The sequence below is a fragment of the Stegodyphus dumicola genome, chromosome 3, assembly GCF_044657685.1.
Source record: "Stegodyphus dumicola isolate Sdum_Otavi_A_Nest chromosome 3, ASM4465768v1".
Taxonomy (NCBI): domain Eukaryota; kingdom Metazoa; phylum Arthropoda; class Arachnida; order Araneae; family Eresidae; genus Stegodyphus; species Stegodyphus dumicola.
In genome coordinates this window covers 268483467-268614333 of record NC_140770.1, presented here as the reverse complement: position 1 = coordinate 268614333, position 130867 = coordinate 268483467, and the positions used below count along the sequence as shown (strand labels likewise).

General features: G+C 32.9%; 1 protein-coding gene and 1 long non-coding RNA gene across 2 annotated transcripts; both read left to right on the top strand.

Annotated features, from left to right (window-relative positions):
- Positions 1–51524: 51524 nt before the first annotated feature.
- LOC146998339 (uncharacterized) lies at positions 51525–56505 on the top strand. Its single transcript, XR_015040456.1, has 5 exons — positions 51525–51669; positions 51770–51842; positions 53215–53292; positions 53539–53604; positions 56396–56505. It is a non-coding gene; the product is annotated as an uncharacterized LOC146998339 (long non-coding RNA).
- Positions 56506–66138: 9633 nt separating this feature from the next.
- Positions 66139–130602, top strand: ABCB7 (ATP binding cassette subfamily B member 7). The gene is made up of 15 exons (XM_085814124.1): positions 66139–66342; positions 66962–67018; positions 67099–67299; positions 77216–77348; positions 81746–81932; positions 91105–91186; positions 101494–101582; positions 103818–103905; positions 104006–104180; positions 112121–112278; positions 112431–112591; positions 112684–112813; positions 112907–113078; positions 121011–121114; positions 127470–130602. The coding sequence occupies exons 1-15, from the start codon at positions 66154–66156 to the stop codon at positions 127692–127694; spliced, it is 2151 nt and encodes a 716-aa protein (XP_085670250.1). The 5' UTR covers positions 66139–66153; the 3' UTR covers positions 127695–130602.
- Positions 130603–130867: the final 265 nt, after the last annotated feature.

Below are 130867 nucleotides of genomic sequence, written 5' to 3'. Positions count from 1 at the left end.
ATTTTTACATACATTTCACGCCACAATAACATATCAACAAGCACTTCTTTTAGTCTCAAAATCAGATTTTACATCATTTCTCTCAATTTCGTTGCCATTCGGAAAAACATATTATTCTTTCATATTTAATTTGTCGGTTAAAAATTAACAAACTATTTAAAAGCAATAGACTCTGTTCTTAAGAATATTGCTTAAAAAAAAAAAAAAAAAAAAAAAAAAAAAAAAAACTGAAATTTTTCAGATTTTAAATTACGTCCAAAGGGGCGTTTTTTTTAACGTTTTGAGTGTTACCTTTATTTATTAAATATCAGGTTCTTTGCACTTAAACCATAAAATTCAGTTCAAGATCAATATCGCAAAATAATGTTAAATTAAGCATATCTTTAGAATTTCCGATATACACAGTCTCGCGAGCTGGAGATAAAATATTTTTTTTCTATATAACGTTACCATTTCTCGCTTTTAAAGCATTGAGTTTGTAAATCAAAAATTCGTTAAAGTTTTACAAAATATAAAATCTATAATAAAACAAATTCCAAATTTGGGATTTCAGATGCCCATATTCGTAGTAGGATTTCGTCATTCAAAATTCGATGGCTCTATGTACCTTTGTTTTATCACAATGCGAGAAACAGACAATCATTTATGCAGATTTTTCATTATTTAATTTCTTCAAATATAATGCAGGACTCTAACATTTTGTGGCAACAGTTTGAAAAGTGAACCGACGTTTATAGCAGTCCGACGCAAAATCGCAAAACGAAAACAATAGTCCAGGGACAAAGACCCTTTGGACTAAAAAAAAAAAAAAAAAAAAAAAAAAAAAAAAACACGAAATGTTTCAGATTTTAAATTACGTCCAAAGGGGCGTTTTTTAACATTTTGTGTGTTACCTTTCTTTATTAAATATCATGTTCCTCGCACTTAAACCATAAGATCCAGTGCAACAGCAATATCGCAAAATAGTTTTAAAACGAGCATATCTTTAGAATTTCCGATACAGAGACTCACGCGCTGGAGATGAAAATGTTTTTTCTGCACAACGTTGCCATTGCTCGCTTTGAAATCCTTGAGTTTGTTAATCAAAAATTCGTCAAAGTTTTAAAAAATAGGAAATCGATCATAAAACAAATTTCAAATTTCAAATTTGGTCTTCCACATGCTCATATTCGTTGGAGGATTACATTATTCAAAATTCGATGACTCTATGTACCGTTATTTTATGACAATGTGAGAAATATACATACATTTACGCAGATTTTCATTATTTAATTTCTTCAAATATAATGCAGGACTCTAACATTTTATGGCAACAGTTTGAAAAGTGAACCGACATTTATCCGTCCGACGCAAAATGCCAAAACGAAACTAATAGTCCTTCGGGATTCAAATCCCTTTGGACTAAAAAAAAGAAGAAGACTACATTATCCTAGTTAAAGCTAGGACTTAGTTAAGGCTTTATGTTACTGGGTTGCTTTCTCATAAAGCTTGCAACGAATATTTCCTTGAAGAAACAACACTTTTCATTTTGCCACGGCGCAAAATTCGGAAACCGAAAACATTAGACCTGAAAAGAAATTTCCTTCAAGGTGTTTAAAAATTTTTCTCCTGAATTATTTACTTAATACAATAAGCCGCCGCCTAGATTATCCGCTCGTCTCGGGATCGTCATCGTGACAGATAATGCAGTTAACGGATAACAGATCTTCTTACAACCATCAACGGACACAGTCTTCTGACAACGAAAATCCATTCGTTTAAGAATTAGTTTCAGAAAAATTAAAACAAAAGAATATAAAAAATTTTACATTTAAAACGAGTTGCTCAAAATGTCAAAAGCCAAACGGTAAAAAATAAAATTAGCTACAGTAATATTTTATCGTACATTAATACCACTTGCAGACTTGAGCAGCTACTGAATAAATGAATAAAGAAAGACTTAATAATTCAATAAATAGTCCTGCTTTTATTTTGTGTAGAAGATTTTTTAGTGCAAGAAGAAACAAGTGCAATAATTAAGTACTTAACTGAAAAAAACAGCATTTAACTGGATCGAATTCAGATGCAGCCTCAATTAATTTGTGTAGAATATTTTGGTGCGGGATAATCATATTAAAAAATTTCATAAACTACACAATTTTAATCTTCCTCCCTAGTGAATATTTTGGCAACCAAGTACAAATACAACAGTAAATAATTAATCTAAAGTTCGATTTACAGATTTCTATTACAATTCTTTCCTATACTCTCATGGATAGAAACCATAATCCTAAATACACTCATAATCTTAACTAAAAAATTATTCATTTTTTAATATAATATAATTTTCTAAGTACTACATTAACATATTAAAGTCACAATAAACTTAAAAATAAAACATCATCTAATCTTGGAACTCTGTAATTTTCAAATAAATATTCACATTTTAACTATAAGATCCTATATTAGCATATTCACAAAAAATCACAAATAATGACTTTATCCTAATCTTGGGTCTAACTCCTTAATGCATACTGCCATTCAAAGAAATTTCAGATTTACATAATCACTCTGCGACTAAGAAGAGGTGAAGGGTACTTACTGCAAACTTCTGGGTCCTACACAATCAAGAGAAATAAGAAATTAGTGATGCAGTAGGATAACAATGTCAGTCATTAACACTGTCTCGTTCAGTCTTTCCACAGTTCGAAACTGTTCGTAGAGTGAAGCCGTTTCCTCTATCTATCTTCAGATATTTATATCAGTTTCGAACAGTTTCTTTACAAAACGTCGGAAAATAAGGAACAGAACCCCGGGATAATTTCACTTCATCATTCGGAACCAGAAGCCGATAGATATTCTATGAGCCTGGAACAGTCTATAATTCGGTAACAAGAATACATGCCGGGAACATTGCACAAACCGTAGCATTTTTTTCTTAGAGGATTTGTAAGTTCATGTATTTTTCCTTTCTATCTCATTACACGCTCGAAAGTCATCATCGCATTACTTTAAGTCATCATCGTTTTATTTTACACCAATAAGATGTTTTCCCTCATAAAAACCTGCGCACTTTTCTAAAAAAAAAAAAAAAAAAAAAAACCTTTTCCAATCAAACCTTTTCTCTTTACCTACAGACCTCATATCTAATTATATGGCACTTTCTGACGTAACCAGAGCTGTGGAGCCGGTAGGGAAAATGACCGACTCCGACTCCTGGAATTTTAATGACTCCGACTCCTTCATATATATGTAAACATATAAACATGGGTACAGCTTATTTTTTTAACATAAAAGAAGTAGTAGATGCTGCAGAAAAAAACTGATGCATAGCAAATTTTTTATATTAATTAGCATTTATTATGAAATGGAAAAACTGGCTTTAGTAATTTCTAAGAAACAGTAAAACTTCGGCAAGATTCTAGAGCACCATAGACCCGATTTGATAAACTTCAGAACTGAGAAGAGTCCACACTGACTAGAGTAGGAAGAAGAGCTGTTACTGTTACGGCTACTTCCTTTAACTTTTCAGGATAGATTTTTGCAAGTTCTAAAAGAGCAATCATATTTACCTATTTCTTCACAGGCTGTGTATAAATCTTGTTCGTATTTTTTCATTTTTATATCTAAAGGCTCTTGGTTCTTTATTTTCATTCGCTTTGCCTTTTCAATATTATTCAAATATTTCTCAAAATCTTATTTTTCAGTGGAAGAAGATGATAGAGACTCGGTTGCAATATCTGCAGTTTGACTGTTCTGATTTGAATACTCCACTTGTTCTGAGAATAATTTCATTCTTAATGAAAGTTCAAGGATGGCTTTCTTTGCCTTTTTAATTTGTTTGTCATTCAACAAAATTCGGCGTTTTGGATGTACATATATTGAACTCAGCGCAATCTTATTGTTTAGCAAACTAGTTTCTCTTTTTTTCATTGAAGAAATGATTCCTTCTGCAATAAACCCTACATTTCAGAAAGAACAAACATGGCATTCTTCCAGTGTTGCCTCTTGTTAATTCTTCAGATTGCAGCTTTTTGAAGGCTATATACGGTGCTGAAAGAAGAATTTCTAGTTCTGCAAAATCATTCTACAGTCTTTCTGTTAGTGAAATATTAGGGTTAATTACATCTTCTGAAAAAAATTCTTAATCCTAACAACCACTATACTATCAAATATGTACTTCTTCCTGCTCGCTTCTTAAGAATGGCATCAATTTTGGGAGTTCTTGCTGCTTACCTCAATTCACCAATGAGTAACTAATAGAATCAGTTTAATCAATAATGGCAAATATCACATCCATCCTGCTCCCTTATATTTATTTACTAATATGTCAATAAAATAGAAAAGAACTATTTATTAATGTATATAGCCCATAAATAAAAAAAAAATATATTAACTCAGTTTGTCATTAATTTTTTTTTAATTCACTTTAATTTCATTTCAAATTCAAACTGTTCAACAAAAACTGGAGTCGGAGTCTTTAGCGACTCCAAACCGACTCCTTTTACCCCAAAATCTACCCGAATCCACAGCCCTAGACGTAACCACGCCTCATTAGAGCATAATTAGTCCATCGCAATCTGCTACAGCCTTTTCCGAACCAATTACAATGTAGCTATTAAAATTAGGCGCCGCACATACTTTCTACAGCGCCCCAAGAAGGATGAGTCAAGTATTTTCCTCTTCTCGATTCGCCGTGGGCAATTCTCCCAGAAAACGTTTTATTACGAAAACAATACGCTTGTCTACTCTTCTGTTTGCGTCAAGTCCAAGGAACATGTAAACAATAAATGGCCCCAATGACCGAAGTTTTTTATATCTCCTACAATGACAGGCCTTCCGACAATTTCACGCGTAACAAGTCTTTTCCACAATGAAGTTCCCCTGTTGGCCTGCGTGTCTGGCTTCTCATTAAGGGAAGAGAAAGTATTCTCTCTCTATCTGCAACAGACACCGAAAACGAAAAGGATCTACATTCACATCATTTAAATTTAACTGGCGCCTACCCCTCGACCCCTATTTCATGTCAAGTTTCATGATAATTAAAAATAACACTGAAGCCAGAAATTATATATAAAATTTATTTCACTTGATCGTTTTCGCATAAGATTTACAACAAATATTTCCCACAAATGCCAATACTTTTTATTTTGCCAAATGCCAGTTCGAGAACTGAAAAAGAACAGACACCTCTTAGAGGTATTAACAAATTAATTTCGGTCATTGAGGCCATTTATTGTTTACATGTTCCTTGGACTTGACGCAAACAGAAGAGTAGACAAGCGTATTGTTTTCGTAATAAAACGTTTTCTGGGAGAATTGCCCACGGCGAATCGAGAAGAGCTGCCTTCTCTTGTGCATTTAAGTTTTTCCATAAGCTGTCACGAATTTGAAACAGAAAGAAAAGTTACGGGTTTACACACAATACATTCGGTCTCTAAATCGTCTCGTCTTTTTTCAACCGTCTTAAACTTTGTACTTACGTTTTCACTGAATTTATACTTTCGTTTCAGCACGGCTTTTTTATTAGTCGGATACTTGATATTAAAATAACATAAAACCTACAATCGTAGTGTTACCAACACACAAGAAATTGCGTCGACAGTTTATTATACATTTGATTTCATTAGCCCTCGCATAAAGCTCGTATTTCTTTTACCCCAGATTCCATTCATTTCTAGTACACACTAGGACAGCACAATTATATAAATGTTTAAAAAATTAAATGAATAATTCAAGTACATAAATAATACTTGAAAATTAATTTTATTAATTTAACTTACAAAAGTGAAATCACTGAAGCGATGATAGACAATGACGTACAGAACAGTTTGCAGAATGCGGGCTGAGCTGCGCTGGGCACGTAACTTTTCAGTTCTCCCATTTCCGATACATTTCAGTAGTAATTTAAAATTTTATGTACGATGTAAATTTCACATAAACTGGGATTACGGAAGTCCACGCTGAATTTGAACAGTTAATCAAATGCATATGATATCACACACACTCGCAACAATAAATTTTCAGGGGAAAAGTTTTCTCAAGCTGTTTCTCTTTTAAAGAAGCCGGATTAAAGTACTTTAAGAATGAAAATTACATTGAGAGATCATTAAATACACTCTATCACAACAACAGCAACACGGAAAAAAAAAAAAAAAAAAATAAATAAAAATAAAAATAAAAAAGGCACCCAAAAGAAATCGAGCCACAATCATGAAACTCGGGGCAGCAATGTAGTCCGGTGAGAGATATGTAAATGATTTAAATTTCGACGCCAATGAGACAAGGGTAAGCACGCTATGCGCAAATGAGATACACAGCTGGGAGTTTAAAAGTACGACAGCTCGTGCCGTATGCTTATTCCGACCAATCTGACGACTTAGATGGACGGTATTGTGAGGAGCGTATAGTAGGTTCTAAAGAAACAGGTTGGTCGAACAGACGTATCGGCCGCCATCTCGGTCGGGGATCGTAGCATGGCTTTATAGATGAGTATTTTATTTTCTATTGAGAGAACGCTGTTCCGAGCGATTAGAGTGGAAAGTATATCTTTATGAGCTCGGAACTTGTTAATTACGTGTTTAATGTGGGGCGACCATGTGACATGCTTGTCAAGAATAACTCCTAAGTAGGGGAGTTGCTTGGCCCAAGGGATTGCAGTATTAAACATAATGATCTGAATGTGTTCACCAGTTTTGATTTTCCTGGTGAACAAAATAGCGTAGGATTTCTCGACATTAATGGCAATTTTCCAGGCGAGGAGCCAAGACTCCAGTGCATGGATGTGATTTTGGAGTGATTGTTTTACTGAGCTGACAGATGCATTTTGGGTGAGTATTGCCGTATCATCTGCATACATGGCTGTGGTTGTGTCCTGTTGTTGTGGGATATCGTTCGAGTAGATATAAAGGATTGGCGAAATTAAAGAGCCCTGAGGGACGCCAGCCATGATTGGTCTGGCGGTTGAGTATGTGCTATTGACTCGAACGACAAAAAGTGTGGTGAGCGATTTGTTACGACACACGATCACTTCTAGTCATCCTTCAAGGCACTATGACGGCTCGCCAGTTACATGGAGGATATTTTAAAGCCGGTTGTTCTGCTTATGCTATCAAGTCGCCTAGGTGCTATTTACCAGCAAGACAACGCTCGTCTACATATTGCGCGACTCTCCGAACAGTGCCTTCAAGGATATGACGTACTCCCGTGTCCTGCCAGGTCACCAAACCTCTCGCCAATAAAGCATATTTTGGACATGCTTGGAAGGCAAATGCAGCCGTCGCGGAATATTGGTGAATTAACTGACCAATTGCAAATATTATGGCATGATCTTCCGCGGGGTGATGGGTAACCTACTTCATTCGATGCCACGCCGTATTTCGGCTAGTATAGCTGCTAAAGGTGGCTACTTACTGGTTTGTTACCTTTTCCATGCCATAACTTCTTAATAAAACTATCTTTTGTCCTGAACTTGTAATCATTTGTTTATCTCCTCATACACTGCATACACGTTAAATTTCTTAATAGTTGTCTGTTTCCTCCTGGGTGCATATAATTTTTTGTGACAGAGTGTATATTAATAGTGACGAAAAAGAAAAACGGAAATAATTAAAAAAAGTCATCAATATTATATACACACTTTATCGACCTATGTTCCTAATGCAGTCAATTCAATAATAAATAATTCATTAAAAATTAAGTTTTTTAAATTTTAAAACCATTCTTTGCTAAGTAGGACTTACATCTTGATAGATCCCAATCAACACTTCCCCGCATACATAAATTGCAAATATTTTATAAATTTTGCTTTATTGTTTTTTGTTTTCCACTTCCTCCCCAGCTTGCACGCATTGTACTCTTATGAGTCACATGAAACGATTAACAATTATTTTTTATCAATAAATAGCATAAAAAAATCATCGCTAATTCTGTGAGAATCCAATTCGTAGCAGACTTGCCAAAGACTTTAGTGGCTCAATATTAGAAACAACTAGAACTTAATCGCTCCACATAGAAATTCCATAAAATATCTAGTTGTTGAATAAAATAACTGATCAAGTCAGTTAAAATGTGTAATAAATTAATTATTTTACGCTTTAACTAGCTATTCTGTAACTTAACTAACGATCGATAATTGACTTGACTTACGTTTTTCTGGTCATTAACTACTAAAGAGTTTTCGCCAGTAGATCGCATTAAAGTGCACTAGGCAAAGATATTTTCAAATAAATGGTACTAGGGAAGTACCAATACTCGTGGGCGAAGAAAATTCAGCTGCGTGAGCAGGCATATCTTAATACTTACGAAAGTAGGCATTCATCATAAAAATTGTGCAGTGATAAGCAATGGCATTAAATTGAAGCATGCAGGCAGGTGCAGTGAGTTGAATGGCAAATGCAGATGGGGAGTGCAATATAGCTAGTAAGAGTGTAAGATAAGCAGTAGTGAGACATCATGAAAATGGCGCGAAGACAGTTTGAAGCTGTGATTGGCATAAGAGTTCAGAAGTTTGAAGAGAAGTCTTTCAGAAGTATGCAGTAGCTAGATAGGCCGTAAAAAGTTCAAAAATTCGTAGAATCATACGATAAAGTAAAAATTCATACAAAATAATTAAAAAATGAAATAGTAACATAAAAATCTTGAATAAAAAAACTTTCTTGATTAACATAAGTATAAGATGCAACACAAATAATAGGATAGAGTCCAATTTGAGTTCAAATAAATTTTTAAAATTAAAATTTACAAGTTACTACCATGACGAATTGTTCTTGGGCGTTTGACAGTGTATTCAATGGTTGGATCATAAGCCAACATTTGTTTAACTGCGTTATACTGACTATGCTTCATCTTCTCGAAGAAGTTGTGAGCTGTCATGAGTATAAAGTTATGCACAGATGGAATATCCAGGTCGTTATGAATTATAAGAGTTTTTCACGTACCAAGGTGCATTCACAATGCTACGTAGAATTTTATTTTGAAGTATATCCAGGTTTTAGCGCTCAGTTTTATTGGCGATTGCCCAGGCCGGCACTGCATATAACATGATCGGTCGAATTAGAGATATGTAAAGCATTTTCTTTATTTTTTAGACTGAGCTTTGTTTTTTTGCCGATAATAGGATAAATTACTATGTAGGCTGCATTTGCTTTGTTTAAGATATAAGAAATATGATTTTTGAAGTTGAGAGACTTATCTATGTAATGTAGGAATTAGCTACATGGATTAGAGTTCTATCTAAATAGATATCAGTATTGACTCTTAATCTTGTTTTGTATCTCCGATAGAGCACAATACAACATTTAGAAGCGTTGAGCTTAATTTTCCAAGTCTTGCTCCAGTGATTGATCATATTGAGATGCATTTGTAAATTACTTAGAGCGAGCTGGGGACTTCTGATCGATAATTAAAAAGTAAAATAAACAATTAAACTGAATTAGCATACTAAATGTTATTACACAAAGACACAATAAAATTACTTGCTACAACAGGGATTACTCATAAAATGGGATTTGGAATTGCATAACATTGTACCCAATTGGAAAAAAAATCTTTCTTCGGTTCAAGGGAAAAGCATTCGCAGTTATCGGGTACCCGGCGTAAAATCGCTAGCCCAGTATAACAGCGTTAACGATTTTTTAATACTTGTGAGTTTCAAGAAATTAGCGGATGGTGAAGATGAGTAGGATGATGATTTAGCAATTAATTGTCATATCACGATTTCTATCTTGCAGAGTGAAGATACTCGTTCTAACTTCTTCATATGAAGATGACATAGAGGATGAACCACTAGTCAAGTCTGGTTATTTTCTCGATAGCCGCTAAAATAGATCTGGCATCACCTCTTACTTTGCAAAGTTCAGGTTCTAAGAAACAGACGACAACTCCGAAGAGGCTTTGGAATTAGATTTATTTGCAATTAATTTCATCTTCTACGCTTGTAATTAAAACACTCTTCTGAGTTTCCCTTTTCCGTACGAATACTGAGTTTTTTAAACTTCTAAAACTGATCATCTACACACAGCTCTGTCTTCCGAGACAGTCCAGTTGGGAACTTTGTAAAATCACCATGTATATCGCAATATAGTAATTAACATTAACTAGTGGAATGAATCATGCCGATTATTTTAACCTTTAAGGGTGTGCAGATCGTTATTCTATGAAATAATTAGTTCAAGAACGGAATTATTAATTTGTTACATACTTGATGAGTTACTTCAAGAAATAACTAGGTATTCTATGAAATAAAGGACTACATACTTCAACGGATTTCATACTTAACATATATGGCTATAAATAATACACAACAGTACTGCTAATTTCATTTCGAAGATATTATGTAATGCTGATTTACCATTTTCTCCAGCTAATACAAACAACAAATCTTATTATTTGGATCTTGGAATAATTCAGCCATTTTGCCAGCCGGATGTAGTTGAATACTTGAAAAATACATAATAGATAAGGAAAGGATAATGACGGATTTTGAGAAAAGGGGCAGTGACAACTAAGTTCAAAAGATGCACCAAATGAAGAAGTTATAACCCAGATATGAAGTAGTAAAACTAGATCAATAGTTAAAAATTACCTGGACAGTTGACCCCTTGCATAAACTAGTACGCATTAGGCTAAAATAGTAAGCCTATTTGTAAAATATATTAACCGTTTTAAGGCGGCACAGCACCTTTAAGCATTCAAAAAATCAATTTTTGTTTTGAGAAGCAGAAAGGTAACTACTTATCTTTATATCTTCCTTTCCGTTAGCTGTTTGTTTACCTCGTGTTAGAATTACGTATTATCGTTTTCATTCAATTTTGAAAGTTTGAATTGCCGTTTTCACAAAACAAAACTGCTTTTTTAAAAGCAAAATGAATGCTGTTAATGCTAAAAGGGCATCTGGTCAAAGACCAAAAAGACGGAAGAGGCATCAGTATTATGGAAATCAACATACAAAGCGTGAGTGTGTTGACATAGACCTATACATTTATGCATCAGCAAGAAAGATCGGTATCGATTCATCTGCATCAGCTGAACTTGTGGATAACATGAATGATAATTTTGATGGTTATGCTATTATCGATAAAAAACTGTTATTTTCAGCATTAGAAAAATGTTTATGCTGTTCGATATGCCGTAATAAAATACATATAAATTCAGAAATAAATTATGGGCTGACGATAAATTCAATGTTACATGCAGTTCTTGTGGAATAATTTCCTCTTTCAAAAACTCTAAGATAGTTGGAAAAAAACAGAATGCTTCTGACTTAAATAGACGATTTATTCTGGCCATGAGGTGCATTGGCAAAGGACTAGCAGAGTGTAAAACCTTTTGTGGACTTATGGACTTACCATCGCCTGTCGCACAAAAATCTTATGACAAGATTATAAGTCATATACATGCAGCTACATATACTGTTGCAGAAAATGTATGAAAAATGCAGCTGATGAAGAGGTCCAGTTGACTGGTTCCATGGATTAGACAGTTAGTGGAGATGGCAAATGGAAAACTAGGGGGCCATTCGTCACGTTTCGGTGTGACGTTTATAATTGGCAGTGAGACAGGCAAAGTTATAGACAGATATACTTCTAGTGCGCACTGTAAAGGTTGTAAAACTGCGAAAGATTTTCGTTCAACAGAAAACTATTTGGAATGGAAACGTCTTCACGCGAAAGTGTGTGCAAAAAATCATCCGGGATCATCTGCTAAGATGGAAGTGAACGGGATGGTTGAAATGTTTTCTCGATCAGAAGAAAAATATGGTGTTCGTTATGCGAACTATATTGGTGATGGTGACTGTAAAACTTATTTAGCACTTTTGAATAATAACACATATAGTGATCCCATTTCTAAAATAGAATGTGTTGGTCATGTTAAAAAAAGAATGGGTAAACGTTTAAGAAAATTAAAAAGTGAATTTCGTGGAAAAAAAACTAAGTGACGGAAAACCTCTTTGTGGTAAAGGTCGTCTTACCGATGTCTTGATCGACCAACACTACGTATTATGGTAATGGTATCCGAAAACACTGTAACAACTATCGTGATATGCAGAAAGCAATATGGGCTATATGGTATCATAAACGCTCGAATGATAACGAAGCAATTCACGATTTTTGTCCAGACGGAGCAGATTCTTGGTGTCAATACAAAAAAGCTTTTTTTACTGGTGCACTGAAAAATTTTAAACATAAAAAATCTGTACCCGTGGCTGTTATGGATGCCATAAAGCCTATTTTTAAAGATTTGTCTCACCCAGACTTGTTAAAAAGGTGTATTGGCGGGCGAACGCAAAATGCGAATGAATCGTTAAATTCATTGATTACATTTTGCCCCAAAACAACAAATTCTGCAAAAAACATTGTGGAAATTGCAGTAAATTTAGCTGTAGCAAGCTTCAATGATGGAAAATGTGCAATTTTATCTTTGATGAGTGAATTACAACTGACATCTGGTGCTGAAAGCAAAACATTTGCTAAAAAGGCAGATGAACTTCGCTTAAAATTTGCTAAGCAACGAGCGCTGATTAACAATTTAGAGGCTCGTATAGCTAAGCGAAGGGAGAAAAAGAAACAAGATGAAATGAATAAGCTAAAAGAAGGAGTTGTTTATGCACCTGGAGCATTTTGACTAATGTTACTAAAATATAAATAAGGAAAAATTAATATTAAAACTTTTAATTGAGTTTTCTCAAAATGTTAAATTTTAAGATTGCGCGCATAATTCCTTCAAACTATATATGATAAATACATGAAAATTGAGTCATATATGTATCTTTATATTATCTACATGTTAAAACCAAAAAATATCATATTTTGATAAAAAAAATTTAATTTTTGATTAAAAAGTATCGAAATATTTTGATAATTTAAAATTTTTTAAAATTGTTTTACCATTTTATAAATTTAAGGAGTTTTTTTAATATATTCTGGTTTTAAATTAAAGTTAGATATATTCTAAAAGGATTTTGACCAAAAATTGTTTTCTGCATACCTTTTTTAAATTTTATGATGCGCGCCGTACTTATTGATTTTTATTTATCTGTTAATCATGAGTATTTTAAATCAAGAATTTGAAAATTATTATTGAAGTGAAAGTTTTTATTTTTGAACACAATGTTTCAAAGGTGTGTGTTTCACATCTATAAGCAAAAAATAGAAATTATTATGATATTATTTGTGTATCAGAAGGTAGCGTTTAGTCGTGTTTAACGTTATTTCGTTTAACGCAAAGGTACTGTGTCCCCTTAAGGAAATACGTCTACTTTTAAGTTTACAGCGATGGGAATGTCTTAGAAGGATTCCCTTTTTTCTTACAATATGAATTGAAATTTCTTGGCATGCTTCCGACAGCACGTCTATTTTTCGTGGGCGAACTGTATTGACAACGTCATAAACTTTAAAAGCAGCTGAAGAGTTTCAAGACGAAGATGACACGTAGAACATTTCCGAAAGACGTGCCAATGTTTCTGATTCTAAAGAAGCAGAAAACCGCTGGAGAAAAGTGAATGCATCCTGGTTATCCTCTCCAATAAAACTCTAAATTATGTAGGCTAGTTCTAGTAATTAGATTGTAATTTAGGATATAATAGATGAGACATTCGCATACAAATGTTAAATTGTTTTAGAAAAGTAATAAGTAACCAATAGTTAGAATCTACTAGACAGACTTCGTCGGCAGAATATTTTAACAAGCAATAAACACTGAGATTAATAAACAAAATTTATACAGGTTTTTCCTTTACATATACCTGCTTTCCATATTTTAAATTCTTATTTACTTAAACTATTTTAAAGAATTACCAACATGACATACCCCCCTCCCAAACCTGTGTACCATATTATTCATTTACTCACCTATTTTCCTCATCATCAACACATAATTTTATTAATTTATGACATTAATAAACAGATATTCTCTACTTAAATACTTTTCTTTAACTCACGTCAAAAGCATCAAATAGAAAAAAAGCCATTATTCAAATCGATAATCGCGATCACTGAGAGTGATATTCTTTAAAACCTCGGTAGAAGAATGGGGAAACGTATAGGTTCACTACATTTAATTAATCAGGGCATGAGAAAAAGATTAGGTGTATGGAAACTATTATTTGCAGACCATACAATTTAACGGTGTGGAATAGGAACAACGGGTATTCTTGCAACATGCGATCGAGCGCCCGTGATTTACGATCAAACCCAAAGAAACTGATATTACCGTACTAAACCATACAAAAAGCAGCAGTACATAAATACAAAGAAATTATACGTACTTATTTTTATTACATTAGAAGGATATTTATTACATTACTAGATTATTATATTAAACTACAGATTACCAGAAGATTTATTACATTACCAGATTATTATATTAAACTATACAACATTAACAGAAGAATGCACTGATGGGTCCTGAAGAGGGCCCATCATATCATTCGATGATCGTCACTGCACTTCAAACACATTAAAAAAGCAGTTCAAGTGATCCTATTTGGCATCTATTAATTGAAGCAGTCCTGTTAATTAGATATAAAACAACAATGATAGCTATCCCTATTTTTCATTCGTACAAACACTATCGTGATGATTCTCAACATGGTCAGAAATTTGTTCCTGTTGTTGATAGATCACCATCACCACTCAGCAAAGTGACAGGGCAGCATCGCAGATGTTGTTTCTCTCGTATTCCTTACAATCATTTGTTTAAAATGACTTCATAGACATTCTGTCAACTGAATATTGGCACTTGAGGATCAGCAATATTCGTCCAATGATTTACGTGAGGTGGGTATATCAAGTGATTCATACTCACGTTTAAAGACATATACTTATTGTTATAGATACGGTCCAATAGTTTACCTGTCATGAGAGTATCGAATGACGAATATATGAAGCAATGCTCCGAAATACTTAAATCACACATGCTGTCCAAGTCATATTAGTGGGCCAGTATGCGGCAAGGAAGCAAAGACGTTATTCACACTGTAGAAAATCCTTGTACTGTAATAACAAGGCTAATATATTTTTTCTCTTTTTAAAATTTCATACATAAGAACAAAATATTTCATAGCGGAAAATTTGTATTTCAGTTCTGTAATCTGAAGAAACAGTTAGTCCTACATACAATACGATCGTCTAATTTTAACGATATAGTATGCGGAATGCATTGCAAATATAACGAAAAGTAGACTACATGACTAAATTTTTATTGAATGGTTTATATTGAATAAAATGAAAAATATTTACTCTATAACTAATTACGTTTATTACAGCAAAAAAAGTAAGCATTTTCATCTGAATAAGATTATAATCATTTGGTAACATACGCAGGTAAATAAAACTTTTTAGACAAAGGCTGAGCTAAAAATCAAAAACTCTTCTACGTCCGCATACGATATTTTGTCGCAATAGTTAAAATTTATTTACCGTAGAATAAATTTTGAAAGAAAGGAAAATGGAGCTGAAGCGAGAGTATATTCGTGCTGCTAGTTTCTATAATTTAAAAATAGGGTTAAATCAAATAAAAAGAATGCTTCAAAGTCTACAAGTAGCCACTATATTTAGATGGTTTATAGAAGGAACTACATTAGAGCGCAACTATACATAAAATTATTCATGAAGAACTGCATACGAAAAAATTAAGTTTGTCGTCGGGTCTCTCATAAATTATAGAGAGAACGTGTCAGAATCAGTAAAGAAAGGCAAAAAGTGCTAAATTGATGGTGAACACTGCTTCATTTCTAAAATCACAATTAGTGATGAAGCCTGAATACCGTTTTTGGATGTTCCAACCAAGAAAATTATGTATGGGTAATAAGTAAAGTATGGGGGTCTTTGAAAAATGACCCTTAACCAACATTGGTGATAAGACAATGAGCAATAAAAGAAGTAATGTGTACCGTTTTCTTTAGAAGTACAGAACTAGGCAAAGCCTTTGAACTAGAGAAACAGAAGATAGTTACAGCTAACTGGTACACCACAAAGTGTCTTCCAGAAATTCTTCAAGAAGTGAATATTAGGGAGCAAATTTTCACCATGATAATGGATCTTCTCATTCAGCAAGTCTGACAATCGAATTTCTTGAACAAAACATACCGAAGTGGCAAAACATGCACTCTGTTCTCCTGATCTCGCTATGTGTGACTTTTGGTTATTATTTAATCTAAAACAAAATTTATGTGGCCATCTTTTTCATTCAAAAGATGAGACTTAAGCCATAAAAACACAGTTTTCATAGATTCCAATAAATGAATAGGTTGAAACAATCTCTGGAGAATGAGACTATAAAAGTACTGATATTGTAGAACAGAGAATTTTTAAAAATAATTTTAGTACGCAGTGCTGTCCTCCGGTCGATAACAATTTTGATTTAGCGGGATTCGACGAGTTTTAATAGGCTATCACTAGTATATACGACAATGCAGTAATTCCGCCTTCCTATTTTTTGGAAATTCATCACACTTTCTTCCGCTCAACTGTAAGACATAAATGACACATAATATCGCACAGCCTACAGTTTCCTTCCATTTTAATTATGCTTCCTCTCAAAAGCTGTGAAGAAATGGATAACTTTTCGAGATGTCAACAACGAGAAATAGCCAGCAGAACTATTGCTAAACAGTAAATCTGCCACTAAAATGACACACGGCGTTCGAATATATAAACACTAAAGATTAGATATTTAATTATTTGAGATAGATCAATTTAAAAAATTGGTAAAATCTATTTTAAAGCCAAAAATTTTTACGTGTGTACGGTTTCGGAATGGACTGAATTCATACAAAACCGATAATTTGATAAAATTTATTTTCTCAAAAGTACTTTACAGTTCTGAAAACTTTCCACAAAAGTTCTCGTACAGCTCTGCTCAGGATGACAAAGCACAGTCAATAGTTACCACTTGTGAACGTGATTATCAATCTAAGAGAAATATAAAAAACGCACAAGATATTATGAAAATTGTAAACAATATTAAGGATAGAATCGGAATTTAAAATTAGCGAACTCTTCTTTCCCCCCTTCTTCTTGGTGTTCTCTCTGGTGCAGCCAATTTTTGGCTATAAAGTGAATTCATATTTGCTAGGCAGGCCGGGTTGCGCCTAGGTTCAGACTAACTCCATTTTAATGAGCCTATAAAGTGAAATCTGAATTAAAAACACACAAAACTGATGCTCTCTCCGGTCTTTTATAGTTTTTCACCGGTCGCTGAAAAATTTCCAGTACTTTCCAATCCTCAAAATTACTGGAAGGTCTATACAGTTACATATAAAGACCGAATACAGTTAGTTACAGACGCATTTAGGCCAATTATACAGAGACTGGACCAAAATATCACCAAACGGTCGGTTTACTACCAAAAGTCGCAATTTCACGCCAACTTTGGCGACAAAAATTAATTGCCAAAACCTCGCAGTTTGGCGATACTTCGCCAATTGAGCGAGATAGCTATTTATCGCCATGTTAAAAAGACTTATCCCTGTAATCTTAGTTTTCCGACGAAACCTCGTCTCTTTAAGTATTTCATGCTACATTATCCGAGAGATACTACGATCCTAATTTCACTAGAACTATTTATATATATACAAAATTCGTAACAGTGTTAATATATTTTTATCATTGTGTTAAAAGACGGTGAAGAGTTTATTTTAGAGCCTTCGAAAATTTCAAATCAAAATTAAGAAGGTCATCTCTTAAAAATGAAATGCTGAGAAAATATATATACAAGCTTGTGAAACGGATAAAATTAAAAATGGCACCGTAGTTGTGGCACTGCAAATAATTTTAAGCTAATCGATCCTTAAACTCTATATATTTTCTTTCCGTATAATTTATTTCTTACATGGACAATTCCAGCGAATGATCTGGCCACCTAGATCGCTTGACATGAATCCCATCGAACATTTATGGGACATCATCGAGAGGTCAGTTCATGCCCAAAACCCTGCACCGTCAACACTTTCACAATTATGGACGTCTACAGAGGCAGCATGGCTCAATATTCCTGCAGGGGACTTCCAACGACTTGTTGAGTCCATGCCACGTCGAGTTGCTGCACTTCGCCGGGCAAAAGGAGGACCGATAAAATATTAGGAGGTATCCCATGACTTTTGTCACTTCAGTGTACTTACATATTTCATACTGCTGCATTCCCCTCTGCTTTATACACACACATATGTATTTTAATGGACCAAATCGTCCAGTTAATAACTTTCCATCATTACCTTATGTTTTAAAAGAGGATAAAGTAATTGTTTAATAATCTGTGAAAATTTTATATCTTTGTAATTTACATATTTTTTGGTTGAAATTTAAAAAAAGAGGGGGGGGGGGAGAGAAAGAAAGAGACGAAAGCTCTTCGAAAGTTCTCCAAAATATCAGACATTACTTTAAACACTTCATAAATTCCATTAAAAATATTTTTATCCACTTCATGCAATGGAGCAAACAGTAGCATTCTGGGATTTTTAGTTTGTTCGTTAAACGAAAACATGCGCGAAAAATCCTTTAAATATTAAATTTTGAAAAATTTAAATCGAATATTGAAAAAAATCGCAACACTACATTGCAGTGGCATTCACAAAAACTGAATTCGACAGTTTATCAGAATATAGTAAAAAAGCAATGACAAACTTTTAACCTTCGCGACAACAAAAAGTATGAAAGTTTCTGATTTAAATTAAGATTAACTAATGAGATAAAAATGAAGATCTTTGAAGGTATCGATTCAAATGGGTAGCAAATACAAAATTGAGGAAGGGAATAAGAAGTTTTCTCGTCCATTGTGAAAAGCAGATTTCGTAGCGGAATTTCTTAATCTTAAAAAGAGTCTCTCATCGCAACAAAATAAACTAACTCTGTATTTAGGATGTAAATTACAATTACATTACATCCTAATACTCTTTGTGAGTTGAGTTTATCTGTGAGTTATGCGAGTATTAGGGGTGCAAGTACACCATTGCAGTGGTTAATACCGATGAATACTGAGAGTTTGACCTGGCTTCCATCCCAGACGAACGGACTGGCTACATAGTTAGTTGGTAATTTTCCCCATTGGTTTACATACAAGCCAGTTTCTTTTTAGAAAGTCCTTAACGCAGACATACCTCTTCTTATTGAAATAGAGCTCGTGAGCTTTACTATATTCAGTTCACCTAATCAAGCCTATATCTGGAAACAGACTTTCGTTTTTATCAATTTAACACTATTAACATAAACTTTGTATGCTACGTATAGTATTATATGCTGCATTCTGACAATTAAATATGCTAAAGAAAATTTTCCGAAAGAAATAAAAATGAAAATACGCCCGTAGTAAATACTGTACTATTTTCATTAATGTTGAGTTACTGACCTTTAAAAGCCCATTCGTCTGTCTATAACTACATTAGTGTTGCCTTATAGGGCATGACATTAAATATTGTACATACTGCCAACATTAGAAGCCAAAATAGAGTAATGTAAAATATTATACATATATATATTTACAGGTACAAAAAATTTACAGGTAAAGGCAGTGATGCAGTTATCAAGCAATGATAATATCATTCATTGCTTTCAACCAACATCACTGCTTGTAGAGACATCATTGCTTGCTGCTGCATCTTGTTCATAACATGCATCATCATTGCTTTATAACAGGGGAGGAACTGAAATCGGTTGAATTTCTTTGCGATACTAGCCCACACACTAACAAATCAGCATAATTATCACACGATTTTACAACATAATAGTATTACGTGCATGTTGTGCTAACGCTACTGCAATAAAAAAGTACACAATACATATCAAGCCATTCATCTTTTCCTGAAATGTTAAAACCCCGTGCAAACAACAAGGATTCCAGGAACAATCTGCTTGTCAACAAAACGAATCAAATTATAGCCAAAGATATTTTATAAATTATTATGAAAGAGTGAGAAGACATATCCTCAAATGAGTATGCTGAGACAGTGGCCTGTGGCTCAAACTGTCGGTTTCTTTCGAAACGCAATAAAATGTTTCATTCTATAGAAAAATAAACAGGAGACTCATAATATTAAAAATAATTTTATAAATCTGTGATTTATACACACATTTGGTTGTACGTACTATCTATAATTATTTTCACTTTCCTACACTGTTGCTTTTGAATTACTATTCAAAGAACTTCATCAAAATGGTTTTGAAAGTTTAATAATAAATACGCTAATATATATTTTTTTCAATCTAAATAATATTCGATTTTCTCATTGGGCAATTCTTCATTTTCACTTATTATCACGTGGATTTAATTCTTCCACTCACCATTTTAAGAATGTACACTGTTTTTGTAGAAAAATGGATATTTGGTTGTTAGGCATAGCTGTATGGATGCAATGCAAATTTTTCCTTCTCGAAGGAATTAAAAGCAGCATTGCTATCACGAGTTGCGGAAACAGACGTCGGCAACATCATCAGTCGCGACCAATCAAAACATTACCAAAAAAACAAAACAAAACATAAGATTGTGATTATGCCTGACAATATTATTCTAAAAAAACTTTCTATTTCGCCAAGGTCGTTCTAAGGAAACTTAAGTTTTATTTTGTCGAGATGAATTTTTCTTTTACGCCACTCCTTAAAATCTCTTTTTATGTCTCTACGAATGGCGATTTAACAGAAAAATTCAAATGCATGTTTAGCTGGTTGCAAATGAATACACTAGACTAGCGGTTCTCAACCTTTTGACTAACGCATACTATCTAAATAAAAACTGAAAAACTTAAAGTACCACCGCTACATTTTACAATGATCATTTTTCAATTTCTCAAAAGAAATATTAAAAATAAATATATTTTGCCATTTGCACAACCTATTGGTGATTTGTATTAGATATGCATACATAAAAATATTAAAAATATTTTAGATTAAAAATGGGTTACTATTTTTATTATCAAAATTTAAGTTTGTAGGGTTTATATTTATTTTAACTAACATTTATTTTAAGTTTAAACTATCTTTCCTGTCAAGCCTTACTTTCCCCTGGAACTGCCAATGCCAGAATATGTAAATTTGAGTAGAACGCGCAAGGATTCAAATTATCAGCGGAAGTAGTATGATTTAAATAGAAGGAAACGAGTTCGGAGAGAGTTATTCTTACTTAGCGAGCGCGGAGGTAATTATCGAGAATTGAAGAACCCCGCGTTGCGGCCTATGTGCTTGGCGGGAATTAGTGGAAATTGTTCCAGTGAGCTTCACGTCTGCTGAATTAGCAGCCGTATTGTAAAACGCGGTGAGTTAGTTATTTTAGAGAGTCTCGTAGTTAGAATATTGTCTTTACTTTCTTTTCAGGTTCTTATTTTTATTTTGACTGCCGAGTTGGCACCGTTTGTAAGCGTCAAGAGAACGCAATTGTAATTCATTACGTTGAATAAAAAGGGACTTAAACCCTTTACAAGACTCTGTGGTTTATACAAGCTTTCACAGTCACCCTTGGTTGCGTGCAAGTTGTAGGCGCGCAACGTTATATTGGCGCCCGAACACTTATCGAACTGAAATGGCTGAAAACTGGATGGAAGCCGCTGGACAACACCAAGAAATGACAACGCAGTTAGAAGGATTTGGATACCTGGTCTAGACTTTGAGAGCATCAATCAAGCCAAACGTCTATTTCGACGGAAAAAATTCGGTGTCCGTATTTTTAGAAGGTATAGAAAACCACTTTCAGCTCTACCCTGTGCCTGAAAGACAAAAAGTCGCCATCGCCACATCAGCACTAAGAGGACAGGCCGCGCTATGGTGGAAAAATATAGGAAAATTTCTACTAGGTGAATTTGGAAGCCCGACGTATACATTTGAAAATTTCAAAAAAATCGTTAGTAAAGGCCTTCCCCATAGTGAAAGATCGCGCACGGCTGGAAGCCGAGCTATATAGTTTCTATCAACGGGATACAGCACAACTTATTTTACGAAAATACTGACGGACTTATTTTACGAAAAATAAAACTAACGGATATGTTGTATGGGAAAAAACCCGATGCGGAGATAATTGAAATAATATTACCAAGATTGTTACCCGCTGTCCAAGACTACTTTGAAATTAGAAACCCAACCACATTGCAGGAACTTTTCGAATTGGCGGTGAAATTTCAAAATCGCAGAATAGCGGAAAGAGCGAGAGGGGAAACATATTCTCAAAGTACCAGAAGGAAGGAGGAAACCAGAAATGGAAATCGCTCATATGGGGGAAAGAACTATCAAGCTAACGCATCGAAACTCGAAGGTCAAGGCCCAAAAAGAAAATTTGAAAATAAGCATCCGCGTACCCAGAAGACACAGATTGAAAGGAAAGCTTTAAACGACTAGAGGGACCTGTGAAAGGGAGGGTCCAGACCCCGGAAGTTTTAGAAAAACCCTCAAGTAGACATCTAAATACAGTCATCGTAAAAAACTCACAGCTACCAATTATACAAGTCCTGGTTGGCGATGTACCAGTAGAAGCCCTCATCGATACAGGGGCAGAAGGAAATTTCATGAGTGAAAAGTTCTTCAAAAAGAATTTTTATAGGATACGACTATTCAAAACCAGAAATACGGAAATTATAGCGGCGCAAGGAAAAACATGTCACTGCATCGGGAAAGTATCATTAAACTTACAGATAAAAGAGGAAAATCTCAAAGTATTAATTTTTGTGGTGAAACACCTCCAACACTCTCTTATTTTAGGTATGGACTTTTTAAGGGCCGCGAGGGCCAAATTAAATTTTCAAGATAGTTCCGTGGTGCTGGAGATGGACCAGAGGGTGGTGGAACCTGCGGAGACACCTGAATTGGACCTTAGCCATTTGAATGACCAGGAAAGTAAAGCAATACAGCAAGTGGTGAGTAATTTTTCTCATTTGTTTTCAGAAAAACCGGGAAACTGTCAGATCGTGACTCACAAGATTCAATTAAATGCCGAAAAACCTTGTAGGACTAAACCGTATCGCTATGATAAACAAAAAGACTTAATCATCGAAGAACATATTCAGGAGATGTTAAAGAATAAAATAATAACGCCCATAAATAGTGAATACGCGAGTCCAGTCGAACTATGTAGGAAAAAGAACGAGTTTCCTCCTTCGGATAAAAGGGCTTGGAGGTTTGCTATCGATTATAGAAAACTAAATAGCATAACTAAATTCCCAGTTTACCCTTTGCCGGTTATAGACGAGATCATTAGACAGATCAAATCGACAAGATATATGTCTACTTTGGACTTAACGTCTGGCTACTATCAAATAGCTATGAGACCCGAAGATATACATAAAACCGCCTTTATAACAAAATCGGGCACTTATGCATTTTTACGCATGCCTTTTGGGTTGTGTGGGGCCCCATCAACATTCCAGAGAGCTATGGACATTGTTCTAAAGCCTGTCCTAGGAAAATCAACTTTAATTTATCTAGATGATATAATTATAACGAGTAGTACGTTGGAACAACACATTAATGACCTCGAACAAGTTTTTAAATTATTAAAAGAGGCCGGTCTTACAATTAACGCCTCAAAATGCAAGTTCGCAACTAAAGAACTTAAATATCTCGGTTATAAAATTTCGCAAAAGGGTATAGAAACGCAAGATTCAAAAATAAAAGCTATTAAGAATTTCCCACCGCCCAACACCGCCAAGAAACTTTCGTCTTTCCTTGGACTATGTTCTTACTATCGATCTTTCATAAAAGATTTCGCTAATATTGTTGAACCACTCTTAGTAATCAAAAGAAAAAAGAGTAAATTTACGTGGACAGCGGAAGCGAACACAGCTTTTGAAAGATTAAAAGAAGCGCTTATTAATGCCCCTGTTTTAAAATTCCCTGAGGGGGATGAAAACCTGGAAATTGCGGTAGATGCATCAGACTATGCGGTGGGTACGGTTCTTATGCAAAATAACCATCCGCTGGCATTTTTTAGTAAAACATTGAATCAAACACAAAGGAATTATACAGCTACAGAAAGAGAAACATTAGCCGTATTAATGGCTGTACACAAATTTCGAGTTTATTTCGGCAAATCGCCAGTAACAGTCTTTTCGGATCATGCGGCTGTTGGTAGACTTTACTCGGGAAAAAACCTAACGCCCAGGTTAATAAGATGGGCTTTAAAACTCCAAGAATATAATATCACAATAAAATATAAACCGGGTAAGGAAAACAATGTAGCTGACGCACTTTCTCGTATAAAACTGGACGAGGAAGGTAATGAACTTAAATGCGCTGTGTTGACTTCAAAAATTTTAGATTCTAGAGATACGGTTATTACTGAACTGAAAGCTGATCCTGAATTTGGAAATATCTATGCTTATTTGAAAGACCCCGAAAGCTTTGAGCACACAGATATCGATGCGATAAGAAATAGAGCAAAAAACTATGAAATAATAGATAATTTATTATTCTATACGAAAACAACAAACGAAAATCTTGAGTATAAGCCAGTCATCCCAGCCTCGCTTCGATTAAGCATTTTGAGGGAGTTGCACGAAAAAAAAACAGCGGGCCACCTCGGGGTCAGAAAGACTATAAAAAGGGTACGCGAGGCGGTATATTTCCCGCAATTATACAAAATAGTAACGGCGTATGTCAGGTCCTGCAATCAATGTCAGTTAATAAATGATATTAATTACAGCCCGGCCGGGTACTTAAATAGCATTCGCGCTACATTTCCGAATGAAATTTTAGGCATAGATCTCCTTGGTCCCTTCCCCCAGAGCGAGTTAAATAAAAATCGTTTTCTTTTAGTAATAGTAGATCATTTTTCAAAATGGATAGAAATTGTTCCTCTTAAACGCGCGTCAGCCAAAACAGTCGCAGATGCATTCTTACACAGATACATTTTAAAATACGGTGCACCGATAAAAGTCATTAGCGATAACGGAAAACAATTCATTAGTCAAATATTTGAAAACATATGCAATGGACTTGATATACGCCATATCAAAATGGTTCCGTATAGACCACAGGCTAACATAGCAGAAAGAGTTAATAAAAACATTGTAAAAATAATTCGCAGTTACGTTAGCACACATCACAAGCGATGGGATGGCTACATAAATGAATTAGCTTATGCTTTAAGAACGGCACATCATGATACTACAGGAAAAACTCCAGCAGAATTATTTTTAGGCAGAAAGTTAATTACGCCTTTAGATAAATTATTCTTTGTGCAACAAAGAGAGCAGGAATTTAGACAAAAGGACGTGCAAAAGCTAATTGATCAGGCGCTTAAAACCTCGGATACGGCAAGAAATAGGCAGAAAATTTATTATGATAGAAAACGCCGTGAAGCAGATTTTAAAGTTGGGGATAAAGTATTGAAACGGAAATTTTCTTTATCAAGTGCCCCAGACAATTTTATGGCAAAGCTAGCTCCAAAGTTTGAAGGCCCCTATGTAATTCAGGAAATCAAAGGAGTAGTCTTATATCTTAAAAACGAGAGAGAGGAAATCTGTAAAGCAAGTCCCGACCAGGTGAAAAAATACTATAATCCAAATGATTTTGAAATCCTTAAAAGTTTCTTGCAGGACTCAAGTCTAAACGAAATAGAAGGGCCAGAGACTGCAACAACTATTCCACCACCCAAGAAACGGAGAACTGAAGAGAGACTCAGCACTTCTACAACCCGGACGTCGGTATCAAAAAGAAAAAAGGATTTTCAAACTCCGGCGTTTAAGAAAAACAAAAATACAGATGAACCGGGTAAAGAAACGGTGTTAAAGACGAAAACACCACCTACAAAAGATGGCAGGAGAAATTACACATCAAGGAGAACGCGCACACGGCCACAGAGTCAGGTGCCAGCAAGGCCGCCGTTCCGGAAACTGAAACGCCAACAGGAGGCACAAAAATACGACGAACAGAAGAAATTCAAGAAGGACTCCAGACCGGAGGACGTCAAGACCAGCCGTCCCAGGCAGAAACGCAAAGGCCAACAACCAGACGATTACTCCGTCAAGAGGCCAGCATGTAGAGGACGCAAAAGAAAGAGCAACGGGGACGACACTCGGAGACCAATAAGGAGAAGATTGACATCCATGACACCTCTAACTTGGGATCAATTTTGTCAAAAACGGATGACGGAGTTTCAAGCATCGAAAACTCAAAGATAAGTTAAAACCTTCTATAAATTTTTTTCTCTTTTGTTCCGAAATGTTATGCATAAGTACGAAGTTCTATGTTTTGACAAAAGTCAATATGTCTCGGTTGAGACTTAGTTTTGTTTTACTTTATTTAGCTAAGGCAAAAGTATTATTTTCTTTAAGTGTAAAAGCTAAAAACAAGCATTTTCTGTTGGTCGAAAGACTAATTCTGTTATGTTAAAGCCAAAATTTGGCCGGAGATAAAAATAACTTCGTATTCTTGTACTAATAAGAATTTTAGTTTAAGTGCCGCCAGCTTGGCGAAGAATTAGTAAAGTAAAAATTTATTTTCTCTTATTCATTTTATGGTAAATTGTAAAAAGCATATGTATTAAACTTTTGTAAATGTATGTAAATACTTGCATGTTATGTAAAAGTAGAATTTAGGCTAGAAGCATAAAATTGTAGATGCTAAAAGTGAATGCTTAAAAGCAATGAAGTCAAAATTTAAGTATTAAACTGTAAAGTCATGCTTTAGAGCGAAAGCCTGCATGTTTAAAGATGAATGAGGGGGAAGTTAGAATGAATGTGTTTTGTAGGGTTCTCCACCTACATTTGAATTTTTAAGAATATTAAAGTAGCTCATTGAGTTGTAGAATGTCGAGTAAGGTGTGTCTATTTGGTTGTTGAATTCTAACAAATCATGGTGGTTAGGGGAAGTGTTGTAAGACTAAAACACGAATATTCCCGTTTGACACCACACTTGGGTGGAGAGCCAGGATAAAGTTAAATTAATGCTTGAAAAATTGAATGAATGTGAAGTAAGCAATAACTAAGAAAAACGAATCGTTAAAAACAAAAATTTATTGTGTCAAGAAAGTGTAAATTATAATGTATGTAGAAAGATACTGATACTTATTCCTTCCAGATGCTGGAAGGAAAGACCAAGATTGATTGATGAAGTCCAGGAAAAGTTGCTGTAAGAAGAAAGCTTTGTAACGAGCAAAAGAATTTTAGTATCTAATTGTCACATAAGATTTTTTTTGTGTAAACGAGGCTTTCGCCAGTTAGTTCAGAATTAGATAAACTTACAACAGGTCGTTTGTAGGACCTGCTTCCAAGTTTTCCAAATTCTGGCAGCGGCAAATGTAGGGTTTATATTTATTTTAACTAACATTTATTTTAAGTTTAAACTATCTTTCCTGTCAAGCCTTACTTTCCCCTGGAACTGCCAATGCCAGAATATGTAAATTTGAGTAGAACGCGCAAGGATTCAAATTATCAGCGGAAGTAGTATGATTTAAATAGAAGGAAACGAGTTCGGAGAGAGTTATTCTTACTTAGCGAGCGCGGAGGTAGTTATCGAGAATTGAACCCCGCGTTGCGGCCTATGTGCTTGGCGGGAATTAGTGGAAATTGTTCCAGTGAGCTTCACGTCTGCTGAATTAGCAGCCGTATTGTAAAACGCGGTGAGTTAGTTATTTTAGAGAGCCTCGTAGTTAGAATATTGTCTTTACTTTCTTTTCAGGTTCTTATTTTTATTTTGACTGCCGAGTTGGCACCGTTTGTAAGCGTCAAGAGAACGCAATTGTAATTCATTACGTTGAATAAAAAGGGACTTAAACCCTTTACAAGACTCTGTGGTTTATACAAGCTTTCACAGTCACCCTTGGTTGCGTGCAAGTTGTAGGCGCGCAACGTTATAAGTTATAATACTTTAATTCTAAAATTAAGTGCGAAATTTGGGCCTGTTTAAGAGAGACAAATTTTCTTTGTGTCTTAATCTATTTCACTTAGTTTTAACCGTAAATTAGGATCCACTTTCAATTTTGCTTAATTTAAATTTTAATTTTTAAATATAACATGGAAGAAAACCCTTATTCACACAAATAGGTTGTGCAAAAAGGCAATAAAAATTTAATAGCTTTACTTGAATGCCTTTAAAGTTATTTTTCGGTTCAGACAAAAGTTAACAAGTGTATTATTTTTGAAATCTTCAGTTCGAGTTCGATCACAGGAAATTTTTATCAATTTTTCTTTTTCTTCACGAGAATTTTGAATGTAATAGTTAAAAATACTTTTTCTTTGCGTACCACCTATTTTTCTCTTGCTTTACAGTGGTACGCGTACCACTTGTTGAGAACCCCTGCACTAGACTTTTGTTTTCATTAATTTCCCAATGCCTTTTTATTTTGCGGAAAGGGGGGAGAGACCTTATATAATCCGAGCGAAAAACTGGCTGCATAGGATTTACTTGCTTTTCTCTTTGCATTATATAAATTCAAGACAGTCCATCTTAAAAGTCCTTTCCTTCCACAGATATCTTTTGCGTGTTCTGCCTTACGAAATTAACCAGCCCAACCTTATATAAAGCAAATATCGAACATAATACCATAGACAACAAAATGATATAAAAATTGCCTTTAAAGCGAATGTAATCGGACTACGCTGCCCCACGAGAGCTTTACGAAGCGCAAGTGGAATAAGGCTTTTTTTTTTTTTTTTTTGTTTGCTGGCAACCTGATTTTGCTACGTTATGGAAACTGGTATAAAAATTTTACCTAGTAATATCCAGCACTTTTGCTTATTAGGCTGAAAATGTCGTAAAATAAGTTCACACAGATAATGATGAATGGTCAATGTGATAAGCCTTCAGGTACATTGAACTAAAGGAAAGGAAAGGGGGGAGACCAAAGTCACATAAATTCAGAGACTATCCGGGTGATTTTACTAGAAAACTAACAGACTGATCTTAATATCATTTCTTCCAGCAGTTTAATACTTCCATTTCAAGCTTCAATTTCTGCCAAGGGATTTGGCTTTCTTACTTCTCCTTGCGAACTACAAGAGTTTCTTGAGAAAATCTTTGTCTTTAGGCAATGAAATTACGCTGTATTTGTTCTTTTGCAGGATTTCTTCATTTGCACCTTATAAACTAGGTGATTCAAGTAGAGAGATCCTACGAAAAACTTTTATCTTTTCTTGACAGATTTGTTTTTTCCGAGGTTCCTTTTCTTTTGGAAACTTGGAGCTACTCTTGAAGTTACAAAGATGGTCCCCTTGACATCTTAGAAATATTGCTTTCTGTTCCTCAAGTTTACTTGTGTATGTTAATTGTGACTGTGCACACTTAAGATATCGTAGCTCGTTGAAACCACCAAACTGGTTGTTTTCAAAGCGTCAATAACGAAACCAGATTCTAGGATCCTTTCCAAGATTGAATTTACGAATCCTCACTTGCAGGGAGTAGAGTTTGAACGTTGTTGCTAAGAATAATCTAAGTTCATCATCACTGAGAGGCATCTCTAAGAAGTTTGGGAGCTTTATCACCATGTCTTTTCGTCGTGAATGTTTCACCTTTGAAATGGGTACATTCAGTTTCAACCTTTCATCCTTCACGCTGCTTTCAAGAGTGTTCGCACGGAGTCTTTTGATAATCACCTTGATAGGTGAATTTTTAGGTTTTATAAAAACATTAAATTGTACACCATTCATTCTTAGAATGGAGGAAAGAGTAAAAAAATATCTTGACATATTCTTCAGTAAGAATGTCTTTATAACCTTCAATATCATTTCGGCTGAAAAGGTCCAGCAGAAATTTCCATGAAATGCCCGGTCTAGGGCATAGGATTGGGAAGAGTTTTATATATTTCTATGAAATTTATCTTCAGCCAAATCAACTTGCATCTTTTCATTGCTCGCACTTTTGCTCAAGTAAGGAGCAAAGTTATTCAGGCAGAGGGAAGAATACAGACTTTTGCTATTTAGAGGCCTGGCGACTTTCTTTGGACTTTCCCTACCAGTACTGTTTGCAGGTTTCACACCATCGGCTAACAGAACTGCGAAAAAGGAAAGATTCTGTACTTCCGGTGAAACTTGTTTAAAAATCACGAATTTCTGTTAGAATTACAAGTTTTTCTCTTTTAGCTGTGGTCGTCTGCTATTTTCATTAAGTTGTAGAGTTCCTCACTTTGTAAATGTTAGTTTACAGTTGAAGGTGAAGAATCTTAAGAACTGATAAGCGAATAATCGCTTGAGTTCGTGTGACAAGAAACAACAAGATGGAAGGGTAAATAACCCTTTATTATTCAAATAAGATTTAACAGAAATCCGTCTTGGAGTGTACAATAAAAGCCGACACTTGGGCTTGAAATTAAGAGGCTAAGAATTAAACTAAAACTAATTTAAACTAAAGAGATATAGCCGAAGCTATCAAGATTCTAACCGAGTTGGCCCCTTAACGCTAATTGACTGCGAAGCTATCAAGGGCCTAAAGTACGGCCGAGCGTAATAATAGCTTACGAGAGAGTAGCCCAAAAAGGCGGACGATACCTGGTAACTCTTTTTCTAAGACCGAAGAACTTCGCGGTTAAATACCACTCTTCTTCATTATGTATTCAGACATGATTCTAAAACTACGTTCTGGCCGGAAGTAGTAAGTTGAAGTTAAGAATCGATAGGAAAGGAACTTTAACTTAAAATTTAACTGTTAATAAAATTTGCATAATCCTTACAAAGTCTATGAACAGTACTATTAAGTTCATACTGATTAGAAATCGAAAACTTCAATACGGATATAGCTCCATTAGTCTGGTAAGATCGGGTCTATCAGCGCTCAAGACGTGGAATAATTATTAGCAGTACTATGCTTTAGATTCTTTATGACACAATTCGAAAAGAGAAAAGATCCCTTATTAGGCAAGTAATGGCTGACAAACGTAAAAAATCTAAGCACGAGACAAAACTCTCGTCACGTAGCGGTTTCCGCAGATGAGGTTCAGCGTCGAATTGCGATGATGTCTAAATATTCTAAACGCTGAACATGCCAAACTAGTGTAAGAACTTACCAGTCACAATGAAGAAAATATAAACTGACATTCAGTCGACGAATTCGCTGAATCATCTGCACATTCACAACTTTGCCTTCTCTGACTGGCTACGGTTTAAACTCTGCTCTACAGGTGTAAATAGAGCTAATGATTTCTACGCCTTAGAACTATGAGAATAATGACGCCTAGATCATCGTGTAAATGCTCCGTTAAACACCAGTGCTTGAGTCACTAATCAATTAAATGTTATTTAAAGTCACTGTAGAGGCAAGTTCAACAGAAGTTTATCAACATTTTCATTTTCAGGATTCTGATAATCAACGTTTTTTATATAACAGTCCCTCTAGTTACACACACACAACACAGTAACATGAATACTTCTTGCAGTTGTTTTAAAAATTGTAGTTTCACCTACAGAAGTAATGAAAATGAGGATCCCCCTAAAAAAAACCTGTTTGTACGTTTGTTTTAAATGACTGTGGAAAAAATATCCAATGACTATCCACTTAAGAGATTAGTAGCTTCGTGCAAGAGGATTTTCGAAGAGAAACTAACTTGCATTTATGTTACGAGAAAATCCACAAAAATGCCCTTGCAATCAACTCGTTCGTTCGAATTTGAGCCCAAATGGAACTACCGCAGTTCAACGGTCTTATTCACTCGGCCATTTGTGAATCTGTTAAAACATGACCTTTAAGAATTTAACAACCTGATTTCTTTTCACTTCAAAGTATGGCATCATGCGGAATCGAGTTTGCAAAACTTACAAAGCAACCAAACTGACACTAAACAGAAAATGTGATAATACTTATTTCAATTAAATTTATTAGGCACTTCAGGTATATAATTGGCAACGAGCTGTTGCCGTTTAAAAAGACAATCATCTGATATTCAAGATAACTTTGAAAGCACCTTTGAAATGGCGCATTTCTTTAGAAAACGGGTAATACACATACACAGCGTTCTAACACTTTGTACTCGAATTATTGGTCTAAGCTGAATCAACATCAAACGCCAGAAATCAAGGTTCCGGTATTCGGTTAAGATCGAGCTATGCAAACAGTCACACCACATATTTTTTCATGTTCAGTTGACTTTTACTATTTGACTTCCTTTTCCATAGAGGATAGCTACATTGGTAAGGCTCACAAAAGTCCCAAGAAAATTACTGTAACTCTAATCCATTGTAGAGTACATCTGCAATCAGCACGTTATTTTTCTCGTTACCAAACATAGCAAACAGGTGAATTTGAAAACTTAACACGTTTCATAGAACTATTCCCCCCCCCCGATTGAGCTACATCAAAGAATGTCATGCAAAATGAATAAATAAGCATATACTTACGAATCATTTTAAGAAAAAATTCATGGTTTTTAGTTATGTATTTCACTACAGTTATAAAAATTTTTTATAATATAGCAAATAAATTAACTGAAAATTTATACTATAAATCTATATTAAACTTGTATCAGACTTAAATAGTACTTTGGGTAGGTGGGATTAAACATAAAAAACAGAGGATGGCGTTATTCAATACTTACCTAATTGAAAAATCTTCATTACAAGAATACGTAACCTCTAAATCGGCTAAAAATAACTTATATTATTTCCAAAAGACTTCGAAATATTACATTCGGGAAAAAACCCGCTAAAACGCTGGACAGCCTGGACTGTATCACGAGTGAATAAAAAGGAGTGACAGTTGCTTCTTATCTAAATTAATTACGCTGTAGAGACAATAAGTATTTTTTGGAAGCAGGCAAGATGAAAAATGAGCAATCGCCTTCGCCGGGAATCGAACCACGGACCTCTGGAATACCGGCCCAGCGTGCAGAACCACTACACCACGAAGGCACGCTAGGAAAGTGGGAGAAATACCTTATAACGCTGTGCTAAGAAATGCGTTAGAACATGATTTTCAGGTAGGTATGTAAATTCTACACTAAAAGGAGTAATAATTACATACTAATATTTTTATATACGACAAAATCGAGATATGATTGATTGCAAGCGAAAGACATTTAAGTCCGGCAATAAATCTAAATCATATTGAACTAATACAAACAAGTTACGTCACTTAAACAGGGTGAATGATCAGCCTGTGAGAAAGAACTTCTGTCGAAAAATCGAAACTCATATGGGGTACATAATGATGCATGTATAAAAACAACGGGTCCACGAACAATCGAACAAGCCGTAAACCTGGAAGTGAAACCCGAAATCCTACGTCAGCAAAGGATGAGAGACACTTCATTATTCACGTTAACAGTGACGGACTGTGCAAGTCCATTCGGACCGTTGGCACAACGTTAGAACACTGTTGTAGATATTCCATTGTCAATTTCAACAATTCGCCGGCACCTTATGCGCTACGGATTGTGTAAATGTATTCCTTTCTGCAAGATTCCCCTGATGCAAAACCATTGACGCCTGTGACTACAAATGGCCTTACCAAGCCATTGGTATGTCGACTGGTAGCACATAGCCTTTTTGAATGAATCCCACTTCAGTCTGGACCAAAATGATGATCTAATATGCGTTAAAATAGGGATGCACACCATCTTCTGGAAGGCATTATCCAGCGTCACACTAGACGAATGCCAAGAATGATTGCCTTGGAAGCCATTGAGTATGATCGGATATCTCGCTGCTAACATGTGAAATACTTCCATCAGCAACTGGTACAGGGAAAAGTTAGAACAGTCCAAAGACATAAGCTTTATTCGAGGCATTCCTGAAAATGTATTTCAATAGGGCATTGACATTCCCATATTCGGAGAAATATTTAAGACTTCTCAATATGTCTCCTTATCGCTTCTTTTTCATCCTGTCCATTCACTAGATATGTCGCCTATCGAACATAGATATTTTCGTTGGAAGGCAACTCGCTCCTAATATGAATTAACCTCTAGAGTTGGATAAAAACAATATGGAATGCTATTCCTAGGGTACACATTCAAAATTTGTTATCTTTAATGCCGTCTTGAGTTCTTTTTGCAACGCATACTGATTTTTTTGCATTTAATATCATGTTCTGTTAATTTAATCGTCGATTTGTATTTTACAGGTCGTATGTGGAATAAATTTCATTCAATTCTCATGAAAGCACCGTGTTGTCCCTTTTCTCCAAAAAACTTGCCCATGAAATTAGACAATCGTTGAGATTATACCTTTCTAATTACTTAGCGAAAGAAAAGCAATCGTAAAAGAAAGAAATGATCACACTTAAGATGGCAGCAAGTTAATATCTGTTCGAATGTTTTTTTTTAGCCCAAAGGGGCTATTAATTTCATTTTGGCATTTTGCGTTCATTCACTATAAACGACAAATCACTTTTTTAATTGTTGCTACTAAATATTATCGCCCTGTATTACATTTAAAGAAACTAAATAATGAAGAATTTGCATAAATGCATCTATGTTTCTCGCACTGTGATAAAACAACGGTACCTAGGGCCATCAAATTTTAAGTAACGTAAGTATCCACCCGAATACGGACATCTGGAAGCCCGAATTTGTTTTATTATTTATTTCATATTTTGTAAATCATTTATGAGTTTTTGATTAAGAAAGTCAACGATTTCAAAGCGAGCAATGGCAACACTGTACGGTAGGGGGGACAAATTATTTCCAGCGCGCGAGAGTGTATATCGGAAATTCTAAAAACACGCTGCTTTAAATATTTACTGCTGTTGAATAAGAATTTTATGGTTTAAGCGCGAAGAACATGATATTTAATAAATAAAGGTAACGTTAAAACGTTAAAAAAACGCCCCTTTTGGGTAACATAAAATCTAAAAGTTTTCATATTTCTTCTTTTCTTTTTGTCTTTATTCTGGGGTTTGCACATAAACTCATGTCACTAAAAATCAAATGAAGTACAACTAGCACCACAATATACTTTGTTCTTTTGCTTAAAAAAAAAAAAAAAAAAAAAAAAAGAGAGAGAGAGAGAGAGAGAGAGTCGAAAAGGTTTCAGATTTTGACGGTCGCCCAAAAGTATTTGTTAAGGTTTTTTACGCTCTCGATGAGCTCAGAGTCTACCAGTCTGCTCTTACCCTCACTCCTACCAACCTTTTTTTTTCGGGGGGGGGTCCTTTTAGCTTTATTATTAAGAAACATTTTCTTCGCAGTTACGCCATATACAATTCAACAGCAAAATTACAAAAAGTTCAAAACCAGCATAGCAGTATACGTTTAGAATTCCCGATATATATATATATATAATTTAAAGTAAAGTAGAAAGGACAAACGATAAAAGACCTATATAATGGAAGTGTGTGTGTGTGTGATTATGGCAAAGCCTCGAGGGCTATCTGCCTAAGGGGAGGGATGCCTTCGTGGAGGACTTTCCAAGGGAAACTGGCTCGTATACACGTTACACATGGGGAAAACCACGAAAACGCCCATGCAGCCAGCCCGTTCGCGGGATTCGAACCTCGGACCGAACTACCAGTGTTCAGCGACTTTACCGCTCGGCCGCTGGTGGGCCTATATAATGGAAGAAAGGAGAACAAACTAAAAAAGACCTGTGCGGTCAAGAATTTTGCGCATTGAGCTGCAAAATTTGAAAACAAGGTAAAGAGGAAATTCTTCATGCTACTGCTTAAAAGCAAATGTGATACTGTGGTTCCCGTGTAAAATTATTTAACACTATGTAAAAATAAAGTTCAATTACAAAAAGTTTAACTACAAGAAGCATGAAATACTTATCAAGAAAACTGACAAATAAAAAGTGAATGTAAAACTTAAATCAAATATCAATGTTAAAAAATGTTAACAAAAGTTTTAACAATCCTTAAAAAAAAAAAAAAAAAAAAAAAAAAAAAAAACCTAAGAAGCGGTAAATGGTAATTAGCCTAATTCGAATCTCATTAGGGACTTTTCAAGGGAAATGCACAATGAGCTTCGAATCCAGCTAATTGCATAATGCGTTTCGTCAAAACATAAAGAATTGAGACTCATCCCGAAAAAACTTTTTGACTATTAAACCGACAAAAATACCTAAAATAACTTAAGTCTCAATTTTTCTGATTCATTTTCCAACGCGTCCGCTGGTAAAAAAGAATAAAAGAGAAACACATTAATGGTGCAAGAAAAACTATACAAACTGGCCTGTTGAGGCAAATGTACAGAATAAAATAAATAGCAATTTGCTATTAGTCAATTTATACAAAATTTTTAATTTTAAGGGAGTACCTACTTAGCTTGAATAGTTAAAACTTTGTAAAAGAACGAATAAATATTTTTTACTTCTAAACAATAAAGCTCATCAAATTGGGTCTTTGCTATGACCAAAATTAAAACAACGGAAAGAAAAAATCTAAAACTTACCTGCATCTATTACTTCTTCGAAAAGCTATGAGCTAAAAATTGCCGTTTGGCTATATATAATCTTGACGATATTGCTAACAGCATCTCAAAAGTACCGTATTTACGCGAATCTAATGCGCATCGTTTTTGGCCAAATGTAGTATTCAAAATTGGGGTGCGCATTAGATTCGAGTGCAAAGTTCGCCGATGACGTCAACCAAATTTCTCGACTACATTTACTGTTACATTTATCGTTGACACATTATTGCATAGAGGATACAAACTGCAGAGTACGTAGTCACGAAATGGAGGGCAAACAGAGAAGAATGTCATATGACGCTACTTTCAAACATAAAGTAATTCTTTATGCTGAAAAAAATGGCAATAGAAAGGCAGGGAGAGAGTTCAACATAGCTGAGAGCAATGTTCGCTTGTGGCGGCAACAGAAATTGGCACTGTTTGCAACTAAAGCTAGTAGAAAGAAATTCACTGGCCCTCGCAAAGGAAGACACCCTAAAATTGAAGAAAAAGTTTTGGAATTTGTACGTGAAAGGAGGAAGAATAGACAACCTGTGACTAGTGACACCATAAGAAATAAAGCAAAAGAGGAGGCTGAAGTTCTTGGAATACCGAAACGAGAGTTTAAGGCTAGCCGTGGATGGGTGGATCGGTTTATGAAGCGGATGGGTTTATCTCTAAGACGCCGTACAACAATATGCCAAAAGCTTCCTGCAGATTTTGAGGGAAAACTACTAACATTTCAGCGGTATGTCATCACACTTCGGAAGGAAAAGCTGACGAGACGCCAATTTGGTTTGATATGCCTCGTAACTACACCATTACGAAGAAGGGGACTAAGGAAGGTATTATCAAAACTTCGGGATGTGAAAAACAACGCGTAACAGTGATGCTGGCAATAACAGCAGACGGGTGCAAACTTCCCCCTTTCTTAATCCTCAAACGGAAAACATGCCCTAAAACCCCTAAGAATGAAAAGCTGTTCCCAGATGATGTCCTGATTCGAAACCAAGAGAAGGGGTGGATGACGGAATCATTAATGCTTGATTGGCTCCGAAATGTATGGAAACGCCGTCCCGGTGGGCTCTCTAATCCACCATCAATGCTTTGTCTGAACGCATTTCGTGGTCATCTCACTGACGACGTAAAAAAGAAGATGCACAGCCTAGGCAGTGATCTTGTTATCATTCCTGGAGGGATGACGTCTGTGTTACAACCCCTGGACGTTAGTATAAATAAACTTTTTAAGGGGTACGTTCAGGCGGAGTACGAAAAATGGTTTTGTGAGCCAAACCGTGTATTGACCCCGACAGGAAAAATTAAGCGTGCTGCACCGCACATTGTTGCACACTGGGTTTCTGCTGCCTGGAAAAGCATCGAAGCACCAATGATTGTGAAATCTTTCAAGAAATGCTGCACTTCAAATGCATTGAATGGCAGTGACGATGACGTGCTCTGAAACGCCGAGGATGAGGATGACGATGATGAGGAAAGAAGAAATGAATCTGCTTCTGACGAAGAGAGCTGCGAGGATTCCAGTGATGAAAACATTAGTGAATAAAGACGTTTACTATTAATCACTGATTGTAGAAACTGTTAGCTAGATAGAAATGTTACGATTTATTTCATGTTCATATTTTACGATAGGTACCGTATATACGGTAATGCTAATTAACAATGATTGTTTCACATGACAATAGCCCACTAATAGGTTAATTCTATGTTCTGCTGCTTTATGTATAAATCCATTATTGTATAAAATATGGTATCTAAATTTAAATAAAATTATCATACCATTAATTGATAGTTTATATACAAATCCATTGTTGTATAAAATAAGATTCAATAAATTCCTCATATCATTGATGCGCGTTACATTCGCCGACAAACAATTTTTTTATTATTTAAAGTTTTAAAATGGGGATGCGCATTAGATTCGCATAAATACGGTATGTCTGAAGTAAATTGCATCTTGCGACCCTCTAGCTTAATGCATTCTCCGTGCTCGTGATGCCGGGTTTTTCTTGCAAATGTTATAAAGACCTAGCCTTCTCCTTGTTCATTCACAGTAAGTATTTCCGAAGAATGGTGCCACTTTTGGCTATAACTGCCAAAAGTGGCACCATTCTTCGGAAAATTGCCACTTTGCTCTACGCTGCATTAAATGCTCACTTGAGCATAAAACCATGGACTGCTCCACAAAAGGAAGGATAAATGAACCAAAGTGTGCGAACTGTTTAAAAAATCACGTGGCTTCCTACCGGGGTTGCGAGAAATTCCCAAGGAACAGAATTAACCCTAAAAAAAAAGAACAGTACAGTGAAAAAAGGCATCTCATTTGCAGATACAGTGGTGGCCAAAATTGTGGACACCTTTGGAAATTATTATGTTTTTGAACTTTGTATGCTTATAGAAAATGTTACGTTTCGCAAAATGCAAACTTGTATATATCATTTTAAAGAGAATTTATTTCTGAATTCAATACAAAACACAAAATTCAATTATTTGCAATACAAAAGAGTTATACGTACTTTAATATATATAAAAAACACAGTTATGAAGTGGTTTGTAATGTCTAGCTTTCCTGGCCAATCACTGTTCTTGTTCTGAGAACCAATCAAATGTTAGTAACTGCCAGTAAAAGCTGACATCATGTTTACATTTGAAACAATTCATTATTTTGCTTTGTTCTGTAGAAGGAGGATCTGTTTCTTATACACTGCAATTACAAGTACGAATTTTTGTAAAAATTTTTAATATTTAGTCAAGAAGCAATGACATCAAATAAAAGAGTAGATTGGGCACCTATAAAGAGATGTAATATTATTGTGTTACGAGAAAGTGGTCTTTCCTATGCTGAAATTGCAAGACAGGTCGGTGGTTCAGTGACTACATCTGGAGTCCGAAAGTTTTGTTTACGATATCAATAGACAAATTCAATAAAAAACAAAGGAGGCCGAAAAAGGTGCACCACATCTATTGATGACAGATGAATAAAAAGACTATGTCTCCAAGATAGAAAAATGTCATCAGCGGCCATCAGAAGTGATCTGAATGTTTCTGTCAGTTCAAGAACAGTCAGGAGAAGATTAACAGATGTTGGACTGAGAGATAGAATTCCACGAAAAGAGCCTTATCTTAATTTTCAGCAACGTAAAAAAGACTACAGTAGGCAAAGGAGCACATTAATTGGACAGATAATCAGTGGTAACAAGTTATATGGAGTGATGAAACTAAGATATCGTTATTCGGTAGTGATGGGCGAAAATATGTAAGACGTAGAATAGGAGAAGAGCTACATTCTGACTGCATTCAAGCAACTGTGAAGAACCCAGTTAGTGTTATGATTTGGTCATGCATGTCAGCAGATGGTACTGGTCCCCTTCATGTCATCGATGGGACACTGACCGCCAGAAAATACATTGACACTATTCTAGAACCAAAACTTCTACCTTCCATCAGAGATCTCTTTCCCAACAATGCTTCGTTTATTTTTTCAGCAGGATTCTGTTTCTTGCCACACGGCCAAAATATCGAAAGAGTGGTTTCGTACAAAGAGCATTAAATTGTTGTCATGGCCAGGAAACAGTCCTGACTTCAATCCTATCGAAAATTTGTGGCACCGTTTGAAAACTCTTGTCCGAATGAGGCGCCCATCAAATAAAAGGGAACTAATTGAGGCTATAATTGTTTCCTGGCATCATGTAATAACGAAAGAAGAGCTTAAAACTCTTGTCATCTCAATGAAACGTCGATGTGAAGCTGTAATCAAAAATAAAGGGTACCCTACTAAGTACTGATAACTCACTGCAATCATCACTATCTAATGTATATCGATAACTATTATCGTTTAACATTTTTTGTATTGCAAATAATTGAATTTTGTGTTTTGTATTGAATTCAGTAATAAATTCTCTTTAAAATGATACATACAAGTTTGCATTTTGTGAAAAGTAACGTTTTCTATAAGCATACAAAGTTCAAAAACATAAAAATTTCCAAAAGTGTCCACAATTTTGGCCAATACTGCATGTTAAAAAATCAGGCGCGTATGTTCAACGATAATTCAAATGTTCATACCCCCATTGAATATCTAACTGATCTGAGTAATGCCTTAAAAAACTTAAATATGTTTAATGCTAGTAATCTAAATATATCTGATAATGCAATGCATAACACCCAGGAGAGGCCGCAAGGCTCAGAATTTTTAAGTTTTATCAAAAATATATCAGAGTTCAATAATATTTTAGGAAGCAACAACATCAGGCTAATGAATAGTTCAAAAATTATCTGCCTGAACTTAAAGAGTTGTCTGATAAACTTTTTATGTTTTATGAAACTGTAAACGAAATCAATAATAATGTCTCAGATTAATTAGGATAGGTCTCTTACTATCTGATACTACCTACTGACTTTCAATAGGATTAGCAAATGCTTAACCAAATTTGCGAAGAAATTTTTTTCAATACTTTTTGACAAATTCCAAATTCTCTGCATATACTTCATTTCTGGTATGTTTTGTAAAAAGTCTCATTCAATAGCTGTTCAGGCCGCCCATTTATTACACTATACGATCCTATTACTTGATAGTTATACGTGATTTTTAATATTTTATTTTATCTTATTACTATGATGTAAAAATTATTTAAAATTTGAACTTAGTTCTTAGCCCCGCCCCGACCAATGCCTGAAGATCAAGGAAGTTCATAGGCCACCTTTACCTCCACATCATCCAAAGAGAAAATATTTATCATCAAAAGAGGGGATTTTCTAATACGGTAAAAATTTTGATAAGCCGAAAAGGCCATTAGGAATAAGTGCCTTCACTCTGAAAAAAAAAGGCAAAACTCAGAAGGTCTTAATTTTGTGAAAATGAGGGACAGTTTCAAGTCAATGCACTTCTTTTCCAGTTACTTCATTGGATCTTTTCACCGGTAGCTCCTTCCCTTAGCCAAAAGACATCTTTCTCCACCCATGCTTCGACCATTCTATCAGTTCTGCGAAGAAACCAAGTTAGCTGTTTCTGTAGACCTTGTTGCTTGTTCTTCATCTTCGGATATTGTGCATCTGAGTATCAGCGAACTGACCTATTGACCTGTATATGTGAGAAGCTCATCAATTCTCACGAGATTATTCTCCCATCTGACTCTACCATGTTATGTTAAGGACGATATGCTCTTCTCCGCGCGAGTTACACACAGGATGCGGCTAACCAGCCTAGGTGCCTGACAGAAGTGTGCATAACAACTGAGCCTTCTGCATCAGATTCTGATCTAAAAAGATAACAGTTTCTCCATCTCGGGAAACTAAACCTATCTAGGATTAGTTTTGAATGCACTCTCCATGATCGTGCCGGCCTATCGCACCTTTCATGTTTTCAACATTGCAAACTTTATCTGTCACTATCGCATTCATTGAAGAAATAGGTCAATTTGTATCTGGAGCTACAGCTGGCATTTTCATATTTACGAATTATTCTCAGATTTTTATCTACCGTAATTGAAGACTTATGTTTTTAGATTTATTACCAGTGCATTCAGTTTTGCGCTTCAAATTCATATTAAACATAAATAAACAACAAACATTCATGGTGATGAAAGAGTCATCAAAATAATAGCGCGAATATTATTTGAATGCAAGACGTTTGGGTCGTGGAAAGAAGGAACTATGTACGGAGGGAGTTCATAAGAGGATTCACTTTGAATGTCGCGGCTTTTGCACATTACAAATCGTCTGTTATGTAAGTCGGGGATGCGAACATGTTTAAAAATATCAGAAGTTCTTTCTGCCTCACTGAAAATGATAATGATTCTTTACACATTTTTATCAAAATATTTGCATTTGTTTATATTTTGCTGCACAGTGGCAGTCTTTATACCATTGTGTATTTAGTTATTTAGTACATTTTTAAGGAAATTTATGTATTTTATGTAATCTAATTTGTGAACACTTATACTGTTTGTACATGTTTAAATGCTGTATTATTTTGTAATACTCGAATTTTGAGAGATTATGATACTGTGGGAAAAAAATGAGCAGAATTCGAAAAATGATTACAGACGCTTTTGCCTGGCCTTGACTAATTTTCATCATTAATGTGGCAATGTTCGGCGATTTCTCATGAAGTTGGTGCCATTTTGGAATATTTCAAAAACACTAATCCAAAATTATGGAAACGATTCTTTTAAATAGGTCAAATTCTTACTTAAAGAAAAATAATAAAAAAAAAATGAATAACAGTTCAGTTTGCTAAAAAAACTGAAACCATTAATTAAATGTGTTTTGCTAAATTACCGATTATCATCTGATAAATATAATACCTTAAAAAAAAAAAATTCAGAAAATAGAAACTGAAATACCAATTCCATATCACTGAACCCTTTGCAGCACAGTGTGTCCGGTTTGGACATTCCTAAAAATTTCCTTCAGTACACACAGAAAAGCTGAATGAAAAAGGATTTATAGGTTACTATACGTCACTCTGAACCTTCTTTATTTATAGTAGATGGCAGCTCAACACAAACCAGTCCATATATTTTAGCCATGTTTAGTTTTTTAAGACTCTCATTTTTCAAAGAAATCTTCCAGATTTTTTCAGGGTATAAAAGGAAATTGTTTGAAAAGAAATTTCTATGTTATCTTTTTTGGCTATATGCTAATTTCCTTAGTCTATATTAGTTCTAAATTTTTACTCTAAATCCAGTCTAAAATCAAACGGCGAACCCTAGGTGTGCCCAAATTGGGCTCACCGATAATCTAGGACAACTGACAGTCTGTATTCTTTCTTTCTCCGCATCTCATCGTCAGTTCATTGACAACAATGCTCGTTTCAGCACTCTTTTCGAAGCTGTATTCAATCAGTGTGCCACTTTGGGAACACCCACAGAATTAAAACGATAAGTGTATCTCCACAAAATTTTACTTGTGTACTCCTCTAGGCCTAATTAGACTACCAACCTTTTTTTTTTTTTAATCAAAACTCCAACTTTAAAAGGTAGCATGCCAGAAAGTGATAATACAGTGATCTCAAATTCATACTGAAGCAAGAGAATGCAAAATTTGAAAACAGCTGAAGGGCCAGATTTTTAGTCCAAAAGAGCAATTTGCCTTGAAGTAATATTAATTTCGTTTTCGCATTTTGCATTTAAAACTTTAAAAGGCTGTATCACTTTTCAAATCGTTGCCACCATACATTTTCGCTCTGTCTTATATTTAACGAAATTAAATAATGAAGATTTATTGTATAATTCCTTCTTATTGTAACACATCTCGAATCACTTTCCAAACAAAAACACGGCTCATGAGTAAAGAGAACTTGGCTCCAGTGTATGGCATTGCAATCACAATGTGATACTGAGGATCACTGCAATAGAATGCATTTTACAGCTCACGTTAACAGAACGTAAATCAAGATTCCCTTGCATATAGCCCTTTTAGCTGCTGCCTGTCACCAAATGAATTTCTGCATCTGCAGCAAATTTCCTAGCAATCTGGGCTAATGTAAACTGCCCATTTCTTTCAGCCCCCAATTACTTACAAAAAGAGAGTGTTATGGTAAGTTTTTCAACCTTGGACTGGTTGTCTGCATACGTCAATAATGTTTTTTAAACCATTTCCCCAGACTTTTAACAGGATTTAATTTTTTTAAATATAACATAGGGCAATAATAACTGGTGGCAACAATTTGAAAAGTGATTCGCCATTTATAGCAGGATCCTGCTATTCATGTCACTTTTGAACTTGAGACTTGCAATTCTTTTCCATTTCTTGACATTCTAGTCACACACAACACATCCAACTTTAGTAGTACGGTTTACCAAGAAAAACCTTCATCGGTTTGCCTTCCTCCACACTTTAAATCATGTCATCCGACTAAACAAAAGTTAGCTTCATTTTATTCCTATGTTTTCCATGATCTTCAAGTTTGCTCCTCCAAACTATCCCTTGATGAAGAACTAAATTATTTAAAAGCAATAGCTATTGACACGGGCTTTTCACCCAACATTATTAATCAAGCAGTTAAAAAATTCTCATCTCAACACACTAAAAGGCACACACTTGTTTTAGGAGATTATAAAAATTCTGTTGTCATTTCCTTCTTTCCATCAGTTCTATAAAGTTGCACATATTTTGCAGAAATTTAACTTTTGGGTTGTTTATTCTCCCATCAATCAAATTCCGAGTTCCATACTCAAGGACCCCAATCCGGATATAAATTCCTGGGATATTTATAGGATTCCTTGCCAGTGTGGTTTAATTTACATGGCCAAACTAAGAGGGCCTTAAAATTTCGCGTCAAGGAACATGAGGCATATGTTAGAAAAAAGGAAACACAGAAGTCTTCTGTTGCCCAACATTGTTGGTCCGAAAACCACACAATTTTTCTGCTGCCAAAATTATTCAAAAAACATCTTCCATTGGAGAACTGGATTTTCTAGAGGCATTTCACATTCAAAAAAATCTTTCTGTTCTAGTTAACGATCCTAATTCCAATCCATCTTTGCCTTCGGCCTTTAAAGAAATTATGTTTCAGTTCTGGTTTCATTAACAGATAGTGCCACTAGCTTATTTTCTGTCCAGGATTTCTTATCTAATCTAATCATTATATTCTATCTCGTTCATTTGCGCTTTTGCAGCTGAGGATGGTGGTTCGGTAAAACCATCGAAACTAGTCCTGTGAAAATTTGAAAATATAACGTTGATTTTTGTTGTTTGATGTCTGAATTAATAACTTCTTAATTTTTGGATACTGTTAAGAATTTTGTTTGATTGAACACAGGGAAATTTGTTAATAAGGTAAATGGATATTTCCTTTGTGTAGTGCTAGGACACATTCCCCTTTTTTATGTTATTTCATTGTTTAATTTAAAATGAAATTTATTGAGATTATATGTTTTTTGTTGGCTGCTCCTTTGACTTTTTAAGTGAATATAGGTCGATGTGTTACATGGACAAAGTCAACAGAGTGCACAATACCTAGTTTGTGCAATTCTTTGTGTTGTTACTTTGGATTTGTGTAGTGGCAAATTTTGTAGCGAAAATCACCACTACACAAAGCCAAAATAATAAGTCGAAGAATTGCACAAACTCGGTGTCTGTTGTACCGCCAAAAATCGCCAATTATCCCCAAGGGGCACCCGTAAATACATTTTTTATCAAACTGCTATTAATTAAACTCATTTCCATTGTTTATGAAATTCAATCTGCCAAAAGATTGTGTTTTTTTTTTTTTTTTTTTTTTTTTTCAGATCCAGAATAAACTGTTTATGGCTGATAAGAGCTGTTTTGTAGTTCATTCATTTATCTTTCAGTTATGTAGTGCTTCAACATAATGGATTCAGCAAAAATATTGACCAGTATAATTTAGATCCCTTGGGGTGTTGGATACCCCTTCCCTTGTTCCTCTCAGAACACTATGTATAAATCTCTTTGTCTAGACTACAGCTGAGAGTGAAAGAATACATTTTATTATTACATGATTAACAAAAGCAGTCCTCTAGAGATACTGGAAACAAGTCCTTTATTTGTAAATGAGTATTTCCCAGGATTAAAGAACAGGTGATGCTTAAGTGAGTACTGGTTCCTTCTTGTTCACCAGCTGATTGGGGACGGAAATACATACATTAAGTTTACTGGGTATTTTCAGAAAACATCATAAAATGCTTTATTGTACATTGCATTATTGTGTATTAATCGCATTATTGTGTACTATCAATATTTGAATGGAGAAGGGGAATGGTCACTGTAGCCTGAAGGAAAAAAAAAAAAAGGATCTACTCTTATATGCGCCCTAAGATCACCAAATGTGGCAATATGTGTTCTGTGCTGGTTTTCAGCACGATTCCATGCTGTGGAATAGTTTGGTAAATGATGCTGTTTCTATGGCAACTCTTTTGACGTTGAAACTTAACTCTGTTGCTGCAGTGGTTTAATTGCTCGTTGGTTCGTGTCATGCGTGTTTTGATTGTTGCAATGAGAAACGTGAGGGCAAGATTTCAATCACATATTTTATATTGTGTGCAAAGTAAATTTAGTATTAAAAGGTACGATGTTGGATTTGTTAACAAGTCTTTTGTTTATGGGTGTGTTTCTGAGGATAGAAGTGCATTTTTGGAATTTCTATGGGAATCAGGACTTTTAAAACGGAGTTTGGCATGTCCGAAATGCGGAGCTCATATGAAAACTCAGACGAAGAATGGTGTTTCTGATAGACAATGTGTGGGTTTGCAGTCAAATGGTTGCTCGCAAAATATGTGGCTGTCAGCAGACTGTAAGATTTGGATTGCGGTTTTCATGTAGCAAGTTAACTTTGGAGGAAGTTTTTATCGTTACTTTTGAAATTTTGAATCACAGAAAGACATGTGATATAGCAAAATCATGGCACTTTTGTTCACAGACGTTGTGCGACTGGTGAAATTTTATTCATGTATGTATTATGGTAAGTGCATTTTATTTTATTGTTTTGTTTTGTAGAATGTTATGTTCATTGTTTTTTTACTATGAATTTCTGTTGTTATTTGAATTGTTTGTAAATTACTTTAGTTATTTTAGTTTATTTTGTTGATTTCTGCGCAATGCCTAGATTGTGCAATTCGTAGATGATTTTTTTAAGTTTAAACAGAAACTATGGTATTCTTTGAAATTTATTGTTGTTATGTTAATTTATTAAAGTGAGGTGTTCGTAGATTCTTTCGCTGCCTAGATTGTGCAATTCGTAAAGTTTTTTTTAAGTTAAAACATATCGCTGTGCACACGGATTGTTGTCAAATATTTTTGGTTAGAAACTACGTTTTTGCTATCTAAATTTTTTGTTATGGATTTTTAGCTTAAATTGTGTGTTCAAAATGTGGTTTTTGCATGTGCGTTTTTGGAGAAATTTTAGGCTTAAAGTTCGAAATGTAGACAAAAAATTTAGATAGTAATGTGGCACCGTGGAGTTTTTCACCAAAAATGTTTGGCGAGAAATTTGGTTTTGTTTGGCGTTTTTGGAGAAATTTTAGGCTTAAAGTTCGAAATGTAGACAAAAAATTTAGATAGTAATGTGGCACCGTGGAGTTTTTCGCCAAAAATGTTTGGCGAGAAATTTGGTGCCCTGAGGGCACACATAAGAGTAGTTCCAAAAGTACTGATTATGTCTATAATAACCATGAAGTGATATGTCAGCCTGGCAGGCAAAGTGCAATCTTGGAAATTATCGATTTGAACAAATCACTGGAAGAAATATTTTTTATTTGTTGTTTTTGTGACTTGTAACATGTGAAAAATGCCTAAACAAAATGGTTTAAGACTGAAAGAAAAGGATAAATTACTGGTTGATTATGATACATTTTGATAAATGCATCCAAAGGAAAGTAGCATTTAAAATAGGAATTTCAATATTCTTTCAGCTACTTAAACAAATAAATAAAACTGATAAAGAGCTAGTAAAAAATGTAAATGTCTCAAATGCAAAAGTGAAGAAATATTGAGAGACACTGAAACCGTTCTTCTAGAATAGTTTCATGCTATAAGACCAAAAAAAAGGTTCTAATTCCTAGAGCTTTTTTATCATAAACACGGTAGAATCTGCTAAAATCTAGGACAAAATTTTGTGCAAATTGATGGATGGCTCCCAAGATGGAAACAGAGAATAGCTACCAAGGGGCATAGCATCATTGGGCTGAGAACTGGACAAAAGATGTCTTACTTGGGCTTCTAAAAGAACACAAGTAACATGAAATTCAAAGCACAGATAAAACTGGTCAGTTTTACAGAGTATTACTGGATCAGATATTAATGTTTAAAAATAAAATAGCAGTTTGTTTTAAATTAAAAGAATGAGTTACTGTGTTATTAATGTGCAATTTGCAAGAATTAAGAAAACATCATTGGTTATTGGAAAAAGTAGAAAACCTTGATGTTTAAAGCGAGTCAAAAATATAACTTTAACTAACCATAATAATAAGAGCTCATAGATGGCAAACAATATTTTTAATGATTTCTTTTTGAAATGGGACAAAGAACTGAAAAATGAAAACACAGCTTTACTGTTAGATAACTCTGCTAGACATTAAATTAAGAGTTTCTTCCTGCCCATACAACTTCCATCATTTAGCTTTTAGACAAAGTTATTATAAAGGCTTTCGAACATCTGCACAGAAAAGGCATTGTCCCCCCCCCCAAAAAAAAATGTGAAAATACAAGCACTTCCAAAGTAGAAAACCAAGTCTATATTTTTGCTAGAGAATATGTATATTAAAGTCAATGCATGGGAAGCAATCTCGTAAAACACAGCTAAAAATTGTTTTAGACAATGTGATTTTTATTTATCACAGAGGAATTGCAAGCGATTCCTAATATTCTAGATATCAGTGGGGTAAATTATGAAGATTCGTTTTTAGAATACATTGCAACTGATGATAATAATGAGACAAATTGTAATACTGACTATGATATTATAGTCAGTGTTAAAAAGAGCTGCAGAAACTAAAACTGATAGTGAAAATGATGTAGGAAAAAGTGATTACATGCCAACCTCAGATGAACTGAGAAATGCATTGCAAACTAGAACTCTTGAATTGAAAGGTAGAGATCAGAAATGCTACTAAGGCTCTAGTGTAGAACTAGGTGCCCCTTCGATTAGCGACAATTTTTCTTAAATTTTGGGGATGAAACCTCACTTCTGGTTACCATGATAGTTTTAACCTTGTTTTAGCTTCCTGATTTTATTTAAATGAAAATAGATTGATGTGTACATGGACAAATTTAAGGCAATGCGCAATGCCTAGTTTGTGCAATTCTAGGATTTTTTTTTTAAGTCAAAACAGATCGATGTGCAATTCTTTGACTTCTTATTTTGGTTTCGTGTAGCGGCCATCTTGAAATTGTGCCTTCCTGGCGCCGATCTTGGGGTCAAAAAAGAATCACCAAGAAACAAGGAGCACCCAATTGTAAACTTTTACCACTACTAACAGCTTCACAAGCTTAAAAATATGATTGAAAGACTGTTGACAAACAAAACAATGCAAATACAGACGGAGCAGTTCTTTGTAAAAGTTTAAAATTTCATCAGTTATATATAAGTCAAATTATTTCATTAAAAAAATCAGAAATAGTTCGATTTTAGCACTAATTTTTAATTAATAATTTAGTTATTAATTATTACATTAAATGTTACTTACTATCTTACTAAATATGTTCAAAGTTGTTAGTAATTTACAATACTAAAATCACAGTTTATTAAACTCAAATAGATTCAAGCTTAATAAACTCATATGTTTTCATGGGAAGTGATTTTAACCCGTACCAGGGGACGTGCAATCTCATTGACCGCACCACATGTTCCTCCCATCACCCCTATTGCATGCTTTATCTAATTGAATGGATTCTTTTCCTAGCTTCATGTTTCGTGACCCTCTTTCTGACCCCTTCTTATCGGAATGCTTTGGCAAGTGTATCTGTTGAAATTCTTCTAGAGCGGTCTGTGACACCTCACCTCCCTCTCAGTGTTACAATTTTCGGCGGCAGTAGTGAACACATGGCTCTGAAGTTAGGTCCGCGGAGATTCATTTATCCTTCTGATCCGCGTTATGCAGAAGAACTGAAAAAATTCTAGACGAAGTTGGAAGTGATTTTAGTGAAGAAGATGACTGTGAAGAAAATTTCTGCAAAATGTGTCCACTCAACAGACTCTGAATTTTCTGCAGACAGCAATGATTTCTCTGATCTAGAAACAACTAATTCCGTAAAATACTACATACTATGGAAAAAATCGGTTCAAATGGTCATCCGTTGAACCAAATCGAAAAGTTAGAAGGCCAGCTCACAATATCGTAAGACTTCCTGGACTAATATCTTACGGAAAAATTGATAATTCAGATCCAAAGAATGTATGGCAACTACTTTTTACTGAAGAACTTTTAAGCATAATTGTGAAATGGACAAATCTAAAAATATATGTGGTCCGATTAAAGGTGAAATTGATTACACCCGTGTTGATGAACTGAGAGCTCTTTTGAGTTTACTTATTTACACATCAGTCTTCAAATCCAATCATGAAGATATTGAATGTTTATTTGCCACGGATGGAACTGGCCGCAATATTTTTCGTGCAGTTATGTCAATGAAACATTTTAAATTTTTACTTTCAAATTTGCGATTTGATAACCCAGATGATAGGGAAGAACGAAAGAAATCTGATCCGGCAGCACTTATTTCTGAAGTGATGAATTTATTCATTTATAACTCCCAGAAAGCGTACACATTAGGCACTTGCATCTGCATTGATGAAATGCTTGTTGGATTTAGAGGAAAGTGTTGCTTTAAAATGTATGTACCCCAAAAGCCTGTGAAATATGGATAAGTTATGTGTTTGACTGATGCCCGGAATAATTATGCTTACAGTGCATACCTTTATTGTGAAAAAGACTTTGATGGAATTAGCGTAGAAGAGAGTTGGAAAAAATTCAGCAAACCAAGTCAAGCTGTTCTGCGCTTGAGCAAACCAATTTTTAATACGAACAGGAATGTAACAGCAGACAATTGGTTTTCTTCCATAGAACTTACCACAGAATTCTTGAAAAATGGACTGAAATACATTGGAACTGTTAAAAAAAATAAAAAAGAAATTCCGAAAGACTTTCTTCCATGTAAGTCAAGAAAACAGAATTCGGTTGATCTTTACAATATGGTAACTGGTAGTTTGGCGACATTTTGGAGGCGATAAAGGTTACTACCTGGGACTTTGGTAAGAATGTGAGCAGTACTCAGTTCCGATTACGCATTATTTTGTGTGAGGGAAATGAGAGATCATGGGATATGTCATGTGATATTAATGGGCAAATTACGGTTCTTTAAGGTGGTCTACTACAGCAGCATTACAATACTAAAAATTTGTTTACACGCAGAATCGCTAATTAAGAAACTATGTTGCGTGAAATTTGGCAGAAATATAAAGCAATAGGTCAATTTTGGAATCAAAATGTTAGAATCAGGTTTGGAATGAAATTTACTTAAATATTATATTTTAAAAAAATTAGTTTGAAAGACGTAATTTTAATGTGTAGTTTGGAAAGCCATCAATAGATGGCGCTACGAGTTAAAATTTAGCATTGTAATCTTATTTCTGCAAAAATTCACGAAGTAATTGATTTTGATATCAGTTATAAATCATATTTTTTTCTAAATAATATTTAGAAGCGTTTCATATATTCCTTTATACACAGTTTTCACTAAACAGTGTCAGCTGTCAGAGGAATGACGTTTACGGCAACCCTATTGCATTGCTATTCCGCACTCGGTTTGTTTACATTTATTTGTACTGTGGCCAGTTAGCAAAAATATGCAAAAATATCAAGGACGACTGAAAAAACATCCTGGTGTTAATAAGAGATCCAGAATTCAGCGAAAGCGTCAAGCTCAAGAAAAAAATATGAAATTAAATTCCCGGGATGTGGAAGATTCCGAACAAGCGGATGTTTTCGAAAGGTGAGAAATATTTTATTCTTTATATCGACTACCTCGTGTTTATGATTTCGTAGTAAGTTAATTCCGAAGTAAAATATGAGTATTTTTTTTTTTATTGAAGGTCAGAAATTATTGATACAACTGCATCTGTGTCAAAGAAGAATCATTGCCCGGATGATTTTTTTTTTTACAAAGTAAGGTTTTTTTTTTTTTTTTTTTTTTTTTGTATGTGTATGTTTGTGTGTGTGTGTATGAGGGGATGCTAATAATTGTTCAATTCTGTTATAACAATTTATTCCTCCATTCACACTAAATTGTTGGGAAATATTGAAAGGGTAAATTCCAATTCACAAGGAATTGCTGAAATAATTGAATCTTTTCAAAAGTATGAGCATGTTCTTGCGATCTAAATTGAATTCACCATCATTACATTCTATTATTGGAAATTTTATAGTCATATGTTTGCTACGAAATGCTTTGTCAGTTACCTATGGTATATTTTTACAGGTGTATGCACATTTCATTCATGTGCTTGCTGTTCAACTTGCTTTTTTTTATTATGTCATTTACTTGGATGTTAAAACTTTCTTTTAGCGTTGGAACATTTTATAATCATTTAGTAAAATTTATATATAAATATATATTATTGCTTGTTTATTTATGGTTCTGTGTATTTGTCATGTATGCATGTTGTGAAGTGTAGTTTTTGAAAAATATGTCACAAATGGTAAATTCCACCAAAAGCTGAATTGAATTGATATTGGGATGCAGGTAATTAGAAAATATCTGCCGTGTATTTTGAGCGTAAACCATACTAGTGCCAAGAATGGGACCAATACGCTCAGGCTTGCTTAGCCTTTTTGCCATTGTCCAAATTGAATTATCTCTAGTAGAAAAGGAGTGAATGCTTTCTCTATATAACAATAAAATATCTGTCTGATAAAAAATCTACCAATAAGAAACTTTTCATATGTTATGTGACAGACTTTCTGCAAACAGAAGTCCTTAGCTCTGTTCTTGTACATGTTTTTTAATTGTGGTTCAGATGTGTATTTCTCAAAAGAATTCTTCTCATAGGAAGATTGTCTGAACATTTAAAAACTATATTCTGCTTTTAGGGGCCTAATATTTTAGGCCCCAAAAATTAATATTGAAATTTCTAAAATGTTGAAAAATATGTCATCTGGATTCCGTGCAAAAAATATAATCCCTTTTTCATTTCTGCATTTGCAATTCCTGCATTTTCTTTATTCCTACATTTTTTAATTGGAAGGAATTTCATTCGCAGAGCCCTCTAATTTATTCTTACAAATCATGTAGTAATGTACCATTTTAAATAGATATAAATAACACATTTTGTAATTTTTCTAAACTGCGGTTATACAGCATGATATAATAGCTACACAAGGTATGGCGAAACAGTATACAGCAATATCTGTTGCACTGTCTGAGATGGGTGGTAGTCATACATAGCTTAATGCTTAAATTTGTTATGTGTTATTTATTTATTCATGTTTTTTTTTTTTTTTTAATTATGTTATAGCAGTTTATTTCTTTCATTCTTAGGTCTGAAAGTGAAAAATTTGACTTTTCTACGCCAGAAGTTACAGCTAATGTTCCTAAGACAAACCAGGCTTTCTTGAGGTAAGTTGGTTTATTTCAAAAATAGATATTAGCTGTGCATGATATTCAAACTCTTACAGTTACTTAATTATGGTTAACTAATTATGTATTAATTTAGAAGTCAAGCAACCAAAATCAGCGTTTTATTTTCAAATAGTGAATATTTCGAAATATGATGCTGATTTTGGTTGCTTGACTTCTAAATTAATACTTGGTCAGCATGTTATTGTATCTTAATTAAACTAATTATGGTTCTTTTCTTCTCAGTTCTGATCTGGACATTTCAGTTATTGACTCTGACGTAGAAGGTAGAAATACAAGCTCTCTTTTGGGGTAAATATGTATTTCTCTATGCCAAAATTAAAATGTCATCATTTATGTTTTTCTTTTATGGTGTTACATTATGTTGTTTACATACTGATAGCTATTAAAACTGTTAAATATAATATTGTAGCTATCAAAAAGAGGGGGATGAATTTGATTTGTACCAAATTTGGACGTTTTGCATGAAAGAACTTAAAAATAAAAGATTTATTTAAAAATATATTCATTGAAATCAGTGAAATTTTCAGACGGGACACTGAAGCAAATGAAAATATTTTGGGGTTCGATTCTTTTGATGGGAGTCTCATCAATAAGCCTACTATCTTTTTTAAATATTGCTTCTTTTTCATTGTTTTCATGATGTTTTATGTTCCCTTCATCTCTTTCAAGAGATTTTTAATAATTTAAATTTTGTTAATAAAATATAACAAAATGAAATCTGTGATTATGTGGCTATTATTTTTTCCATATATATTTATTTGAGGAAAGCCAAAAATTTTATTACTTTACAGAATTTTTAAGAAAAATATAAGGATAAAATTTTTTAAATAATTCTGATTACTACCTTTGCTTTCCTCTTGTAATGTGCCTCAAGTTAGAGCAATTAGACAACAAATTTAAGTCATGTGATCTTTTTTTCCCCAAGTTTTTTTTTAGGCTTAGGAGTATAAATTGCTTATCCCCACAAGACATTGCATCTTCTTAGTATGCCATCCTAAGGCTCTTCAGATGATGGTATAAATGTCATAGATGCATAATCATAAGGCATAAAATGTGGGAGTTCCATTCACACCTGCGAGAGAGGGTCTAAGCCATAGCCAATTAGAGAAGCTAAATTTGTGCATTCATGTATGTGTCTACAGCTTTCTCTCTCAATAAGTTTCATGTATATGCTCTGATTGGCCGACTCTTATATCAAGTTGGCACAAAGTTGAAAACTTCAAGCTTAATGCCCAAACTAGTTTTTGTGACATAGCAAGGTCTGACTACGAAGCGTTGTTAGTTGGGAATTATGACATTTATACAACGGCACAGATGCATATGCGCAGTCGTAAAGGTCTTGAATGCACGCGTGAACGCCTATGCGCATGCATCAACGCGGCGCATGCGCAGAAAGATTTTAGCTTTGAGGTCTGGATTATAGATCATTCCGGATTATGGGTGTCCGAATTAACGACTTTTGACTGTATTTATCTTTTATAAGTCTCTTGTTTATTTTTTTTGTTTACTGCATTTCTTCTGAATAACAATTGTATATTTGAGTTTTCTGGGTGTGAATAAGTATTTTTTAGCTTTATTGTATCAGTACAAATATTGTATTTTGAAATCTCTGTATTTGAATTGATAGAATTTTTGTTATAAACTACATATATTTTGTAAATATTGTTTAATAATAAAGAGTTTGGTGAGGTGAATAAACATATGAAGGCAGAATTATTCCAAATTAATCTGGCCAACATTAATTATTGAAAATTCTAACTTGAATTTGCCTTTAGCCATTTGGCTTCTCAGTGACATCTCTGAAGACCTTTCTTTCCATTTATTGCTGTAAACTGCGCTTGCAGTGAAGTATTGTGGTTTTACTCCTATGTAACATGAATGCCAGCCATTTCTGTGAGGAGATCTCAAAATCACTACTTCTGTTGAAAGACTGGAGTATAAAGGGTCTAACTTATTCTTATGTTGTGGTACTATGGTATAAATCAAGTGTGATGTGTATATTAGTTTTCTCTTAGGATATCCTCTGTGAAGATGCTGCTTCTGCAAAAAAGGTAATTCTACTAACCTTTTCAATTATCCATCTGCTGTTTCAGATTGAAACCAATTTCCTGCATCTGATTGATGTTTTTTGATTTATTTCTCATGCAATTCTGATCTGACATCATCTTCTAAATATTAGTAGATATATATCTGCATTAGTGATAATCAGCTGTGAGCACATAGTGCACCATCTGCAACTCATTTGGGTATAAACTATGCTAGTGATTATAATGTGCCTTGCTTTTTCCCATATGCCATATGTTGCATGAAATTTTGTTATATGAATCTAGCTTCCCCTGAGGAATTTCTGTGATCTTTCTAGTATGTATGGTCAAGAATTAGGCTTGTGATATACTGTCATGATTTTGCCCACATGTTCCCTGAATATACTACCATTTTCTTAGGAAGACTTCCAAGAAGAATACTGTTGTGGGTTCTAAGCCTAACTGTGGTTTGGAACTATGTTTATAATGAATTATTGGAATTCTGCACATGTAATGTGGATGCAATTCTATTTCCATTTAGAAGATTTTCTGCAAAGGCAATGCTTTAGCTGTGAGATAATTCTGTTTTGGAAGTAAAACTGATATTTATTTAGATCTGTGGTATTTATAAAGCAGTTTATCAATAGCAGGTAGTATCTTGCCTCTTTGCTTTGATCAGGGCCAGTGCAACCAGTGGTAGTCAAAATATTTAGAATTTAGATAATAGTGCATAGCAAAATTTTATAATTTAGCAGAGGGCACTGAGCAGCAGAATTTAGAGGCAAAAAAAATGTTCAGAACTTACGAAGACATCAGCCAGCAGAATTTAGGATATGCAGAGATTACACTGAGTGGCAATAGTGCCATATGTTACATTTGCTATCTGCATTATTAATTTCTGAAACAATTTCAGCTGTTTGAAAATGCATTTTTCTGTTAGAAATTTGTATTTCTTGTAATTTCTCTTTTTTTGGGGGGGGGTATGTGATGTACTCTGTTTTCGAGAATATGGTGTTAAAAATATTTTATCTTTTTTTTTTTTTTTTTTTTTTCAGGTGTAAATTTTGTGCATGATTTGGCTTTCATTGAGACGTCTCTGGGTAAAGAGTTACTAAGGAAGAGAAACTTACATGCAGGTTGAAGCATGCAGTGTCAAATGTATAAGGAATATAAAAGATGCTGTATATTAGTATAAGTTTGAATAACCATAATAAAAAAATTTCTTGAAAATTGTGTTTTTTCTGCGAGTTATTAAAATTGGAAATAATTAATTACAATATTTATGAAAATTTTCGAAAATAAAAATACAAGTAGTATTTAAAAAGTACTGCAAAACTCATTATTAAGTAGAAAAATTATTCTCAGATGAAATCCTTTCGATTATGCAAAGGGACTATTTTAGTATTTGAAAGGTTCATTTGAACTCAACATCTGAAACTAACGTATCCCCAGTTCATTGATACCAACCATTTTGTTGGTATCAATGAACCCACTACTTTCTAAAAGCATTTCTGTCAATTACTAAGGGCTAATGAACAGGTATTGAATTCTCAAGATGAATGTTGCCGAAACAGAAAAAAGTTTACTTCAGAACATTTTGCAGTAGCTCAAACAAAGTCACGGAACTGATCTATACTGTAGTCAGGGAGAAATTATTCCCCTTCCTTTTCTTTCAAAAGCTGAGTTTCCACAACGCACAACGGGAGGCCGTTGCTAAAAGCTGTGGAATCAGTTTTATAGCTATTTTTAGCAACTTGTGAGCTGTTTTTCAGATAACACAGTAAATCTCGGGGAGGGGGGGGGATTTGAAATCATGATCACTGCCGGTACGGCAGAATTTAGGTACAGCAAAATTGTAAAATTCAGCGAAGCATCAAGCAATAAAATTTTAGAATTTGGGGGGAAGGGCACTTGACAACAGAATTTATTGCATACAAAGTCAGCAAAATGCATAGCGCCGTACCTGATTCATGATACAGCAGTATTCATTACCAATAGCAAACTTGTTTGAGGATAAGTTCGAAAAAATGTTTTCTAGTTGTTACCTAAAATCGGTAAACAATAATCTTTGAAAGATTATTCGATTATATCGCTACTAATACGGAAAAATTTGAATAGCGATCAGAAGCCGTATCTCTAGGGTCTTCACGTCACGATTTATTTTTATTTGTTCGAATATAATAGTTAGATCTCTCTTCCTACAAGTATGTATCTTCGTACGTATAAAGTATCAAAAATAATAAAAGTAATTAATAAATTTTCTCTAGTTGCCCTGAAAACTACATCTGAATATAAAGATAAGAAAGACATCAGTAAATTGCTGTTATTTGCTGATCATAATGGTAATCAACCAAACGTAATCCCATATACCGTCTTCAAAACTTTGATTTTTATCAAGCTTCATATAAATACTAGGTTTTTGTTAGTCACGTAACTAGGCATCTTAAATTTAAGATGACAGATGAAATAACACTAGTTCTGAATTAGCTCACTCAGGAAGTAAAATTTTCTCCTTCCCGTCAATATAGCGTATTTATAGCTCCCAATTATGGCGATCACTAACTAAATATGTTATGGATTAGAAGCCTATTGCACTCCATAAGTTTTTCTTTATTTGCTTTATGTGCATGCATGCTTGGTTGAGGAAGAAATTAAAAAGCCCCCCCCTTTTTTTTTACTTAGATTATTCGAATGTATACGCCAGACATTTATTGAGCTGTAATTCTAATTTGGAACGTGGTGCTAGAGCCGTTGGAGCCGAACCGAACGTCAGTTTGTTTAGAATTATAGAGTTTGATTACGCCAAAGTAGGTGAATTTGGAAAACACCAAAATCGGTCATGCATCCAACTCGTTCATCGAGGCTTGAACTCCGGATGAAGTACCAGTGTTCGGCGGCTCGCTTGCTAGAATTTAGGGAGGAACTGATTGTTAGAATTGCGTTAGGCTCTTTGAATGTAGCAAAGCCACGAGGGTTACCTTCTTAAGATGGCAGGCTTTCGTGGAGGAATTTTCTGAAGGCTTAGGTTATTATGGCAAAGCACAGTAGGATGCCTTCACGTTGAACTTTCTTAGAGAAATTGGCTTCCCATACACGTTACACATGGAGAAAATTATGAAAACGTCTATGCAGCCGGCCCGTTAACCTTGATTCGAATCCAGGTCGGAACTACCGGTGTTCAGCTATTTAATTCCTCTACCGCGGGAGGGCCTAATTGTTGAAGGGCACTGGCTTGTATTCATGTTACACACGGTGAAAACAAACAATGCAACCAGCTGATTTGTCTGGCATCGAACACAAACCAGTTCGAACTTCCAGTATTCAGTAGTCTTAACCACTCGGCCACTGGTGGCGTGTTGTAGGAGCCACAGATAATGTAGTGAGTAGCAAAAATCCCTAATAGTGGCCCTGGTTACTAGTAGGATTGTAAGTATATTGGTAATCATGCAATCTACAGCAAGGAAATTTCGGAGCTTAATTGCAAAGTCAAATGCGACACTCCGATAAACGTGGTATATGTAGAGATGGAAAAATTTATTATTTAAAATACTTGTATTTATTAGTAAACATTTTATAAAATTTATTCTTAATTTAGCGTTTAAATTCTAAGAGAGTTATCTGAGTATTTTTTCTTCCTCTGGTAATCCAATAAAATTGAGTAAATTTATGTTCTGTAATATCCTTGCGTGTTATATGCATAGTTTTTTTTTCGTTCAAAGTTAGACAAGTTTACACAAACAATACAGGTCGAAAAGGGAGCTGATCTGCGCCCGGTGAGCCTGTCGGCAGCGTCGCAAAGCGTAGTTTGACTAACGAAAAGATCATGCTTTGGATCTGGTGAGATTGCCGTGGTATTATCCATAAAAATGGTTGGTGTTGGTGTATTTAATTATGGCAAAGCACACTAGGGCTATCTGCCTAAGGGGAAGGATGCCTTCGTGGAGGGCTTTCTAAGGGAAACTGGCTCGTATACACGTTACTCAGGGGGAAAACCACGAAAACTCCAATGCAGCCGTTCGCGGGATTCGAACCTCGGACCGAACTACCAGTGTTCAGCGACTTTACCGCTCGTCCGCTGGTGGTCCCCATAAAAATGAATCTCTCCATTAGTCGCACTATGCATCACATAAACGTCAGGTGTGCGCCGCATGAGCTGACTCAAGCAGATAAGGTCAGACGTGTTCGAGCCTGTACTATTCTTCTCGAATATCAACGCAAAATTAAAGTTCTGGACCAGATAGTCACTTGTGTTGAAAAATAAATTTATTTTAATTTCCATCAAGATAATACCATACGTGTCTGCATTCACCGGCTGGCATCTGTACGGACTCGAAAGGGATCTTTCACCACACCCACCATATAACCCCGACATCGCACGTTCGGACTTCTACCTTTTTTTACACTTGCAGCTACATGTTGCTGGTCCTATCTTCACTTCTGCACAAGACATCGAAATGAGGTTGACCTGTGTTTGGACTCGGGCCACCAAGTTTCCGGGCCGAAGGTTTTGAAAAACTACCAAAACATTGGCAGAAAAGCATAGATTTTTGGTAGTGATTACTACCCGCACTAAAGGTACTGACTGTTTTTTTTTTTTTTTTTTTTTCCCCTAACTTTATGAAGAACGTTCGTGTTTAAAATTTTCGTTACAACCATTAAATTCTGTAATTTATGAATTCCTTCCCACTTATGTATTTATCAGCTGTACTTTATGAACCTGATATTCCTACAATTATCAGCTGTACTTTATAAATCTGATATGTAGAAACGCAATTTGATTTTATGCATTTCAGTATCAAGTGAAATCTTTAAACTAATCGTTCATTATAACACTTTATGTTGTTTTCATTCAAAGCTGAACTCAGATAATGTGCCGAGGTTGAACTACCAGTAATAGGCAACTTTAGCGCTCGCCCGCTAGAATTTAGAGAGGAACTGAGTGCTAAAATTGGGTTAGGCTCTTTGAATATAGCAAAGCCACGAGGTGGCAGATAGCAGATGCCTCCGTGGAGGAAGTTTCTGAAGGCTTAGTTTAGTTTATAGCAAAGCTCCCCATACACGTTACACACGGGGAAGATTATGAAAACGCCCATGTAGCCAGCCCGTTCGCCTTGATTCGAACCCAGGTCGGAACTACCAGTGTTCAGCGATTTAACCGCTTGGGCGAGGGTGAGCCTAATTGCTGAAGGAAACTGGCTCGTATTCATGTTGCACAACAGGAAAACAAACCATGCAGCCAGCTGGTTCGCCTGGGATCGAACCGAAACCAGGTCTAACTTCCAGTAATCAATATTCTTAACCACTCAGCCACTGGCGGCACGTGGCAGAAGTAAGAGCCACAGATATTGTAGTGAGCAGCAAAAACCTCTAATACTGGCTCTGGTTACTAGTAGGATTATATATTGGTAATCATCCAATCTACAGCAATGAAATTTCGGAGCATAATTGTGAAGTTAAATATGACACTCCGATAAACGTGATAAAGATGGAAAGATTTTAAAAAAAGGAAACTTACTATGCAAATACATGTATTCATTAGCAAACATTTTATAAAATTTATTCTTAATTTAGCGTTTATGAATTCTCAGAGAATTATCTCATCGGATTATTTTTTTCTCCTCTGGTAATCCAATATAATTGAGTAAATTTATGTGTTGTTAATATCTTTGCCTGTTATGTACATAGTTTTTTTTTTTTTTTTCCGTTCAAAGTTAGATAAAACTGAACGTACGTTACACTGAAATTACTTTGTCTAGAAAGTAAGCCGCTTGGATAGAAACAGATGTGGGGTTTCATTTTTAGAAGACATGAGATCACTTTCTGTAAAGTAATGTTATAAAATTTTGAATTTGAAATAATCGTACTTCGTTTTTAGTAGCGCAAAATGATAAAGATTTAATGAGAATATAGCAAAGCATCTTTTTAGAAACGCTGTTATAATTTTGCTATTTTATTTTTTTATGGTAGGTCAAGGAAAAAGGCAGGCTGCTAAATACGGTAACAGCACATTGCTCTGTTTCATATATAGTGAATCCGCTCTGAAATGAGGCACGAAGCAGTAAAGTAGCTGAACACCAGTAGCTCGGTCCGACTGGCTGCGCTTTCGTGGTTTTACCCTGTGTAACGTGCATAGGAGTCAATTCCCCTAAGAAAGTCTTCCACGAAGGCATCCTTTTCCTTAGGCAGATAGATCGTACCGGTGTTTATGTTATCAACAGTACTGGTTATTTTCAAAAATGATCATCCTAGAAAGATGATTGCCAAAAAGTATTCACTTCGCTTATTTATACGTTATGCATGAATATACTTTTTTTAGTCAATCTAACATATATAAATTACTAATGCTTAAAACAAATTCAATTTTCAATATTCTGTTTCCTATTTGTTCCTGTTCAATGAAACAAATTCATTCACAGCAAATCCAAATGCGTTGCTACAGGAAGATGATAAACCAGCTCAGTACGTAATTACAGTTGCATCCGGAAAAGAGTACATATACATATAAATATATAATATATATATATATGATATACAATATATATATAAATATTATCGTTTTTTTTAAGATGTATCTATAATATGTATCATTTTACTTTAGTAAAATATAATATTCAATTTTGTAATTTAGGAATTTCTTCCCCCTTATCATGTATTATCAGCTTGTATGTACTTTACCCCTTCAATTATCAGCTGTATTTTATAAACCTGAAACATAGAAACGCAATTTGATTTTATGCATTTCAGTATCAAGTGAAATCTTGAAACTGATTGTTCATTATAACACTTTATGTAGTTTTCATTCAAAGCGGATCTCAGATAATGTGCCGTGTACTAGAAAAATTTGATAATGATTTATCCACTTTTGAAATAAAAAAATAATAGTTAGGAGTGTTATACGATTTTATAATACAAGTAAAAAATATATATAAAGCTTTGGAAAGTGCTAACACATATTTATGGAATATTATGGATGGATAAGTAAATGGAATATTATGTGCATGCTATATATGTATACACATATCATCAAGTATAAATTCATTTATATATAATTTTTATGTCGCGATGAAATTACCGAAATGCTTAAAAATCTAGTTATTTTTAAAAACTGTTTTCTTCCGCAGAATAACGGCAAATTATGAAACATTATGCAACATTGAAAAGCATGATGAACAAATTTTGCAAAAAGAAATAGCGACTGCTGCACGTATCTCATAGATATCTTTCATTCAACACAAAAGTGAAAAAGTTCTATTCCTGTTCAAAACATACCCTGCAGTCTGAGTCACAGATGGAAGAAATGACAGCAGGTCCTTTTGTTCAACTGAGGGGATGTGTTTAAGTGTTTTATGGCTTACTCACTTTCCCGCCAAACGAGTACAAAGAAAGGGAAGCGTCGTTGCCATAGTAACCGGACTGTAGGTAGTCTTACAGATTTGAGTCTTTAGCGCTCAACGTTCGTAGCACCATCTGTTATTAAAAATCGACATGAGAAAGGGGTATTAAATGCTCTTAATCGGAAAAGGGGGGAAATCGGGAAAAAATCTGGAAATTTTGTATTTGGCTTTATTCTGTGTTGTGTGAAACAGTGTTCGTGAATTTTTGGATCCCATGGCCCTAACTAAAGTGAATTCGAAATGGGTATTTAGTGGTATTGAAAAGGGTAGTAATAAATGTTTTTTTAAGGTTGTACGAGATAGAAATAAAGATGCTTTATTAAGTTATTTATTTTACCTGGTACCTTGCTGTGAACTATAAGTATGATTTTAAAGATCCTGAAACAGGCGCACATACGCTTGCTTTTTATTTAGCGGAGGAAATAAGAAAAGTTTATCGGACACGTAATCAAGATTCTGAAGAAGATTAGGTAAGTTAGTATTTTTAATTATTTGAGGATATTATTTTTATGCATTGTTCTAAATGTAAGGTGGAAGTAAAGGAATTTGGTATTATTGGGAAAATTGTTATTAGCAATGATTTAGTTTAAAGTAATTAGGATTGTAAGGTAATTTTTATTAATTTAATGTATGTGCTCATTTATATTTTAAGTAGTGTTTTTGAATTTAATTATATTTTAATTAAATGATAGTTATTTTGTGAATTTTATGTTTGTAGGAATTTGGTATACGTTTTAGTTGAAGTAAACGTGCATGGAAATAATTTAAATATCTGACACTAAGTATTTGTAATGGTTGCGGTATGAATTCGTTGGTGACGTAATATAACAGATGATTTAGAGGTAAAAGTTTTTGGATATTTTATTTATTTTATATGTGGAAATGTTCCTATTTGGAAAGGGTAAATACTTTTTCGCTATCAGGTAATTTCATATATGTTCTTTTTACCGGGTTTAAAGATTGAGAAAATTGTCATGTATTTTCGTGAAATTTTTCTAATTTATGAGAAAAAAGCAGTGTACATGGATATAGTGAAGAGAGTGCGCAATGCCATTTTTGTGCAATTCTGGGATGTTTTTTTATGTAAAAATAAGTCGGCGTGTACACGGTTTATGTGTATGTGTTATTTTGAAAAACGCGTAAGGAGTATGGTATTGTGCACTTTTTCCCAATTTTGCAGTGAATATTTGTCATGATTAAGCAGTTTTGTTAGATAAAATTTCTAGCATAAGTGTAATTCGACTAGTAGATTGTTGGAAGAAGTGTTCAGTAGATAAAAAGAAAAGAAATATGTCTTTACTTCGTGAAGACAAAATAGCGGCGGGAAAAAAAAATAGAGGGTTGCTGTAGGAGAGTTGTTCGCCAAATTTTCGCCAAAAAAACGCCAAGTTACCATAATGTAAAGATCAACCCAGAATTCAGCATTGTATGGATTCACTAAGGACATAACCTTGATTTCATTTGTTCCAAAGAAAAGACGAGCAGTGGTTTTGATGTCATCATTCAATAGAAACAGACTCGGAAACACAGAAACCTGAAATAATTGTTTTTTATAACAGAACCAAAGGTGGTGTTGATGCTTTAGATGAAAAATGTTCTGCCCATTCCTGTAGAAGTAGTAGGAGAATGTTTATGTTTATCTTGCCAAGACCCTGTTTGTTTGGAATGCACGCAAAAGTTATGTAATGAATGTGCTAAAGAAGACGAAAACTAAATTGTTTACTATCAGAAAATCAGTGAGATACTGATATTTCAGGTACTGTCAAAATTTTTCTGCATTGTGCCCCATACAATTTTCTCCGGTTAAAATTTGCTTTAAATTTTACATAATATAGATAAAATAGTTAATTCAAAATAAATGCATTCTTATTATTAGTTTTATAGAATTTAGTGCAGCATATGATTTTCATCGAAAACTTTAAGGCTATGGGGAAATTTTCTGTGAAAAATTTAATTTCACATTAAAGTGTAAAAACATATTTTCTTTTCAGTGTAAAATGTTCAAAGAACATCTAAGTGAAATATCATAATGATATTTTAATTAGACGATTTTTAAAAATTTATTATAATGCGCGGTCTCTGAGACCACACGTCCCGTTATGTTCAACTTTTTCATCTTCCCTGTTACGGGTTAATAACCAGCTAATACTGCATTTTTCAATTATCAGAGTACTAAATTTGTAAGCAAGACAAGTGCCCGCCTGTCGAAAATAATTTAAAAAAAAAAAAAACTCATTTCCAAGCATCACGAAATTGTCTGAAGCTAGCGAACATACAAATAGTATTTTACAATTATATATATTAACTGTGACAAATAAAATTTTCAGTTAATGAAAAAAAGGTTTTTAATCATATAACATTTCAGCAATAAAGGTAACTCAAATTCTCCTCCCCCATATCAGTTTAAGAACTTAGGTTTTCAAGATATAGTCTTGCTATAGCTCATCAAATGAAAAGAAAAATCAGATGTTCATGAACATTGATTTTATTCACCAGTTTAGAAAAATAGGTACTTTTCTGTTATCGAGACCGCATTCAGAAATACACATATGTATGTATCTATATGTATACAAGCATACATACATTCCTGAATCCGATTCCGATAACAAAAAAGTACCGAATATTGATGATTTAATAGATGCTACATGAATTTTGACTTAGTTACCATCATAACCGCAGATCAGCTAAAAATTAATACGGGTAACATGTAAATATTTTATAAAAAGAGAAATGCTTGCATTTAATATCTACGAAAGGTATTAAAAAGAAAAAATTCACAAGTATTCAAAACTTTGCAGACCAAAAAATCATTTAAACAATTACGTTGACACCCCTATTTATTATTTACGAATTTCAATATTTGCTCGCAATTTGCGTTAATTATTGAAGTATAAGACTGATACAGAAGACTACATTATACACAGAATTAAAAAAAATAAATTACAGTTGATGTTAAACTCAGAAATCTAAAAAACAACAAATAACAAACGTTAAACTTTTCATATTTACCTTTTGATGACATGGATGATAACAGACCTTCATTCTTTGGCGTAGACATAACTTCGCTTTTCCAGCGTCAAACAAAATTTCAAAACAAACGAAATTACGAGCTAATTTTCCTGAAAAATGAAATACAGCTTGTTCTACACACGACAACAAACGATAAGCGAAATTAACACCGTGTACCAAAACAGACGCTCTGTTGCCGAAAAGCATTATGCATTTTTCTAAAAAAAACTGTTGTCATTAATCTTATAACTAAAGCAATAATTTATATGTTAAATAACTAATACTCTTAATGAAGAAGAAAATATTTGTGTTCAAATGATTTAAACATTTATAATTAATGTAACCGAAAATCTATTGATAAAATTTCAGTATTTGACTAAACAAAAAACTTTTACTTTTATCATTTAAATATGGCTGCGTCCATATGTCGGTACAGTAAATTGTCATCAATACAGGAAACATCGAAATTATGTTATTCAAAATCAATTCTAAGCTGCGAAAAACGAAAGAAAGCAAACTCTTTAAAAATATTTTTTAAGTCGTTTTCTAGTGTAACACAAGAATCAAAAACAAAGTTGAAATCGCTCAGCTTTGTTCAGGTAATAGAGTAAAATTGGGTTTCTCGTTACGTATTTAGTAACACTGATCATGAAAATTAATTAATTACGTAAAAACAATAATTAGTGACACATTTTTTAATTTACTGATGATAATATCTTCGATTTATTTTATGCAGCACAGAATATTCTTGTTTTCTGTATTATGAACCAGAGGGTGTATCCTAGTGTTTCATAAAGGGAATGCTGTATGAAACTATATTAAGGAATATATATAAATAAAGATAGCATCATATATATAGTTAGTCGTTGGCTGCATTCATACATTAATCTTGGTAATCATTATTGCAAATTACATCAAAGAGGTCAGTGGTATCACACATACTTTTATGTAGCCTGGGGCAAAATTAGAATTATATGTCTGTTTAAGGTAATTCTGCTGTGCATGAAAGTAGCCAGAAAATGTCTTAATCATATTAGTAATCAATTTATTATATATGTATGTTATTTATACGTTATTGAAAGCTATTAGATGAATTTTTTTTATATAGTAGTGTGCTGTATACAAAAAAGGAAGCACATATGTATATAATTTTATATATATAATTGGTAACCTGATAGTTTCTGCATGCATAGTAAAATATATTTTTTTCCTCTGCAGATTAGAAATTTTACCATTAAACATTATGGAATTGTTAGACCCTCATTATTTCGGAAGGTGAGTTGATCATTGTATTAATTATTCATTACAATTGTTATCATGCATTATATTTAATGATGAAAATAATTCATTTTCAGTCGCAAGCGGGGAGATCTACAATTCGGCCTTGTTTTCATCCTGGTGCTTCAAGTTTATATATAGCTCAGGTTGGACTACCTAGTGAAAACGTTAAAGGATGGGCTATAGTAAAGAAAATGTTTTCATACATATGGCCCAAAGATAATCCTGAGATACGAAAACGAGTTGTAATTTCTTTGGGACTGTTAGTAGGTGCAAAGGTAAAATTATGATTTTTCAAAATTTTCTTCTTCATAAATTCTTATTGTTTGGAATTTCTTTGTGATATTTTTTATAATTTTTTAACATCACATTTTTATTGGTTTATTGATGGCATGCCATGTGTACTTTCTCAATTCTTAACAGTGCTTAAATTATGCCAGAGCCCAGCTCCGATGCTTCTCAATTTTTAAGATAAATTACAATTTCAGCTGGAGTGCACCGGAGCCCTAATTAAGATGAGCTCCGGTACATCTTTTTATAAAACTGAACCACAATTTAAAGGGGAAAAATTTAGAATTCCTAATGTTTTAGTTTAACAATAAGCAGACCATGCAATACTCTATTTCCCTAGAAATACAAACTCATGAGAACACGAGACATTCAAGTAAAGTTCCCTCACTCACATGCGGAAACCTTTCCCTTTAAGAAGGGCAATAAATTTGGGGATGTTTGTTTAGGAACGCGTAAATTTCTCTCCATGCCATCGTATCTAGTGTATTGTTATGGATGCTTACAGTTAGTTATCCTCGCAGGAAGAAAAATTTGTGTTCTTAAGTGTGCGTTAAGTGACAGCGAGTACAATAAGAGTGAAATACTGAGATAAAACTGCTCAAGCATGTCTTATACATCATTCTTCCCACAGTATCCACTAATGGGGGGAAGCACAACCAGCAACCTTACATTTAGAAGTCTGATTCAGGACTCATTTATCCCTGACACACATCTGCTTGATGGCTATAATTATATAAACAGAGAGCCGCAGTCAAAGAGAACGTTCTGTCTGACCAAGATTCATTTTTTGTTTCCACCCACTCATACCCTCATTCTGTTTCGCCCTGAAATTTTCATCAGCTATACTTTAAATATATTTATTTTTTGTGATGATAAAAGAACTTCCCCCCCCCCCCCTGCTTAACCTAAAGAACTTAAATTGGGCCGGAACCCACCGGATCTCGGCTCCGGTGCTTCTTAGTTTTTGTAATAAATCATAATTCTAGCCGGAATGCATCGGAGCCCTGAACAAGAAGGCTACGGCACTTCTTTTATGTAATTGAATAACAATTTCAGTATAAATTTTATCTCAAAAATTTTATTTTAACAATAAAATTATATTAAAAATCACGTATTAAATTTTAATTTATCTCTTTGCATTTTATTTACTGTAATTTCTGGAAGAAATGCCGCTGTGTTTATGTATTTAAAACTTAAATTTTCAGTGGGTGCGGCATTTAGGTGCATCAAAAATAAAATATTTCCTATGATGGTCATTGTACATAGTTTGGATGGCTTTGTCATTGTACATAGACTGGTGCTGTTCCCATACAAAAGACCACTCAGTTGCTTTTTGCGAACATTATTTTGTTTACAGTCTTTCCCTTGAACAGACCTACATTCCTTATTCACCCTAAATGGGATCTCAGAACAATAACATTCTTTCCCCTTTCAAATCAATTAGTCTCTCTTCTGCCATTCAATGAATCTTCCAGGACCCATCCTCTCCCCACCCCTGCCTTTTCTGCAATTTTTTTCAAAGGCGGACACGACTCCACCTGCCTCGCAATAGCGAACTCTGACATATTCCCCCTTCAGCATGAATAGATTTTTCTTGGCATTCTGCCAGATACAGATCCCATCAGTTTGGATACAAGTACTTGTTGGATAGTTTTTAAGTAAGAAGGGAGCGGAAAATTTTTGAAAATGACACCTAAACGGCACAGAAGCTATACTGCTGGTTTTAAGCTTAATGTAATTTCACGTGCTGAACAAATTGGAAATAGAGCAGCAGCTTGAGAGTTTGAAGTGAACGAGAGATGTATTCGATGTTGGAAAAGTGAAAAAGAACTTAAATATATGCCACAACAGAAACGAACCAAAAGAAGTGGTACTGTAAGGTGGCCAAATCTAGAGGACGACCTTGCAAACTAGATAAAGGAGCAACAAGGAAAGGGAATGGCAATTTTGACTGTAAAAATTCGCTTACAAGCAAAATTTATAGCAAAACAAATGAACATAAATGATTTCAAAGGAGGGCCTTGCTGGTGTAGCAGATTTATGAAAAGAGAAAATATTTCTGTGCCTACTAGAGCAACAGTCGGGCAACAATTACCAATGGACTGGCAGGATAAAAAGGCATCTTTTCTAAAATATGTGACAGATATTATTAACAAAAAAAAAAAAAAAAAAACTTCTTTGATCACAGATAATAAATATGGATTAAACGCCGTTAGCTCTCGCCTCTCCTGCAAACAGATTTGTTGATGAAACTGGTGCAAAAACTGTATCTGTGCTTACAACGGGACATGAAAGAACGTCATTTACATGTGTGTTAGCTTGTACCGCAAACGGTGACAAGCTGAAGCTGATGATCATTTTTAAACAAAAGACTATTCCTAAAGGAGATTTTCCTAATGACGTAATTATTTGTGCAAACGAGAGCAGCTGGATGTGCGAAACAATCATGCATGAGTGGCTACAAAAAGTTTGGCAGTGTCATAAGGGATCTTTTTTCCAACCAAAAGAGTTATTGATAATGGATTCCATGCATGCTCATTTACTTGAGTCAGTGGAAACCAGATGTCAAAAATTGTCTACGACCGTAACAATAATTCTTGGTGGTTTGACAAAAATCTTACAACCATTAGATTTGTCAGGTAATAAATCCTTCAAAGCTGAAGTCCGAAAGCGGTGGGAGTGTTGGATGAGTGAAGGATTGCATACATATACCAAAAGAGGTAAAATGCATAGAGCATCTTATGAAGAAGTTGCAAAGTGGGTAGGAAGTGCGTGAAAACGGTAAAAACATCGTCAATAATAGCAGGGTTCAAAGAAGCTGAAATTATATCCTTAGATAAAGAGACTGTAAACCAAGAGGATGAATGTGACGATCTGGAAGACTTAGAATAGGATTTACTAAATCTTTTTAATTCAGATAGTGAAGAATCAGATTTTGATGGCTTCATATGATGTATAGTTTGCTGTAATTCCTTTTGTAAGTAAAATTTAAAATTTCCTTTTGTCATCCAAATTTAATATCTTGTTGTTGCAACATTTTTTATAGTATTTGTAAACGTAAATACAAGCATTGTTACATTGATGGACTTCTTTAGTGGGTAAATATAAGTATACACATAAACGTATATTTTCAACATTTCTTACCTTTTTATTTTAAGTTATGGTTTCATTTCATGCATTATTCTTAACTGATATGTCATATATCAGGACTTAGGTTGAGATTTTTGCATCTATATGGCCCACGGCGGCGTTTCTGTGTAATTAAAATTTTTTCCCAGCCATTTTTCTCGAGTGCGCCGTTTACACTGATGCTGCCTTTCTTCCGGAAATTATGGTAATTTTAATTAGTTAATTACTTCAGTTTTTAATTATTTCAATAAATAATAATTATTTAATAATTATGAATTAAATTATAATTAATCATATAATAATTATTGATTAAATGACATTTTATAAACATTAATTAAATATCTATTAATTAATTTGATAATAATTAACTATTTAATTTTAGAATTATTAATGAGTTTAATAGTGATTTTATTTATCTATTTACTCTTGTTCCTCTCTGCTGACGGACTTCCATAGGGCTCGGGCACTTCTAATCTTAGAAATTAAGCCCTGATTCTTAAGCAATATAATTCTGCTTAGAAATATCCTTACAGTTAATAAATTTTGATTTTTATAGTTTTGCTTTTGGAATTTCGTCTCTTATTTTAAATTTTTTCATTTAATTCAATTCATGTAATTTCTGTATGATAAAAAATTCTTTGTATTATTTAATAATAGAAAAAAATATTTATGTAGAGAAATCATACTTACCTTTCTTACTGATTAAATTGAAAATAGATTGGTTAGAGTAGATTGAAGGCTGCCCTTTGTATTATCGCAAAGTTGTTTAATTTATCGGCAAGTTGCTGTTTCATTTATGGTAACCTGAGTAGTCGAATGTTATGGAAACCGTATTATGATGTAATCAGTTGCGTGATTGCAGTACATTTTGAATGATGGGAAAAAACTTGTAAGGGCATTTGGTGTGTGTTGGTTAGGAAGTACGTTACTTGTTTTTTGGTTTAGATGGTCGACTGACTGAATGTGGTAAGATTAATTTGAAGTTTATGTACGATTTGGAACGAAAAGGAAAAGAGCATTAATTGAGTAGTGTGAAAATGAAGGTTTACTTAATAGCCATTATAAGTGTCCTGTGTGTAGGAAAGAAATGCGTATGGTCGAACGTCAGAGGATACCGGCACTATGGAGGATGTTTTTTACTCTTATTTTTGTGAATTTATGTGGCAACACCAATATATGGATTCTAGTTCAGATAATTTTAGGAACCTTTGTTTTAATTTAAGGAATTTTGTTTGATTGAAGACAGAGAAATTCGTAAATAAGTTGATTGGATATTTCCTCTCTGTAGTGCAAAGATAAATTTCTTTTTTTATGTTATTTCATTGTTTGATTTAAAATGTAACTTACTGAGATTATATATATTTTTGGTGGCTGCTCCTTTGACTTTTTAAGTGAATATAGACTGATGTGAACATGGACAAAGTCAAGGGAGTGCACAGTGCCAAGTTTGTTCAATTCTCAGATTTTTTTTAAGTGAAAATAGGTCGATGTGTACATGGATAAAGGAATGCACAGTGCCAAGTTTCTACAATTCTCTTATTTTTATTTAAGTGAAAATAGGTTGGTGTGGACATGGATACTGAGTTTCTGCAATTCTTTGGCTTGTTATTTTGTCTTTGTGTAGTGGCGATTTTTTTTAGCTTAAAAATCGCTGCTACACAAAGCCAGAATAACAAGTCAAAGAACTGCACAAACTCTGTATCCATGTACCACCAAAAATCGCCAATTTTCGCCAATGGGCACCTGTAAACATATTTTTTCAAATAAATTAATTTATATGCTAAAGGAAATTTTCAAATTCAACACATTGGTCATTAAGATCTAAAAGTTTGAGAATTTAAGTGAACAGTCAACGCTAGTTAAGCTTTGGTCAAAAACATTATTGCAAATTTTATGATACTGCTTTAAAGATAAAACTTTATCTCATTTGAAATATTATATTGCTTAAAAAAAAATCTGTCCCTTTAATGAGATATCCTAAAGCTAAACAGGAAGAAAATACATTAAAATTAACTAGAAAAGAGTATTACATTTAAACAAAAAAGACATCTGAGCACTAATATTTTATTTTGTATTTGATTCTAGTGGCTGAGCATGAAGATTTCTAAGAGTAGCTGACATGTACATGTATAAAACGCATGACCACATGACTTTTTTGTGAACTATTTTGTATAGCATAAACCTGTCAGAAAACAAAAACTTCATAGAGATATCCATAGTATTTGTAAGAATTTTATATTAAATAAAGAAGTAATCCAGCACAGGTATGCTGTCGCAGTACTAGCAATATTAATGTTAAAGCCAGTCTGTACTTCTCTGTTAAATGAATACCTTCAATAGCCAGTTAAATAAATTATAGTTATAATTTTAGTTCAATTACTAGGGAATGAATGGGCTAGGTACATGAGAGTTTTCATGTTTTTAACCATATGCAATGTAAAAGTGAGCCAGTTCCTAACAAAAGTCTTCTGTGAAGATGTTCTGTGCTAGTTAGATATACTCAAGGGAGCTAATAAAATATCTAGTTGTTACACTCAGGAAAAAACAAGATTTAAATCATTGTTCATTTTAAATTTATCAGAGAGAAAGAATAGAGGAAAAACATTATTTGAATAATCCTGTTTTTATGATTGAGGAAATTATGAGTTTTCTAAACTTGTATCATTATTGCTTTATTGGAATTATTTTAAGCATTTGCACTGTTGTTTTTTATTGAGTTAGAATGCAGAATCATTTTCTAAACTGAATTAGTTTTGATGATTATAATTCAAGAGAAGAGTTTTTTCTATACATTATACTTTTAATAAGAAAAGTTTGACTCAGCTCTGCGTTAGAAGAGTTAATGTGCTCGCACGCTATATTCTTTTTTAATGATTTAGAGTATTATATAACCAGTTACCAAATTGTAAGCCAGTGCAGAGTACATTTAAGGCGATTTCCTACACCGCCAAGGACTGGACCTGTGTCATCCATAGCATGCAACCCAAAATAATCCTGTAAGTTCAGAAAATGCAACAGTATCCACTCTTACCCTCATACTACACAGGAGTGCCTTTAAAAAATACACTTAAATATCTCCATTTATTGAGAGAACCCTGGCATGAACTATTTCATACTGTGCAATGTGTGGCAGATACACCACTACATACTCAACACTATTTACCTGAAATGAATTCATAAACTGTGTGTTGAACTATGAACTGTAGTAGTGTGAAAATGAAGGTTTACTTAATAGCCATTATAAGTGTCCTGTGTGTAGGAAAGAAATGCGTATGGTCGAACGTCAGAGGATACCGGCACTATGGAGGATGTTTTTTACTCTTATTTTTGTGAATTTACTATGAATGAACTTATAAACTACGAACTGTGTAACAAAAAACCAAACAAACCACATACCATAATCACTCCCCCCTACCAACAGAGCTCCAAACTGAAACACAAAAGAAATATGTATATACATCTGTAAATAACTTATTGTATTTATCCATGCAACTGCAAAGTACCCATGTAAAGTATATCTTATTGTCTGTATTGCAAATTATGCACAATTAATATGTAACCATTATGAATGCTGCAGTGTAAACAGATGCCTGAGCATGGCATTAGCGTGCTCCGTAAGGGTGCACTTCCATGGATGGTTAGTGCAGTGGGACAATATACCAGTTTTGCCAATGGTGATGTTTTAGTGCCCGCTGTACTTCTTTCTGGCTGTCTGTGTCTTTAAGGAAACTAATACTGCCATGAATATAAGTCATGGTACTGTGATTATTAAAAAAAAAAAAAAAAAAAAAAAAAAAAAAAAGCCTTTTCTATAGCAGTAATTTATAATTTAAAGCATAGTTCAGTCATTAAAAGAAAACTGATACTCTGACATTTTTTATACAGTAATACAGGAACCTATCTGAACAGGCAGCCATTCTGTCCTCTTTTTGCATAATAAGTTTTCTTTCTTTCCCACATCTCCCATTACCTTATACAATTTTATATGTATACATTTCATGAAATGAAATATTTTCCAGCATCTTTTATTGATTACTAAAAATCTTGGCAATAAAATAATGAATTTAGATACATTTCTATGATATTTTATCTTCAAATGATGTTTTTATATTACAGGACAAAAAATTTATCCATTTTAAAACTTTTATAAAGTTAATCATATTTATATTTGTTATGTTGACAGAAGGAAACTTAAGCAGGAACTTTTATATATAAATTTACCTTTGAATTACTTGATGATTGAAAATGTCCTGTGCAGTTGTAGATTCACATTTAGCTTTTAACTTCCTCAAAATTTAAAAATTTATAGTTCATCAGAAGTCTTACCATCTAAATAAATACTTGAATTAACATGAATATGTCTAGCATTTTTTGTATTCTTGCAATAAAATAAACTTAAGGAAGGACAATTATTTTAAGACAGAAAAAAAACATCTTTAGTGACCATTATGTTTATTAGTATAATTTCTGTCATAGTTTACAAGATGACATAACTCTCTATATTACATTACAACTGTAAGCAGGTTACATTTGTTATGTTCTGGGACTAGCTTTGCATTCTAATTAGTGGATCGGATCTTGTGTGCAAGGATATTAGTTGAAAATAAATGTGGTCGATGTGATTGTTTTGCTATAATTTAGTTTATACATCAATAGATCAATCTATTCATCATAAAACCTTTACAAAATATAGTATTATATTGATATTCATGGTAAAATACTGAAAACCTTACTACCGTAAAAAAAAAAAAAAAAAAAAAAAAAATCTACAGAATATATATATTTTCTGACATGTCCTGACTTCTGTGTTTCTTAGGATCAATTCTAGAATAATCAGAATCACTTAATATGATGATAATTATGTCATAAGTTTTCCAGCATCATACTAAACATAATGAAAAGTAACCAATAACAACAACAACAAGAGGTAAAGTTTCACTACAGAGCTCAGTATGTTACACTGAAAAGTTGTTTAGTTGAAGTGATCTTAGAGCAAAGTTGAACTCGCTGCAAAATCGGCAACAGAACCCAAACTCGTTGAAAAATCAGCAACAGAAGCAGCCATGAAATTTATTTCACTAGGGGCATATATGCTACAATTAATTTCAAGCAAGTATGATTGATTCATTTTGATTCTTGTTTACATTTCTCTCATTGTCATTTGTACTTTTGCAAATTAGCTGGCATTGTGCACATTTCAACTTTTTATATCAGATTTACAGTAGATGCTGGTTAATGTTATCATTCAAATATTATCGAATTGCCAAAATTTTGCACATTTTTATACCAAAAACATGGAAAATACATCGCTTATTCTGATAAAAAATTCAGTTGACATAATCAAAATATTATAATATAAAGTTTCTTTGAATTGAAATAAAATTATCAAATAAAAGCTTTTAATAAATTGTGAAATAAGGTCAAATTATAAAAACTGTTAAATGACAGAGAAATCTTGCCAAGTAAGGAATTAGTCACCATACATCTTGGTTTCAATCTTAGTCAATTTATAACTAAGTAAGAAAGCAAACATAGTTTTGCACCGATTTTGAATAATCAGTGTTAAAGGTGATCAGGCACAAGTCATTCTTCAGAAACAAAAACAAAACAAAAAAACAAAACAAAAAAAAAAAAATTGTGTGCAAAATTTCTTGTTTTCCTTCTAAGCAAGGGGGGGATTCTTGAAATTACCTATGCCAAATTAAAGTTACTTTTTTTACCTAATTTAAAGTTTTATGCTGATATGGTCTTTACAATGGAGAAACCCCACCTAGTATTAAAATTAAGGGTACAGCATTGGCCAAGTAATTTCCAAAAACAGTATAAACAGTTCATAAATGAATTTTATTTTTACAATAAATGTATTATATTGTTGGCCAGGAAAGAGTCTAAAAGCAGTATAATTTAGCACCAGTTATGTACAAGCATGATTTGGCAACATACTTTTAGCATCTGCACTTTCATTTGTTGCAACCTCGATTGATTCTCAATAAGCCATGCTGTTTTTTGAACAAGGACTAACTGTTATTGCTGTATTTTTCCTTGAAATTTTTTTTTGGGGGGGAAGGTATTAAAATTTGGGATTTGCCTTCTTCCTAACAGCAAGCAGTGAATTATTTTAAAAGTAATGGTATTCTACCATCAAGAAAAGTGTATCTTAAGGGATATAGTTAACTGAATATAGCTAATAAAACACTAATAGATGGGAGTAACAACCTGTGGGAAGTTTGTACTTATTGCATATAAAATAGAGCATCTGGTAAAATTGAGGAAGGTTAACAAAATAATAGAAATCATTGAAATCTTTTTAGGAAGCAGGTGGAATACTGGTTGTTTATTAAATAAAAAAAGTATCAGTTTCTTTAGAATTTCACTAGGGCATTTGGCGGGAACAACTTTTATGGGCAATGGGATTATTCACAAGTTCCGTAAATGATAAACAGATGGATTTCCATTTATTATTGGATGGAAAACTTTCCTTTTCTAAGTTTTCTGACATTTAAAGGTTGCATTGTTTTCTGCCTGTTTTTTCAAATTGATGTGACATTTAACCTGTACTATTGAAAAAAATTATGTGTGTAAGTGGATTTGCACAGATGCACATATTTCAGAAGTCTGCTGCATGTTTATTAATTTTATTTTAAATTAAAGCAGAAGCTTCTAATTGCTGTACTGGTATTTGTGTGTTATTCCAGTAAAAAAATATTTTATTAAATTTGAATAAATGTATAAAATTAAATTTGCTATAAATATATTCTTTTTATATGTCTTTAGCTTTTGAATATAGAAGTACCATTTCTGTTCAAGTATGCAGTTGATTATCTTAATTTACATACTGGTGCAAATTTGAATTTAGAAACAGCTCCTTCCACTATAATGACTATGGCTATGGCCATTATCATTGGTTGTAAGTATAGTTTGGTTACTTGGTTTATTAGATGTAAAACTTATTAATGTAGAATTAGAATTTCAATGAAAATGAAGTTAAGCAAAAATCGAATTAAGTGAAAGTGAAGTATTAAGTGAAAATCAAATGCTGTTTCTAAATTGAAACAAAAAAACTGCATTTTATTAATGATGGTTTACAGGAAAATTGCATTTGAAAGGAGATGGGCATGGTATCCCTCCTCTTTAAACCTCCGAATGTTACGGATTTAGCCCTGAAATTTCAAAATTCATCAAAATGTCATGAATAAATGGTATTTTCATGATTATAATTAAATGACTCTCTCACTGTGTACCTAGATTCCTTTTCTTCTAATGACCATTCAAAATGAAGTCGGATACATTAAATGCTGGCAGAAATTTTCATGTCGCATGAATAAGAAAGCCAGCATTCTATATGGAATTTTATGTCCATAACGCTGAGGGAATTAAGGAACAGAAATGTTAAGTTCTATAAAATGGAAATGCATCATTTAAATATGTGAAATAAAATGTTTCATGTTCTTATCTATTTAAATGATATAAGAATAATCTTGCTCATACTTTTAGGGAAAAATAACTCTGTGCTTATTTGATTTGTGCTCAAAATGAATGTATGCTTCAAACAGGAATTCTACCACTGTGCTATGTGTATTTTTTACCATTATTTACAATCAATAAGATATGTTTTTACTGCAAAAAATTTTATTATTTTATTATTCCATGTTTATATCATAAATGAGAAACAAAATGCCATACCTTTTGAAGTTTCTGAAAAAAAAAAAAAAAAAAATTGACCAATATGAAAACCTTTTTAATTGTGTTGTATGATATCATTTAGTTCACTGATATTTGGTTCATTTTAAATTATGTTGATGACTGGTAAAGGGGGCATGAAAACTGAATAAATTGAATTCTTGTTCTCATGGACATTGTTTCTCAAATTGTGGTTTAATGCTGTGCAATTGCCTGGTAATAAAATTGTGCCACTTAAAACAATTAGACCATAGTATGAGTGCATGCTAAGAAATGTTTATTGGTTTGAAAGAACTATCTAATTTACTATAAAACTGAAAGCAATATTTTCTTATACACTGGTTATCATAAATTAAGGAAAAATCACAAAAATAGCGATAACTCCCTCAAAAAAACCAAACCGTGTGAAATTTGAATATGTTGCCAAGTAAGAGTGGATGAGTAAAACTCCAATATGCAAATTAGTGGCGCTGCACTCGGAATCCGTCATCTGCGAGGAGCATAAAAGTCCATGTTTGAGAGCAAGCCCACATATTTCACTGTGATAGTGACATCAGAAATCTGAGATAGCCGATTCTTAACAATGATCTCCAGGCATCATTTGCCTGCAGAACTACGATAGAAAGCCATTGGGAGACTAGAGGCAGGACCAAGTCAAACAGAAGTGGTCAGGTGGCTAAATGGGAGTCCTTCTGTGGTTCATAGGCTTTGGAGGCAATTTCAAATCACAGATTCGGCACCTAGAAGGTTCAGCCAAGGACGGCCAACTGCTACGATGTGCGCCGATGACTGATATTTGACATTATGTGCACTCAGGAATAGAACCACTACTCCGACTCTTCTTAGATCCTCCCTTGCTGCAGCCACCAGAAGGTTAGTGTCAACGTCAACTGTGCATAGAAGGCTTCATGAAGGTGGTCTGTATGCGAGACGAACAACCATTTGCGTGCCGCTCGACTCACGCCATAGCAGGGACCGTTTGCAGTGGGCACGACAACATGTCCACTGGATGCCTGAGCAATGGAGGGCTATTCTCTTTATGGATGAGTCCAGGTTTAGTCTAGAACTTGATAGTAGGCGTTATTTGATATGGAGAGAACCTGGAACCCGTTATCATCCGTCAAACATCCGGGAAAGAGATGCATACGGAAGAGGCAGTGTCTGTGTTTGGGAGGGGGCATCTCTTTGGGTGGATGCACAGACCTCCATGTTTTTCCAAGGGTAACCGTGAATGCTCATGTTTATAGAGATGACATCCTTGATGCTTATGTGCGCCCATATGAAGGGGCAATAGGTAATGCTTTCCTGTTACAGAACGACAATGCAAGACCACACAGGGCTCACATCATATATGATTATCTTCAACAGGAAACAATAATGCGCATGGAGTGGCCAGCTTGATCCCTGGACTTGAATCCTATCGAGCACGTTTGGGATGCTTTAGGGAGACGTCTAGCTGCTCTCAATCTATCCCCTTAGAGCCTTGCTGCGCTTGCAACTGCTTTGCAAGAGCAATGGCTCTCGCTTCCTATGGAACTGATAAACTGCATAATTGAAAGCATCACACATCTCAGAATGTGCTGTATTGCTTCTAGATGTGATTATATTCCATATTGAAGGTACTTTTACTATAGCAAACTGACTTCTTCGATTTGTTCATTTTATACATGTGCTAATTTCTATACTACCATAATTGTCTGGTAATTTCTTTTTATGTTACTTGATACCTTATTATGTGTTGTATATTGTGGGTAAGTTTCATAAAATTCTACATGTAACTTTTTCAGTAATTGTGATTTTTCCTTAATTTATGATAACCAGTGCAGTATTTTTTTTTTTTTTTTGTTGTTGTTGTTTTGTTGTTATCTATGCAATTTTAAACAATTTTAAATTTTTGTTATGTTAATTTAAATTACATATTTTAAAAAAATTACTTGTTATCTGCCAAAGAAAAGTTTTTCTTACTTTCTCTAATTTGTAGTAGTGTGTCTATACAGTCAAAAGTTCAAAAGTCTTTAATCCAGACTCGTCGGGACTTCGGCGATTCCCGATTATTGGTTTTTTTGTATTATAGATAATCAATTTAAATCTGGTAAGATGGCATGCAGAAATTATAAAATTAAAAATGTGAAACCACAATTTATGAAATAAAGAGCAATTATGATCTAAAGGGTATCAAAATTTACAAAAAAAAAAAAAAAAAAAAAAAGCTTAATATTTATTTGTTTACTTTATTAAACATTTCTTTCAACGTAAGTTGTTTAAGTTGCTTCGTTTTATGTGCTAATACTTTCTCTTGAATTCTATAAACAGACATAATTTCTTGTTCAGTTCCACTGTTGAAGTTATGTAATTGCTGTGTCGAGAATACCGACTAACTTGTGAATCGAAATTTTTTGGTTTTCAATAACCTCTCTGTCACTTTCTTCACTATCGGAAGCGGTACATTGAAACACGCTTTCACTTTGTAGATCCTTTGCCAGCTCCAGAATCGGAAATTCTTTTTGACATAATCGAAAGTTCAAGCTTACTTTTATAAAATTGCTCTAACAGTCTGCAAAAAATAATAAGCCGGATCCAATTAAAAGATTAAGGAACAACGCAATCTGCAACATTAACTGAAATAGATAATTAGATAATTTTAGCTTAGCTTATATTGTCCGTTATATATTAAACGCGCATACGTAAACGTATGCACAGAAAGTTTGTAGCTTTGAGGTTTGGATTATAGATCATTCTGGATTATGGACATCTGGATTAAAGACTTTGCAGTGTACTAAAACCATTTTCAGTAGTTGAGCAAAAAGCTGAAATCAGAAAGATATTTGAAAAGGGTATTGTGAAGCAATGGATTGTTGCGGTGGTGAGGATTTGGTTAAAGCTTCTAAGCAATTGTTTCACAAATGAAATTAAGCAATAATTTATAGAACATTACTTAATTGAGATTTGAATGTAGATCAAAGCAAGGATTTTTAAAGGAATCCAGGATAAAAATTTAGTGATCTTGCTTATTTGAAATTTTTTTCTTCTACTGAAAAATCATAGATTTCCAATTAAGTATTTGGATAATATATATTGTAATTCACAGAACAGATGTATAATGTATCCCATTATTACTGGAAAGTTTACAATACATTTTGTTAAGCATTTTAGTTGCGCAAATTTGTAGGACAATATGGAATTTTTCTAGTTTATAGTGTATTTATTGTAATTATTAAATTTTTTGGACATGAATACGAATTTCATGCTTAATATCATTTCTATCCATTTTATTTTTATAGCCTTCATATTTCATTAGTTCAGAAGTTTTAGGAAAGTGTATAGTCCTTGAAAGATGGAAAATGAAAACTACTGTAAAAACTATGTCTAAAACAAAAATGTGTACCTCTAAGATGCATTTTACATTTCATCCCTGTCTTTTTCCATTTAATGTGCCATAATTCACTTTAAATGCCTTGATTTGGATCTCAGTATCAGCATTCTAGGGCCTTAGTGTATCATTTACTAGTATTCTTACATCTACATGATGTCTTAACAAGAAGTTTAGATATTTAAAATACATTCATAAAACTTAAATTATTCTATGAGACTCATAAAATTATATTAATTTGTATTGCATTTCAGATGGAGCTACTAGAACTGGAGCTGCTCTGTTTAATGAGTTGAGAAATGCTGTGTTTGCCAAAGTAGCAAATAACTCAATTCGACGAGTTGCAAGAAGTGTGTTTTTGCATCTTCATAATTTAGATCTCAGTTTTCATTTATCTCGGCAAACTGGAGCATTATCAAAGGCTATTGACAGAGGGACAAGGTAATTTTTTTATAAAATAGTAAATTATTATTTTTATACTAATAATTTTGAATCTTTTTATCATTGCGAAATTTTTTAAAATTAGATTTATATATTTTGAGTAATTCATATATGAAAACTTTTATTTGTCATTCTTCATATTTTTAGTATATTTCTTTGCTTCAGTTTGCATTTTCTGATAAGTTTTAAGAAGTTATCTGCAGTCATCCCAGCTTTTTATTGGTGACAATAACCTAAGAATAATTAACATGGATGCGGGATCTTATCACCTGTGTGGCTATGAACTCAACTTCCATCAGTTTCTCTTATGCAGCTCATCACTTTCCTTGGGGAAGATATATAACTGAAAATCCAGGCTGGGGAAAATTAATTGCATGAGAAGGAATGGCATATTAGCAAAGCTCATTGATGGTATTTGAAGGATGTGTGCTGTGAAGAAGGCTGCCAGATATGTGGACTGTCATTCTCTGAGTTAAAATATTTGTTCCTTTATTTTCCATTTTTGAAGTTTCAGGGAAGTAGTTTTAGTTGTTCTTTTTAAATGAAAATATGTAATGTTAAGAACTCTAACATAGATTCTCTGTTATAGGAAAACTTAATGGTAATGCTAAATTAATATTGATAATAATTCAAATTAGTCATTTATACATATCTATAATTGGAATTGGATAATTAAGACTAAATTGAATTAATATTAATAGGAAAAGTATTGCCATGTCTTATGAATCCCTGCTTAAGGATTATAGAAATATTCTTAATAATAAGTTAATTGTTCAAATAATAACATGTGTTTTTCAATAAAATTTTTAAAAAGTGCTTTCTGTCCTTAAAAATGGTACAACCTTCCAATTTTCTTGAAAACATGCGAGTCTCATACGAAGGCCAATACACAATAATTCCTAAACTGTAAAGAAAACTACAAACTTATTTCATTGAAATGCAAATACTAAACTTCTCAAGATACCAAGGAAGGAAACCCCACGCGTAAAATAATTCAGTAACCAATTCACATAATAAAAAAAAATCAATTAATTAAATTCTCAGCACCCTCGAATAACCAAGTGTCTCAATAAATCATCTAAGTAATAAGTGCTTTGTATGTAGTAATTGCTTGCATTATGTTGTTATAAATAAACTCTGATAATCATTTCCAAGTTTTCTTCAAACATTTGGAGTGATAAGGTTGACAAATAAATAATAATACATACAAGATTAAAAACTGTAAACACATGTATTATTTCTAGTTTATCATAATTTAAGAAAGCTGGCCAGTCTACTCCTATAAATTTCCTTAAAGGATAATAACACACATTATATAAGCATATTCAGTGTGTTGAAATTTGAACAATTGTCTTAATTCCTTAGTAAATACATTTCTATAATCTTTAAGCAGGCATTCATAAGGGACACTGATATTTTTACCCTACTATTATTAATTTAATTTACTCTTAAACATCCAATTCCAATTACAGCCATGTATAAATAACTAATTAAAATTATTATCAGTGATATTAATGTAGCATTCCATTAAGTTTTCCCTGTAACAGAGAATCTGCAAGTTTTTTCATTGAAACAGAAGAATTCAAACAACTTCCTTAATTCTGAAACTTCAAAAGAAGAAAAAAAAGCAAGAAAATTTTTGATTCACAGATTCATAGAAAATTTACCTTGTCACTTGGCTTTAGTTTAACCAGACATGAGAAGGAGCTACAGGATGTTTCATTAAGGGGGTGGGAAGAAAAAATAACTGGCATCTTTGCTTTACTTTCGCTTTTGTGAAAGACACAATGGATAGATAAATGAATATTTAGAATAAAAGGGCATCGAGAGAGTTCCTTCCAGGCTGCGATTAAAACGGCAGGATTGACTTCCCTGTGTTATGACCTCCTTGTTTTCAGAAGATAAGAGGAGCTGAATTTTCATCCATATGGATGTTTGGTGACTTATGGGGGTAGGGTTGTTTGGATGAGCTGTTTGACAGCAGTTTGCTTGAATTGGTTTTGTAAAAAAAAGTAATAAATAAATAAAATAAAGAGAGAGAAAAAAAGAAAGTGGAAAAAAAAAAAAAAAAAAAAAAAAAAAAAAAAAAAAAAAAAAGAGACAATTCAAGTCTATTTGCAGTCAGCCTTCTTCATCACATATCATTCAGTTACTATCAGTAAGTCTTGCTAATATGCTGTTCTTAAGTAATTAATTTTTCTCAGCCTGGTTTCTTAGCCAATATCTTCCCCAAGGAAAAGTGCTGAGCCGCACTGCAGAACCCGATGGGAGTTGAGTTCAGGACTGCACAGATGGCAAGATCCAAGGGTTCCATCAGCGTAATTAATTATTCTCAGATTATCATCATGAATAAGAAGCTGGATACCTGCAGATAACCCCTTAAAATTTATCAGACAATGGGAGATGAAGCATAAACACTAATTTTTCTGAAGAACAGCTGCAAAGAAATTTCAGCTAATTCTGCAGGGGAAAATGCAGGCTCCAGCCTGCTTGCACAGGTTGACTCCAGTTCCTTACTATTTTATTTTTACTCTTTGAAGTTTTAGCCAAATCTGAATTCTAATTTCATACACGCCTTGAAGAAATCTGGATTCCCACATCTGTCCAAATTCTACAGACTGAATGAAAAATTAAAATAATTATGCTTCACTAATCAGATGAAGTCTCTTTCCTTTTTCCATTTTCTCTCTCTCTCTCTCTTTTTTTTTTTTTTTTTAACAATTTTTAGTTCTTACAAAACCAATCCAAGCAAACTGCTGTCAAACGGCTCTCTAGACCACCCCTGCCCCCTGCAGCCATGAGTCACCAAACACCCATATGAACAAAAATTCAGCTCTTCTTATCTTCTGAAAACAAGGAGGTCGTAACACAGGAAGGAAAATTCAATCCTTCTATTTTAATTGCAGCATGAAAGGAACTCTCTTGATGCCCTGTTATTCTAAATGTTAATTTATCTATCCATTGTATCTTTCACAAAAGCGAAAGTAAAGCAAAGATGTCAGTAATTTTTCTTCCCACTCCTTTAACACCCTGTAGCTCTTTCTCTTGTCTGGTTAAACTAAAGCCAAGTGAGGAGTTGAATTGCTCTTTTTTCATTGTAATTTGAACTGCTCTTTTCTCATTGTAACTCCTATTCACAGCCTGTGCAGAAAATCAGTTTATGGAACCATGATCCAATAATTTAACCCCAGCTTCCATTCACATGTTCAGAAAATAATAATAATAATAATAATAATAATAATAATAATAACAACAATAACTCAGCCTGCACCATGTTGGCCTCAGTCAGAAATTGTAGTTGTGAGAAATAGCAATGCAAATAAATCCAAATAATTTTAGTTAAAAATGATATTTAATAACAATCAGTTTAAATTTATGATCCAAGAAAAAACCAGGTGTAATTACTAGTAATCAGCTATTTTAAAATATTTGACCACTGGTGGAGCTACAAATGGAACAGAAACAGATAATAACTGACAAAGTTAGTAAAACATAACACAAAAACAGTTCAATTTAGAGAATTTGATAAAGTTATAGTATTTAGTAAATCATGGTAATTATTAAGATTTAATAAATAAGGGTAAATTAGGAAAATTGTGGTTGAGAAATAAAACTCGAAAATACATTTACTAGATTAATCTCTAGTGATATTTGCAGTAAACTGGATTCCAGTGCATTCTGGTTGCAAAATATTATCTTATACAAGAATTGCAAAGTTTTTTGGGGTACTTTCATTTTATATGTACCCCCGTCAGTATCCCCTCAGTATTTCACTAAAATAGGCAGCCCATGATATTGGAAAAATATTTATATGGCTTCCTAGGTATGTGCATGTGTGCAGCAGATGAGCACTGATTTCCCCTTCAAATTTGATAGTCATAAGTGTTTGTGTTTGTGTAATGATTATATTTTTTTTCTCTCAAAGAATCATAATAGGACTGGGGAGTTTGTCAGCTAATGAAAAAGAAAGAATTGCATTTCTTTGGAAATAATAGCATTTTGCCTATCATTATATAATACAAAAATTCACATTCTATAAAGTTATACTTCATAAACAATTGACTTTTATAAATCAAAATTTGTGTACCATTGCAATTCTCTGATTTTTTTAAAGCATAAACAGATGGCTTTGTAAATGCAATACCTCTTTAAACAGAAGCCTTCCTACTAAAGGCTGGAAGTTTAGTGATATCACAAACTGTTGGCTATCTAGATGGAGTATAAAAGATATCTCTTTCTGTCAAACTACGGCCATGTTGATGAGGTCATCTAGATCAGCAGTTGTTAACCCTTAGAACTTCATGGACCACTACATATATAATTTTATATTTGGCGGATCACAAATATGAATTTAAAAAAAGGTAAGTACATTTATACAGTAATAATCAGCAAACTACACATATTTCATCCACATTGAAAAATTACGTGAAAAGTGCAAACTATCTTACCTTCTTGTACAGAAATTTCCATATCACTGAAAAGGAATTTCATAAAAAGCAAGAACAAATCTGCAAAAGCAAAGCAGTATCAATAAATTGATAGAGTTATGCCGCCAATTTATAATTATTGTAAACTTAATAATTACTGCTTACTCAGCAATGGCGCCATCGATCAACAGTCACAAAACAAAAACAGGAACTTCCAGTGATGCATTTATAAACAAGAATGCAAATGATTCTCATAAAAATCCATGAAGTTGCCTATTGACATGGACAAAAACTCTGTTAATAATGACTATAATAGCATATGTTTATAATTCAAAAGGAAAGAGAATTCCATTTCCCATTAATATAGATAACAGAAGCATATCCATAGATGCCAACTCTCACTTTCAAATGTTCCTAGATACACCTGCAAAAGTAGGTAAAAAGTTGCTAAATTCAGAAGGAATTTTGCTAAAAGTAGTAGCTAAAATTTAAAAAAAAAAAAAAAAAAGTATAATCCATATTCCATAATAGGTTTTCTTATTCATCATTTTTTAACCTGAATCTTTGTAAAAATATAAATAATGTTCCAATTTTTCTGTGGACCAGCAAAAAGTTATCATGGACCACCGGTTAGTGACCGCTGATCTAGATGGCATTAGCAAGTTAGGGGAATGTCGTCATTGGTCGGGAGATGATCTGTTAGTGAACCAAAGCATTGTTTTAGTAGATTGAATGTCTGAATGTTTAATGTAATCTTGATTTTATCTCAGTTTTCATCATGCCTTAAAAGTATTATGTGTGGTCATAGAGGAAATTATAAAGACGATTTTAAAATGTCAGGATACAGATTTTCTAAAAAATCTCTAAGTCCAAAAATGGTTAACATCATAGTGCATAAAAATTTTGCCACTTCAAAGTATTCTAGGAGCTGATTTTGAAATTTAAATTCATTAAGCTCATTTGCTTCTGTACTTAAAAAAGAATGGACATATTAATATTGCAGAATTACATTTCTTTAGTATAAATTATATTTAGGGTGTTTATAAATGAGTGGTTGGGTTTTAAAAGTTAATAATAAATCAATGTATTATTTTATATGGCCAAACCTTATGGCATAAGCAGTGGCAACTGTGGTGGATTTTGATGCATTAATCACAATTCTTAATATGTGAGCCCTTGGTCACACGACACACATCTACATGGTAATCACATTTTTCCCATACTCAATGTAGCATGTCCGCCATGATGGTTTGCAATGATCGCAAACTTCCTTAAGGGACACCGACATTGGCAGTACATAAACTGGATCTAGCAAACCCCAAAAGAAAATCACATGGTTTTAAATCTGGCAAATGAGTGGCCAAGGCAGAAGGTTGCTGCTGTTGCAGCACGTCCAATCCAGCATTGATGAAGAATGTGGTTAAGAGATTTTGCACATTCCTGTGAAAATGGGGCGAATCATCATCTAGCTGCAAAATGTAGTCATCAGAACTGGTGTTCAGCTTGGTTAACCACTGCTTTTCTAAACATGTCTTAAAATTAGTCATTGGTCAAAATTTTTTGTTCGAAGAAAAATTGACTGTGCACTTTCTTGCAAGTCACCACATGTAAAATATTCATGTTTGCAGAGTTACATTGATGCTGTATCTGTGTATGTGGTTTCTCGCTTCCTTAGGTACACGGATATTGTGTTTGTTCATCCTGCCAGTTACATAGAAGGTGGCTTCATTGCAAAAGATGAGTCTTTCCACAAAACTATCTTCCTCCATTTCCAAATTTTAATGTTAAATTTAAATGCTTTGAATAAATATAGCAAATAATATCCTGCAATTTAGCATTTAATTCTTTGAAGTGTAAGCATAACTCAGTGAAAAACGTAGATTTGGGAATCTGTTTGATATTCTTTACTAGATTTTTCAAATTTTTTTCTTCTCATATTAAAATTTAAACTTTGTTCAAATATTGAACAATTCCATTGTAAAATTTTACCATTAAAAATTATTCAAAACCATTTTATGTATGCCAACTTTTCATTAATAAATAATGAAGAATTTAAAAAATGCAGCAGTATGTGTTATAAAATTGTCAGTTTAGTTTTAATTTTTTTTATTTGCTTTGCCAATATAATTGTTATTTCATTGTTTTCAAAAAAAAAATTCTATAGATGTACAAAATTTTATAATTCTCTATTATATTTTTCGCTATGGCATTTTTAAGCGGTTGTTGTATAGTGGTTCTTGTAAACCCTTAAAATATGTAAAAATTCAGTATTCAAATAAACCAATGGACATTGCATTGTGTAATAACAATAACTAAAAAAAAAGAAAAAGAAAAAAACTGGTAATGACATTTAGCAATATTCCTGGTTAGTAAGAGTGTTTGGTAGCTGGAAACAAATAAAAACAACTCATTTCATTTAATCAAACTAAATTATTGTCTAATTGCATAATTTGAAACACATTACTAAAAGAAAACCTCCTGGCATGAAAACTATCACTTAACTAACACACAAAAAACTGTATTTTTCAACAATGACATACTTTAATTTTCTGAACTTCGTACAACTTTTTGCAAGCTATTTACAATGATAGAGCATATTGAACATCAATTTAAGGATTTAAGGAAACCTGATCTGATACATGATGAGAAATTTAGTGTTTTTAAATAATTGACAGGAAGTTCATGAAAAATTGTAGAACGTACTCTTCTGCAAGCTATGTTGATGAGGTATTTAAGCAATCTTATCCAGGTAAAAAGCCATCCATAGCTTCAGATGGGCATGCACCTGATGGACTGGAAATTCTTCTGCTGAAGAGGACCTCTACTCATCTGGTATGTTTTTAGAAGGCAGCTGCAATGGGCTCACAGTTCATGGGCCAATGACAAATCATAGGTGGGACATTGCTGAAGCTCAGACATAAAACCGAAATGATGGACGATGAAGCAGGAGGAAAAAAATGCCATCTTGGGAATCTGATCTTTTAGAAGACATCCCTTGAAGCCATGATCGACTGTGAGAGATCGGTATTATTAACAGGATAAACTCATTTGATAGTTGGTCAGTGCCACCATCATAATGTAATAGGGTTAAGTACACCCCTAGCTGCACCTAATACAATAAGTACGCTTCAGAGAAGCAAAGATTAGCTTCACAAATTAGTTGAAAATTTTCTCTCTTGAACATGTGCAATGCTTTTAAAAGGTGGAAGCTGCTACATTCCAGATAACTCCTGAAAGAGGTGAGAAATTTCAGCACTCATATAAAGAACCAAAAATACGAAAATTTGTATTTTTCCCGTCCTTCATTTCAACCTTTTTCATTTTTAACAACAACCATTAAAAAAAAAAAAAAAAAAATCTTACTATTTTTGCCCTGAAATCTCTTTTCAAGATAGACCAGAAGAGAGGCGTAAAATCCCATATAACACCTGCTAAGTAACTCTCCGTGTAACTTGAAAGGAGCATCAATGTTTGATTTCAGAAGCATGAAAAAATGATTGCCATTTCTAATGAAAATATAAACTTATTTGGAAATAATTTTTGAACTAATTGTCATACATTAACAAATATAAGTTTAGGAAAATTTTTCTATGTCCAGTATATAATTCAAACTGATAAATCAATAATTTGTATTTTTAAATTCAAGGAATATTGAAAAGTTACCTAAGAAGCATGTTTCTTTCAAAGGGCAAAACCTTCAAAGCTAAAACTAAAAGCTGAATATCTGACTTTTATTTTTGTAAACTAAAGGAAACTAATATTAAAGATACTGTTTAACAGAAGTAGGATTTATAATAAATAAGTAACTCAGCAGATAAGCTCTTAAAAATTAATTAAAATAAACAGTTACTGTTGAATATGTGTAGCTTAAATCTGGAATTTTATTACTTAATTTGACTAGACAACACTGTCATGAAACAAAAATTGTTTTGTTTATTTCAAATTTTTAATAAAACGTAAATATTGATAATAAACTTATTTTTTGCATACTTTTGGTACTTATGTATTATCCCATTGACTGTGGACGTTTGTGGTGATCCCGTCAAAGTTGTGCCAGTCGTTCCTGCGGGGATCTCAAGGAACTGATGCATCTTCATTTTTATGCTTTAGCCAATTTCTACTATTTTGTTAGGCCTTCTGATTTTACTAGAAATTCTGTTTAGAATGCTATGAATAAAACCTTCCTGCAAGTACTTGCTTTAGTCTATTACTATTTTGTCAGACATATTCAGCTAATCATATAGTATCCATATGCACACACTTTTTGTGATGGTAGCATCCTATAACTTTGAAAATAATCCATTGCTTGGGCTGTTGTGTAAAAGTCAGATATTAAATTTTAGACCTTTTTTTTTTCAAAATGCAAGGAATCAATGCAGCAGTAACAGTTAATTTATATCCTTGCTCATCAAAACAAAATATGGCTTATCAAGAATCAATCGAGGTTACATCAAACGAAATTACAGATGATGTGAGTGTGTTATTATATTACGCTATCCGTAATAGGTGCTGAATCGAGCTGCTTAGTTACAGTTTCATGGTTGATGAGATAATATGTAAGTATCATATGTTTTATCCCCAAAATCGAAAATATATATGAAATTTTATTATATCTATATATATATTTTATATTTCTCTGTGTTTTCTCTTTCTGCATAATGTATGAAGTTATATCTGTCCTTTTAATCTCAACTATGTTTTTGTTTCTTACTAAAATTTTATAGCTATTATTATTATTGTTGCAGGGGAATAAATTTTGTCCTATCTGCATTAGTTTTTAATGTGGTGCCAACAGCATTTGAAGTAGCTCTAGTTAGTAGCATTCTGGTAAGTATCCGTTGTAATATAAATAAAAAGTTTTTACATTCTTAATTCATTAGTTTATGAATGCTATTGGTAAAATACTAAATATTTATTTTATCTCATTTTAGCATATTTTTAAACTTTTACTACTTTCATGCGCTAAGATAACTAAATTGAAGCTCAAGGGCCTAAGATAACTAAATTGAAGTGTAAAATTAAAAAGAGGCAACTTTAGAGACATGTACAGCCTGAGTAAAAACTTTAAGGCCAGTAAATATTTTTGAGAAAATGTAAAATGAAATAAAAGGGATTCAAATAATATTAATTATTAAAGTTCATTGATAAGAAATAAATGCTATAAACATAATTTGTAAACACATAATTGTGAGAAACGTGGTTATTTACAAAGTTAGTATTTCTGCCTGAGTAAAAACTTTAAGGCCACCAGTCATTTTTTAAAAATAAATATAATATAATCGTGTAATTACCACTGCAACTACTAGCTTGTGACAACACTGCAATTTTCATATTTGTCGTACCTTTCTTCGAAGTATTGGTGATCTTTGTGAAGATGGCGAAAGGTAAGAAGTTAACTGATCGTGAAAGAGGAGAGATCGAAGCTTTGTCTTCAACAGGAATGAGTAGTTGTGCTATTGCGATAAAGATAGAAAGATCAAAGACTGTAGTCAACAATTTTTTTTTTTTTTTTTTTTTTTAATTTAAAGACACTTATGGTAAAAAGAATACTGGGGAAAGACCTAAAGCTTTGTCCTCTTGTGATGAAAGAAGAATTTGCCAACTTGTATCTACTGGAAAGTACTGAACCAGGAAACTGATTCCGACGACAGGTTTAAAATTTTGTCAAAAATGATTTATAACACAATTACAAGGTCTGGAAGGTTCACTTATACAGCAAAATTGACTAAGCCTCAGTTACTGCAGAGACACAAAATAGAGCGTTTGAACTTTGGTCAGAAAGTCATGACCTGTGACAACCAATGGATAGAAATTATTTTTTCTGACGAAAAAAAAATGGAATTTGGATGGACTAGATGGCTGGAATTTCTACTGGCATGATATAAGAAATGAAAAAGAAATATTCTCCAAGCGCCAATTAGGTAGAGGGTCTGTCATGACTTGGGGCTGTTTTGCTTACAATTGCATTCGTTTCAGGTAGAATGAATTCACAAGGATACCAAAATGTCCTAACAAATCATCTTTTGCCAAATGCTGAATGTCTTGCTGGAGAAAATTGGAAATATCAGCAAGACAATGCATCAATCCATTCGAGTAACAGCACAAAAAATTGGTTCCAAGTCAACAATGTTGAAACTGTGAAATGGCCAGCTAGATCACCTGACCTCAACCCAATCGAGAACTTTTGGGGTGACTTAGCAAGAAGAATTTATGCAAATGGGAGACATTTTACATCAACAACAGAGCTGAAATCTACTATTGAAGATGAATGGTATAAAACCGACCCAACCCTTTGTCAAAAACTCGTTTCATCCATGAAAACAAGAATATTTGAAGTAATTCGAAGAAATGGCTCCTACACAACCTTCTAAGAATTTTTAATTTTTTTCTTATATATTATTTTCTATGTTGGCCTTAAAGTTTTTACTCAGGCTCAAATATTCATCTGGGTATTCTGTAATATTTTCTAATAATAAAATATTTGCAAATTAATTTTTCTACTTTTTTTACTTTTATTTAAGCTTAATAATTATCAATCAAATGGCATGTTAATTCCTCAATTCTTAATTCTTAAATGTTTCCATTTTCTCAAAAAGTTTTACTGGCCTTAAAGTTTTTACTCAGGCTTTAATTTGAATAAGGTTTTATTGATTTGAACTTACATAGATCCCTCTTCTTCCTCTAGAAATTTTTTGTTCTCAAATTTGTTTTGTTCTTTAAGGCAAAGTGGCAAAATCATTAGTTCCTGAAAAAGAAGAACCAATGTCAAAATTCTTTCAAAACCATAAAATTTTATTTAAAATTAACTCTAATTTAAAATTCCTTTTTTTTTTTTGCCTAGTTTTAGATATGTTTCTTTTTGTATCTGATTTTGAAAGCAGTTAACCAATAAAATGAAAAATGTGATTTGAACCAACAATGGGCTAGCTGAGAGCTAAAAATTTCTTGTATTGAATGTTTTCCGCCAAAAAACATTCTTAATAAAGTTAGACAAAAGCATGAAAGCAGAACCTTTAGTGCAGGTAGTAATCACCACCTAATCTATGATTTCTGCCAATGCTTTAGTAGTTTTTAAAAGCCTTCGGCTCAGAAACTTCACAGGCCATGAGTCCAACAACAGATCAGTCCCATTTCGGACATCCTGTGCAGAATGGAAGATAGCACGAGGAAGATGTAGCTGCAAGTGTGAAAAAATGTAAAAGTCTGAAGAAGTGATGTCAGGGCTATATAGTGGGTCTGGCAAGAGATCCCATTCGAGTTCATACAAAGCCCAGCCGGTGAATGCAGACACAGTGTTCTTGCATTTTCTTGATTGGATGGAACATTACCTGTTTGGGTTGGAACTCAGTTCGACATTTTTTCTTGATAGCAGCATCAACATGGACTAGTATCTTGCTATACACCGTACTGTTGAGGGTTTTCCCTTTTTCCAGATACTTTTTGTGGATAATACCACAGCAGCCTCCTCCCCCTCCCAGATACAAAGCAGGATCTTTTTGTTAGTCAAATTGCATTTTGCGATGCTGCCAATGTACTCACTGGGTGCAGACCAACCCCCTTTTTGGCCTGTGTTGTTGAAGTAAATCCACTTTTCATCACATGTGACAATCCAGTCCAGAATTTTGTCTTTATGTGAAATTGATATTTGAGCAGATTAGAACAGCAGATTAGGCTTGAACACATCTGTCCTTACCTGCTTCAGCCAGCGACTGGACTTCAGTGTTATGTTTATTCAATACATAACCCGACTAATGGATATGGCACTAATGTATAACTCGTTAGCAAGCTCTTGAGTGGTTGCATACTGATCTTCTTCCACAAGTTCTCACAGACAGGCCTCATCAACGTCAGTATGCTGGTCAGAGTGCTCTATTTCATGAATGTCATAGTCCTTGTTTTTTTAACTTTCGGTACCAAATCTTCACAGTGTCATATAATATAAGATAGTACTGATAGCTGTACACATGATTTAGTGCATTCCATATTTGACTTTTTGCAACAGAATTGGAAGTAATTGATTGTTCTAATTTGGTAGCTTCATAGTTTCATTTCAGACACCTTGTACTTAATGATTATGATATTTTTTTTATAAATTTCATATCATAGTGTTCTAAAGCAGATCTCTTTCTTTCAAATGCCAAAAATCATTTGACAAAATATGATTAAACACACTAATGGAACTGTTTGCGCAGATGATATTCATGGTGACCAGAAACTTTCATTAAAATCCCATACATAGTACTCAAACTGTAAATATAGGGTGGTGCATAATTAATATTAATGTTCTGCTTTAAATAATGAATAATACTTTTTCTTTCAATATTTTAATTGCATCAAAATAATAGAATTCTTATTTTCAAAGTAAAATTGAACTATTTTTGCCCTTTGCTTTGGTGGTGAACTTTTCTATCGTAAAATGTTTAAACGTTGGCTATACAGTCCAAAAAAGAATGGAAAAGTACAATTGAAGAAAAAACATTATTTTCTGTTTAAATCATTATGCTGATTATATATCATCTTATTGCTTCCAATGAAATTTATTGAAAAAGTAAATCAGCTATTTGTATTATGTAAAAGTATTTTTTGGAAATATTTCGAAAACTTTCAAATACCTTTGGCCTTTATATTTTTTTGTTTAAGATTAAATATTTGGTCATGAATGAATAATTATGCAGTTTTAGTGGAATCCATATTTTTAACTTTAAGCTACTACATGAACATTCCACAGCTTCCAGTATTTATTGATTTGTAAGTTGCCTATCTGTTACATCATATCACCCTTCCTTGTTCTTGATTTCATTAGAATGTAAATTTTCTTTATGATAAATTTATTTATCTTAGTGCTAGACATGGTACTGTGGTATTGTATTATTTATATGATTTAAAGTAATGCCTGTCATGAACAAAATCTTAATATATTTGTTTGTTATAATAGAACAACATCACATGTGAAAGATTTCTGTGAAAGTACCTGAAGAAGGCTTAAATGCAAATTAATTTTAAGATTCTTTTAATAGTTCTATAGCCTAAAATCCTCACAGTCTAGCCCCCCCCAATCCTAAATGATACTGATAATTACTCCTTTATACTGAAGTTCAGAAGATTGGAGAGCAGTGCTGAAATTTTTTTGTGTCTTGCAATTGCTGCAGAACATTTGCACAACTTCTTTCTCAAGGGATTTAATTCTGTGATAATTATAACTTTTGGAAATGAAATTAAAATGTTTCTCAATGAATGCAAACTCATTGCAAACAGGTATACAATCTATTAGATGGTATTTAATAGCAAGTAATATTATTTTGCTAGAGCAGTGTTAAAGTTATTTAGTAGTGCTCTTTGTAGAAGTCTGTAGTAACATGATTTTACTTTTTCAAATTGAATAGTTTTTATATTTAGTCTGCAAAATATGAAATATTATTACAGGTTAATACTAATTTTTAATTTTTCTGATTATAATTATATCTGATTATTATTCAGTTAAATATTCTTTCTGAACTCCTCTCTCAAAAAAAATTTTTCTGTAAATTCAGCTGCATGTATTGCATGATTTTTTATGTTTGGTTTATAATGCTGTTAATATTGTTTTATCAAAAATTGAATTCATCTTTAAAAAGTATGATACAAATCTTGGCTGTTTTAAATTTCATGAATTTAAAATTATTTTTATTAATTTTAAGTTTTATTTATTATTTGTAATTTGTGTGGATTTGAGTATTCATATAGTTTATATTAAAATGCTTATTGTGCCTTCACAAAAAGCTATTTTCTTTGTCTTTTTAATTAAACTAAGGATCATCTTTTCAGGTAAGTATCTTTGCCTGACTTTTGATAATATGCTTTTTATGAATAAGGTCTTGTAAACATGCAAATTTAAGCGAAGGATGAGAACAAATGTTATTTTACATCTAAACTTGTCTGATTTTTTACCAAAGTTGTTTTATTTTTATGATTTCTAGGTATTTGTAAAAAATGTTGCATTTTTGTATCTGTTATTAAAATTTTTGTGTTGCTGCTAGACTGATATATAATTATTTGTATCTATTGTTTAAGTTTTTCTTTTTTTAAACATATAATAGCTTTAATCTGATGAATATATTTTTAAAAATATTTTTGATAACTGATATAATGCAAATATCGTAACAAAAATTTATACCAGGAAAAATACCTTTCATATCCAGAGAATTATTTGGGTTTGAATTAAAAGCTTCATTATGTACATAAAAATTACCTGTGCTAAAAATCTAGCTAAATAAAAGAATGAGAAATAATATTATTAAACACTGTAAGTCAATCAAATATATTCTTGTTAAATTTGTCTTTCATTGTTTCTCGAATAAGGTGCTTAAAAAAATGACATACTTTTTATTCAGAAATTGAAAATACCAAGTTAAATCAGATATTACATTCTTTGTTGAATCAGACATCATAAAATTATCAAAAATTTTCACAAGGATATGTTTATAAAAGATTCTCCAGGAGAATGCTGGGTAGTACTTTAACACATTTGGAAAAATATAAAAACCTTCATGCAGCAGTCCGATTTCCTAGGAACTTAACCCCAGTCGAATATATTAATTATTTAGTGCTTGATTGTAATAATTGTATGATATATTTAAATTAAATTAAAAGCCATTGATGCATTATCATTTCAGTGTAAAGCAAAAATATACATCTTGGTGTTCACTGTAGACAAAAAACAAATCTGAAAGATTTTTACATTATGCCCAAACGGGCGTTTTTTAACATTCTATGTGTTACCTTTATTTATTAAATATCATGTTCATTGCACTTAAACTATAAAATTCAATTCAACAGCAATATTGCAAAATAATTTTTAAATGAGCATAACTTTAGAATTTCCGATACAGAGTCTCGCATGCTGGAGATAAAAATGTTTTCTTTTTCCATACAGTGTTGCCATTCCTCGCTTTGAAATTGCTGAGTTTGTTAATAAAAAATTCTGTAATGTTCTGACAAAATATGAAACAGATAATAAAATAAATTCCAAATTAGGGCTTCCAGATGCCCATAATTTGTGGAGGATTACTTTATTCAAAATTTGATGGCTCTAGGTTTATTGTTTTATCGCAGTGCGAGAAACATACATACATTTATGCAGATTCTTCATTATTTAATTTCTTTAAATGTAATACAGGGCTGTAATATTTGGTGGCAAAAGTTTGAAAAGTGAATCAACACAAAATGCCAAAACAAAATCATAGCTCTTCTGGGCTAACGCCGTTTGAGCTAAAAATGTAAGGTGAATAAATATCAAGCTGCCATGCATAAAATTTGTTTACTCTTCTGTAATGTTTTGCATGTATGTATAAATTATAACACCACAGAAAATTAAAGTTTGTGCATCAGCTTTGCCTTTACACTTTGTCTTCCATGCGTTTGACATAATTAATTGTACGTATCTGCTATGAATTATAATGACTTTCTATTTGCCCATGCTAATAACCAGAAAACATAGAGAATCTGCAGAAGGTCCTGTGTAAAACAAAGTAAAAAATTTTCAGAGATTTTAAAACACTGACTTACTGTATATTGTTTCAAAGCAAGATTTAATTAAAATAATAATTAATTAATTTTTCTAGTTTTTCTTTTATAATTTCTTTTCTTCTTTTGTGAGCCATGTGCACTGTGACTCATCATTGCTAATTCATTTTCATCTACATTTTAATCTTCTTGTAGTTCAGTTTATTACTGTTAATCCAAAATACCTTGGCTGGGTAAAATCTTCCATTTTTCTTGTCTTATTGTATCAAGATGTTGTTTCAATAAGACCTGATTTCATTACCTTTTGATTGTCAGAAACTTTCTTTATTACAGTAACTTCAAAATATTTCCCTTATTTTACACATCATGAGTTAGTTTTTTTTAGATTAGAATTAACTTTCAGTTTTTAAGTTTCTTCTGTATTTTATCATTGACATTCATCATATCACAAGTTAGGTCTTTCTTACAATTCTTTTAAGTTCCCCCCTTCCCTCTAAGTATCAGTTTCAGGATGTTATCTCAGGTGTTTTGGATAATGTGTAGATAATAATGTATACACTTGTATAATCCAGACATGGATAATGAAAAGGGTACTTAAATATTAATGCAAACACTTTGGCGCAGTATGGTGATTTTTTACAGATGAAAAGTTAAAAGTTACTTATTGAGTGCAAGTTGGCAATTTTCTCAAAGGTTCCCAAACTATCAGTATTTATCGGAAGTCAGCAAACATTATCAGCATATTAAATGAAAATTACATAACTAATTAAAAATGGTACAATTCCGTTTTGGAGACCATAAAAAAAACTGCAGCGAAAATGTATGCACAAAAGTGCCAGATTCAGCAAATGTGCCCATCTAACAGCACACTAAATCTAGCAAGTGCGCTGATTTCAAATTGCATAAGTTTAGATAGTTCTATATTTGTAACTCGCCACTGAAATATTAGTTGAATTTTTTAATTCTTTTTCATAACACTGGATTTAACAATTTGGGAATTGCCCAGTGACAAAAAGTCTGCAATAGAATTTTTTCAAAGAAAAGGCATCATTCATGATAGAAACTTATGTTTGAACAACCACGAGATGAAAATATGCTTTAGCAATAATTCAGTAGCAAAATCGCAGTGTAGGAAAGAAACCTGTAATGAGAAGAAAGGATTAAGAAGAACTGGTTTGGAGAATCGAAAATCCCCTTCCTTACAGCGATTAGGTTTTTGTTGTCAGGAAATTGCATCTATTGAATTTTATGAACTCCAGCTGAAGATGAACCACAATACAGTTGTAGACTGGAACAGTTACATGCATGAGGTGTGTGCTGCAGCTTTAATTGCTCGGGCTAAGTTGAAAATGGGTGGATGTGGCAAAATTATTGAAGTAGATGAAAGCCTTTTCAGTAAAAGAAAGAATAACGTTGGACGTGTTCTTCTGCTACAGTGGGTTTTCAGCAGAATATGCAGAGAATCGAATCAGTGTTTCTTAGTCGCTGTTGCAGATCGATCAGCGAAAACCTTATTGAACATCATAAAGGAAAATATCGCAGAAGGAGGCATTATTTATACTGACTGGTGTAAATCATACAAGTCGGATGAACTGCAAGATGCTGGTTTTGAACACTTTACTGTCAATGACAATTACAATTTTGTGGACCCCAAAAGTGGGTGTGACACACAAACAGTAGAGCAGCTATGGGGCAGAGCTAAATGGCGTAATAAAGGCCATTGGGGCACTGCTCAACAGCATTTCAATTCTTATTTGTCCGAGTTTATGTACAGACGTTTGCACAAAAAACTAATATTTTCTCTGCTATGCTGGAAGACATAAAGACTTTTATGCCTCCCGTTTAATTTCAGGTATATTTAGCCTTTTTTTATATAAATTAAATTGATAAAAAATTGTATTATATGAAATTAACCTTTCATCTAAATTGAAATAATAATCTGAAATAGTTATTTACTATTATGCTTCCATTTAGTTATGTTTAGTCTTTTTTCATATAAATTAATTATATGATATGAAATTAACTTTTCATCTAAATTAAAACAATCTGAATTAGTTATTTACTATTATTATAGTTATAGCTGTGTTTAGGTTTTTTTATGTATAAATTATAATAATAAAAAAATGTATTACATGAAATTAACTTTTCATCTAAATTATACAATAATCTTAAATATTTACTAATGTGCTTCCTTTCTTGTGTTATTGTTGCCGTAATTATTTTGACAGCATTGGTATTAACAGTAGTTTGGCAATTTTTTACGATCCTCAAAACAGAATGCACCAAAAAATTTAGCACTTACATTCTTCTTCAAATCTTTCTGTGCTTTATTTTTTTTTTAATATTCTTCTCCCAAATTAAACAATGATCTGTTTATGTTCAAAAAAAAAAAAAAAAATAATATCAGAGAATTATAAAGATTCAACTTCATGTAGTCCTCAGCAGCAGTGACTATTAAGGAAATGGAATTCCCTTTTTGTTTCCTTCAGAAAATTTGTAGCAGAATTCTGTATTCTTGCAGAAATTTTAGATCAGTTTCTTCCATTGCTTGCAAATTCCACTAGTTCATATTTTAAAGAAAATATATATATATATATATATATATATATCGCAATTTGTTTATAAAAATCGTTGAAATTTGGAATACAACAAAAAAGAACATATTGCGACATCGCTGGACTGAAGGATTGTTTTGAACAGTGTTGCTAGAAGAATGGTTATGTGCATGGTTGCCGAGTTTGACACATTCTGATTGTGACTTGTACTTTTTAATTACATTTATATTTTCATGAAAAGATTCATTTCATTCAAAATTCATTTTTCAGTTTGACACATTCTGATTGCGACTTGTACTTTTTAATTACATTTATATTTTCATGAAAAGATTCATTTCATTCAAAATTCATTTTCATGTCAGGAAAAGATTGGGCAAATGTGATTTCTCATGAAAACAAAATAATTCTCAGCTTATCAGTATCAGACAGTTGATTGTAGCATATTTAGAAAGCCAAATTTTTACATATTATTTACAGTTTTATTTGCCATGAAATATTCAGTGCACAAAAATATGCAAGAATTCCTGACTATTAGGCGTATTGTGTAATTTTTGATAGTTTGTCTTAGCCTACCAGTGACCGAATGATTAAAGCTGCAAAACAATGTAATTTATCATAGGTCTTATTCCTGATAACAGCACAAGCATGACTGCTTTTTACTGAGTGAAATGTGAATATGAATTAACATTCTTTAGAATTTTCTACAGAGGTATAGTTAATTTCTAGCCAGTAACGTGTGGGCTTTAGCATAAAAATCCAATGAACCTTTAGAAGTTGAGCAGATTTTAAGTTTAGAGATTGGCATTAGTTTTAAAGAAAGGTTGTACTTATTTCTTTTAAAATTAGTATCAGCTTGAGGTTAAATTCTGCTCAATTTCAAAGATGTATTTTTGTTATATTTTTCAATCCACCAATCAAACAGTTTATGTGATGCATTAAATTTGTTAATATGATGAATATGCTCAGAATATTTTTTCTCTCTTTTAAAACTTTACTTTTGTCTAAACATTTTATGTATAAATGCAGACTATCAGTATTATTTATTATACATATATAAAATATATATATTGTTTATAGTACTATAAATGTGGTGGAAAATTTGCACTAGTAACTCTTGGATGTATTGGAACTTATGCAGCTTATACTTTGGCAGTTACACAGTGGAGGTAATTTTTCCTTTTTTTTTCCCCTTCATTTTAACTACAGTATTTCCACATTGCAATGGAGAAATCAGGACTGTAGTTAAATTCACATAATGAGATTTTCTGTATTATACTCGTATTAAAAAATAAAGGATTTACCCATTTAAAAAATCCAACATTGCCACTTTAATCCATTGCTCGTCATAATCGCCAGTTAGGGAATTTTCACAAGCACCTAACTGGTAAGCTCATATTTGTTTGCAGTTAGTATATTACAGTATGAAATGTTTGCTTGAATTTAATTTCATTTTGTTCATTTTATGTATCATTAGGCAACTTTGAAATAAACTTAGGTGAATTAGGTAACTTACTGATTAGTTACCGACTTCTGTATTTTTTGCCGTTTTTGTTTAATCTATTTTGTATCTTATGTTTCAAAGAATCTAAAGGAAAGATCTTGTATTAGATTATTATGTTAAAGAATAAGAAAAATTGTATGAGATTTATTGTGTTGAAGTTATAATGGAGTTGTTATTAAAACCAAACATATGCCAAGCATTTAAATGTTCTTTTCTCAGTGTAACAATTTTAATGATTTGTGATGCTGATATTTTGTAAGTGTTCAGCAGAAGCAAACTTGTGGGTAACTTGAAAAGTTTCATAACTAAAATTTCATGAAATATAGATCCTTTAAGTAAAGGAGTTTTAGAGTGAGTAAATAAAAATGATTATGATATGTGATATAATGTCTAAAACAAGGCTCGTAGTGTCCATGAAAAGGCTCATATAGTCCTTGAAAATTTTTAAAGACTTCTTTGATTTTTTAAAAATGACTTTTTCCTTAAAAGTCCTTAGTTTTGGCCAAACTTAACAAATGGCCTTAATTTTACTCATCTGATATCTATTCCTTTGTTTTCAAAAGTGGGAATTAACATTTTAAATTTATTGAAACCATGAGGCTCATAATGGAGCGAACGTAGACTGATGTTGTAAATAACAAGAGACAATCAACTAACCGGAATGAAGGTTTCAGGAGGCCTGTTTGGTTGCTCACCCAACCTTTCAAAATAGATATTATCAAGAAGAATACTGTCTATGTTGGAAAAAGTTTTTGAACTTTGTCCTTGCCTTACAACAAATGCAACTACAAATGCTAGCAGTGCATTGAAGAAAGTGTTTTCGTGTGTTCCAAATACATATTTTTCACATTAGGTGAAGTGCGTTTTTATTTGTCTATGTTTTTTCACTGGGCAAACACTGCATTTTTTTCCCCTTTTCTTCTTTCTTTCTTTTTTCCTGGTAAAACAATTTATGTAATTCTCACTCTCGTTTTCAGAATCTATATCACTGTCTGAATCAGCATCATGTGAACTAAAAACTCATGATCACTTCCATCATCATTTTCTTCAATACATTCTTTGCCACTTCGCCAGTTGATACATCTAATAACTTTTGCAAAATTTGTTCATTGTATGATAAATTATGCGACATGTTTGCCGCTTTCTATACTATCACAAATCAATTATGTAATAGTAACACGAGTAGGTGCAGGGGGTCTAAAAGACACGATGCGATTAAAATCAAGACTCTAAATCAAAGTCCCAGTGAAGAAACTTCGGAAACATAAAGTGGCCGACTTAAGACACGACTACACTGGACTTCAACAACTTGTGTGAAATAGGCATGTTTTGAGAAAGGTTTGTTTAATCGTGGGGGTCCATTGGACCCAGTGCACATGCTCATGAGTTAATGTGCTGCTTTGTTCTTCTATTAATGCACTTCTTACTGTTACTACAATAAAAGTCTTTTTGTCATAGCATACGTTGACATGAACTTGATGCTGTGCACGTGTTGCTCTTTTTGCTTCATATACTGTTTATGATATTTTTGGCTCCTTGAAACTTTTTACATTTAGAAAAATTTATCTTATTTAGTTAGTGGCATGAATTTCAATTCACTTCTTCCTAATGCTTTTAGAATTCTAATATGTTAGTTTTTCACCTTTTGATTACTATTTTTCTCTACTCATGTTTACTTTAGTTATTCCATTGTTTCAATATAAATATGGTTGTTGCTTCTCCCATTCTGCATTTTTTTCTTCAATTTTAAAAAAAAAATTTTTTACTATAGCAACTTATTGTTTTATTATAGTAATTTAATATGGTTATTTTAACTTAAAAAAGATAAAAGAATGATATTTTTCAAAAGAAATAAAGTGATCTGAAAATTTTGTTTTTTCATTTTTTATAATATTTGTAGAACACATTTTCGTGTGGAAATGAACAGAGCAGAAAATGAGGCTGGCAATAAAGCTATAGATTCTCTTATAAATTATGAAACTGTAAAAGTAAGTTGCATTATTCATAGCATGTCAGTAATTGCAATTTTTGTTCTTAGAAACTAGCATTCTCATTATTTTGTGTAAAAATCTGTTTTCTTTTTTTTAGTATTTTAACAATGAAGCTTATGAAGCTGAGCAGTATGATAAAGCTCTGGCTAAATTTGAAGATGCCTCTTTAAAAACAACAACCAGTCTTGCATTGCTCAACTTTGGTCAGAATGCTATATTTAGTATTGCTTTGACTGCAATTATGGTTATGGCAAGTGAAGGAATAGTCAATGGTATTTTCAAAGTTATTTAATTTTTTGCACAATTTATGTATAACTCGTCCTTATACAACAGAATCCTGATTATCCAAACTATATTGTAGCACAGCAATTTTGGGTTAAACTTTTTTCGTGATTGCTATTTGCAGCAATAAAATATCGAAACAAGTGTCTATAACATTATTAAGCAAAAATGTGTATAGTTGGTACAAATGTTATCTATACTATATCGTGCTCAAGGCCCATGAAAACAGCAGGCATAATCTTCTGCTCCTTTTCTCAATAGAATTTGTGAACTTTCTCTTATTGAATCAAACATATGAGATAGGCCACAACACAGCATTTTATAAAGCATATACATATCTATATTATTTAAAATATTCAGTATTAATTTAGCTCTGTTTTGACCCTAGATTAAAGCACAGCATCCACTGTCTATGTATCTTAGATCAGGTAAAGGAATGGAAATGGTTTATCTCAGTATACAAATTTTTTAACAATAATAAAGAAACAACAATAATGCTATTTTTTGGTACATTTTATAAATTCAGTTCCAAAATTTGCTTTCAAACGCCTTTTTTTTTTCCATTCAATTCACATAAAGGAAAAGATGTAGAGGTTTAATTGAACTTTTTTTTTGAAATTGTCAGTTCAGAATCATTCAACCAATATTTTTTTAATGAAGCTAGAAAAATACATAATGACTGATAATATTATAGTATTAATTTCTTCTCTCTAAATGTGACAACTAAAAACATGAATTAAAGATACTAATTACAGAAGGTGTTTACACATTTTTAGACTGATTTCAAAATTCTAATAAAAATATATTTTGGTATAAAAATTTCTGGCAACAGCCTGTTATTTGAAATGGGAAATAACATTTGCTACTTTTGAAATGTTGCATGTAAATAAGCTGTGGATTGAAGGATATGTTTTTGTGCTTTCCAAAGAGGAACATTTGTATTCCATAATTCAAAAACATTGTAAAATGCCTGGTATTAAACTATCTAAGTGCAAAATAAGCAGCAGTATTAATTGCCTAGAGAAAAGCCATTAATCATTACTTCTACATGGAAGAATCCAAATGAATATCTGAAAAAGGTATGTACTGTTTCTGATGGTTCTAAGTTAAATTGTTGGCAACAAGAGAAAATTTGCTGGTGCTGAAATCAGTTGCAAAGTCTTTAAATACATCTGTAGCAAAAATAAATAAGGTAATAAACAAAGATTTGAAACTTAAGTAAAATGTTTGCCAGCTTTTGTCGAGGCATTTTGCTCAATGCAGAGGTGTTTTTAGAATACTTTATGAAACTATTTAGAATAAGATAAGTGGAAATACATTGTGACCCTTGATGAAGCATTTGTGAACCTAAATGACTGCAGCAAAAATGGTCTGTTTATTGATGAAGAGGGAAAAAAAATGTACAAACCTATATATGTCAATGTAAAGAAAATTTCAATAAAGTGTTTATGATTGTTAAAGAATTCTTTTACAGTAGGAAATTTAAAATCAACTCAACATACTAGTGAGAGAAAGTTTTACATCCAGCATTTACAAGCAATATTCCATTTCTTTATCCCAATGACTTTCAGAGAGTAAGAATCCATCAAGGCAAAGCAACAAGTCATGCTTCAAAAAGTACCACTGCATTCTTTAAAAAAATGAAGACTGATACAGGTATTGCATGTATTCCTGAAAAATATCCTGATATTTCACCTCGGGCCTATTGTGCCTCTTGTTTCTTGAAAAGAGCTCTTTCTAAGCATAAATGTACCATGACTGATGGTCCTTGGAAAGTAGTGGAAGAAGAATGGAAATCGATACTCCTGGAAATTTTATGAAAAAGCTTTTCTCTCATGGAAATGGAAATCATGATGCAATCTTTAGTTCAGGAAAAAGGCTGTCAGATTGAACATTAAAAAAAGAAAAACCTTACATCAGCGGTTCTCAACCTTTTGACTAACTCGTACCATCTAAATAAAAATTAAAAACCTTTAGTACCACCAAAGTACTGCTACCACTATACCACTACCACTCTTGAACAAAGCTCAGATCGCATACATGTACGTGTTTGAGAGAAAAAACTAAGTCAGAATGTGGGGGTTTTAATTTTTGAATTTAATAGTTAAAAATTCTTTGCTTCTTTGCATACCATTTATTTTTCTCTTGCATACCACCAGTGGTACGGGGAACCCCTGCTTTACATTTTAAAAATGAATTAAGCAGTACTGAAATCATTCTAAAAATATGTAAAACTTTCTGTATATCCCATAAGTTTTCAGTTCCAGAAATTTTCTGTGAAAATATTATTAATATGATTAGTTTATCACAGATAAATGCAAAATGATTATAACCAAATGTAAAAGGATTGTACCATTCCAGTTAAATAGTTCTGCTATAAAATGAAAGCTTTCTGTATGGACTGTCTGTTTACATATTATACTTTTATAAATCATATATTTTTTGTATATATAGTTTAGAAAAAGTTAAATCATAAGAAGAATTTTAACAACAAAATAAAAGGAAAAATCAGTTATAAGTTAATGTAACAGTGTTGTTTTTACCAGGATTGACAAGTTTCTTCTATGGTGCAAAAAACCAGCCTTAAAAAATGGGAAAAAAATAATTTTGGAAGTTATCTAAATTTTATTCATATGTAGAACTTATGTTACTAAATATTTTCAGTTTCTATATAATTTATCTAGCTTCATTTGCATACTTGCAGTAACTTATATATATATATATATAGTTAAAACAGAAACTAAAGTATAAGAGTACTTTCAAAACTAAATTCCAGTGCAAATATTACTGAAATTGGTATTCATAATAATTAAATAAAGTAAACTGTAACTTATCAGGCAATTTTCTTTGAAAAAACTAATTTTATGTAAAAGAAATATATCAAATGCTGAAATATTAGTTAAAAACGTTTGACTGGATAAATTCCAAACAGAAGAAAATTTGCTCTAAACCTGCTGAACTTTAATCTCAACTGCATTTACATAGTTTATGTAAAATTTCAGAAATGACATATTCCCTTTCTACCATACAGGATTTAATATATTACGAATGCTATCAGGGTGAAGTATATTTTAGAAATGGCGCATTTTCAGCATGGTTGGCAAGTTTCTTCTGTGATGGAGAAAATCAGTTGGTAGAAATTGATTTTTTCCTTAATTCATATTAATATGTTTGCATTTTAAACTGCTATATTGCTAATCCATTTAAATATTTCCATTATATGTATGTTTAGCTTCATTCCTATTCTAAAAGCAAGTAATTAAATTAAAAGCAAGTAATCATTGCCATTTATCGGAAAATAGTTGACTTTTCACAGGGAACAAACCAACTCCCGTTCAATGAACAATAATTAAGAAATATATACGAAGGTGTTTCGTCCTTTACTCAAGTAATAAGGCTATGCCAAACTGGCAATTTAAGTTAGGCCAAATATTTCCGTGAATTGAAGGGATCAAGAACCAATGCAGAGCACTAAAGAACTCATTCTGATTAAGCATTTTCGCTAATTCAATTTTGAGTGACAAGCAATTTATGCAGTAAAATTGATAAATTACTTGAGTAATTGTCTCCCCTCGTGTTTATGCATTTTAATTCAAAACTATTTGTAAAAAATTAAACATTGGAAATTGGCGTTATGAAATAGAACTCAAAGTAACTGAAATAAACATTAGAAAATTATGAAATATAAGAAATATAATGCAATCTTTGCAAAAACAAACCAAAAAATAAAAATTTAAATTTAAAATATATATAATAAGAAAAGGGAATGTACATGAAGATATAAAATGCCAGAAAAAGCATTAATTAACTTACGTTCATTCTAGTGGAAAGTGAGCCTAACTTAAATTGCCAGTTTGGCATCGCCTTATTACTTGAGTAGAGGACAAAACACCTTCGTATTTATTTCTTAATTATTGTTCATTGAACGGGAGTTGGTTTGTTTCCCGTAAAAAGTTAACTAATTTCCAATCAATGGCAATGATTACTTGCTTTTAATTTAATTTCTTTTTACAATTGAAATTTTGTTATTTATGATTTAATTCAAGTCCCTGTTAAACATTTTTAACAATTTACATTCAAGTTACTTTAAAACAATTTTCGGAATCAAACTTACTAACTATGGATTCACTCTTTTTAGATAATTCTACTAAAATTATTCTTAGGAGATAATATAATCAATATTTCTTTAGTAAATAAATTATATATAACATTATGTGTATAATATTATATGTGTGTGTATGTGTGAAAGAGAGAGAGGGGGGATGCTGCAATTTTGATGGAAGATGAAACCAATTCATTCATTTTGATGGAAGATGAAACCAATTCATTCATTTTGATGGAAGATGAAACCAATTCAAGTCATAACTGAAATATTGCTGCATAGATTACTGGAATTTTTACAAAATATAACTAGCTTGAGAATTAAATGCATTTTATTTCTGAACCTAAGCAATTCTTTAGCTTGAGATTCTGTAGAAATCACTTAGCACAATGGGGGGGGGGCAATCTGCACTCTGCAATTTTATATATGGAATTACATTTTAAAACAATAAGTGAAGAAATGTGAGTTATCCAAGGCAGAGCTAGCAGCAAAAGTGGATGCACATAATGTAGCTCAAAAATTATTTGTTCAAGTTCTGGAGAGTTAGTGGGCAAAAGTTTTCGTAATGCAGAATACTTCAGGTCTGAGTGCAGATGGGAAACAGGTTGTATTTGCATTTTAAGTCAAAAATTTAAAGGTTGATTATCAAATTTTGTTAATGATTGTCTTTTATATTCATTTTATATGATCTTTATTTGAATTTATACATAGCCTCCCGATCAATGAGAAAAGGGCTTGGCGATAGAAAGGCCTGTTAAAGAAAAGCCTTTAGAGTATTAGCAAAGGAGGGGAAATTTTAAACAATATTTACAGTTTCAAGGAAAAATATAATTAAATATCTTCAAGATGTAATTTAGCAGCACTAGAATAAAGCAAGATTCAGTAAATTAAATTTTGAGTCCGATTTGAAAATTTCTAAAATACACTATGTCCATAAATTAAGGATAATGTCAGTTCCAGCAAATAAAGTTTCAGAAATGAAACAAACATTACTTATTCATAAAACTCATTTATGAACAAAAGATAAAGAAAAAAAAAGATGATTCAGTAAATTAAATTTTGAGTCCGATTTGAAAATTTCTAAAATACACTATGTCCATAAATTAAGGATAATGTCAGTTCCAGCAAATAAAGGTTCAGAAATGAAACAAACATTACTTATTCATAAAACTCATTTATAAACAAAAGATAAAGAAAAAAAAGATGGTGTATGTGATACCATTCATAAAAACTACGATTTTTGTTCCCAGGAGCAATTACAAAAAATATCTTCCTTACAAAAACTTAACATTACATGGTTGGTATGATAGATAATACATTGTATGTGTCCCAAACGATGAACTGCAGTCTGTATAACACCTAAGTATGCTCAGTATCAAATTATCAAGGTGATCTTGGGAAAATTACTCAGCAGGCAATGCTCTTCGAAGTTCCAGTACACATGTCGGAGGTTCTTGACGGGCTGGAATTTGTTGGCCAAGCATGTTCCACACATACTCTATTGAATTTTCAAGTCAGGTGAGAATGCTGGCCGTTCCATACACAGGTGATATCCTCAGACTGAAGGCAATTCCTTTACAATGTTTGCATGGTGTGGATGGCTGTTCTCATCCATAAACACAAATTCTGCATCCATTATACCCCTAAACAAATGTACATGCTGTTCCAGAATGATGTTCTAATAAATTTGGCCTGTCATGGTTCCAATCTGAACATGCAGATCTGTTCTAGGGCCCAGTATAATTACATCCCAGATAAGCAATCCTGCACCACCATAATGCTGTCATTCAGTGGTGATGTCTCGGTGATAGCAGATACCTGTAGTTTTTCATATGAAAGTCCGACATAAATCAGACTGCAAGCTAAACTTGGACTCGTTGAAAAATGTCGCACAAGCATGCAATGTGACAATGTCCACATTGCATGTTCAGGCTAACCGCTGGTGACAGTGAGTTGCCTTGAACAGAACACATCTGACAGGCCTGTGAGCATATAGACCAGTCTGTCCCAAACGCTTATACATGGTTTACCTTGAAACTGTCATACCCATGGCTGAAGGTAGCTGATGAGAGAGGTCTGATGCTGTGCTCCATCTGGTTCTTTTGGCAGTTAATGCCAAACACTGGTCATCATTCGGCATTGTAACTCGGGTGCCACCTGTACTGTAATGTCTGACATTTCCATCATTTTGGAATTGTTGCTAAAGCTTAGAGATGACACTTTGGGCTATTCCAAGTTCCTTGGATACTTCCAAATGAGTACAGAACTTTGGGCTATTCCAAGTTCCTTTTGGGCTATTCCAAGTTCCTTGGATACTTCCAAATGAGTATGCCCACATTCCAGCTGACAATTCTACCATGTAAAAAATCATCCAGATGCATGCTATGTGTCATAACTATTCAGTTGTGGCACTGAGTAGCTTACAGAACTCTTGTGAACAGTTTTACTTCTTTGCTATCATTTCTTATATGTACTTCTCTTACACTCTCATTATTGTGACATACTATCAGGTGAAATTTTTACTTTAGAATTTGATTTCTGTGTGATTCTGAATTATCCATAATTTATGGATGTGAGTGTATAAACTTGTAAAGTTCTTGAGGTGGCTGGAATATCACATAAGAAATTTCAGTCTTGCAAAAATCTTTTGTTAAAAGTAATTGCTGTCATCAGTGTATTTCTCTTGCATATTCAAGAAATTCTATTAAAATTAATATTTATTTAAGCATATTTTCATCTCGAAACTGTTTTAATTTATTTTGTAAACTAATCAGTTGTCACAAATGTGCATAATCTGTTGAGAATTATTGATGCATTGTATAAATTAAAACCTTAAATTGTGTGCATGCTTCTGAACATTGTAAAGCAGAATGAATTGCAATCCAATTCTAATCTTGAACTCTAGTTTTTGATTTTATTATCCTTGTGCCAGTTTATTGAAAGCTGGTCTATGGTAAGGTCACTTCTAAAAATGTTTAATATGACTATTATGTGGTATTAACACAATTTCCCCCCTTTTTTTTAGTTCTAAATTGTGTTTTTTAACAAGATTTTAGTTTTTTTTTTTTTTTCAGTTGTAATATTTTTTGTAAGCTATTTGTTGAATCAATGCTTAGATAGCATGGGAGAAAAATTTACAGAAAAGTTTACTTTTTAAAAATGCTTTTTTTTTTTTTTTTTTTTTTTTGCGTGTGCCATGTGTGTGTGTTTGTTCATTCTTCTTCCTCCTCCTTCTACTACTATTACTCTACTACTACTATAACAACAAAAAATATTAATATTACTACTACTACTATGGCAGTTTCTTGATAAGCTAGAAAACTATTTTCTCTTCAGCAGTTCTGTGCGTAAAGAAATGAGCCTGTAACCATTGGTGTTTAAACAAGCTCAGCTGTGATTTTTTTTTTTTTTTTTTTTTTTTTTTTGTGTGTGTGTGTGTTTGTGTGTGTGTGTGTGTGTGTGTAGTGGTGTTGAGCTAAATTTAGTTTTATATTCATATTGGTTTTACTTTTTTATAAAAGGTGATTCTAGGTTCTTAGATCAAAGATTAAAAATAATTTGCAAAGAGATGTTCTAGAATTGTGATGCTTGTAAAATTGGTAGTTTGTCATATTTGGCATTCTATATATAAATGTGATCAGAAAAATATGGGGTGGATAGATTAATCTCAAAGTTAGGTCAGTCATTTGTCTCATCTTTACATGTAATGCTGAAATATGTATGATGTATTTCAAGCATAATTGCACTTCTTTTACAATTTCAGCGTGTTATGCAAATGTGCTTATCTCATATTACTTCTAAGCTAAGTTTTTCATTTCACTTGTACAGGTACTCTGACTGTTGGTGATTTGGTGATGGTTAATGGTCTAATTTTCCAGTTGTCACTTCCTTTGAATTTCTTGGGGTCTGTCTATCGAGAAGTCCGCCAGTCTTTGATAGACATGCAGACAATGTTTGCTATTTTAAATATACAGACACCTCTTCAGGTAAAGAAACAGCCTTATTAATTTTTTTACTTTATGCAGGAATTTTGTTGTTTTTGTAACTTTTTCTCTGTTTTCAAAAATAAAATGTTTTTGTGATGTGAACTTGCATGTTAGTTTTGAAATAAGCATAATAACAATAATTATTTTACTAGAGTTCACAGATTCCATCTTTGAATATATCTCGAGAAGAAGCTGAAGTTGTTTTTGAAAATGTTACTTTTGAATATGTGAAAGGCCAGAACATTTTGTCAAATCTTAGTTTCAAAGTACCTGCAGGCAAAAAAATTGCATTAGTTGGCAGCAGTGGTTCTGGGTAAGAAATAATTTTCATAATAAATACTGATATATAAATATTTAGTTTTATATTTGGCTTTAATATAAGTAATATATTTTTCCCCCAAAAAGGAAATCTACTATTGTGAGACTTTTATATCGATTTTATGAGCCACAAGCTGGAAAGATTTATGTTGCTGGCAAAGATATTACTGAAATGGATGTAAACAGCTTAAGAAAAGCTATCGCTGTTGTTCCACAGGTATATTCCTTATTTTACTAGAGGAATTAAATTTTATGATAGTTGAATTTTTAAAATTGAAGCTCGTGTATTCCCCCATTTTCTTCCTTGCAGGATGCAGTATTATTTCATGACACAATATTTTATAATTTGCATTATGGTGACTTTTCTCGTCCAGAAAAAGATGTTTTTGAAGCTGCAAAACTGGCAGAGCTACATGATTCCATTATGAAATGGCCATTTCAGTATAATACTCAGGTGGGAGAACGAGGATTGAAACTTTCAGGTAATATTTTTCCTATCATAAATGCCAAAGTTAATTAAGCAACATGATTAAATTAATAAAATTTGAATCAGAGAATTTATCTATGAATAGTTTGTTAATAAGTCTAGTGCTTAGAAATATGAAGCTGTAAATATTTTGTAATTTCTTGTATTCATTGTTAATAGCAGTATATACAAAGTCCAGTTATTTTAAACCAAAAGTATGTAGATTTCTAAATATGAAAAGGAGTAGAAAGAAATCTGTTATGAGCACATGATTTCCTTATACAGCCTATTAAATTATACACATTTTTTGCTGCACTTCATTTAAAATTATTTCCTCAAATTATTCTAATTTAATTAACTAGTTCCCCAAGGCAAGTTGAAAATGCTTGTATTTTTATTTTTTTGTAATGAGTATAAAACATTTCCAAATATAAAAATCAGGAGACTGCATTAAAAATTAGATTTTGTTATTTGTTAACTTTTTTTAAAAAATTTGATATTGCCAAAACATGAATATTTTCATCACGTAAAACACTTCAATAATTGGAAATATATGACTGCATCCAATGATTCAAAAATAAAAGCTTGATAAGGACTTTTAAGCTGGGTAAATGGAGTTGGCATAAATATTTTGTGCCATTAACTCAAATCCACGAATTTGAGTTAATCCCTACTTCAAAACAAGAAATTTTTTCTCTATACATCTGCAATAGTGACATTTATATAGTTGCAAAGTGATGTAAGTGTCATTTTAGTAGACAGTCATTTCAATTCTCACCAACCAAACAGAGCGGTGTCTCATTTGATTTGGTACAGTGAGGTTCCAACATATATATTGCTTTACTGATGGAGCACTGACATTTTGTGAGTTATTAATCTCTTTTTGATTGCAGGTAATGGACTTGCACATTTTTGCATGTAACGTTTTGGCATTATATTTTTATTCATGTTTTTGAGGTATAAATTTTTGTGTGTTGTAGAATTTTATGTAGAGTTGTTGTTACATGACCTATACAATTTAATGACACAACATTTAATTTTAATGACATTAGAAGCATAAATATTTATACATTTAAAAATGCAAAAATAAATCGTCAAGACATGTTTCTTACAGTATTGGTTTCTGGTTGGCTGTGGCATTATCAAGAAGAATGAAAATGTTGCTGTTAGCTACAAAGAATAATAAGAATAAACAAGAAGAATATTATGTGATTGAAAATGATAGAACTGAAAACTTTAAAGCTGAAGATGCTGAGATTGAAAGATTTTCAAAGTGGGTAACAGTTCTCCAATCTGAGAATAGTAGTGATATAAAAGTACAGTTATGTAGGATAAATCAAAAACCGCCAAAATTTAGCAATTTCTTGAGTGAGGATTCAAGTTATGAAGAAGATGTGGACAATTCAGATTTGGATCCTAAATTTATATATTCATCTGAGTCATCACAAGTTGACACCAGAGGTATTAAATAGTCAGAATAGTTAGAAATATATGACTCACAGTTAGAAGGGGAAACTATTATAAAGGAAGGTAAAAAGAAACGTGCAAAGCCGCAATTATGAAAAAGAAAAAAAAAAAAAAAAAAAAAGTGTGGGAAAATGGATGTCTAATGACAAAACCCTCAGCCTGTTAGAGAAAGGACTTTGCAAGAGCCTTGTCCAGACAGTTGTAAATTTAAATGGTGTGGAAAAAATGAATCATCAGTCCAGAGGTAATATTTAAAAATTATTGGGAACTTGTTAGCTTGCAATTGCAGCATAAATATATTTCCAGGCTTGTAAATGAACTCAGACCTAAATATTGGGATGAGAGAATGGGTGGCAAATATAGTTTTAACTATGCTTTTCATTTGCAAGTAAATGGCAATAGTGTACATGTATGTAAAAATTTTTCAAGGCTATTTTGAATATCAATGATAGGAATATCAACACACTTGTAAGCAAAAGTAAAGATGGATTTGTTGAAGGTGACAAAAGAGGCAAACATGGTAATCAGAAAGTCACTGATCCTTGAATCAGGTAAGGTATACATGACTATATAAACAACATACCACGGATTGAAAGTCATTACTTGCAGCAACAAAGTACATACAAGTATATCGCTAGTGGAAAAACAATTTTAAGCATGTACTGTGGTTGCATTGCATGGAGTAAAAGTAATGATGAAAAATACAGAAATTTAACTATGCTTTCAAGGATTTTTAATGAAGAATTCTACATCAAATTTTTGTTCAAAAAAAAAAAAAAAATCAGTCTGAGCTATATACTGCATAAAAAAATTCACTCAATAATGAGAAAGGCAAACTAAAAAGTCAGTATGACAACCATTTGAAGGAGAAGGAATTATCTGCAGAAGAAAAGAAAAGGATAAAATATGTACTGAAAATAGTGACAAATTTGTTGTAGTAGTCTATGATGTGCAAGCAGTTTTGCCTGCTCCCAAAGGTGACATTTCTGTTACTTTATTTATTTATTATTATTATTATTATTTACAAATAAAAAATTAGTAGTTACAACTTTACTGTAAGTAACTTGAAGCTAGATCATGTACAGTGTTATTTTTAGCATGAAGCTGAAGGGAATAGGGGTGCCAATGGAACAGATACCTGTATATACAAGTACACTGCTGGCCATTAAGATTGCAACACCAGGAAGGAGTATTCTGATGAATGTCAAAATCATATAAAAGGAAGAAGAAGTTGGGATATGCAATGTGCTTCAGGGCATTTAGATTATGCCAGAAGCAGAAATGATATCTGAAGCACTGCATAAAAGGGAAGTTGTGTAGTGGATTTCTCATTCAGAAAGCACTTGGTAAGGTTAAAGTTTGCTCAGAATATCATGTTATGCCTTGGAGAAGATGAAATGTTCCCCAACAAGTATCGGAATTCGATAGAGGCTGGATCGTTGCCTGTTGAGAGGTGGATTATCGTTCTGTGATATTGCTTGTCACACTGGTCAACATCCAACCACTGTCATGCGAATATGGAATCAATGTGTTGCTAAGAGTCATATTGAAAGGTATGTAGGATCTCGATGCACTTTCGTGACTAAGTCTCGAGAGAACAGACACATTGTGAGGTCAGCCCTGCAAAACCGTACAGCCATATCATCGACCATTAGTCAGGAAATGGGCATGTTTGCAGCATGCCCAATATCCACTCATATGGTGTGATGATGTTTACAGTAGCGACGTTTACAGTAGTATCAGCATTGCAACCATTACTTTGGCTTTCCTTGACAATGCAGAATAGAGAGAGACTGTGACTCTGGTGCCCCAAATGACAAACTGGATACGGTAGTGGCACAATATTGTCTTTTCAGACAAGTCCCAGTTCTGCATGCAGTATTCTGATGGCTATGTACATGTCGGAAGTCTCTGAGGAGATTGCACATATTGCCTACTTGCATTCGATATCAGGATAGGAGTTCTGCACCTAGTGTGACGGTTTGGGCAGTCATTGGGGACATGACATACACATCTCTAGTTTGGATCGACAATAATTTGAACACGAATTGGTACATTTCCGATGTCTTACGTCCAAGGATTGGGCCTTATCTTCGAGACCTCCCAAACGCCATCTTCCGAAAAGGTAATGCCAGACCACATGTTGTACTTAGTGTTCTGACCTTCCTCGATACACAGGGTATTTGATAGCTGCCCTGGCCTAAACAGTCTCCAGATCTGTCACCCTTTGAAAACATCTAGTCATGGTTTGCTAAGAGACTGGCCTACCACCCCTCTCCAGTTAATATGGTTGATGAAGTGTGACATGCTTGAAACAGTATGGAATGAGTTTCCTGTTCCTGTCATCTAAGTCCAGTTTGACTCCATGCTTAACTATGTAAGGGCCGTTTTAGCTGCCAGGAGTGGCAGCTGTTTCTACTAATTTTGCTTCCCTGTAAACTCCCAAACTGCTTACAAATTTAAACATCTTGTCTTCATGCCATACTGTTTACATGCAATAAATATCTTTTTTCCATTTGCTTTCCTTCATGGTGTTGAAGTTTTAATAGCCAGCAGTGTAATGGGAGCAGATTCATGAAAAATAAAAATGACAAGCTTTGTACTCCAACAATAGCTGTGGGCAGCAAAATATTCATTCATATTTGGAATGTATCTATTTGTTGTGCAAAAACTTAATATCAAAGCAATAACACGTAAATTTCTGATAAAGGGTCATGCTGAAAATGAGGGGAATAAACGCCCATTCAGTTATAGAAAAAGCTATAAAAATATTTTGAAATCAGATTCACTTTATACTCCACATCTGGTTGTAGCGAAAGTTTCTGCCAAAAAACGCTCTTAATAAAGTTAGAAAAACATGAAAGCAGTATCTTTAGTGTGAGTGGTAATAACCTCTCAAATCTATGATTTTGTGCCAACATTTTGGTAGTTTTTCAAAGCTTTCAACCCAGAAAGTTGGTGGCCATGAGTCCAAAAAGCAAATCAACCTCATTTCAGACGTCCTGCACAGAGGAAAAGATAGCACCAACAAGATGTAGCTGCAGGTGTGAAAAAAGGTAGAAGCCTGAAGGAGCGATATGTCGGGGCTATATGGTAGGTGTGCCAAAAGATCCCCTTTGAGTTCGTACGAAGTCCAGCTAGTGAAATCAGACGCATGTGATTTTGCATAATCTTGGCAAAACATCACCTTTTTGCACAGGAACTTAGTTTGATGTTTTTCTTAAAAGCAGCATAAACACAAACAGCATCTTCCTGTAAACCTTACTGTTGAGGGTTTTACCTTATACTCTTTGTGGGTAATAGAACGGCAATTCCACCAGATACAAAGAGCGAACTTTTTGTTAGTCAAATTGCACTTTGCAACGTTACCGATGGGCTTACCAGGCACAGACCAACCCCTTTTCGGCCTGTGTTGTTGAAGAAAATCCGTTTTTCATCACAAGTGATGATCTGGCCCAGAATTTTGTCCTTGCATTGATATTTGAGCAGGCTCAAACACTTCTGTACTTATCTGCTAAGAGACTGGCCTGCCACCTGAGTCAGCTCATGCGGCACCCAGTGATTGAACTTGTACATCAATTTTATGTGATGCATAGCACATTTCATGGACGTGGCTTTAACATCTAACTGCTTAGCAAGCTCTGGAGTGGTTGCATACTGATCTTCTTCCACAAGTTCTCGCATGCGGGCCTCATCAACATCAGTAGGCCGGCCAGAGCCCTCTGCTTCTTGAATGTTATAATACTTGTTTTTGAACTTTTGGTAGCAAAACCTTCACTGTATCATATGTTACAACATTAGTACCTAAAGCTGTGCACATGATTTGGTGACATTCTGTAGCTAATTTTTTGCAAGTAATGATGGTTCTAGTCTGCTAGTGTGATAGTTCCATTTCAGACACCTTGCACATAATAACAATGATATTTTTTTACAACTTTCACAATACAATCTTCTAAGCAAGTCTCTTTCTTTCAAATGCCAAAAATCATTTGATAAAATGTGATTAAACATTACAACGTGAACTGTTTGTGAAGGCAATATTTGCAGTGGTAGGAAACTTTTATTAAAACCCAATATGTTAAAATAATTAGGTTAGCAAAGAAAACAGGAAATCCTTTTAAAATAGAAGAGTTGTCCCACATTGAATTTGTTGATTGGAAAATTTTTACACAACATTTGGAATCCAATTTCACTAAAGTTGTATAAGACGAGCATGCAATTGAAAACACAGACGAAAATAGGAGTTTAACAGAAGACAGACAAAATAGCACACAAAAAAGAGAAGGATTGATGGTAAAGAAGAGAACGTAAACAAAACAACACAGGATGGATTAAAAACTGAAGACAAAGAGCTATAAAAAAGTTTAAATAATAAAATAGCTATAAAGAGCTATGAAAGATTGATACTATTAAAATTGGTGATATAAAAGTACTGAAGATTTTGAAAAGTGAGCCTAGTCATTTTTGTAAAAACTACATACGAGCAAGAGGAGTTCATGGAAATTAATTGAATGATGTACAGCTAAAGCATGGACAAAAGAAACCAAAGTGGAGAAGATCCATCTGCTTGCATATAGAAGTAAAATTCCTATTACCAAAAAAAAAAAAGTCAGATATTGTTGATCTTTTTAAAGGCAACTATATTCCAAAGTTTTATGAACCTTTTTATGACTCTGTTTTTATCTAACAGATTATATATTTTGTTCTACAAAAGTAGTATATAAGAAATACTTGTGTACTTTTCTGAAATATAATGTTTTTCATCAGTGAATGTTGTTTTTAATATTCATTACACTAAATTATTGCAATTATTAAAAGAATAGCACAACTTAACAAAATTATCAAGTTCCATTGAAGAAGAAAGACACAACTCAAAGTACAGTTTACCCTAGCCTAAACAAAATAATAGGTTTTTCAAATGTATTAAATAAGAAAATTAACTCAATTCCTGATTAGTAAAAGTGCGTGTTAAAAAAATAGTAGGTTTTTCAAATGTATTAAATAAGAAAATTAACTCAATTCCTGATTAGTAAAAGTAGATGTTGCATTAATTGATGTAAACAATTTTGCCGAACTGTAAACTGAGGTTTTTTTTTAGTTGTGACATTATGATACCTGGGTTATGATATATACTTTTGGTATTGTCAGTTGCAATAAAAAAGTTGTGGTTCACAACTGGATGTTTTAGCCATCCCTTATACAAAATTTCAACATTCTGTGGCTGATCGTTTTTGAGTACATATGGCAGCCGGTCAGTACAGTCGTTCATGCTTATGTGTGTAAAATTATCCAAATATAGAGTGCTAGATAAGTACAAACTTACCTACTTTATTTATGAATTTACTAAGATGGAATAAAAACATGAAATGAACATATAACTGGTAACAGATGAAATTGACATAAGCACTTGTTAACCCCATAAGGATTTGGAAGCTCAATTTGGAGTTTGGAAGTCCACAGTAGTTCGCATAATGATGAATAATTCTCACACGTTATCAGTCTTTAACAGTCCTTGAAGATTCAACCATTGCCATAAATTGTGCACATAAACCTCGAGAGAGAGTACATCTACGGTTTTCCATGGCTAGCTCCAAGCATCATCTGTTGCTCCAAGCACCACCTGCTGGCTGCTTGGACCCAGAACCAAAGCCTCAAAGGAACCTGTCAGTTTTTGACCATCTGGGTGTTCTCTCCACATCTCGACTGCTCTGCAAGCTATTCTGCACTAGTGATAGATGATGTCAGACCTCACTAGCTGTTCACTGACTATATCCCACATGTATGTACAGATGTCATGGAAAAAAAAAAAAAAAAAATTAGAATGAACTGTCCTTTATTCTGTCCATATGTACAGACATCATGCAAAATAAGTAGTTAAAATGGATATTTCTTTTGAAATCTGATAACCAAAATTTTACATGATTGCAATATTTCCTTTACTTCGTACAAGGAGGTAAAATTTAGCATTTTTTTTTTTTTTTTTTTTTTTTCCAAAATGGGTAGTTTTTTGTTTATTTAACTGTGAAAGATTTTTTTAATCTACTCCTTTAGATTCAGTATTAGTAGATAATATAATTAGTACCTCTATTTTAAAGTGGTCATTGCATTTAGTTGCCTGAAGTGGCAAACTTAATCATCTATTCTGTAATAGGCAAAATTAAATTCTCTCAAGAGATTTTTTGCAGTAGCTGCAGTAACAAGGAAGTACTTTGTAATGCTTCAAAACTAAAGTCCCATGTATAGCTTTTTTCCTTCTTATCCTCACCAAATAAATATGCCTCAAATATGATTGACTGACTGAAACTTTGATGCTATATTATTACGTGGATCAATCTGACTGAAGGCACTTAAGTACATGCAATTATAAAGTATTAATAGTTTTCAAGTTACTTTTTACAGCACCTTTCCTATATGCATAGTTATGCATCATTTTATTACAGAAGGAATTTTGCATTGCTTTAAATAATTCTATCATTTATAGGTGGGGAAAAGCAGAGAGTTGCAATTGCTCGAGCAGTACTGAAAAACTCACCCATTCTTATATTTGATGAAGCCACATCTGCTTTAGATTCGATCACAGAAGAAGTAAGGAATATTAATACTTTTTCAGAACTTTTAAATTTCTTTTCTTAAATTGTAAATTTTTAGTATTTTTTAATTACATATTTATTACAATTTAGCTATTAAGATTTCAGATCTATGAACAACTGAGTAGCCAAATCTGCAGGACATTATTATTAACACTTTAAAGGGGTATTATTGTACTTATTGATAAAATAATGTACAATACAAGTTAATCATGTGATCTGGTACTGCACTGAATTGTCATTATTCATCATATGATCTGGCAAGCACTCCTATTGCTTGAGACAGAATGTTTCTAATTTGTCTTCAATTTTGTAGTTGCAAACTGCAAGCTCTTAGACAATTTTTATTTGGCTTTGTATAACATGTTACATATATCTTTCAAATTATAGCTATAGTTGCTTAAAAAGTTCAGTGATTTAAAAACAATAAATGTACTTGACAGTAATTAACTTCATTTTTAAGTGATTAATATCTTTTATAATGCATTTAATCCTTGTAATTTATAACACATAGTTATGAAAATTTGGACCATTATTATTGTAGAGGTATTTTAAGCATTTCTTAGTATTAATTTATCTTGTTTGAACTAAGAATTCTTTTTCTTTAGTGCAATGTTTTTAAGCTGTCTTCATTTGACTTATGTACATGTTGTGCACAAATTAATTTGAGCATCTGTAGAAAATAGGCTGTAATTCATTGTTGCTTACAACTATGCTTCTAACACTGAGATCTGTCCCGAACATTAATAACAAAATCAGCAAAATGTTTGATTATTGTGAAAAGTACTGTGTGAACTCGGCTGTTATGATTACCTGCCTTAAACCTTTAAAGATAACACATTACTTATGGTGAGGTGTTATCTTTAGAACAAAATGTTGGAGAAAAATCAAAGCTGGTGAACACATAAAGAGACTTGTTGAAGTGGATAGTGACTGTAATGTACAAAGGAAATGGTGTCTTAAATCATCTTTGAGATGAATAACTTGTGAATGTGTTTCTGACAGTCCTATGAAAAATGTATGCTAAAAACATTCATGGCAGAGCATTCCATTCCAAAATTGCTAATGACATCTCATAATGCTTAACAAAAATAATGCAGGAATAAAGTTATAATATTGATGCCAAAAGCATAGAGACTTTTGAATAGTGATGATGTGTCATCTGGTTTGAGAGAGTGCTGTTTGAAGGTGTGGGATGCAGTATCTTGATAGTGACACCACTTATAATTCTATATAAGATCGTAGTCTGCAGTTTATTAGAACTCTGAGTCATCATCTCTGTCACATATTTCAAACTTTATTCCCTGGCAAGCTTCTTGTATCTCAAGAGGACTATTTTTTGCATTTGTCCTTTGTATTCAAGCATAGTTTAATAAGCTCGGGAATAAAATGGAGCTTCATCTGTGGCTTCCTGAGTATCATGATCTTAACATAACATTTATTGGTTTTTTTGGAGGGCAGGCTTTCTGTGTCAAGCTGCACTTTAATTAAGCACAAGCAATTAAACACTTCTTTGTATAAGAAAGGAATGTTTATTCCTTTCAACATTGTATATGACCTGCAATTGTCCATTCCATGTCCAACACAAGTTTTAATACAGGCCAGAGGTGACCAGCTCTGCTCATGAAGATTTTATGTCATGTTGATGTTATTATATCCACCATCTGTATACATTCATTGGAAGAGTGTTCTTCACAAACTAAAATTTGCTATAGGCCTTTAAAAAACCGAAACATAAATTTCAAATTTAATTTTTCAAATTAATATTTCAAATATTAATTTGAAAAGAAATGGACATTAAACTTGTAAATCTGATTATCCCTTAATTTTTTAATCTTTCTTAATTTAATAATTTAAAATCATGAAATCGGACAGAGTTGCTCAAATTTAGTTTGCTTCTTGTAAACAAGAATTCTGTTAAAACGTACAGAATATTTCTCTAAAAATTAATGCTAATCTCTGTCTGAATTTTGTCTTAAAGTTATGTTTTTCTTACATTTTACGTACTTATATACTTACTTTCTTACATCTTTCTTTTCATGCACTTGAAGCTTGATCGTGAACTCTAGATATGATAAGATAGTACGGCAGTTAATTTTTTTTTAATTTGATTAATCCTCTGAGTTGCATTTTTTTTGGGGGGGGAGGGATATGTCATGAAGCCCTGTATTTAAACAGTATTAATTAGCAAAATTTGTATAATAGCTCATTTTAATCTCTATTTTCATTAAATTGCATTCATCAAGTTTACTTTTTTAAAGAAAGTAAGAAAACAAAATATCTTAAATTATGAGCTAATATAAAGCAAGTCACAAAAAGTTTTGTGACTTGATAAAGCTGGTCATATCACTCAGAAGGTTAAGGAACAGAAATTAGTTGCTAAGGCTAAGCTTAATTTTGGATCACAGCTACTATTTTAGCAATTCAGATGCACAATTATTAACTGAAACCAAGTTATTCTTTTCAAACTTAATTAATACAACTTCAACAAATCAACACAGATTTTCAAGGCTGAGAGAGAGGTAAGCAAACTTTCTTCTAGGCTAATTTATCACATACCTAGGGTAAGATGGTAGCATTTTATTAAAATTCTAAGCAATTATTTTTTTAACTGTCACATGGATGAGTAATTTATAATGAAAGTATCTACTTCCACTGATTTTTTTTGTATCTGAATAATCTTCCTATAAAATTAGAAATATTGTTTCTTGATTTCTTTAATCTCATTTTTTTTTTTTTTTCCCCCATGGTGGATGTATGAATAGGTAGTATAGCTGTGAAAGTAAACACTTTATGGTTGAACTCTAATCTCATATTTACAGCAGTTTGGTCTACATGTATTCTACTAATAAAAGCTTAGTTTCTTGTCTGCTATTTATTATTATCTGTGTGGTTATTCACTTTGTTTTAGTACACACAGGTGTTTGCTTAACTTACTTTCTTCAAGAAATATTCTTCACTTATGCTAATAAATCTTTATTCTTGCATTACTTACATATCACTGAGATGATACAACTGAAAATTCAAAATTACTATGCACACTTCAAAATATATATATATATATATATATATTACCGTTCAAAATCAGCTTCCATGAAAATATATCCTTTCATTGCCACTTGGAGAAAACATATTTAAAATCAAATCAATGTGTTGCGTTAACATTCAGGCATCCTGACTTTGTTACGACCTCGGAACATTAAGAACTTCAAAAAAAAAATTAAATCTGTAATATTAAAATTTATAGTTCAAAAGCCTTTAACTGTCATATAGACTCACCATTATTTTCTATTTTTTTCCCGTGTCCTAGTTTCAGTAGTATGTGGCGTGTTGTTATCGTTATCATCAACATTAATGTCATCACCATCATCATCGTCCTCCTCTGATTCAGCTTGACACTGACATGATTTTAATTTGCTTGAATGATAATTCTTTTCAGTTTCTGTTGTTCCTTTACTTACACAATAAACTAAATGCCACTTTTTATCTCCTTTTTGCAACAGCATTCCTGCGAGCCCTTTGTTGTTTACACCTATGTGCACTTCAGTCTCTGCTTCTGGATTATATAATGCTAGCACTGGTTCATTAGTTAAATGGTCTTTTAAAGTACTGAATGCTTCTTGCTGATCTTCATTCCAATAAAATGTTTCATCCTTCCTCATCAGTCTCGTTAATGGCTCAGCTTTCTCTGCATAGTTCGGTTCAAACCTTCTAAAGAAACTTGTAAGACCTAAAAATTGTTTAACTTGATGTACATTGGTTGTTCTAGGAAAATTTAATATGACTTGTACTTTTCTTGGTCCAGGTTGCATACCATTCGATTTTATTAGAAATCCCAAATACTCAACTTCATTTTTTCCAAATTTGCATTTTGTCAGTTTCAATGTCAGCTTTGCTTCTCTCACCCTATCAAACACTTTTCTAAGTTTTCCCATCTTTTCTTTCCAAGATTTAGCCGGAATTAATATGTCGTTCAAATAGCATAATACTTCTTTATTAAGCAATGGACCTAAAACTTAATTCATAAGTCTGAAATTTTGCAGGTGACTGGTATCACTGTTTCTCCCTGTATTACTTCCAATAATGAGCTCAACTCATCTTCCGATCCACTTATTAAAACATAACCGTTATTTATTTCATCAGTTTTAACTTTCACAAAATTAACCATATTACTTTTGATTTCAGTTTCTTTGGAAGCCTTTAGTTTAATTCGCGGAGTATTGATATAATTTTGCAACTGTAAAAATGGATAATCATTAGCATAAGCGTATGTGCAAGGTATTACCTATCTTGGCATATGCGATATATGGTAAATCAATCAAATCAATCCATGTTCTACCAACTAATAAATTGCATGGTTGCATTTCATCTCCTACAGTTAGAACTGTAATGTCCTTTCCGTCCACATTATCAATCCCTAAATTAACAGTTATTTTTCCCAATGTTCTAGCGGCTGGTTAACTCTGGTTTCCAAAGCTAAACAGTTCCTCCACATCAGGTTTTATAGTAAGATTCAGTTTCCTAGCCAATAGACACGAACTAGAATTAGTCTGTTTCAATAGACACGAACTAGAACCCGTATCTATGATTGCAGTAATTTCTTCTCCATTGTTGATGTGAGTATACTTTAAATATACAGTTGGTGAAACACCTGAATTCTGGTTCATGGGTAAATTATTTTTAACATTTGTCAAGTCTGAACTTTTAAATATACACTTTTTAAAAGTATGACCCTTTTCATTATATTTCCTGCAAATAATATCTTTTTTAGTTTGAGGACAATCCGTCGCTGTATGTCCATAATCATTACAATTGAAGCATTTCGGCTCACCCTTTTCATCGCAGATACCAGAATTACATCCCCTTTTCCTTTCGTCTATTTTATAAAATTTATTTCTCAAATTGTATTTATTATCAAAACTGTTTTTAAAACCCACTTTGAAATTACAATCTATCTGCATAGACTCGTTAACATTTCTTGAATACCGATTATAGAATCCCTCATAAAATTTAGAACCAAATTTAGGCATAGGATAATGCTTAAAAGTTTTATTTTCTACTTGATGTACTTTTATCCCTGCCTGAATATTTTCATATTTATTTAGTTTTTCAGCCAACTCTTCAGGATTAATGAATTTAGACCAATCATCAATGAAATGATCTCGTATAGCAGCTGGGACCCTTTTCTTTAATTGATCTGCAATAATAAGCTGTTTTAAAGAGTCAAAATCTGTTACATTTAATCCGGCAAGCCACTCTTCAAAGTAATGTTTTAATTCAAACTTGAAATCCCTCCATGTATTATGCAACGTTTAACTATGATCAGTGAACTTCTGCCGAAACTGCTCAGGGCCTAAATTAAATTTTTTCAATAGCATGCTTATAGTCGCTAGCTTTTCCTTCTGATTCACTGGCAATTAATTGAGTTATTTCATAAGGCAATAGACCCAAAAGCTGAGAAACCCAATTTTGTTCTTCTAACTCAATATGTCGTGCCTGTCTCTCAAATAAGACTAAATAAAAACTTATAACACCTTCATTGAAATCATACTTATGCATTAATTTACTCATATCGTAAAAATTACTTTTCCTAACATTAGAAGGACCATAATCATTTACATTACTGCTTCTGATTTCTGCTTCTATTTTCAATTTTTCGGGTTCAAATGCTCCTTGTTTATCTTTTTCTAAAATTTCTAACTTTTCTCTATCTAAAGGATCATTTATAATTCTATCTAGCCTTTGCTTAGTAAATTCTTCATTATAGTTCTTACTATTCAAAATCATTGCCCTTAAGCCTACAATTTTAATATCAGAAGGAACGTCTACATCAGGTTCCAAGGCAAGTTCTTTTAAGTCACATTTCTTGCCCCTTGCCAAATAAGCATTCTTAGACTTCAATTTTCAAATAATAATGCAATAATTATACTTAAGGTCTTTCCGTTTAATACTTAGACATAACATCAACAGTTTATAAATGGCTTAACATACATTAAGGCAATACGTTGTTAAAAACCTTGTTAATAATTCTTGTTAATTCCACTTCTGAAATGTTAGCTTAACTTACTAAATTCAAAATTGCTACGCACACTTAAAAAAAAAAAAAAAAAAAAAAAAAAAAAAAAAAAAAATTACCTTTTAAAATCAGCTTCTATGAAAATATATCCTTTTGTTGCCACTTGGGAAAAATGTATTTAAAATCAAATCAATGTGTTGCGTTTTTCTGTTTATAAGTTTTCCATAAATTGTCATACTAATTTCAGTTTTTATTTGCAAATTGTGAGGAATTTTATTGTTGTTTTTGAAATTCCTACCTCATTAGTCATGTCTAAAGTATAATATAATTTTTCCAGAAAATTCTGGCTGCCCTTCAAAGAGCAGCTGAAGGTCGAACTTCAATATGTATTGCCCACAGACTGTCAACTGTTATGAATGTGGATGAAATATTAGTTTTGGACAAAGGGACAGTGGTTGAGCGTGGAAATCATAATAAATTAATATCAGATCCTAGGAGCTTGTATTTCAAACTATGGCAGAAGCAACATCAAATACTTCCTGATCCTAAAAAACCTAGTTAAAATTGAAATATTTAGGTTTCTTTCTTTCTTTTTTTTTTTTTTTTTTACTGTAGAAAACGGAAAAGTTTAATTAATTACTGTACATTGATTAGATTTTAATGTAGGAAAGTGTGATAAAATAATACTTAAAGGAATTTAAATAGCTTGTAAATGTTTTTAAGAAATTTTTGTACAAAGATTTTTTTTTCAAAAATTATGATAATTATTTTTTTATTCTAAAACTGAATTTCAAGAACAAATTAAAAGAATTTTATCTCTGACTATTTTGCTTTAAAATCATTATTAACTGTGAAGTTGATTGTTTTGCATTATGATATAAAATTGAAATAAATCTGTATTGTGAGTAGCTGTTAATCTGTATAGATGAAAAGTTATATAGAAATAGAGCTATGTAAGTTATGTAATGTACATATATGTTATTTATAGAAGGGAAATGTGAAATTATAATAAATCATTACCTCCTTCGGAATATTTTCTACAACGATTGCAATAACAATCATTTGATTCTAGTCATGTAAATTCAAGAATATCTGTTTTAATGGTGGTGGTTTTCAGAATTTTCATTTTAAAAAGTTTTTCTGTGTAATAAAAATAATATTGATTGTAAATTAAGAACATTATAAAATGTAAAGGTTCATGTATTATGAATAGTAAAATATCTCATGTAATATTTTCTGTTATTTCTTCTTTTGATTGTATAATAACTGTAAGTGATAAACATAAGAGATTAAATTTTTGTGAAAAGAAAATGAGATTAATCCTCCAAGGTTTATGGGTATAATATTCTGTATTGAAAGATAGCTTTTCCATTTGTTACGCATGGAAAATTTTGCCAAATCCTGATCAAACCGATATCGGATTCAATGTGTATTGCAAGAAAAGGAGTCAGGGTACAAACTGAGTGATTTTTGAATTATAATCAAGAAAATAACATTCATGACATTTTGGGGAACTTTAAAATTTTAGCGCCAAACCCATAAGCTTGGAGGCTTAAAGATGCTATACGATTTTTTACTAAGATTTTTACCTAAAATTTATTAAATATGTATATAAATGTTTTATGTATGGTGCTGTAATTTTTATTTATAAAAACTAGGGTATATAATTTCAATTTATAAATATGGTATTTATGCATTGGGTTATCCTGAATCTCCAAATATTCCAACTTAGCAGTCAAATTGTAATTTTTATTTTCTGACTCTACATCTCCAAATTTGTTGCTTCTTTTGAATTTTTAAAAAACTAATGATATTTTGTAAAAATATTTATGACAAAATAGAACAATTATTTATTGCAATAAAATATTTTTTATGAAAATAAATTTTCTTAAATGTAAGTCTGCATTTAATGTAAATAAAATGTTTTCATTATTACATACTTTAAACTGATAATACGGTTTTTAATAACGATACGAGCTTATTATTATATTTTTAAATATTTATGTGCTTAGTTGCAGTAAGCTAGTTTTAGTTGCAGTAGAATTCATATAAAATTATGCAAATTATTATGAAAATTATCTCATAGAATTTTTGCATCCATCTAAGGATACCTAATATTAGTTTAAAATCATTGTTATCCTAACTTTTTCGGTCTTTGTGCTGTAGAATGCAAAGGTTGATAACAGAAGATAGATAATTACTTTCAAAATGAAGAACGAAACTGCAAGTACAATTCTCATTTTTTCAAAGGGAGGGGTGTAATTCATAAAATAATGCTGCCTATCTATTTCAAATAATTATAGGGAAAAAAACTATTTTGTTTGCATTCAGAAAATATCTTAAGAGGATATGTACTGAAAACTGAAAAATAGATTTTAGCTTTTATAAATATTTAGTGGCTTCATGTTACATGAAAGGAAAAAGCATGAGCTGGGTGGTCATTTTTCTGATTTAAACAAACTTTTTCAGAGTGGAGAAAGTTAAGATGTTTCTTCAAAACACAGTTTTTGATTAAATTATCAAACACAGAGTTTTTGATTAAACAATGCCTACTTGCTAAGTTCTTTATCCATTTTGTCTGATCAGAATCCGAAAAGGGTTTATCAGTCAGTCTGGAGAACTTTTGACAGATTTTTAAGTGCTGTCATTTTTCAGAGACAGTGCCTGTCAGATCTTTTCCATGCCTTATTTAAGATATAAATCTGGCCTTAGAGGCATGGTGCATTCAGCTTTTGTAAACACTATGCCATCCCAGTTGGCAGAAGTTGTAAAAAGGCTCCTCAAGGCAACATTCCAAGAGACATGGTCATCACGATGGCAGGAAGAAGAGACAGGAAGATGTACTTACAACATCTTCCCAATAGCTTCTCTCAAGAGGTTCAAATACAACCAACTCTTCCTCCAGGCCAGTACCAACCACAGGAAATTCCCAGCGTATTACAGATGATTCCTCAGACAGGACGTCAACTGTTCTTGCGCTTTTCGCGGGGAAGATGCGGACGCACTTCATTACCTGCACTCCAGCCCTCTGACAGAGCACCTTCGACAGCAGTTCTCTCCTTCTGACTACATCACATATCCTGTGAATAGACTGTTCACAGACTATTACTGCAACAAGGGCATCCTAGAGATAATGAAACAAGTGAATGAAAATAATTATATCCAAGAAACTAAAGATTAATGTAAAATGTAGAAAGGTGGCCTAATCGTCAAATTGCTAGCAATGACTAGGATGACTTCCTAACCCTGTAGTCCCATTAACTTAGTTTGGCGGAACAGATTAAGTAGAGTGACCATATCTCAGTTGGCACACAGTTTTGAGTTCAATTCCTTCTTTTAACTGATGGTTCTGTTATTGACTTAACGTATTATCTGGTGGAAACAGTGTTCATTATTGTGAAAATCTCTATAATCAAATTCATTTTGTAAGAATCATATATATTAAATAAAGTTATATTATGCAGTTATAATATTATGTTTGTCAAAGCTCTAAAAATGTATAAACATCATTAATTAAAGTCTAATATGAACAAAGTACATGATGCATTTTCTATTGCACAAATATTATGTAAAGAAGTATTAATTTCCAAACTCTCAGCTAGGAAATTTAGGATAATAGGAAAGTAAAATTAGGGAACTTATAAATGTAATTTGAAGATCTAGATTTACTTGAAAGTAATCATTGAATGCCTTCAGTAAAATCACAAGCCATGTCTTATGCATTTTCCCAATTGT

Excerpts from the sequence above, each read along its gene's own strand:
- ABCB7 (XM_085814124.1), top strand. The coding sequence starts at position 66,154 with ATGGCTGCGTCCATATGTCGGTACAGTAAATTGTCATCAATACAGGAA. Across the intron at positions 66,343-66,961 it reads AATCGCTCAGCTTTGTTCAG|ATTAGAAATTTTACCATTAA; the intron begins GTAATAGAGTAA and ends TTTCCTCTGCAG. Across the intron at positions 91,187-101,493 it reads CTCTAGTTAGTAGCATTCTG|TACTATAAATGTGGTGGAAA; the intron begins GTAAGTATCCGT and ends TATTGTTTATAG.